Here is a 144,179-nt window from a genome sequence, read left to right on the forward strand (position 1 = left end):
ATAAGAATAAGTGGTAAGAAATAAGTCAGTCTACATCGCGACACAAGAGCAGAAGAGCAAAAGAGACCGAAATTTTTCCATCAATGATTTTATACTATGACATTCTGATAGGGACTTCTTTTGATACATATGTTACCGTTAAAGTATATAATGCAGTTATTTCATAGAATACCTAGTTATTCCATGAAATAACTGATCGTGTCCGTTAAAGTGTGTAATATGCTATTAATTTGGCACTTTAACTAATTATTCTATGAAATAGGTATTCTATAAATTAACTAATGAGAGACAGTTAAAGTGTAAAATAAACAATTTATCTTAAATGAAATTAAACTAATGATAGACAATTAAATTGAAAAAGAAGCAATTTATCTAATTTATGCAGCGTATAAATGGTATTTATAGAAACGTACCATAAAATCATTTGTTACAACAAGGATTACTAAAATGACACTTGGAATTACAAAGAACATTATTTCTAAAACAAAAACATTTTTTATTTCTAAAACAAACAAATAAAAACATAAATGCAGTAGGGGTGGAAGGTAAATGTATTTGTCCTGCGAGATATATGATATAGATTATTTTACACTTTAACGGGCTGCAGATCGTTATTCTATGAAATAACTAGTTAAACCATGAAATACAAGAGAGTTTTACACTTTAACGGACACGATCAGTTATTTCATGGAATAACTAGGTATTCTATAAAATAACGGGTTTCATACTTTAACGGTAACACATACAAATTTAAGATAGAGAAATTTAGATATCTTTAAAAGAATGTTGCAAAGCACTGATTATTTTTATATCTTCACTCGGAGCGTAGGAACTTGCTGATTACAACAGTTTTACAGAGCACGTGTAGGATTAATTAAATAAAAAAAGTGGAAATTGGATCAGGAAATAAAAGAACATTTTAAAATGATGTTAATATGGGTTAAATTAAGATAAAAATTAAGAAATTAAATAGGATTTAAAAATATCATTACATACATTATTCAAAATAGGTTTATATTGACGTCTTTTGAATTTTTAGATAGGAAAAAGAACTCAATGGAAATGCTTCTCTAAACTTATCAATTCCAATACGTTTAACAATTCTAATGAGTTTCTTATTTTTCTTAGAAGGGTTTTATGTACTTTAGTCGTTTTTCTTCAATAATTGGAAAAGATTATATTACTTATTAAACGCTATAGAGTGTGTCTCAAAAATTTTGACCGCGGCTTTTATTCCTTAAATATTTATCATAGACATATATTGTAAATTACAAAGTTGCGTAAAAAAATGGTGTTAAATGTAATGAAATCGATTAAAATTTTCAGGAGATTAAACTTCAAAAAATGCAAAATTAAAATTTTTATACAGACTCCGTACAAAAAAATTCCCAGTGAGTAAAATGCGCTCCATCATCTAATAAGGTCATGTACAAAATTTCAGCAATTTATCACAAAAAGGCCCAAAGATATAAAACTACATAAATGCTGACTGAAACCACTTTTCGATGCCTGGATATGAGTTCGCGAAGAGGAAAAATCATGTCGGATGTTCGTGTTTCAGGGGTCGTACACAAATTAATAAAGTAATGATTGAATATATAAATAATAATTTTGTTATTTATTGGTTGAAAAGTATTACAAATTTGTAGAAATAATAGCTTAAAGGAAAGATTACATAATTTTGTTTTACATGTTCATTGACTGTGCTATTTTTAAGATATATTCTATAATTCATGATATAAAATTTTAAAGTATTTTTCAGGAAGCATAGATTTTAAAATTTGTATTTAAAACTAAAGATGTTAAGCATATTTTATTTCCTTATGATGCATTCCTGCATCGCATCATCTGCACTGAAGCTGTAAACATTTGCATTTTAATTTGCGATTGATCCTTCATCAACTTTATTTTAACATATCTTTGAGAATTTTCATGATAAAATTCTAAAATTTTGTACATGGCCTTATTAAAGAATGGGGCACATTATATTCATTGAGAAATTTTTTTTGTACGGGGTAAGTATAAAAATTTAAATTTTGTACTTTTTTAAGTTTAATCTCATGAAAATTTTAATCGATTTCATAACATTTTACACCTTTTTTTGTACAACTTTGTAATTTACAGTATATGTCTATAATCAATATTTAAGGAGTAAAAGCCGCGGTCAAGGTTTTTAAGACACCCTGTATAATTTCTCTCTAATATAATAAATTCTATATCAGCAAAGGAATATAATGATTCATTGTAAACGCAAAATATTCAAAAAACAAAACAATTGTTGAAAATAAGTTCATGATATTTCTCTGCTACACCCACTTCAGTAACTCATTTTTGACACTTTCAACAAATTGTTCTGGCAATTGAGCTGATGCATCATTTCATGCTGTGCATATCATTTTCCGATGACAAGTCCATTTTCAGAACTGAATAGCAATGAGCTAAAAAGAGTTAAGGATTCTGTATCCTACCCGATGACAAGGTCGTCGGACTTCTGTATTATCTTTTCACAGGTGTCTTCAATTTTAAATGATGTTTAGAGAAAGTCTTCGACTTTTTGAATAAAAAGTCCAGTGATTTTTTATTCAAAATTTATTCAGCCTTGACATTCAGTTTTACTGACATTGTTTTATAAAACAAAATAAATATTCTTTCCTTTGTTATATGATGCTAACTAACTTTGACCCGGTTTGCTAGGATTATTTGTAATACTTAATTTCAGTTAGATTTAAATTAGATTTTTTTATATTATAATCAGAAAAAAAATATTAGATATATCATATGGAGATCTTAAAAAATTAATCTTTTTTATAATTAGATATATGGTAAAAAAAATATCTAATTTTCCAAATAGATATTTTTTATGATGAAATTAAACGAATAAATCGAATGTTTCCTGCTTTTGAAGGAAGAAAATCATAGATTAAATATTGAATAAAACAATTAAAATTGTTCGATTTTTATTGCAATAACTAAAATTATTGTTAAAGATTATGCAAGAAAAATTTTATAAATTGTCGAAATTCAGGAAAAAATATACAGGAATTAATCTGTAATGATTAAAATATAATTTTTAAATTATAAAACGATGTAAAAATAATTTTTGTTACAATAATATTTTCGGAAGTTTTGATAATAAAAACAAAGATCTCGGTTAATTTTTCATTAATTAAATTCTAATTAAAATTTCCAAAACTTTTCACATCTACGACTCACATACCCTCCCCCCCCCTTTTCCAAAAGAAATATGTGTCAAATTTCGATAGTTCTACGTCAAACGGTATAGCATCACCCTATACATATATTTTCATCTATTATCAATACAGATGTATACAAGTTATATCGACAGAAATATCTAAATTGTCTTGTTTTGTATTTTGAAACCAAATATTTATTTTATAATCATTTTTTGTCGATTAAACTAAAATTTGAAGCAGAACTATAATTAAAGTAACAATATTTAATTTCATTTTTCTAAGTCGTTTCGTTTTTGACTTACCGCGTTTATATGCAAGCGAAAATACAGATAAACGTTTGACCTCTTAATGGATGTGGTCCAAAATTTGGTGTAATTATATAATTTAGATGTTAAATCTGGGTACCAAATTTTCATTCAGTTCTTTTAGTTGCACATTTATCGTGTTCTCTTGTACTCTAACAAACTTCTTGAGAAATGGATTTCGTTCAAAATTTTATAGAATTCTACAAATTTGGTTTAAAGATTGAAATTAAAATTTGAAACAGGACTATGTTGTAGTAAAAAGGTCACTTATCAAATTTCATTTATCTACGTCATTGCGTTTTTTAATTATTACGTTTACGTGTATGCAAATGTGTACAGATTGACAGACGATAAATTTCTAATGGAATTTTGTTCAAAATTTTGATACGAATCGACTCTTTAGATTCTTAAATTGCCAGCCAGATTTTACATATCTAGACGAATTGGTCAAGTATCCCAAATTTCATAAAAATCACCCTCAGTTGTTTAGAAATGATACAGGAACAAATATATGCATATTAATATATTTACTTTAGTTTTTATATGCATAGATAGTTCTTTAAATTTTCTGTAAATTAAAAAAGATTAAACTTTGAATTTTGAAATTGTTTTAAATATTATATAAAAATTTTTTACCATCTATTCTTAATCCGTATTCAGTAAGCCTTTCATTTGCCAATCCGAAAAGCATTACATTCATAGTCTCAAATTGGATCAAGCTGGTAGTATGTTTCTTAAATAATTGATAAACGACTATCCAAGTTAAATTTTAAATATTTTTGCTGGAAGCTCGTTAAGCGAAAGACATATATATCTGAAATACCTCGTGCCAAAGATTAGATCTATAGTCCAGTGTTATAATTAGATGGCATGTAATTATGATGGTAAAGTGATGTTAAATGTTAAATTATATACTTTTTTAATAAGTTGTATCACTGACTCTCCGACCCACCCAAAGGTACACGGATAACGAAAACTGAATGACCGGACCACTGCAACAGCAACACTGGCAGGAACTGGGGTCGAATCCCAAGGGCCATCACCGGTCACGGTACAACCCTTCCTGAAGGAAGTACGCCCCGTCATCGATGGGAGGAGCCAAATACACCACCTTTTTGTGTACCCTCCAGGGTGGCGAGATTCAACCATCATACCGGAAGCATCTCATCCTCTTTTCGAGGTGCCACCCCCTGGGGTTTCCACTTTTTTAATAAAACAAAAATCAATAGATACATTATTTAGGATATGAAATCGATTCATATGGAAGGGCATAGTTTTTATCCCATGAAAAATTTGCGAGCAAAGTATTCAAGAACAACTTTAAAAGTACCTATTTTACGTTTTTTATACTTAAAATATATTTAAATATTTATTGATTATTAATTATTTTCTATTTGAATGTATCATACATCAGCATGATATGTAGCATTCTTTGCATATAAGATAATGAATGAAATAAAGTTTATTCATGCATATTTCTTCATTACGTAACTATAAAATTTAATACGCCATAGTGGTAACATTTTTGACCTCAGAAGTATTGCAAGTCAAGCACAAACCTAATTAACTATTCAAACTATCAATGACTTAAATCTGGAAGTCTCAGACAACAAAGGATATTATGTTCTTTGCATTTATACAATTCATTCAAATACAGAATTACCTCAGAAGAATTGTACATATTTGTTTTGTGAAAAAATCCTTTTCCCCAAACAAATAGAAACCTAAAAAGTAATCTTTGCATGAAGAGACGTTGCATCATGGCGTCCAACTTGCATATCTTTCAATTTAAAAAAAATAATAGCCAAATTTCTCTTATCAATTCATATACAAGCTAAAAAAAATACTTGAGGATATGAATGAATGCTAGTAGAAAAAAAAAAACTGCATAATAGAGTCTGTTCTCCAACAAGTGATGTCTGAAATACAGTTCGGGGAAAAAAATCATGAAAAACAAGAATCCTGTGGAGCTCTGACTTCAGACGAAACACGATTATAATTTCATTTTTTTCGAACACTTGGACCGAACAATAGCAGGTCAGGAAAGCAATGATTTAAGGTCGAGGGTGACTTTCTTCTCCGCGTGATTGGATTCCCCAAACTAATAACTAAAAAAATAATAGCAGCACAAGATTGTATTCCTTGAAATGCCTGAAAAAGCAATCACAATGGCAGAAACATATAGCATAAGTACTTATTCAATTATAAATCCCCTCACCCAATTCTTGTAAAAAGTGGTAATTTAAATGCGTTTTTCTGGCTATTCATCGGTTTGTAGAGGTTGTCCTTCGTTAGTTCAGTCAGTTACGGTTACGATTGCAAGGTGGGTTCTTTTTTTTTAACCGGAAAGTAAATGAATCGCTTTTTTCAGAGAAAATAAGGTTAAGCGTGCTGAAGATCTCTTTTGTCACAATAGCATAAAGATAGTTATTTTATGTAAGGAAAAGTTATTCTGATTCATACGAACTTTGTCTATTAGGGATAGTATAGAATCTTGAGAATGATAGTTTATCAGTTTCATTTCCTCTTAGTTATCATAGAAATTCTTTGTAGTTATGGAATGAGGCTAAGAACTACCTATTAATTTTAATTCCTTTCATGGAAAGGTGTAAACAGACATAGTTATTCAATAAAATTCAATTAATTTGAATATAAACTACAAATAAATAATATTTGTTTTTTATTCTTGTATGTTTGCCATAATGTCATAACATTAATTTGGTTAAATTATTAAATATCTCTATAAATTGATACTTGAACAAGAATTAATTCCATAAACATATTTATAAATCAATTCAATGTCATCAATATGTGACAATATATTTTAATAATTCTTTTAAGGAATAATATCAGCATAAACCGTGAAGATTGTTTTTAAATAACATAAGATACATTAACTTAAACATATATTTTTTATCTCGAATATTATTATTTAAAAAAAACGACTTTGTCAACCAACTGTTTCGCTGGTATTAAAAGTAAAAAACTTTTAATTAATTATTTTACAATCTTAATGGAGTTTTCAGCAAAATATTTTTAAGCTTCAATCTGATCGATATATAATTCATGTTATTTTAGAAGCCTTAAGCCGTTGTTAATTGTACTATATTTTCCCTTATTTTCTATCAACTCCTCTAAAATCCGTAAAACAAATGGATACACTTTTCTATTTCTAGTCTTTAAACAATGTAACTTAAAACATTGTGAAATTCGGCATTTTTCTTCATGTTAATGGATTTTAAATATGAATTTGAATATTTACTAGATTTCTCTCAATATATTAATAAGTAATATATTAATCGATATGTTAATTAAGTAAATATATCGTTTGGTTTCCTGAAATCTGCTGTCTTGATTTGGGTTAAATTAAAAGTTTAATTTCATTAATTAAATTTAAGAGCAAATGTTTAATTTCCTTATTCAGTACCGATAGTAATTGAAATTATAAAACAAAACCGAAAATATTATTAACTTTAATAGTGACTAACTTTGATGTTCTTTCGAAATTCTTGTATCATATTGTTGTTCATGATACATTTAATATTCGTATCTTGCACATATTCGCATTTTTGTAGAAAAATATGCTTAAAATATATCTCAAAAAATTAAATATAAAATTTTTTTCTAATAATTGGTATTACTGAAAAGATAATTATTTGAACTTTAAGATTATGTAAAAATAATTTTTATACTACTATATTTTCTGCATTTGTAATGGGAAAACGTCAAAACTTTGCTTAACTTTTATCTAATTCGACCTCTGATATGCGTATTCCCACCTTCGAAATTATATATGCCCATGTTTGGTAGTTGTAGTTCTAACGGTGTAGTCTGTAGAATGCTAACATACAAACACAATTGCATTTTCCTTTGTATTATAACTAAAGATAATCATTTTTATACTTAAATATTTGTCATTTTATCTCAGAATATTTTATTTCTTTATTTTTATTTATTTTTTAGCAAATGTTATTTAAAAAGTTGATTCAAAATATCATATTTTCAGTCACGATTCTCTTGGCTCTTCATGTTTCAAAATAAAAGAATATTCTTAACTTTCATTAAGTAGCATTATTAAATAAATTTTCTTTAAATCTATGACGTGAAGAATTATTTTAATCAATTATAGGTGATATTGGGATGCTCCTGTAATTTCTTTTACATTTTCATACTTTCTTCTTTAATTAATTAATTCATACATTTATTAATTGTAAGTCTTGATTTATTCAAAATGAAAAAATTAAAAATTAAAATTAAATCTATGATCGCAAATTTCAAGTTATCATGTGAGAACATTATTATTTTTAAGTTATTATTTGTCCTAATTAATTTAAGTCATTAACCAGTTTAAACCGGTTTGAAACAATCACGAGACTTCTCTATCGTCTCTATCCTTCTCTCTCTCTCTCTCTCTCTCTCTCTCTATATATATATATATATATATATATATATATATATATAATGATGTTCTAGTTCTACGTCAACCTTTTAAAAACGCATCTGCTTTCAAAGAAGCATACGTAATAATAATGCAATACTGGTAATAGCAACTGGTAAAGCGCCAACCTTTAAAAAAGCGAGTTCGCAAATTGTACAGACTAAGTCTATGGCAAAGGATACCGACGTGATCTGATTGGTTTAAGCCTTGGCATCTTTTTGGCATTGTTTTGCCAAAAAGATGCCATACCGAAATATATTTTTATAAAAATAAATAAAATTTGTGAATTTATCTCCCCTCCTAGTTTTTACGGTTTACATGTAATATTAATCTGGAACACATATACAGCAGAAAAGATCCAATCCTGAAACCTAAATTCGGGAAATATAAAAATTACAATTTATTAAAAATATTTTTTGCGAGTGTTTTTTCTTATCATTATTTTGATATAACTAAAAAATTTAGCTACGAAATCGCATATTTCATTAAAGTTTACATATTTATACGGTTTGGGCATTAAATTATCATCTCCCCACATGTAGTTGTTGGGAAAGTAACCAACGTTCAGCAACAAGTTTCAATGACTGCATAAATTATCTAATAAAGGCACGAAAATCATAGAAAAATGAAAATTATTTAATTGCTGCATCATATGTTGAGTAATTACTTTCATTAAGTTTTTATACGTCTGTGCATAAACAACATTAGTTACTTGTATTACTAGTATTATTAGTAATATTTATTATTATTTTTATTAATTAGTATTAGTAGTATTACTAGTAATATTTAGAGAAAACAATTATATTAATAAAAAATTAAATCGTGTTGATATTCACTCGTATCTTCCATAAAACTAATGAAAGGTACAAGGTTTGAGCCAAATAAGCGAAAACTACATTATTATGAGTGCAAAACATTAGCAAAAAGATGCCAAGGCTTAAACCAATCAGAGCACGTCGGTATCCTTTGCCATAGACTTAGTCTGTACAATTTGCGAACTCGCTTTAAAAAACGCATCTGCTGTCAAAGAAGCATAGTAATAATAAAGCAATACTGGTAAAAGCAGGTCAGCCTTTTAAAAACGCATCTGCATTCAAAGAAGCAAGCGTAATAATAATGCAATACTGGTAAAATCAGGTAAAAAAATATATGCAATTAAAAGATGGTGATGAAAATTGATATTTATGCTTTATTCATTGCCTACGTTATTTCGAGCTTCAAAAGCCATTAACCAAAACATCATCATGTTCTCATATGATAAAAATATCCTGATAATTATCCACTAAAATCATTGCATTTGTTTCAAATCAAGCATTTTTTTTTCTCGAGATAATAAATAAATAGTTGAAAGCATTTGGGTATTCACAACTGAAAATTTTAATGCAGTCTTAAATAATGTCAAAATACTTTAAATATTATTAAAAATTGATAAATGGATCAAACCGGGATAAACAGTCGAATCTGGAATTATCCTTATAGAGTCGTATAAAAGTTAAAAATAAGAAACTAATTCATATTTTTAAAATATCCTAATTTATGAAAAAAATGGCACAATCTGGAACATTTGAATCATAACTGGATCAATTCAAACAGTAAGAAAAAAATAACTGCCTTGAATTACACGCAACGCTGGGTTACTTTAAAATACTTTAAAGTAACCCAGTTACTTTAAAGTATTTACTTTTTCATTTTTAAATGTATCGCACATTTTCAAATCTCCGATAAAAAAAATGTATAATTCCTTTAACTGAAAGGTGCAATCTATTACTCATTTGGTATGGGAATATAATGATAGTGTACAGAATATGAAGAAGCAGTATTGAATAATCAATCTTAAATGTTTCGAGCTAAATAAAATGTACTACACATAAATTCATATGTATAGATTACATGCAAATATTTAGAAAATTCCTTAAATGAACTGTTTTTTTTTTAAGTTTTAACTTTATGAAAACAATCGCAACTTAAATCACTCAATATCTATATTATTTTATTTTTAAAAGAACTTTGCTGTTCATCATGTAAACGCTCTCGATGCCAGTAGTTTGTAGATAATTTCCAATGCAATATTAATTTAATATCGTTTGTTTTATTATTATTATTTATTTTTAAGACAATAAATAATTTTAAAAGATACCAAATTAAATTTTTTAAAATGATTTTTAAGAATTTCAGCTTTACTGCTAATTGTCGAAATGATCAAATCAACCTAGATAAAGACAGTTGAAGCTCCACAGCTAAGAAAAGGTTAAAGAAAACAAATCCATCACGAATTGCTTTCAGTTCTTCGGAGAAAAACCCGAGAAATTCCATTACTCGAAAGATGAAACCAAAATCCATGCTTTAGCTTTTCTTATTCATAGAAATGCAACCTGCATAAGCAAATAACTATGATTTTCAACACATTACACGGTCGTGGGAATCCACAGCATCAAAAATTGCAGAGAAAGAAGTTTCGATAAGTGCAAAGAATTGAATCAAAATAAATAAGGCAACTTTATAATAGCATACATCTAAGCTATAGGTAAATTTCCCTTTCTAATACCTCTCAATAGCACCTTAATAATCCAATACAACCGCCCTTATAGTCTGAAACAATAGACTGTAACGGACATTTCAAAAAAAAATCATTCCACTTCCCACCTCCAAACGATATTTTATTTAATGCTTTTGCATGCATAAATTCTACTTCAAGTTATTTACGATAACGCGCTATCTGATGATCAACTTTCACAGCTGTTTTATTTTTTTTATTTTATTACTTTGATGCTTTATTTTCTTTTTTATTTAATCTTTATTATTTTTCTCTCGTGAGCCGCGAGGGCATGATGGGATACACCTCCCGGATATAATATTATTCCGGCCAGAATCGTCTGCCTTTTTTCCAGGTCGAAAGAACTCGATTAATGCTGAAGATGTGTTCGAATAATCTTCTTCCACTGTTCAAAATGGCGCCCCCCTCCTCCACTTTGTTGATTTTCCTGCTCGCTTTATTGAAAGCGGAAGTGGTGCAGAATTGAAAGTTTTATTTTATTTTATTGTTCGTAATAGCCATTTATCACGATTTAAATGTGAACATGAGGATGATCCCTTTTATAAGACATAAAGGAAAGAATAAAAAATAGTAGCATGGTTTTTGGCTATTGTTATTGGATCCTTTTAAAAAAATAATCATTTTTGAAACGACATACGAAAGTAAATTAAGGTTTACGTTAAACGAAAATAAATCTTTTCAATTTTCATTAAAATATTTCATTGTTGGCTATTTAATAAAAAAGATCATTTTCTGAGACAAAATTTCGTTTCATTGTTTGTCGAGAATTGATGGAATTTTTCAACTTTTATTTAATACAATCTTGTCATTATTTTTGTCCACGCCCATTTCACTTAAAACATAAATTTATATCATATAAATATTGCATAAAGAACAGGATATTTAAAATTTTAAATTCTTAAAGAAAAATATAATTCACGTTTGGCTTCTCATAAGGTAACAGAATTTTCTCATTGTTGAAAATATTTATTTAAAGGAAATTAACAAGATTTTTAGAATCTTTCATTTATTTAACTGTTAGTGTATAGATTTAATTTTCCATTTTCCATTTTATTTTATTTTTAAACTGTTTTATTATAGCTTTTATACGAAGTGTCATGCGATTCATTCCATTATGTGAGGAAAATTGATGGAATACTTCATTATTAGATAATTTAATTTTTCAACTTTTTTTTCACACCCTTTTCACTTAAAAACTAATTCTATCTTGTATAAATATTGCGAAAAAAATGATATGTAAAATATTAAATTAAATAAAACTTTAAATTCATGTTTGACCGTTTAAAGTGTAATTTAGATTTTTTTCTAATAAAATCATTCCTTAAAAGAAGAAAATTGTCCAAGTTTAAATACATAAAGAATTTTCACTTATTAATCCATACGTTTTTTCAAATTTTTATCGATTTAATTTTTTGCATTTTTGAAACTATATTGTATTTATTTTTTATACGAAATTCTATTGTTGGAACAAAATTCTATTTTTTAGCTTGCGATATAACAAATCTGCACTTATACTCATTTTAATAATGACCGAAAACTTTTGAGAGATATCGAAAGGTCAACAATTAAATCAATTTCAATTCTAAATACATGATGCCATCATTGCTGAAGAACACAGCTATAACTGTAAATGCGGAATAATTGGAACTAATCGACAATTATTGCTTTCAGAAAAGTCTACATCAACGAAGTAACGTTTAATGGAAAATTAATTTCATGGATAAAGGTTTAAAAATTTTCAGCAAGCAATTAAAAATGTGTCTTTTTTTTATATATATTTATATGAAAAGATGCCATTTTGGAAGTTAATTTGTTTCTAGTTCTGAAAAAATAACACTTCTTCTTTTACAATTTCTTTTTTCTTTCAGATTCTCTTTAGTTCTTTTTTCAGATAGAAATTCTTTTACCTTTCAGGTAAAAGAATGACTAAGTTCCACTTGAATGTCTATCTGTTATTTTTTTTCCGGATTCTTTAACAGACAAGTGAGAATGTAATCTTTTTATTTTAACAGACAGTGAAAATTAGCCATCTTTCTATGTAAAAGGTTTATCATTTACCACGTATTCCTGAGAGCTTCTGCTGAGATAATTATGAATTAATTATTAATTAATCTATTATTGAACGAAAGGATTCATCTGTGTACCATCATACCCATGGCAAAAGAATAATACGTTGTCATGTTTAGTGCGATATTTTTCAAAGCATTGCTGATGGTACATGAGCAGATATAAAGGGAGGAGGGAGATGAGAATTCCGACCACTCTCCAAAACCATGGCCAGTATTTTGTAAATTTTTAATTAGTTATTTCATTGAAAAATCTGAGTAATATATGGCACGTAATAAATACAAACCTCTTACACAGCAAGACTGTAATTTTCTTTGCATCTATTAAACGAATATTTTTTGAAGCCATCTCGTATTTCATGCATCAGGATATCTGATTACCATGTTATTTTTATTAAAATTCATACAAAACGAAATTCTTTATAAATTAAATAAGATAAGCAACGGTAAACTTATCTTATTTAATTTAAGCTAATGTGGCTTAAAGATAACAGATACTTCGAGAATATTATTATTTATTCGATGCTTTCAGTGAAAATGCAAAATCGTATGCAGATTGTTTATTTATTCTGAGATATGGCAAAGCATCTAGTAAACAACTCTCAAAATATTTTGAAGTAAATCCCTTTTCTGAAATTTAAATAGTACTTAAAAATTCTTAAAATAAGTCACACAATTTTTTTAAAAATCTATTTGAGATTTTTTTACCTGAATTAAATTCAAAATATGTTGTTGTTGTTTTCTAATGGCACTTGTCATACACAAGCCCACTGACTTTATAAGTGAATGATTTTAAGCCAAGGTGCGTCTCTTGTTTTTTCAGTAGCGTCATCTAGGGCCAGGAATACGACACACGTCACAACCCTTTCAAAATATGTAGAATGCAAAACAGTAAATCTAAATTTGGTGGAATGAGTTGAAAACAAATAGAAAAAGATTTTATGGAATTAATGATCCTATAATAATTTAATCAAGCAGGGTTTGTACTGACATATGATGTTTTGAAAGATTTTATTGAATCTGCCGATTTTTTTACAAGCATGGAGAAAAATTAATGCAAAGCCTATGGAGAACAAACTTCTCGGAAAGAAAAATAAAACAATATGAACAGTAACGCTTTCACATTGTACAAATATATGGCATGGAATAGCATTCAATGATCAATGTATTAAGCAAAAAAATAGTCAGCCTGACTATTAGAAAATAATTTACCTTTGGATGCGATTTTTAGAGAACTTTTAACCTTAATTTTATCAATATTGAAAAAATGGTAATTACTAAATGATAAACGTAATATTTTCTCCATCAAGATTTAATTATCTTATTTATATTTTTGGATAAAATTAATGTTCGGTTTTCGGAAAATGAAGGAAAACATTGTTTATTTATTTCAGAAAATAGCAAAAAATAGGAATCTAAATTCGTTGAAATCTTATTCCATATTAAAGCGGAAAATTAAATAAGCCCACAATCCCTTGTGTTTTCTTTTCTAAATCCAAATCATAAAATATTACTAAAGGAAAGTGATCTCTCTTACCCAAATTTTCATGTATACATTGCATGCCAATCAAAAAAAAAAAAACTTTTTGTTATCTGAACTTTGAAGAAAATGCTCACTTGCAAATAAACCCTTTTGAGAAAGAGAGAACAGAAACGAACATGCTGTAATTCAATACACATATTTAACTATTTTAATCGAATTTTCTTAAACTTGGGTTTTGTGCTTTTCTTACTTTAGAAAAAAAAAAGGAATAAATTTGCAAAATTAAAAAAAAAATATTGCATTGAATTTATTACATGCTGAATTATAGTGTTCTAAATTATAGTATTCATTTTTTGAATTAAAAGCATACAAAATTAAATAATATAATAAAATACTACGGCTGTTTTTATTAAGAATTAAATATATACCTTGCTAAATTATAAAAATCTTTATTTTTTATAATTTTTTAGTTTAAATCATAAGCTTTTTTTTACAATTTTCAATGAATTTAATTTCTTCATTTATGCTTGTAAAAACGGAATTTTGCAATCTATTTTATACTTACCTTTTGATGCCTTAGAGTTTTGAATTTTTTATACTTTGATTGCGGTGGCGATACGCAATTTTCATATTTTCAAAAAGTGAATAGCAATTCAATTAATTAAACTGTGATTCCATTCAACTGGTACCATCGGATACTGAATATGAGGAAGAATTAATTTAAATTTTAATATTGAATTATAAAAATAAAAAAATAGAAAATAATTCAAAGTAATTTCTACCTTTTACCTACCTACATAAAAAAAAAGATTCTTAAAAGGGATTTTTTTTGTAAAATTTAACTTTTTTAATAAAATTTTATTAGCACATGAAAAGATATGAAAGACACTATATGAGATGAAAAGTTGTTCATAGCAAAATTGCCGCTTGTTTTACAAGCTGCAGCAATTTGTAGTTAGGTTTCGGCTTTTATATAGAAGAAAATAGGCTCAAATGATATTCCAATGAAAAAAAAGACCTTGTTTAGGAGGTCTAGAGAGAGGGCTGCCTTTTCAAATGTCGTCTTCGTCATCTGCCCATGGCTTAAAACAATGAATTCTCAAATAGAACTTATGCCGCGGCAAATTACAAATTAAACTAATTAAGTTCCTGGTTGAATTTTATTGGTAGAAATTTATTCTTTGTGATCAATTTTAGGATTTACAGAAGTGATTTTTTTTTCTTTACGAATAGTAACCAAAATAAAAATAATGAAGCAAATCACCTTCTATTTTATTCTGATTTCTAGATTATCTGCTCAATAGTTACAACTTCTTATCTTTTTTATAACGACATCAATTATTAGGTAATTAATCAGTAATTATTAAAATTATTACTATTGTTAGTAATGACTACTAATAATCAGTATTAGTATAATGCAAATTAGTATATTATTAGTATTATGTTTATTATACTTATACTAATAATTAGAATAATGTTTACTAATAATTACATTAATAATTAATATCAGAGTAATTATTCATTGTAATCATAGTAATCATTAAAGCAATAAATTAATTTTAATCGCTATGCAAACGAATAATTTTGTAATTCTATAAACCCTTATACATGATTTGATGTAATTTACAAATATATTCTAAAGTTATAGAACTTTTCTTGCATGTTCTTAAAATTTAAAAAAAATAAAACTTTATTCGACCTCGAAATGTTTCAATTTTAATGGCTTACGTCAAGCCTCACCTACTATACTCCCATTTCTTCACAAAGACTCGTAAATTACACGAAAATTAAAATTAAAACAACTATCATTTTCTTCTTCGGCTAACTTTGACTAGAGAACATTAACAGACATTGTTCCAATGCCTGGAAGTAAGTTCCGGCCATTACTATGCATTTCATGATTTACCATCCTATAAAAAAGGGCATTTCTATTCTCTTCAATGCACCCATTCCGGAACTAGAACTATTCCAAGAACCAATTTTTGCATAAATTATTACCTTCAGCCGACACACCAACTGCAACCTTTCCCCTTTACCATCCCGTGCTTGAATTTTAAATAAATAAATTAAACACAGAATGAGGGCTATTATTATTACTTTCTTTCTTCAGATTACCCTACGCTAACTCTTCCTTCTTAATTAGTAGAAAGTCGTGCCCACTGGAATTCGAGCGTTCTGATTTCTGTGATCCCAATTAATTTCCGGAAATCCTTACTCTGACCCGTATTGGCGCCGTTTTCTTTTGTTTGCTGGACCTCTGACACCTGTTAAGAGCTGCGCGTGAATAGATATGATTTCATCTGATATTACAAATGGAATAACTCCATAAGTGATAAATACTTGATCTCAGCGGGGCGTGCTGCTTTAATGACGAAGACGAATTGTAATAGGGGTGCGGCAATTTGCCATTCAATCGTGATTGAAGGTGTTGTCAAATTGTCTGATTTTTTATTTCCTATTGGCAAGAGCAAAGAAAATAACGTGTTCATCAACTGATGGGATCGTAGGTGATGTAGGCGAATACATTGTAAACGATGATCTGAGGTATACAGTAAAAAAACCACATCACAGATATGATAAAAAGAACATATGTTTAAAGGTTTGGTAGTTACCTTTTAGAGTAAAAAGTTTATGCTAACAACATTCCTGTTTTTTCATTGAGCATGAAAATCAGAAACCTATTAATTGCATTAGGATGTTTCTGATTTTGTATTAAGGCTTTTCTACTTTTTGAAACCCTGTCAGGACTGTGCTCAATATGTCACCAACCTTGTCAGTCAGGCTCGAAACATTTTCATCCTGAGTATATCTATGCATATTTCATTTTTCATTTTAATTTTTTTGTGAAAGTATTAAGAAATATTTCACTTTACATTAGCAAAAGCTTAGAAAATAATGCATCCATCAACAGATAAAAACAAGATGGGGGTCATAGGTGATGTATTCAAAATACTTGATGTAACTAGTAAGCTTTCATGCTTCATCCCTTTAGGTAATCACTGGTGCAATAAATACATAGAAATGGGCTGAAATTTATATTATAACAACATTTTAATTTTATTTTGAACATAAGATTAATTGTCATTGGAACTAAAAGGGTCACGAATCATTATGACAGCAAATCAGAATTTAGAAATTCTCCCAGAACTAATCAATATGTCACCTGTCTCAAGTAGTACAGCTTGTGAAACAACATTGTACGATATTATATTTTACAATATTATACAATGCTGTGCATATTGTTTAAAATTGTACAATATTTGTGTGCTAATAAGGATCTTAATAGTTAACTCAAAACGTTTTCAGTCTGATTATATATGTCGATATTTCATATGTCAATTTAATTTCTTAGAAATGTATAAAAATGATGATAAATTATTTATAATTGTAGTGACCTTTCATTAAGATAGAGCTTTGGAATTTGATGTTTGGTGGCTTTTCGTATAATGTAAAATCTTTTTATTATTATTATTATTATTCTAAGTCTATGATCCTCAGTGTTAGCACTTGGAAATGGAATTTTTCTAATTTGCCTTAATGGAGTTATTTTTCCAACAAATTTAAAAATTCTGAACGATTAATAGCAAAATGCTACTTGAATAATTAATAAATTTTGGTTGAATTTTAATGTGAGTTATTGTTCTATTTTTTTAAAAAGTATTTTAATTAAAATACAGAAATATTTTTATTGTATCTTTATCCACTATTTTAATAATTCACTGTCAATTAAAACCACAATATTTTAAAGGATTATCAACAATTGCTTAATCAACTTGAAAAAATATATCCTGATGATTTCTTCACTTCTCTTTATTCGGTCCTTTTCGTTTGCAGTATTTGTCACAGAAACTTTAATAGCTGAAGTATATCATGTAATAAACTGCAAAAAAATGAAAAAATTTTGAGTTAACCAAGATAAAACCATCTAATTGAAACGGACGAAAATGATTGATTGAAGAATTCTATATCGAAAATACAGTATGAAATACATTATGAAAATACAGTATTCATCATAAAATTATCCTTCGATATTTTCATGGTGAATTGATTTAATATGAACATATATATCTTTGGACGTATTAAAATTTATGTGCTAGAATATTATTTATAAATTGCTACATGTATGATAAATAATGCTGTAAAACGATCTACAGGGCAATTTGTGGATCTTAAACTAACAAATTAAATATGTAGTTAGTCCATAGAAAATAAGTAAGAATTAAAAATATGTTTTCGAAAGTTTTAAATGGATTTTTAATTAAAACATAATTCAGTTGTTAACGTTTTTTTTATATGAAACATAGTATAGAAAAAAACATAGTATTACATAAAACATAGTAAACTTTGAAACATAGTATTACATAAAAACCCTTTCTACGCCTATTCACAATTAAAAAAATTAAATAAGCTTTTTAGTGGTGCCAATTTTATTATTCTATAATTTATTCTTCATTTTCAATAATTTTAAAAAAATATTTTTAAATATACATACTACATTTCATTATTCTAGTAATTACATTTCTTCATAGGGGCGCTACACCAATATTAAATACAATTTTTTATGTATTCATTATCATTGCTAAATTTAAAAGCAAATTTTTAAATATAAAAAATAGACAAATAATCCTAAAATATTATCGGGTTTTAATGTTTCAGGCAGTAAGTTCGAATCTTCTTTAATTTTTTAAATACTAAACAATGGAACAAAATACCTCACAACTAGATTTTTACACTCATGTATTGGAAGTAAAGAATGAAAGGTATTATAATCATCAAAAAAAAAAATTCGAATTCAAGAATTTAACGAATTGCTAGGTTTCAGTTCTCCCTGACACAGAAAATCACACTTTTGAAAAATGAATGTGAACACGATAATTTAATACCGCTGTGAACTGGGCGGTGAAATGTGGGATGTGGATTCTACCATAAATTTGTTCGGTCTGTATTTTCACAAGCATGTAAACGCATTATATCAAAAATTTAGGTGTTTAAATATGAAATACGGTGTGTGATTTTGCAGCAACAATTGTAATTCTGTGTCAAATTTTGATTTTATTTAATTGGAGGGGAAAATGGTGTCCCAAAATACGTATTCAGCTTTCTGGAATTTTTGTATTAACCGTAAGTTAGCGATTAATTTTCGAAGAGCGCTGCTAACATTCTATTAGGTAACAATTGTCGCCAATAACATAGGGTAATAGTACACAATTGCATTTATTAGAGAATACGACGAGAAAGTTTCGGGTCACCTGTTTTTTTAAAATTTGTAATTAATTTCAAATATTCTGAAATTGCATACTCAGAATTCTTAACATTCCAAAATTTGTTTTCAAAGAACTGAAGATCAAAGCCACCGAGGAATCGATTTAATTTCCATTCATGCAAATTAAAGGCATACGATACAGAACACTACAGAATCACGCTGGGTTTCAATCCAAATTAAGCCAGAGATGAAGTTTCGAAATTACCAGCGTAACAAAGAAAACCCACTACAAAGCATTGTATTGTTATGATATTTCTCGGTTCTGCCTATCTCTTTGAAAGGGAGGGACCCATCTTTTGTTGTCCAAGATCATGATGAGCAGGATCATGCGGCAGATGAAATGAAACCACAATTCCAACATTTCTCATCAAGGGAAAAAAAATGTCAAGGCTGAGACATTCGATTCGAAAACGCCCGCAATGACCCGAATTTTCCCGCACAACAAAAGAAACGCGGCATAACTTTTTAATCTAAAAAGCGAAATAGAGTGCCCAGCGGAAGATTGCGAAAATCGCTTCAATAAAGTATCACACAAAAGCAAAGATGTTGTAAAACAGGGATTGATATGAGCTTTGTGATTGCTTTTTTATGCTTAGAAGCAATCTTCCTTCAGGGTTTTGAGATTAAATATTAGAGCATTCATCAAATGAAATTTTATTCTGGTTTTATCTTGAATCATCGAAATATTATTCGAAATTTTTTCAGCAATAATTTCTTTGTGTATAGAAAAGAAAAACATTTAACCATATTTTTATAGGTCGCTTACATATATGGTTGTATTATTTCTAGTTTACAAATAAACTTATTTTAAGTTTCAAATAAATTCCAAATAAGCTTATTTTAAGTTTCAAATAAATTCCAAATAAGCTTATTTTAAGTTTCAAATAAATTCCAAATAAGCTTATTTTAAGTTCCAAATAATTCCTTATTTAAGACAAAATAAACAAATATCTTTAGCTGTATGTATCATTTAGGGGTAAACAGAATTAAAGTATCCTGTTTAGATTAATTATATTAAAAATTCCATCTCAATGCAATAATAGAGCTTTTTGACTTCGTAATTTTCAATTATAGATAACAAAGGCAGCATCAGAAATGGCACATACCCCCTTTCCTCCCTCTCCAAACTCTGCACCCCATCAAAATAAGGACACTGGGCCTCAATGGATATGGTGTGCCACCAGTCCTGTTCACACAGTTTTTCTTCGGTGGAATCGGGCTTCGAACTTCGAACTAATTGTGTACTATTACGTATTTCCAGCCTCAAAGCCAAAACTTCACCAACCGAACACATCGTTGCATTCAATATCCTCTTTATGAAATAAAGAAATTAGAAGAGTGGTGAATCTTAAAAGCATGTATTTCTTATGAAAATGATCAACTTAAAACATAAATTAAGAAGAATTTAAAAAATGATTCGTACACTTGTTTAATTCATTTCTATAACTCTTTGCCTTATTTCGTTTTATATTCAGTAATTTAATTATTGTTTCATAGTTTATACCGATGGTTATTATTTATTGCATTCCTATACCACTAACAATTTGTAATTAATATTACAGTTACGTATTATACGAGACGTATAAATTATGTTTATATAGAAAAGAATCATCACCCATTTTTTGAAACCTTTTGGGCCATATATTTTCATTTCTCCTAATATACTTGACACCAATACCTGGTCATTCTCCGATTTATTTTTTTTCTTTAATGTAATACATGAAATGCAGAAATTTAAATTCTAATAGTATTGAAATTTAAACCTATCTTGGAAAGTGATCAGACTTCGATTTAAAAAAATCATATTCAGTCGACATTAAGAACAGAAATAATAATAATGACGATAAAAGCAGGGCTGAGGATTGTGATTCAAGTTACATTCAAATAAATCGCAATTCTTTTAACATTCACTCCCTCAAGTCTTTTTATAAAATTTAATATGTTAATTAAAAGAAAATCGTTTAAATTAAACCTCAATAAAAATTTTCTTTTAATTAACTTAGTTTCAAATTAAAATCAAACTATTCGGTCATGTTATAAGATATATAATCTGTTTTTATTGCATCTACACCAAACTGAATAGTTAATGAACATAAACTTTATTGTCTCAAATCTTTTTTCCGTTTCATTTCTTAATGAAGATTATGATGTCAAGTTATGAATATTAATTAATGTAATAACATTAGAGAAAACAGCATTCAATAATTAGATATTTTAATTTATTCTATTTCTGTTATTCTTAAAAGCCTACTTATAATTTATATGGACTTCAAAAATTGCTTGTTGATTCTTTTGTTTAAAATAAAAATGTATTTATTTTATGCAAGTTAAAGATAAAAATATTCAAAATAACTAAAAACTAGCAATCTATCCAATTTTAAATAATGACTTAAAAAATGAATTTTAATTATTATTTTTTTATTTCATCAGATGGTTATTATAGCGACCATTTTAATTCATAAGGTTTTGTAGATATTTTATAGATATTCCTATGTTTTTTTAATTGGTATTTTTTAATGTGACTACTTTGTTTTGAAAATATATCGTCTGCTTATAATAAATATCATAGAACAGATTTTTTTTCACTGTACTTTTTTTCATAAACATCTTGAATAAATTTTTGGAATAATTTTTATTAATATAGCAAATTGAATATTCTGGAAATTTCTTGATAATTCTACAAGGAAGTATATATTTTTTATTAAATGTACATGAAATGAAGACCATACTTTAAAAAAAGATATTTAAAAATGTTGGAAATTTTTATCGTTAAATTTTTTTCGAGTCATTTTACTTTATCAGTAGGTTTATTTTCCTTAAGAGCATAGTATCTGTATCAAAGAATTCGAACAAACTGAAAATTTATTTTATTTTATTAGCTTTAATTTCCACTTTACATTCTATGAATGACACAAATCGTTCAATTTAAAATAATAAATTATGTCCTTAAGTCACAAAACAATATCTAAGACATAAAAAAATAATTTAAAGACATTTAAAAGTAGGTCAAAATCATTCATTTTAGTATTCACAGCTATTGTATTAGGTTACAACAATAATATTCCCAATACTGAACATTAGAAACAGTCTGCGATGCCATTATGCTTACATTAAAAATAAATAATTTTAAAATTAATTTCCTTATGCAGAGAAAGACTGAATAATAAAACTATTCGTTTGAATGGAAAGCAACCATTGGAATTTTCACCTGCTAGTGACCCGGGACTCGTTCCAACTGATCTTACGAGATAAAAATAAACGGACAAAGCTTTGATCTTTCGCACTTTCAACAGATCCGGTAGGAAGTAAATTGGCGGTATTTAGATAAGGCAAACGTGACTCGCTCAAGAATGACCGGAAGTGAGGAATTTTAAACCGGACTAAAAGAAAAAAAATTAATTTCTCTGATTTGTGCTTTGTGACTTATGAGTTCACGTTTATAGCAGATGATGCCAGTGATGAACTGACCACTGAAGTCGATGAACTTTCTGTCTTGTTCTGCAAGAAATTGAATTTTTAATTAGTGAAAAGTGGGCATTGTAAATCAAATTCTGATATGTTTAAAGTGATGATTTCATTTTGGTTCAGATGTATGGAGTAATTTGGTTGGTAATGGGCCGAATAATTAGAATTTTAATGGTTGGAACGTGATTATGGTGATTTAGAAAGCACTTGGAGGAAGAGGGGTGATTACGTGATAGTCACATTGATAAGTTACTATGACGGTCCTAAATTTATTGAATTATTAAAATCATTCAATAAATATAAAGACTAATTGCACGAAATAAATATCATTCAACTTATTACTAATAAAAATTAAAAATTCTCTGAAGAACGATACCCATATATAATTCCAACATATAATATTTTCAACATTTATAATTCGAAAATTCTATATTTTTAATGTTTTAATTATTAATTAAGACCTATTTTAATTTAATATTGCTCATTAATCAGTAATTGAATTAATAAAATCTAATGTATATAAACCAAAAAAATTAATAAAGTTACTATCTATTTGCAAACGGTTTTGAAAAAAAGATTTAATATCATTCGTTTACTAGAAGCTTTTCTGAATTTTTATCAATCTCCTCCAGAATATTTTCTATTTTTAAAAAATTGGCTTTTCATTTACTGTTTTAGTAATGAAATTTCAAGAAATAATTATTTCCCAGTATGAACTCCAAATAATGTCTATAATTGTTGCGGAAAACTATTTTCAATTATTTGAAAAGCTTTGGAGTCTTGAAATTGTTTGTATTTAGCTCAATTTATTATATAAATATTGCTGAACTAATATAGCATTCTGAAAGATAAAAATAAATTCTATATTTTGTATGCTTATATACTATAATATACATGTCTTTTGTACAATATCCTATATGGCAAGCAAATGTGTTTTAAATATAAAGAATAATTAAATTCTGCTTGAATTTTTTAATTTAATTCGAAAATACTATCATTTTTATTGCAATGTAAATGAGAATAAGAGGAATAAAATGATTGTGATACTTTACAAATTTTCTCTTTCAATATTTTAATCCAATATTCTTGTAATTTTGAAATTTCGTTTAACATTTTAAAAAGAAATACATTAAATATTGTATACTTTAGTGAGTTAAAAAAAAACTTCAGTTATTTTAACTAGGACAATTTTTTTTAAAATATTGACTTTCAACATTCTTATACTCTGGCTATTTTAAATTCCACAGTTACTTCGAAAAAGAAGCTATTTGATCTCATTTGAGTTTAATTATTATTCCAGACATTTCACCCAATTTGTTTAACAACAATTTCGTAGACAGGTAAAAGAAACCTATTTCACAAGCTTTGTTAATCAGTATTCAATTCTTTCCTTAAAGTTAACTCCGACTGTCTGATCTGCTCAAGAAATTAAAATATATGATCAAAGAGAGGAAGTATTCCACTGTATTTACAACATTTCAGCTTATTAATTTTGGGGGGATTTTTTTATTCGAAATTACCTAGTAAAAATACTACTTACAATTTCAGAAAAAGAATAGTTTTAAATATTGTTTTCTGACTTAAAGGCATAGTGTATTATTTTAAATTAAACGATTTGTGCCATTTATTAAATGTAAAGTAGAAATTAAAGCTAATAAAATGAAATGAATTTAAAATTTGTTTGAATTCTTTGATACAGATACTATGCTCTTAAGAAAAATAACTACTGATGAAGTAAAATGACTCGAAAAACATTCAATAAAAATTTTCATCTTATTTTGTGTGTGTGTGTGTGTTTTTTTATAGATTGGTTTTATTTCATGCATATTTATCAAAAAAATATATCCTTCCTTGCAGAATTTTCAAAAAATTTCCAAAATAGAAAAATATATATCTATTTTTCTCTATTAATAAAAATTACTTCAAAAATTAATTCAAGTTTTTAAAATAAAAGCACACTGAAAAATAATTTCTTCTTTGGAATAAAAGAATAAAAATTATTTATAGAAAATAAGTTCTATTAAAGTCTTCCAATTAAAAAAAAAAAAAAAACCCCTCAAGGGAACGAAGAAAAATAAAAGCATTTTAGAATTCTTTTTGAAGAGCGTATATCTAAAAATGATACTAATAAAACCATATTTTCAGTGCTTTTAATCTCATTTAAGAATAATATTGAAATTCTAAGAAAGTTTTACAGTTCTGGATGCTTATTTATTTGAGTCCATTTTTTCATTAACAGATTTTAATGAAAGAACAATTTTAAAAAATTTTATTGTTAGTTTATATTTTTAATGTAAAGCTGAATGAAATTAAGATGTACAGAAATATATTGATTTTTAGAGCATCTAACCTTTAACAAGATTAAATTATTAAATTTTTATATTACAAATGGAATTTTCAAAACTGACATTTATATATTTTATCTAATACACTATAAGGCAAATGCTATTCAATAAACTCAAAAAGGGAAAAAAATGATTTATTTATGTAATTTTTTAAAAATTTCCATCTAAAAAACTACACTTTGTGACTTTCACTAAAATTATATGTTCTACGACAACATGAAACAAGTAAGCTTAATTTATTTTTATTACGTTTTTGTAAGTTTGTTTTGTTTTTTTCCTTTAAATTTCATGTGTTTGTTAAACTAAACAATACATTGTTGGGAAAACAAATTCTGACTCTTGCATATGGTTATAAAACTACAATTATTCCACTCAAGATCTCTAATTTCTTTTCAAAAAATTATACAAAATCACATTCTAATCAAGAGAAACTTTGTCTTGCGAATTTCGTATCTTCGAAAGTGAAATTTCTAGTTCTCTCATCAGATAACAGATGGCGCAATAATATTTCATAAAAACAGAAGTGCATTTCTGTATTTACATCCTATTCGCTCATATATTCAAAATACTATAATACTTTTATCCTAAGTAATATAATAATCTTGAAAAAAGAAAATGAAATATTTTTAAAAAGAAAATTAAGAGGCATCTTTCAAAAAATTAAGCAGCATTCACTTCATTTAATTTTTATTTGTATTCAGCTTTTACTGTCACGTTAAACAGCCTTTGAAATAACTTTTTCATTCATTATAAATGAAGCGTCGAATTGTTCGTGCAGTTCAAACAGCTTGTGTTAATCAATTCAAAAGTAATGCTACTACTTGTCTGCGATGAATGTACTTTATTACGAATCAGGTCAATGATTAATGTTTAGATGCTTTTGTTGTTCGTGATTATTCCAACACGCGTCCAATTGATTATTCGAAATAAACATTGCCGAAAAACCCGTTTTAAATAAAACAGAAGCCATCATTTCAGCATTTTCAGCTATAATCAACCGTTTTAAATCATCACTCTGTTTAAAACAACAGCTAGATCAAACAATGAAAATTTATTTCATCATGAATCAGATGTGTGATAATGCTTAAATCAATTTTTTTTTCTTTTTTTTTTTTGGCAATTTATTTCTTTATCGGAATTATTACTTGCGATTTATTTTCTTTGTATTATTCCAATCAAAAATGAATACCTCTGAAAAGATGGAATTATTGTATTAAAAAAAATACTGTTAAATCTTTAAAAAAATTCTGGAAACCTACTTCTTAAATTAAATTCGATTTGAATTTCATTTTTATAATTTTAATTGATTTTATGATATCTTTGGTAATTTGCATATATTTTTCTTATTATTCTTCAATTTAAAATTCTTTGCTCCGCCTTAAAAATTGATATATAGTGGAAATTTCTATCTGAGATAATATGTGAGAAAGTTTCGGAAAGACCGCTCCCACAGGTTATACATTATTATTTTGAGTAGACCCTTCCATGCAACGAAATTAAATGAATAAGTTGTATTTTTTAATGCTTTATTCTTCACAAAAAAATATTAAATAATAGATGAATAATTATGTTAAAAAATTAAATGATAGATGCAATTGATGCATCATGATGTGATGATTATCAATATTTAAAATAATCAATATGTGAGTAAGCAAGAAAGTTTCGGGGAGACTAGTTCCGCTGATGTAATAACTATATTCCATCGATTAATCGCTAAAGATCTACCCTAATAGATTGCCACGAAATTTAATGAATAAGTTTTATTTTTTAATGCTTTATTCTTCACAAAAAATATTAAATAATAGATGAATAATTATGTTAAAAAATTAAATGATAGATGCATTTGATGCATCATGATGTGATGATTATCAATATTTAAAATAATTAATATGTGAGTAAGCGAGAAAGTTTCCGGGAGACTAGTTCCGCTGATGTAATAACTGTAACAGTAATACACAATTATTAGAAAATATACAGGAAAGTTTTGGCGGATGACTTCCCCTGGTTTTATCACTTTTTCAAAAGAATTCTATCCATTGATATCATGCGATAATTTGAATATGTAAATGACGGCAGGTAGGTTTTGCATCGTCCCGTATGGTCCCGTCGTCGTCCCGTCGTATGGTTTGCATCGTCCCGTCCCGTATTTTCATAAATCTCGTTCTTCAAAAAAGGGAATTCTAGTTCTAACGTAAGAATTGAAAATCGTCGACTTTGAAAATCGAAATTGGGAAAAATGTTAATTAATTAAAATATAATAAAAAATGTACAGATCTTTTTTAACACAATTAACGAAAAAAAAACAAGAGGTAATGGTCACCTCAAAACTTTCTCGCATATTCTCTCTATGTCTTGCATGGGATTGGCGTATAATAGTTAAGAAATATTGACTTTTGACTTGAATTTAGCAATTTTATTGAATCCATCGTATCATCATTGTTAAGATATAATAATATCTGGCATGCGTTAACAGCATCCAAAAATTGAATTTGTATTTCCGACACTTTTTCCTCAACCAATTAAAACAAAAATTCGATCCAAAACTGCCCTTGCAGTCATATATCACAAACAAACTTGCACTCGCTTACAAAATTTGATATATTACAAGTTTCTGAAATGACAGATCGACAGACGGTCAATCTCTGGTTCCATCAAAATTTGATAAATGTCTACACTATGGATGTTAAATCTGTGTACCAAATTTTATCTATCTGACTCTCTTCGTTTTATAATTATAGTACAACTTTATATTTGAACAACCGGAAAGACGGACTTACTTTGAACATAGTTTACTCAAAATTTGATTAAAATCGGCAAATTTAATGTAAAGACCATTTACCAAATTCCATCCATCTAGCTCAAACCTTTTTTGAGTTATCTTTGTCGCAAACAGGAACTCGGGGAGGTCTAAAATATGGAAATTCATCAAAATCTCGAGTTCGAATAATACTTTCTCTATACTGTTTTTACGAGAAAGTAAAAAAGTGCGTGCCAACTTAGGTAGATCTAGGCTCCATTTCCAGCCTTGAAGAATATTCTGGATGATTTCTAAATATCACAAGACGCATTACCAATAACGAGTTCACAGATAATCTGTCAGACTTTATAAACATTATTATTTTTTTTAAAAGTAAGCTAATTGGGTACATTGAAGCGATACATAATATTTTTGAATTGCAAAATGGACGCGTGAGGAACTAAAAATTACAAACTGCCGTGACCAGGATTCGAACCTGGGTTATTGCGGCCACAACGCAATGTACTAACCACTATACGATCACGGCTTCAAGGACGAATGCTACAAGAAGGGTTAAGTGACACTGAAGTTGAAAAACTGCTCTATTTTTTTTTTCGTCGGACGAAAGAGTGAGGCAGTCAGGCATGACCATCAGCTGACACTGGGCAGACATGCACCTTCTCCGAATTCTAAAATCATTCAGAAGAAAAGACGAATGAATGGCAACAAAAGGCTTTGTATTGTGCAATATTAAGTGTTATCATGAAGTGTCTTTTAAAATTTGTTATTGTGGTTTATAAAATTTGAGAGTTGTTTTTATATTCCTAATTTGAGGTAGGAAAAAAAAAATTACTAAATAAGAAACCCATTTATTACATGGATAAAGCCCTAAATTATTTTTCTGAGAAAAAAATGCTTTTTTAATCAAAGTATTTGCATTACAATAGAGTCTCGTTTATACGGATCTCCAACAACCCATTAATCGAACTTGTGCTAAAGACTGAAACCATATTTTCATCTCCATTAATAAGAATAGAGAATGTGAGTGCGTTAATGCTTTACAGAACCCACAGTTAGAAACTGTCCCCAACGTGCTAGAAACTCAATATGACACAAATATACTTTGGAAGGTAGAATGTGCGCCTTCGAGCGATATATTTTGTGAAATTTCTATTAGATTTTAATTAATTAAAAGTTAAACAAGATTTTGCGCTCTTCCAGGATAATTCCCAAAATATTAGAGCACGAAAATTACTTTTGCACTTTTAAAATTTAAAAAAATACTTTTTAATGACATAAATTTATGTCGTGTTATTTTTTACCCTAAATTTCGACAATTTTAAAAAACCATTTTTCTTCTCGTAGTTTTTCAGCAAAGCATTTCTTTGTTACAAGGAGATTCAAACCGTTTTTTATCGTTTCACGAAATATTTAATTCCGCACTTTTTCCCTCCATTTTTGAAAGTTACGTAAAAAGGACTTAATATCTGTGTAATTTACTTGAGGCGTAAGAAAATGAAATTTAATAATAAATAATTAAGGAATAAGAAGGCAAAAATGAAAAGTTACCGTGAGCGTTACAGATAGAGGAACCTGATAAATACGCTTTTAATTGAACTATGATGACGTGGAACTTGTCTCCATTGAACTAGGAACTTGCCTCCATTAGAACAGTTCATATAAATAATGAATATAATTTATATGAATATTATTAAAATAACAAACTATTATTAAAATAATAAACTATTAAAAAACTATTAAAATAACACGTCTGTAATGTCAGTCCCAACTTGATTCTTATAAAAATTTTGTTCAAGGATTGATATTAAACACAACTAATATTCTCGAAGAACCAGGCGGTCGCTAAAGGCGTCGAAGTTTTATAACAGAAACATGCCTATTATTAGGGGAATGTTCGAAATTTTTTATTGGCGTAACAATTGTTTAGATTAAGATATTTTCAGTAAATTAAATAAATTCTCAAAAGTGATTTATTAAAGGAAGATGACGCTAAAAATAAGAGTTACTTTTTCGCCTTCTTAATAATAATTGGCTATTTTTTAAATGAAATAAGAATATTGATGATATTTTTATTAGAGACGGAATAGTTGCATCTTTAATCATTTTGTAGTTTTGCCAATGGTTCTTTTAAAAAAACTGTTACAAGCGTATAGATCAAGATTAGTGTCCAACAAATCGCCATATAGACTTCTGTATTTAGCACATTCTATAATGCCAAGCGTATCCTGCAAATTGAAGGCGAGTTTGGAGGTGAAATTGGAGCAAATGCACTGCATTGGAGGGAAATACAATTCAAGCGTCATGAAATATTTTTGTAATAGATCTCCGAGGAATATTCACTTTTTAATGTCCTAACTTTTTGCGTTCAAGTGGTCACTCTAGATCATTACTTACTTTTGTTGCGGTAACTCGAGCGAAAAAAAGTCCTTGAATACACTAAGTTAAAATTACTAAAAAGATATATTAAACATATGCAATATTTCACGTTATGACGCATTTATCATGCCGCAGAAAGTTTAGTTTAGTTTAGTTATATTAACGACCCATTTTTTAAAGCAACACTAGAGCTATTTAGGGACGAACCTCGTAATTTTGAACCGCTGTCAGATGACGAGGACGAGAGGTGAATTAGCACCCCTCTCTCTACACCGCACCGCACCAGCGGGAGGACGTTTGGCCCGGACGGATTTAACGTGCCCCTCATACCGAAGAAAGGTTAAAAAGGGTTTCATTTATAACTTTTAGAAAAGTCGATTTTAGCTTGTATATGTGGATTTGTTCAATCTGATTGTATCTATGCGTTTCTCTCTCTGAAGAAGTTGATTTCGTGAATTTCTGTATTCCTGATAAAATACTGCTACCGGTATCTTGCTTTTAAAAAATTTAAATGTTTGAACAAGTTAGGGAGGAAGTCAATGGCAGCCTAAGAAACAAGTTTTTGTGATTCAATATTTATGGCAACAAATAAAATCGCCTATAAATCAAAAGCGCAGTCAGTCATAAAGTTTTTTTTTATGGCAATCGCAACTGCAAATTCTTTTGCTCCATTACCGTTATAGCAAACACAGTGCCCTTTTTCAAAAAAAAAAAAAAAATGTAGACAGTATTATTAAAAACAATTAACAATTTTTTTTTTTTTTGAGAATTAAATCATTAAATTGATTTTAACAGGAAAAATAATTTATTTAGCATTATTGTTTTGATGTTTTTCAATATATATATATATATATATATATATATATATATATTGTCTTTAAAAGCGTATTTTTTTAATTTTTAACATTTTTTAAAATTATTTTGTCAGATTTGCATTTCTTGGATAATTGGCAATAAACATTAGTACAGAATTGACATTCAGGCTCTTTGTAAAATTTATTACTTATTTCTCGATCTAAACCTGTAAAAAAATCGATCGATAAATCGATAATTTTGTCATCTTTAGGATATTATGTAGCTTTAAAATAATTTTCATCGACGTTATGTAAAACTTCCCTGAAAAACAATATATAACTTTATGTCCATGATCCCGTTAAATAGTCAAACGTTAAAGCAGTGCTATTTTAATTGTATTACTCATCCAGTTCATTGTATAAATAAATCTTGCTAATGGAGACTAATCCCATGACGTCATGTTGCAGTTAAAAATGCAGTTGTGCCGTTCATCTAACTTCTTAATTTCGGGGTATTGTAAATTTATTTTTTTATTCGTCTGGCAAATTACGCGGATATTTCATAAAATCTTCTTTCTTCAGCATTCAACAATGGAAGAAAATCACGTGATTAAATATTTGATGAACCAATTGAATTACATTGCTGTAAATCAGGAGAAAAAAAAAACATCTTTTTTAAAAATTGCCCAAACATGGGAATTTTTTTATTTCCCAAATTCTATTAATTTATTCAATTTATATCATTCAAAAGAGAATTTTTTTTAAATATTAAAATGCCAATTTTGATATAAATTTCATTTTTGTCCAATAATCTTTTCGAATGTTCTCGCCGAAATACACCAAAACTCAGTTCAATAAGTTAAAATTTCGAAAATCGCTTTGAGATGCACATTCCCTCTTTTCGAGGTATATTTGAACCAAATGAGAATGTTATTAGATGTTAGTTGCGAAGAGCCGGCGTCCATACATAGGGGTATGGACGCGTCTTCCCCGAGATCAGGGCGTCCTGGGTTCGAGTCCCGGTTCGGGCATGGTTGTTCTTCGTCTGTTCTATTTGTGAGATGTGTGAATGCCCCCCCCCCCTGTAAAAAGGGGCTGTGCAAGCGAATGTGATACGGGAGTAGCTAAGACGTACTCTTGGCCCTAGTTGGCTCTATTAAAAAACAAGAGACGCATCCTCGGCTTAAAATCGCTGATTTCGTCTGCGAGCTTGTCCATGGCAAGTGCCATTAGAAACAGCAACAACAACAACAAGTTGCGAAGAATAATTCGGTAATATTTTATCTAGGTAAACCTTGACTCTATTTTCAAATCGCCTACTAAAACTCCTCTTAAATATGTTCATTTTACTGTGGTCTACAAAACTATAAATCCAATTAACAAACTATACCTCACAGATTGTTTTCACAATCTGTGAGCAGGTAATCAACAGCAGGTAATCACAATCTGTGAGCAGGATATAGCAGGTAATCAACAAGGAATCATCATTGAGTAAAAATCGTTTTTGAGTCATTTGAACATTTTTGCAAAGATCGTGAAGTGATACGGAGAAGAACATTTATGTATTTGCTCTAATAGTTATTCTTAAACCCATATCATAAGCTGTAAACTATAAACATATATAATTTACATGAGTAATTAAAAAGAGGAATTACATTACTGCAAAGACAATATATAGTTTGAAATATATTGCTCAGACATTCAAGTTTTTAATGGCACCAAGATTTCATTAGACTCGAATCTATAAGTAAGTTCATGCATATAAATAATCGGAACAAGAGTAAGGCTGTTAAAATAATACAGCTTTAATGATAATTTATATAATTATATTAAAGCTGTAATATAATATTATTTTAATAATTTGAAGATTTCAAAATACTTTGTTGAGAAATTCATGAAGATCAAATTTGAATAAGAAATTTAATTGAAATGAAATAAATTAATTTTACCGGAAAAACAGCTGGTAGCCAAAGACGACTAATACAGATTAAAATATATACATTAGGCTTACGAATCATCACTGCTAATCAAAATGTCGAATATCGAAAATGAGCTACAGAAAAATGATAAAAATTTTTATGTAGCAGTTGGAATTCCATGAAAGATATAGTATTTTATGAAAATATTCATTTATAACCAGGAACAATTTAAAGAAAGATACAGCTAACCTAATCTATATATAACTAACCTAAGGGATTTGTATTAATAAACAGCTAGAGCAAATTTGATATACAATTCTTGGATATGAAAATGACGGGATATTTCAAAACTTTTATTTCAACAATCATTTAAAAACTATATCAATTAAAGTTTTCAAAGTAATCTCTTTTTATGTTTTTTGCTGTTGAGATCCGAAAATTGAATCAGCTGCAGCAAACGATAACGAATTCATGAACACGATGGATCTATGATTTTTAGAATGAAAAAATAATTCATCTTTCTCGTAAACCTAATGAACATAAATTATTCGTCGTTAACAAGGCTTTTTTGGTCTAAAAATAATAAAGATGAATTTCTTAAGTGGTGTAAGATTAATTAATTTAAGATCTGAAGGAAATATGTCAGCAAATCCTTAGAAAATACCGTATATTTATAAGACTGAAATCTTTCTGCTGTTTAAAATTTACTATAGTAAACAGAAATTTTAAAAATGTTCAATTCCAGATAGTAATATTTGCATATAAAAGTAGGCTATATCAGATTTGACTTTTTTTGAAACTATAAGTAATGTAAATTATGAAAATTACATTGATTTAATTGAAGCCAACCATTAAAGATTTTTTTTTTTTTTTTGCACAGTGTCTGAATAGCTGCTTTTAATATAATGCCAATGATAAGATTGAAAAATATAAATATTTTTCCTAAATGCACATTTTAATTTGTTATTAAATTTGTTATCTATCATCCAAAGCAGCGAAAGCTATTAAAAATACTGTCTTTGTTTTATTGAATTCGAATGACAATTAAAAATTATTTTAAAACAATTTTCATCATACTTATTAATTGAAACAAATAATTTGGAGGAACGTTTGACGAGAAAAACAGTGTTTTAAAATGTTAAGAGAAAAATTTTTATTGACATATACAAAAAAAAGTATAATTCCTTCCACAATTAATTAAGCTGCAGAAAAGGTACCAATTTATTTCATTAACTGTGTTTTGTAATAAATAAGTAACTTATAATCAGTTGAAAAAAATTATATTAATATTATATTTATAGTATGTTTTTATAAACGGATCTACTGAATGATAACTCTATAAAATTCATTTTTAATGTTTTTTTCGTTTATCGGAATATAATTCCTTTTCGGTAAACGGAGTCTCCATTTTCTCTTCCTTGCAAATTTTCCACATATATTAGGCTCGTGCTGCCATCTTTTGACAATTACATTAACATCAGTATTTGTAAACAAACGAAATGTCGAAAATTGTATTGCATTGCATTGCACAATTCCTCCAACTAACTCTTTCTAATAATTTATCGTACACATAATGTATTGTGGCCAAAATGACATATATTTGAACCCAGTCGTCTATTATCCCTTTACGAACGGAAAAGCAATTCGATGTATAATTATTCACTCAATTCTAGGACTTGTTACTGTTCTAAATAATAAATATATAAAATTGTTTTAATTTGAATTTCTCAGAAAAATTAGTATACATTTTCGTACCACTTGGCAGGTATTTTTCGGCAATCAAAATTTTTAAAAATAAATAAAACGTCAAAATGATGCACTGCTTTAAATGGTATTTGAGAGGAGAAATCCGAGTGCAAAGTTTTAATACTTGATGTATCTTCGGCTGATAAGATTTAAATGAAAATAATCCAGGAAGATGCATTTGATACCTTTTTTGAAAAGAAGTTTTGACGTGTATAATGTGGGAAGAATAGAATACAGATGAGGTAAGATATCGGTGCACTCATTGTTGCAAATGGGACCATTCAGATTGCCATATATTTGAATTTGTAGAGAAATACAACTTTTGTCAAATAAAATAGTTTTACCGATAACTATGAAAATACTTGATTTTTTCCTGAAATAAATTTGTCGTGTTTAAGGAAACTGAAAAACATTTAATTTCTTGCTGTATTTATAAAATGTTGCATGTTTAATTGATGTTTATTACTTTCAAATTTAGCTAAAGTTCATTGCTTATAATTTGTAAGAGAAGAGCATTAAAGTATGATATGATAATTCTGGTTACATTGTAATCTCGTCATATTAAGTTTTTGAAAATTTAAATTCCTTTATAAATAATGTTCAAAATGCATTTAATCTTTGTTAATGTATTTATCCAATGCCTAAGAAACTGTTTACCTAAATTGTCGCTTTATTTAAACTTTAATATTTTTAAAATATCAAAAAAAATTCTTTAGGTGGTGTGATTTTCCCAAACACACGTAAAATAAAATAAATTACGTGAAATCTCCCCTCCAAGTGAAATCTAAGTACTAATTTGTTTGATTGATATATATGTTTATGTGTTAAAAAAAAGTTGTTTCGCAGTGCTTGTTCGCAAATCGCTTCTGTAGCCTAATTTAGTTGTTGCAAAGACCGAAATAATTCGAATTGAGTTGGCTTTATATATAATGTCTGTACTTTTAGTTTTTCATTCTGTATGATTTTCAGAAATTAACATTTTTGTTTAGTTTAATTGTGTTTGTTGTTTCAAAATGGTACATTAAAATGAGAATCATTTTGGGATAGACCTCTTAAATGTAATCGCTTAGTCAGATGTCGAAGATGACATTTGGAATCTCATTTAGTAGATTTTTCTTAAAATTGGCAACTGCACGATGACTATTTTGAAATGGAATTCTTAATTTTGGTTGGTTCTTTTTTCAGATGGTGTAGATGACATACAAGTTAGCATAGCACCCCACTTTGCAAATTCTGTCAACAAAAAACATTTAACTCATGATGGCAAATTTAAACTCAGCAGACTCACATATCCTCATCAGATCTCGAATCGGGTATCATTTTCTACCAAGTCGCCATGAGCATTCATGCTCTGGTAAGATACTTTTCTTGATTGATTCTCAACTCAATAGCAGATAAATAATCTAAGATCATCCCAAAAAATATGAAATACTTTCATTTCCTAGATATTTTAGAATATCTCTACGGAAATTATTACTAGGAATTATATGAATTGGAATTATGAGTTATCTTTAGCCATTTGTGTGCCCATTGTGACTTGGTCTCAGTTATTATTTATCCCTTGATCTTGGTACGTAGAAAATTTACGTGGAATACACCTGAAAGGTTTAGTGAAAAGAAACTTGGAGGTGAATTCAAATACAGCAAATGATAAATTATTCAAATAGCTTTAAAATTAGGATTATTAAAATTCCAGTCAAGCAATCGAAATTCGAATGTTTGTATTTTGATTTTACTACCTACAACATTGTGAGTTTCAGCAAATTAAGAAATCTTCTTGTTCAAGTTAAGAACAATATACACTATAAAATTAATTTTTTTACAGTCTACCCAAATCAAGCAAAATGACAACTCTGTTTGGTTCGTGAAACTTTAATGTTAATGGCAATGGAAAGAACTGAACTTTATAACTCTCTTTAATGAACGATTTGGTAAAATAATATTCCCTTTGAAGTTAATAAGATATAGGTATTAACTTACTTTTTATGGTACTCATTTCTAAAAATCATATCATTAAAAGATTTGGTGAGTTTTAGATTCTAACAGACAAAAAAAAAAGAATAGTACACAGAAATACTTCTATCCCGTTTAGAATCGATAATAATTATTAAGAATGAAATCCTGTTGATATTTTACTAAAAAGTGAAGATATTCTAATCACTTTGATAAAATTCTAATCGCAAACCAAAAAATTCTTTTTAAAAAAATCGAAAATTATAAACATTTTAAATACAAATCTTAAAGAAGTTTAGAAAGCTTGAAATTTTCTTTAATACTTTTATAAATAACTCACCTGCATTATACAATGAAAGGTATTTGCCATAAATTAAGCATCTTTGAAGAAACAATAATCAGGGGTGGCTCGTCCCTTAGGATTATTAAGCTGCGAATTCTTTTTTGAGGTTGCTTTTTCATATTTTTTTTATGTAATCTATTTGCTTTTCTACTCTAAGAGTTCGATATTGTGTACTTGATTCTTTCACTTAAAGAATACGGAGATGAACGAAAAGAGACGGGGGTGGGCAATACAAATATAAAAAGAATACAGAAAATGAATCAACAAGCAAGATATGTGAAGGTCTGAGTTGGTCTTCCAGCAGTTTATGAAAACTCACCCTCACACAATTCCTTGGTTGATTAGAAGACTAAAGACACCCCTTTCTTCCTTTGAATTTAAAGTTATCAGGACTGCAATTGGACCAGAACACTGCTGGTAGCAAGGGAATTAGTCCTTTCCCACCCCCCTCCAAAATTCACCTTCATTTCTCTGAATTATTTTTCTTTATTCCCTCATTGGCTGTTAATGAATTTTGCTTCTTCTCACCCCGACAGAAACATATACGGTTTATAAAATATTAAGTATATAATTTTCTAAAATTATATTCAAATGAAATTTTTCATTAAAGGATTAATTGTTATTAACTCTTAAAAGATAAGAAAAACAATTAATAGATCTTCAAAAAAATGTAGTTTGGCAGCTTTCAATGAGAGAAAAAATTGAATGCAAAAAATACAGGTTATTCTATACTGGATTTGAGCATTGTTTTGAAGTCTTCAAACGTGACTACCTAATACCAGCAAAAATTTTCTTAGTCAAATTTATTCTAAATATGGTTAGTTGTATATCTATAATATAAAAAAGTGTATTATTTAGTTTTCCATGTTTACTTTAAAGTGGAGATAAAGTATGAACGGATGATGGTAGAAGTGATTTACATTATCTTCCTAAAACCTTTTAAGAAATGCAATAAGCTACAATAATGCCTGATGACAACAAATTTCATATATGGTTTTGGAAATATTAAAAAATGAAATTTAGGCTCTTATAGGTAAGATAGCATTATTACTACTTATGAGGCAGCATTTTAAAAAAATAAAATGCATTTTTTTGACAAATATATTTTGCAACACTGCTCATTTTTAAGACGACGATCCAACACTGACAATAATGCAAACATTATTTTTCTTGTAAACCAGAAAGAGCCATCAAAATCCTCCCTCAAGAAAAAATTTAAAACGGGTCCAAGTGATTAAAAAAAAATTTAGATGCTTTAATCAACAGTGTTGTTTGTTGCAATAGATTTACTTAAAACAAGTTAAATTTAAAAAGTGGCTAATATGTTTTAATTCTTCTGCTTAATCTTTCCCCAGTTCCTTATGTTCCGATAGATGCAACATCGAGATCTGGTGTTCTTGTGATCAAAAGATATTTTCACTATCTTTGGTGCTTTCTGCATATGCCTATTTTAAACCTAATTATTCTAACATTCGAAAATAAATTTAATAATGATCTACACATTCCAATCACAGTAAAAAGATTTCCAATATATGCAGATAATAGTAAAAATTTTCAAATAAAAACAGTAATTATTAAGAAAATGTTATTATCCTCGGCCTTTCAAAGAAATTAATTCATAGAGAAAAACACTATAAATTTTTATAGTTAAAGTAAAGTAAACTTGCAATAATGGCCAGAAGCATCTTTTATCCTAAAACATAAAGGACGGGATTTGAAATGATAATCAACTTATTAAATCTATTTTATGAATTATTTATCTGGCCAGTATATTCCAAATCTTGTACTTATAGAACTTAACATTAATATAAAAAAATACTAATTAAATTTTATTCAGTTAACTGCAGAAATGCAGCTGAGAGGATGAAAAACCATGAAAAATAATAACAGAAAGAAATAATTGAGTAATTTCATTTCAAAAATTAAAATTAACTTAATTATTTAAGATATAAAACACAGCACAAATTTTAATGGCTACATCTATTTAATATAGATGATCACTAATGCATCTCATAGAAATGGGTAGTATTGTGTTTTTTTATTCAATACAGTTTCTCTAATGACAATGGTAAAGGATTAAATCATTGAATATATGTGAAAAGACCATAACATTCAATACATAAATTATGTTTTGCAAACATTTTTATTACAGTGTACATGATTTATACTCAATTTACACAACATTTTAAATTCATTTCAGCACACCTACAAAAGCTGATGAGCTATGGCTAAACAGTGCATATCTTTGTTGTACATTTACAAGTGTATAATAAACATTAGTTATTTAGTTTACAGCATAGCTCGGCATGAAGCTTCATAGTTCTGTAGGAGTACATTTCATATACTATACATTGTTTACAGGGAAAGGGAGATTTGAAAAACATTGCTATACACAGAAATGTGCTGAGGTGTCGTTAGTCAGTAAAATGCACAGATAAAAAAAAAAAATCCTTATTACTCTAATACCACAGGGATAAAATTAAATTTAAAAAAACATGTATAATTTAAAATTTAATGCTTGTTAAAATACATAAAACAATATCTATTATTGCTATAAGCAAATGGAAACACAGTTCGGTTTGAAAAATTAAATACTGCCTATGCAAAATGACTTTTCAAAACAGCTTTCTTACATGTAAAAAAACACAAAAAAATGATCTACATTACATTTCAAAACATTCTGTACAGGAGAGAAAAAAAGATATATCAGAATATTTTTAAACTTAAAAAGAATTTTATAATAATCCACTTTTATGTTTTGAGTTTGCTCTTCGATATGTTATATTGCTATGTGAAAGGTAAGTATTTATAATAACTTAATATATATCATTAATTAAAAAAAAATATTTTTATACACTGAAGTGAAAGTGAATGCAGTTCTTTTTGTGTGAATAAAAACAATGATATACATTATGAAATATGCATCCCTAAGTGCAAATATATTTTTTAAAATTTTTTGGCATTATTTGAAATGTCATAGAAATATTTGTATTATACAGTAATAAAAAGTCAAAGATATGTGTAGTTTTTAAATAGTAAAGAAATATGAAAAATGATCAAGATATCTCAAATATGATTGGCTATTAATTAAAACTCATTATGAAAAATCATAATTTTTATTGAGAGAGCAACAAGTTATTTATGATAAATTTTATTCACATTCTTTACAAAGAAAAATAAGAGTTTTAAAATTTTAATTCTTCATGATTATATACAGTGAATGAACAATTGAAACTGAAAACCAATATGGTTATAAACATGATTATTAAAGCCTTTTTTTTTTAAAGAAACAAGAGCTTGCTTGAAGAATGAACCTCTACAGATCAAAGACCAGAAGAAAGAATAAGAATGGGGCAGCAACAGACTTTTCTGGTAATATGACTTTTTTTTAATTTTTGTTATCATTAAAATTAAATTTGTAACAAAATTGTCAAGATCTCAAAACAGAAGCCTTTCACCAATCTTATTAAACCCTTTTTGGACATTATATAATTGTTTTTAAAAAAATAAGCAATTGCATTATCTCTATTTTGGGCATTTCCAGAATGGAATAATTTTACTCTTGTGAAAATTAGTGTTAATTAGACTGACTTTCGTAAACTGACTACTTGTTTAGAGTACTACTCTTTTTATACTTTACATATTTGTCATTGAACATGGTTCATCTTTCAGATATTTGATATAGAAAAATGAATATTTCAAAAGTTATTAAATGGCTAAGTAAAATTTGGAGATAACAAGATTTTTATTCTTATACATTTGCGAATGGTTTTTGGATTAAGCTGCTGACAAATGCAAATTTAATCTTCTCTGGTACTATACAATTGAATTTTGTTTTTTTAAGTCTTTTTTTGAAAATAACTGATAGAATTATGAAACCTAATAAATGTCAAGAAATGTATATATATTGCTATACAAATTCTTGCTGTGATTATTTTCAATAATTCATTTACTCTTTACAAAAGAATTTTCACAATCTGTTATAAATTTTAAAATAAATAATGATGATGAAAATTACATGAAGTGTTCATCAACTAATCACTCTCACTTTTAATTGAAGGCAGCAGCATGAATACAAGTGCAAAATAAAAAAGTAATTTATTAAAAACATTTGACAGTAAAATTTTAAAAGCATCAATTAATGTGCAATAAAACAATAGTGTATTTGTTTTATTAGTGGTTAAAAATATAATTTTAGTATACACAAGAAAAAAAAAATTCTTACATACATATATTTATATAAATAATAAAATATACTCTTAGGTCAAATTTTAAATACAACAGTGACAATTTCAAGAAATAAATTTTTAAATATATTCGTCAGAGACAACTCAAGTTGACAGTATGAGGAAAAACATAATATGTAATCCTGTATGCTAATTTAAATATCCCAAAAATATAATCAAACTGAAATAGATATATTTGAAAGAGGTTATCAGTTCATTGTGGGAACTTTACAGCATTAAGACAAGTACATTTTATGTAATTCAATGGTTATATGTATTTTGTAGCAAGCATTCTAAGCACAATCAACTTAAATTATTTTTTCTTATTGTCAGTGACAATTATATATGTCTCATTTGTAAGAAATCAAAATAATTTACAAGTATAATGATATTTTAATATAAAAACAACTTTTTAAGATGAGAGATCAAATTTTGAAATATTAGAATCTTATGATAACTTTATATTAAAAATAGTCCTTCAAATAGCACAGATTTTGAGGTCAAATATTACTGAATTTACATTTAAATTTGTATAATATGTACAATATGAGTAATTAGAATATAGTCTGAATTTCCCTTTCATGTGTCAGACAGTAGAATATTGCACTGATTTATTCTCTCAATTAATTAAAAATTTACAAAATAAAAACAGTTGCAAAGTCTAGCAAATGTACACACAATTATGCTATAGAAGGTCCTTGTGGATATGTCTGAGGCCTCCTTCTATAGCGCATGAACAGTGCAGCAATAGCCGATTCCAAATATACCTGATGGTAAGGGTTCCGCACGCCAAGATGAGCCAAGTCTTCCTCACTTAGAGATGCCACATGATGAAGCTCCATGACACCACATGACTCAAAATTGGGAAGATACATAGGCAGACCAAGAGAGATCAGCCAAGACTGAAGGCTTGAATAATTTGGCTCAATCACAGGAACAATGCAGGAGTCTGACAAGAAATCATTTGGCACCTGTAAGTAAGAAAAATAAATAAAGCATAATTAGAATACTGATGTTTTAATGCATTTATTAAAAAATACATATGATTTATCTTAAATGTTATCACTGTGATTCCTTCTAAGATTATCTCTGGTCATTTTGCAAGGTGAACAAAACATAGTAGCATAATGTCACTCACTCAACAAAAGTAAGTCAAAAATTAAGTTTGGTTAAAACTTATAAGGAACTCTTTAAATTCTAAATGAATATCAAGTTACCAATGTCAAAAATTAAGATGATACTAGAAACTTGGCATCCATTGGGGATATGAAAGGATATTTGTTTTTTGTTATACAAATTTTTAATACTATGAGTGGTGATCTGCAGGTATAATTCCATTAGAATAGCCTTAATCATTAATACTACTTTGTGTTATATCTCGAATGTACTCATATGATTCTCGGCATAAGTTTTTTTTATTACTATTTTCGTCCTTCACTTGTGTCTTTGATGCTATTCTATAAATGTTTGTAATTTACTATCAACAAAAAAAACTGAAAAAAGTTGATGAAAAATAATACTTGTTAAAATAAATATCTTTCTATATTCCCAAATAGCTAAAGATAATTCTAATCACTTTTTTAAAATGTACTTTCAAAAATTTCAATAAAACTATAATTGCTCAGAATATATAAAGGTCTTCATATGATTTGTTTTCCTAAGATATAATCTCATTCTCAACATGAAAATAGATAATAGGATATGTTGAATATTATTTTTAAAATCAAATAATCTCACAAATAACGATACCGAAACAAAGATAATTTTTTGAGAATTATATTACTCACTCCTCTTCTACCCTGTTGCTGCAATGATGTGATCCGTATCTGATCTAAAGCATCTGCTACATCAACTATATTTTGTTGTAGCTCTTCAGCATACCTTTGTACCAAGGCAGGAGGAATGCCGCAAAAGCCAGTCTGAAATACAGTAATGAGATCAAGCTTAAAAGAAGCAGAATGTGCATTTTTGGAACATTACAATCAATAAAAATATATACAAAACCCAAGGAAAGACTAAATTTTAATTCACTTTATATAAAATGTATTATATTCAAATAAGTAATTAACAAATAGGCATCATAATTTATTTAACACAAAGTAAAAAGGATTACTTTCTATTGTTATAATTATAACAAATACACAAAGAGCCATTGCATCACTAACATTTTTAATTAAATATTAAAATCCTCATTTGCTTGGATTAAAAAGCAATGAAAAACATTCTGTGATTGCTTTTATCGTCATTCAAATTGAACATTAGATTCCTAAAACTTTTAAAAGTTTATGCTGAAAAAAAGTATTTAACAAACTTCTGGTAATAAAACATTTCTCCAGCAAAGCGTTAATTCTATTAAGATCATCGTTTTGTCCAAATATTGGGAGGAAAAAATTCAAAAAGATAAAGATGTTACTAAACTTTCCACTAATAACTTTTTCTTTAAGATTTTAAATGATGTAACGTATTTTATTGAAATCATGAAGTTTGCATTACACATTTCTTACTATATTTATATAACTTTTTTAATATTTTTTATAGTCAACTCAAGATATTTATCGATATAAATAAAATGACTTAGGAAATATATATTTAATGGTATACTAAATCAAAAAAATGCACAGAAAAATTTAAAGTGAGTAAAATGAAACCATACTATCACAGAAACAGAATGTTAAAAAAAAAAAGTAACTTTTCTATAATATAATTTATATTCTATTGTGAAGAAATTTTTAACACTAAAAGATAACTTTTCACAATGCCAACAATAAAACTTACCTTATCTGTATATGGTTCTTCATGGAGATATATTTTTTCTGCAACTAGTTTCTTATTTACTTTGGATATGAGAGTTGGTGAAGGGGGTCTGGTATCATGAATGAGTGTTTGTAAACTCCCCTTTCTTTGCTTCACTTTCCGATACACATAACGGCCAGGTGAATCTTCCACTTCAGTAGCAGGGTCACTAAGAACATCATCATATTCATGTATATTCTTTTTGGAACCTTTTTCATTTTGGTAGAAAGATGACCAGCCATAAACATAACCACTTCGATCAGGATAAGCATCTATTGGCAACTCGCGACATTTGGAAAATGAATAAGAATGGAAATTCAAACTAAAGTCATTAAATAAATCTTTACTCCTGTGTGAGTGAGACTTGTTACGGCTGTGTTTAGTTCTGGTTTTCCTTGGGGATCCTGGAGACGATTTAGTGCCAGAATGCGAAAGAAAGTAAGGAACACTTAACGCTGAGGATTCTTGACTGGGTTGTGGAGTAACTACAACTTCTACAGATTCTGTTGCAGTTTCAACTATACTTTGGTTTTCTTGGTTATTGGATATGTCTTCTAAAGTAGGGAGAATGTTATAGTTACTGTGATCATCCGCACAGTCATTGCTGACACCTGCCATGTCATCCATGGTTGTGGCAGTTGATTCAGCACTGATATCCAGGTTATTCATGGTAAGGGCAGAATCCTGACCTTCTCTGGAGTGAATACCACTTTCAGAGTGACTAGTATCTTGATCTTCAAGATCAACAACAAACTGTCCATTGCTTAAAGCTCTTTGAGAGGAGTCTCTGTGAACGAGATTTTCATGGCTTGCATAACAGCCAGAGTCTCTTGGAGACTGCTTTATTTGAGATTCATCATCCTCTACATCTTCACCTAAAATAAGAATATATAATGCAGTATTTGTTGAGATTATAAAACTAATCTATGCATAAAACAATTTTAAGAATTTCCTACAATTCATACTAAGCAATTAATATAAAATAAGATATAAATTTATAAAGAATCTTTTAAAAAAAGTCTGAAATAAAATGCTCAGAAATATTATGAGATTAATAGAAATACAAGTTCAAAGTTGTGGAAAAAAATGATTTATCATAATCTAACAGCAGACTATTCAAACTATTAATAATGAAATTACTGTCTATAATGTGAATAAAAATATGCGGGTTTTTTTTTTTCTTTCTTTGCTTGAGGAAGATTTTTAAAAAAATGTCCACAATTTATAACAAAAAGTTATTTGAGAAAACTTTTGAATTAAAAAATTACTTAATTTCATTTTCCTCCATTTTTTAGTCAACAATACTTAATAGTCCCATCAGCACCACATATAAATATTTAAAATACCTCATTTTTTTTTTTTCCAATTTTGACATCTATTATAAATTCATGACATAATCAATTACTATATGGAATGAACAAGAAATGATTACAAATACAGGTATTAAAACATATATATATTTTTTAATCTTGAAAAAATGGAATACATATTATTTCTAATTTGCAAATCATGCATAAATTGGGAAACAAATTAAAATGATTCTACACAAAACAGAATTCTGAAATTGAACACAGATGCAAGATTCACATAATTTCATAAATTCTTTTCAATAGTATTAAAGAAAACAGCTTATTTATTAAATGCCATTATTTTTAAAATAAAAATAAAAAATAAATGCACAGTTTCAATGAACAAAACTTCCCTTATAACTATATTATGTTCAAAGTTCTTTCCAAACTATAAATGAAATTTCTCACTTAATATATAAAGTATCACAAGTCTCCATAATTTGTAGATATGAATAATATAAGCAAAAATGCCAGAAACATATGATAAATAATCTTACAAAGAAATACATACCATCTGGATCCATATCTTGAAGCATTTCTACAGCTCTAAGAAGCTTTGTGCAATGCTCTGGATTTACAATTCCAAGGCTATCTAGATCAACTTTTTCAATTTCTTTAAATGTATCCAGTTCATCATAACCATTAAGAACTAAAACATTGGTATACTCCTAAAACATATAGAGTACGAATTACAATAAAAATAAGTTAGCTTGCAAATAATTTATGAATAGCAGCTTAAATATTGTCAGCATGAATTCCAATTTAGAATTATCCACATTATTAAAATAATTGACCAAATAAAGATAATTATAAAATAATATGATAAGAAATAATTTTAGGACAAGATGAATTACAATCTTATGATTTTTTATTTGAATTTATAAATAATTCCTGTTAATAATTTAAACTTGAAAATAAATTTTAATCAATAATTTATTTACTTTACTAATTGTAAAAATGCTGCATCATTCATGAAAAGATATTTCATGGTTGACAACAAATGTGAATTTTAAACCATACTAAAATTGTACAAATTATATGAAAATACATTATTTAAGAAGCTTTCTAATTTAAAAAAAAATTACCTCTAAGTCAAGCTGCTTCAACAACTCTTCTAGAGTTTCAGGTTTTTTTATAGAACTTGGCCACTCATATTTAACTCTACGCCGTCTGTGTTTTGTCTTCTTTTCTACATCAATATCTTCTACATTAATGAATTTGAAATGTCCCACTTTGCCTTGAGCCATGCCAACCCACAGACCAGTTTTGTGCTTGGCAATTATATCAATGATATCTCCTTTCTGGAATATTATAAGATCAATAAATTAAATATACTTCTAAAACAGTTTGTGAATATTAATTTGTTGTTTACAAAATTCAAGTTGTTTAAAATATTTATATTTAAAAAATAGTTCCTAATTAGGTAGGGGCTATTTAGTTCTTATTTTATAATTAATTTGAATATAAAATAAAATTTAAATATTTCTACTTCACTAATTAGGAAATATCAGATTTGTTTATATAAAGTCTTTTGCCCAGTGCATTATTTAATATTTAACTTAGACCAACTCTAATGATTATGACTACTCAAAACAATCACCTGCTTTCACTAATAAACTGTAATTAATATTCAATTGAATTAAATGAAAATTTTATCTTTAAAAAAATTTGGCTGTAATCAAGTATATAGCTTGACTAGATTACATGTTTCTGTTTCCCAACTGATCAGACCACAGGATTCATACCAGGAAATTCAAAAATTGTATTTTTTGTATTGTTCTATATAATCTAAAAATAAAATGCCAGGAAATATTTATTTATTAGTGGAAATAAACTGATAATTTATAAATCTGTATACCCTTTTCAACAATGTTTTGCAGGAACTACACTGGAAAACATGAGTATAGTTTCAACCATTCAATAAGAACAGTTTTTTATTTGATTAACAGGAAAAAAAAATACCCACAAATTTGAAGGGCAGAGACTATAAATGCATGATTAAATTAATTTCTTTTAGAAAAAAATTAATGCATAAATAATATCTTGGATATTTTCAGCAACAACTTTCATAAAATTTGATATAGTTTTATTGCTTTTTGTATGAATGTGCAATGCTTTGTATGCTTTTTTTTGTTGATACTTTTAAGAAAACTGCACACTAGATTTTTATGTGCAATCTTGCACTTTAAAGAGATAAAGCTATACAATAATTTTTTTAAGCACATGTGATAAAAATGGTTGAATTATCAACTGAAAAGGTATCATCATGATTGTTCAAGCAGTTTCTATGATACAGATCAACTGAAAAGGTATCATCATGATTGTTCAAGCAGTTTCTATGATACAGAAAAGAAATAATATCCCCAAATAAATTTTTACATACTTAAGAGATGTAGATTAGTATCTTGTCTTTTGATCCATGAATTCATAAATAAACAATTCAGAGTTAAGGGTTAAAATGGGACAAAATTTTATAAACTTTAACTTTCTTCTAACAATCAATGAACAATTTCCAACATTGTCCTAGTGTGAAATTGGAGCCAATTATTCTGCTTCCAAAAATACAAAGATAATAAATACATTAATCTTTGTTATATTTGCATAAGAATTGCAAAAACAAATACAATTTACTCCATATTTTCAAAAATAAATTATTATCAAATCTACAACATTTATGAATATAAAAATTACGTTTACAAATTACGGTAAGATGTAATTGAATAAATCATGCATGCTCTTAATAACATTCAGTTACATCTTACGTTCACATATTTCTATTAATCATTGTACTACAAATTTAGTTTTTAATAACTTACTGTTTAGTAAAAATCTTAAACTATAATTTACTTTGAAAGCAAGGCCATCTCTATCATATGGACTAGGTGTGCAATCGACCAATGCTCGCGCTCGACCAATAAAAGTCCCAACATAAGGATTATGATCATCTTCTCCAGCAGATGTGGAACTTCTGTTACTACTAGTTGGCGTAGGAGGCTGCAAACCTATAAGAGAAACAAAAATCATGAAGATTATATAAAAGAAAATTCAATTATTTCCAAATCATACAAAATAATAATTTCCAAAACTTCTTAATAAGGATTCAATATATATCACATAATTTATAAACATATATCTCAATAACAGATTTAAAATATATCTCAAAGGATTTATCTTATCTACAATATATGCAAACTTTGAAAGTTTCAATTATTGTTACATAATATGAATAAAGCTGGCTTCTATTGCAAACCAATATGAGAAAAATTAAAGCAAACTTATCATGTAGTAATTTTACAATATCACACTTTCAAATAGAAGTATAAAAAGTGTTATAATATTGAAATGAAAACTCGATTCATTTAAAGAAGTTATTCAACTTTTCAAAATTCATTTCTTTAGAAATTAGCCTGTAAATAATATGATGCATTTATACTTGCAGGCTCTATTGTAGAATTATATTATCTATTGAACTATATAAATTTTCTCTACATTAAGGAATTTTCAAAACATTTTGGTAAAGAAGAAAATCTTTATAATTCAAATTGCACAAATAGAATAAAGTACTGAGATTTAGGATGCTTGACTTGTCTGCCACAGTAAAAATGAATAATGTCTAATATTTCTAAATATTAAAATCTCCTTCTTTATCAAAAAATATATACCAAATGAATAAATATAAGAATGGTTAACTCACACATATTGAAAAAAAAAAAAGATTATTGCAGATAAGTATATTGCAAAATTCAAAATCAAAGCATAGAGATGAGCAATTAAACAGGATAGAGAAACTAAGCCCTGAACCAGATTGTCTATACTTAAATTATTGTCATAACATTGAATGTAGGTGAAAATAGAATTTGTTTTTTTATTAAATTTCACATTAATATTTGAATGATTTAAGATTGGAATGGTGCAATTTTTTTAGAAGTGGGGAAAAAAGTTTTATTTAAAATTGTAACCTATTCACAGATTCAAACTTATTTTAAATCTGGATCCAAGAGCTCTCTAAAATGATAAAATTAGAAAATTTTTGTTCCTCAGTAATATAATAGCTTTTGCAACATGATAATTTTCTGATAATTGGTGGGGAAATGTGGCACATTGAAATTTAATCTTTCAATTGTTTACTATTAAAAATTAATTGCTGATTTCATGCAGATATAATTTTATTTTATATCACTAAGTAATTCTTTAATGGAATTGATACTGGTGCATAAAAGTTTTCTGATTTCAATATATAATTAAACAAAATCTGAATTGTATTAATATTCAAACTATTATAAGGCAATGGTAAATGTTAAAAAAATATATTATACACTGCATCATCTCCAAAAGTATTTTTTTTCTGAACTCGAAACAAAATTTTAGGTGCAGACAAAATGAAAAATTACAAATAAATAAATAAAAGAAAGAAAAGGAAAAGAAAAATTAATTATTATGTTAATTTTATTAAAGACAATATCTATAAGCAAAGAAAAATAAAATATATAAAGCTTTAAAATAATTAAAATTTCAAGTATGCAATTATGTGCATTATATTGTTTATATTGTTTATGTGCATTATATAGTATATATTGTTTATTTATTTCATAAATAAATGCACTTACTAGACCCAGATCCACTAGGAATACTTTCTACAGAACTTCCACGCTGAATCAACACATTGCCACTTTCGACACCTTCGATCATCTGTAAAATGAGATTTTTATAAACTGATTTTACTAATCAACTTTCAAAAATTTTTAAGTATGAATATTTATAATAACTTACAGTTGCAACTAAAATTTTAAAGCATAAACCTGTAATTAAAAAAATCTTTTCCATAAATTCGTTATACTTAAAAAAAATCTATGCTTACTAAATTATAGTAGCAAATACTTATTGCATATTACAAAATCAATTTTTGAAAGTCAGAATAAATTATAATCAAGGATGAATTTAAATAGATTGAAAATTGCTGATAACTCCTTATATTTAAAAAAAAAAAGACTTCAAGAAATAAAATTCCCTTAACACACAGCTAAAAAATAATTTCAATATATAAAATTATTGAAATTGCTAGTAAATGTATTGTTTTAAAAATCCTTATTTTAACTGAAGTAATTAGCAATTTGAATAAGACAAAAACCATGAACAGAAAAAAAAGAATTTTGTTAGATTTTAAAATTATGCATAATAACCATTCAAAGTTTCTATTAAGTCAGATTTTCATAAAAGAATAAAAATTAAATTTATATGTTCAATATAGAGACGTAAAAATTTAAAAAAATGTAAATTTGTATGTCAACAAAAATTGTAATTAACAAAAGCTTTTCTCCTATTTATGATGTAACTATTAAAAAATTATAGCATTTCAGGATAGTAAATCAAAGATATCAATAATTTTTTTTTTCTGAAAATCCATGACTTTTTCTAAACAAATATAGAAAAAAAAATGAAAAAGAACAATAGGCTTCGGAAGAATTCAGTAAGCAAACTAAATGATCCAAAAAGAGAATGAAAATTTTAAGAAAAGAAAAAGAAAAGATTTATATTATGCTTCAAAATTACTTCTTCATCTTGAGCTGTTCCCTTAGAATTCCGCAACCTTGAAATTTTCTTTTTGACATCACGATGAAGATCTCGAACACGTCCAGCCCATGAAGATGAACTTCTTTCACGTGCATCACGAGAGAATCGTGCTTCAATTTTCTAAAATAAAAAATATGCAATAAATATATAAAAATTCAAACAATTTGTCATGAATACGAATGATAAAATAAGATTTGAAACCATAATATTATAGCTAAACAAAGAATAAAAATAAATACCACAAAATATACTAACTTATTGGAACTTTCAGCAATATTTTTTTTAAATCAAGAATAAATTGATAAACTAGATTTTAACATATATTCACTATTTTCTTGCTTTTAAATATATACTACCAAAACTATAATGATTTTTATCATTTTTAATGCATTTTTACTGTATAAAATTAAAAAAATATGTTTTAAAAAGTGTATCGAATCTAAAATACAAAGGATCTTAGGAAAGGAAAAAAATGAAGGAAATAATAAAACATTTAAAATTGGCTCATTTGTCACAAAATTTAAATCTTATTTAATTTTATAAACCAATACTAACTCCATTCAAGTTTGAATCAGCTTCTAATACCAGAAATGAAACAAAAAAAATCAATACAGATGCAGAGAACCTTTTAAATTTAACCCTTTTCAAAACAAAACCAAAAAATTGAACTTAAAACTTGAAAGTTAATGTAATGGGCGAATTATTTGTTTCTTATTACCGTGTGACAATATGTAAATTTTGTATGGCTATATATGCACTTTATTTTTTTTCTGGAATAAAAATAATTGTTCCATCTGATGCTACATTACTTTGATAATTTTAAAACTATCCACACACATTTTTTTCTAATCATAAACTTTTGTACATGATGCATCTAATGATGCTGTGAAAAATAAATTATAAATAAATGAAGATGTTACACAGAAGTTTAGGGCAATCAAAAAATAACTTTTATAGTATAATCCAATATACCATAAAATATACAAATTTGATTACTTATTCAAATTTATTAATCTGCCAGTTCCCATTATCTTACAATTCAATTTCTCATGTAATAGTAAATGCTATGCTGATACACAAAACATTTATGATACCTAAATAAACTGAATTGTTCTATTTCTATAAAAATGTTGTGCAAATTTATTAAATAAGAAATTAAATAGCAACAACAAAGTGAAAAGTTACTAGTAGTTGCCTAAATAATACAGTTTGCATTAAAGATTATGCTGTATTTTATAATAATTTGACAAAGAATTGCAAATAATGTGTTTTTATTTTAATTTATTTATATTACTTGATACAGTGGCATTAACCTGTCCATGTTTTAAAGAATCATATTAAGGGGGGAAATGGGACAGGTTTTATCAGCCAAAGGTACCTGGAGCATTCAAGAAGTGTATAAAGAGAAACATAGAGTGGAGAGACACAAGTTGCATTCCTGAAGAATTTTAAAAGGGATAAGCCTATATTTGTATTTCTATTAAAAGAAAACCTTCTAAAGTTAGCATGAACTGGTAAACTTTCTGTTAAGAGTATAGCCAATAGAACGAATTTTCAAATATTAGTTAATGTTTCTCAGTAGTGTGATACCTTAGGGTCACTGGTAATGATAGATTTACACATTTTGATAAATAGGACAGGGTACACTATCTTCAAATAACTGGTAATTTAGTTTTTGTTTCATCACAGTTTCAATAACTTTTACTAACTTTGATATACATAATTTTCTATAAGTATAATATAGGAAAAAATTACAAAACTTACAAAGTTCTTAAAAATCCACTACAGTTATTAGTTAATGATACCATTACTTACAAATAAAATCATTTAATGTAAGCATAAGATTTTAATAAGCTTCATATGAATATGGCATTTTATTTTGCAGGATTTGTCAAATAAAATAATGACATATGAATAATTAAAATTAAATTATTATATTTTGATTTTTTTTACAATGATTATAATTATGCACTGAGAACACACATTGCGGTCTCAATTTATAATTCACATAATTTGTAATTTTTTTCAATTTTTATTTCATAAATAAGCAAATAACTTTTTGAAATTGTATTTTCAACTCAACAACCTTAGATAGCTACCTGATCTGAAATCTGCTATTGCAAGTTATTTAGTTATTTGATACATAAAAATTTCATATTACCACATATATTCAAGCATAAACACTAAGTAAAAATTAATTCAAATAGACAACAATTAAAATATATCCTCTAAAACATAATAATGGCAATAAAGTAAGTAATCAAAATATAACAGATGTATATACCCTATCATCTTCTTGATCTTCATAATCTGAAGAATGAGAATGCCCATCTTCACTTGTACTGTAACTTGTGCGACTCTAGAGAAAGAAAATACAAATCAATACATAAAATTGTTTCCATAAAAAAAAAAAAAAAAAAAAAAATCTACAAATAAAAAAATATTGACATTTAACAAAATAAATAAATATATAAAAATCAATATATAAAATTGTTTCCATAAAAAAAAAATCTACAAATAAAAATATAGACATTTCACAAAATAAATATATAAAAATCAATATATAAAATTATTTCCATAAAAAAAAATCTAAATAAAAATATTGACATTTAACAAAATAAATAAATATATAAAATTATTTCCATAAAAAAAATCTATAAATAAAATTACTGACATTTAACAAAATAAATCTGAAAATATTTACAATAAGAAGTTGACAAGTGAAATATGAAGAAAAATTATTAATAATTTATTACTAATCAGTCTAAAGAAACAAAACAAATTGTAAAGCTTAATCATATTTTATGCAAGTAAAAGAATTCTAAATTAAAGAACTCTTTACATATCAAATAAATAAAAGTAAGCAAATATTAAATTCAGATTTTTTAAGGCAAAAAAGAAAAACAAAATGAAGAAGCTCTGATGACAACAAATATTTATAAAGAAAATAAAGTTTGATTAATATTTTGTTTACAAGTATTTTTGTTTTCAAGTATTTTCATATTTTAATAAAACATCCAAATGACACTCTTTTGCAGCTACTTGCTTTTACATCTGATTAAAGAATATAAAAAGTAATTTATATTATTTAAATATCACATGCTTTTCATTTCAAATGCATACTTACTCAAAAATTATTCTTATTCTCTAAGAAAGATATTGACTGCTCTGTATATAATCTATGTCCTCACAAATAACTTAAAGTTAAGATTAATATTATCAGTCTTTAATATGGCTCACAAAGTTTCATTTACGGTTGATTACTGCATATTCTTAATAGGAAAGCGAGGAATATTAATTGCGAGTGTACGTGCACGTTTGACTTTGACAGCGAAAACATAAACATTTCGTGAGTGTTGCCATTCTCGTTACAATATTATTGAAATATAACTAATACAGTAACCATGACAACAAAAAGGCTTTTCTAAAAACTATATTTAAACATTTCTTTTTTTTCCCCCTTTAGAGAAATGATTTAAGTATCAGCTTAATCTTATTTGCATTTTAAAAGCAGTAAATAAGGTATCATATTATTTACTGCTTAATATTTTTAATCATTGCTATATTACCATGCTTGAATTTTGAATTAAGGAAAAATTTCACATACTTTCAGGCATTGATTAAACATTTAATTTTAAAAGTACCAGATATTCATCAGCAGCTTAAGTTATTGCATAAAAAAATTCTGATGATTAATTTCATAATGAAAACTAATGATTTGCATTTTTGATTAATTTCATAATGAAAATCGATTATCTATTATTCAAACATCATAAATCATGGAATGAAATAATTCTAATAATCTAAATAATTCTAAATGTAATTAAAATTTCATTCAAATTTAAATTTAAAATATAAATAATATTTATTAAATGCAAAAAGAAACATTAAACCAATGGAGAAGTTTCTGATCTGGATATTTCTGTGAATTCAATGCACAACGTAGCATGCTGGAATATTTCATAATTTGGGTTATGATGCTATTTCTTGGTCGACGTTTATATTTTGACATGAATATTTACAGATGAAATGTAATTTTTATTTCTCAAATAAGAAGCACCGAGAAGATACTGTAATTGTCAAATAACTCGAATCGAAATTTTATAGAGTCTCGACATGTTTCAAATTTCCTTGAATTCAAAAGACATATTTTAGGCGTATCTGTCTATCGGTCTGTCTCCTTGTGAATACGATAACTCAAAAACGCTTAGAGCTAGACGGAAGAAATTTGGTATATGAACTTTAGTCCAAATTTACAGATTTCTATCAAATTTTAATTAGAATCCATTCAAAGAAAGTAAGATATATATGTATATCATCTAAAATGCAAAGTTTTATCAAAATTTGAACCAAATATGTCAAAAAATTGACTTTCTATTGATCAGTATTTCCCTGCGCAAACGCAAACTAGATCTACTAATACTAATAATAAAAATTAGTGTGTGTGTTGGCTCTCTACAGGCCAGACTGTTTAATTTAAAGCTGCCAATTCGGCATTTCTATTCCTTGGAAAGTGGGAATGTGCACCTCGGAACGGTTTTTTTTTTTTTTTGAAATTTTAATTCAAGTTTTAAATAATTAAAAATTAAACTGAATATTGGTGTCTTCCTACGAAAATTACGCAAAAAACACTGTTTCAAAATTCTTTAAATTGTCATTTTTATGACATCTATTTAAAAGTCGTGCTATTTTTGTTAAATTTTGCCAATTAAAAATTTTTTTCCGTCTGATTTCCAACAGAAGATAATATTCAATCGTTAATATTCCGATCAACAACCAATTATTCGAACCCTCTCACTATTTCATCAAATATTTAATCGCATGACTTTCTTCCAGTATTAAAAGTTAAAAAGGAAGGATACTGTTTAATTTCTGTTTAGTTTATAACATAAATAGGTAAAAAAAATAAAGCTATAATATCGCGAAATTTAGTAGATAGACGAATCAGATATTTCAGTTTTTAATAGCACTGTGATTAAACTGCTGTAGTCCATTAGAAAGATTCATTTTCACAATAAACAGAAGTTAAGTTAGATAATTAAAATAAGACAACTTTAATATCTGACAATAGGGCAGAATCACAAATACGAAGATATATTTAAAATATTTAAATAGCATTCTTTTTAAGGTTATTTAAATATAGCTTCACGTCCATGATTCTGCAAAATTTTCAGACATTAAGACCGTGTTAAACAATAACACTGAGAAACAGCTCATCGCCAAAGGCGACTAGTAACTAATAAATCTAAAACTTAAATCATTATAATCTGATATGTGATCTTGTGAATAATACAACAGCAGTTATTATTGTAAGGTGCTCAACGAATCGCTTAGTTTTCGGTTACAACACCGTAGTCAACAAGGCTTTCTTTTTTTTCTTTCTTTCTTTCTCTCTTCCTTTTTTCTCTTTTATTTTACATACACGTTTCAAATCCTAGTATCGATCCAGAGGAAAGGAAGGGATTGCCTTGACCTTACACCTCTCTCAATTCACAGGTAAAACTTTTATCTCCCCGGCATTCGTGTGAGCCGAAGCATACCCAACGTTGCTATGGCAACCGTTATAATTGTCTCTAGCTCTTCTTTTTAAAGAGAAGAGGAATCGCGCATCACTGGTTGATGGGATTCAATGAAAGATGAAAGAATTCCATCATTTTCGAATTGTTTATTATTTAAATTTGATCTCTAGGAATTCGTCCCCAAATATATATATATATCAAACACACCTGTAGAAAATTTTTAAGAAGTATAATTTTTTTTAATTAGTTGGTTTCTAAAGAATGTATGAATGCTATTAACGGTTTCATATAGAAATTTATTTTATTATAATATTTAGGAATATTTTTCATGGGTTAAATAAAACAGTCAAAGTTGTCATTCATATGCTGCTTAAAAATAATGAGGACAATAATTTCACTTTCAAATTATTATTATTTTTTTAATTTGACAGTATTTAAATCATTCAAAGTTTCTATTTTGTAGTTTTCTTCCCCCCCCCCCCCTTTTATCTTCTTAAGATCAGTAGGATATTTTTGGATATTCTACAGAATTATTCAAAATAGTGTCTCGTTTCTGGACACTATTTCTATATTTTGTAGATTGCAGTAAAATAAATTTCCATTGAATTAAAAGCCTTTCTGGATTAATAACCTGGCAGTTAAGGAATCTTATTCTCCGAACTTGTAGATTATACAAGAAAGGATATATTGGCAAAGATAGTTCTGAAGTATACAATGTTAATTAATGTGAATATTGTAATTATACAATGTTACATTAATTAAGTATTAATGTCACATTAATGAGGTATACAATGTCACATTAATAAAGTAAACAATATAACAAATTTATACAATGTTATTTAATGTGAATAATGTTTATCAGAGCTCTTCGAATGAGGAGTCACATAAGTGTGACAACTTCTCGTTCTAGAGCTTTTTTCATGATTCCTCTTTCCTCGTATACATGAAATTTCTATAGCTAAAGCTTTACATTAAACTCTAAGTGTAACAAATACAATTTTTTTGTGTGTTTATTCTGTGCGAATTCTAACGAAATACATAAACTTATACGTATAGAATTTATGCAGCTGCTTTTATATAAAGCATTTTATTTGTGAATTAAAAAGTCATAGTCTTGCAGAAGAGATGCTGACTTATATTCTGAAATAATCCGAAAAATTTAAAATATCAAAAAATATTAAAATGAAAAAAATATATTATTTACTATAATTAATTAAGCCAGAATTACTAAAATACCCACAACGATTGTTCAAAGTATTGTTTTGTCTCTCATACACGTAACAATGTTATTTTTCATAAATGTAAGAATAATAGACTAAAATCATTTCATAATACAAATGCACGGAATTCTGCTTAATACTTCTTTTCTCTTTATTATTTGCAAATAATAACACATTCACGATAAAACTGTTAAGGAGGGCCGGCGTCCTGGCATAGGGGTAGCGCGTCTTCCCCGTGATCTGGGCTCCTATTCGAGTCCCGGTTTGGGCATGGTTGTTCTTCCGTTGTTCTATCTGTGAGATGTGTGAATGTGCCCTCCTGTAAAAAGGGGTTGTGCAAGCGAATGAGTGATGCGTGAGTAGCTAAGTCGTACTCTTGGCACTAGTTGGCGCTACTAAAAAAACAAGAGACGCTCCCCCACGGGCTTAAAATCGCTGTCTTCGTAACAGCGGGCTTGTCCATGGCAAGTGGCATAAGAAACAAAACTGTTAAGGAGTCAAAATCATATTTACAGAGGATTGCTTTTGAAGATGAGATATGTTCTGATATCTCTATAAAATACATACCAAATTTATCAAAACAGAAAGTATCAAAGAACTCTTGGATATATTCCTAACATTCTCCATTCTTCCTTACTCTATAGCTTAAATATATATATTATACAATATTCCTTATTAAACGGATAGTTAATACTTCGACATTACTGAATAAACTTGGGTCTTCATGGCAACCCTTATTGCTGCATCTATAACCAAGAAAATTACATTGAACATATTCTCTTGCACTATTTGAAATTCTCAACTCATGGTTCAAACCTTTGAAAAAAGCACAATTTTAATCACCAATTAATTTAAATTTACCACAAAGTTCTATTTAAAAAAACATGTCTTTAATAAGCATTGCCTGTAGATTCTTCCATGATAATTGAAATTTTTGCTATCTATTTGCCCAACCATAATATCAAAAAGTCACATGTGTATTTCTTTGTTGTTGTTGTTAAACATTATTATGATCATTTTCCCAGCTGGAAGTATTAATATTTGTTCTTTAATCTTTTTGGAGGTAACATTACGCAAAATCAGCTAGAAAATAATTTATAAAGATTTATTTCTGAAAACATTCTTTAGTCTGAAAAAAAAAAATCAAAGATTTTATGAAAACACAATCTTGATACTAAATCGAATGATATTTTATCGCTGAAATTTTGTTGGTGTTTGTTCCTACTTGTAAGCATCACGAAGAAAAACACCGACTTGTAACATCTGAAAAATATTTTCCCACACGTTTCTAACGGAGACAGCAACGCGATAGCAGAGACATTTCTCACAGAAATCTGTCATCGATTCGAAAAGTGGATAAATGTTATGATGGGAAGAATGTGCGCCCTGCACAATCTTATCAGGATCGATCTTCATTACGAGCACGTATCTCGGACCATGTAATACTTGGCTCGCTCCCAACCAATGACCTCACACATCAATCTCCGGGAGGGTGACAACCCCCACTCCCCAGCTCCGCTTCACCGAGTTATTGGACAAAAAAGAGAAGAAAGAAATTCTAGCAACCCTCATATTCCACAAATAGAAACATTTAGTAATCTTTTGTACTGGGCAATCAATTAATGAATATGAACCATTAAGTGACTGCATTAATTAAACAATCATCAATTTATAACAGATTTTCAATCCGAAATTGACAGGAAAAAATACTTATTATGTTGATTTACATGAATAGCAATAATGTATGTATCTTAATCTGAGGCATGCCGGCAATTCAGAAACGGACAGATTAGAAAGAAGACCTGTTACAAGCTTCGTACGATTTTATACCATGTAAGTTTTACGATTCATAAGCTTCGTCCAAGGTGTGATTAAATTATATTATATCAGGGTATTAAATAAAAGAATGATAATTCAAATATACATAATCCATTTTAGTTTACAATGGATATTTTTAGACTCGAGGTTTACAATGCAAATGATGTAAACTCATGCATTTACAACTCAAATTTTAAAATAATGTTTTCACAAAATCGATCCTTTTCATAAAAAAAAAATATATTTTTAAAATTCTAATTATTTTTATAGCTAATATATAATAGTTTAGTAATATTAATATATTTCTCTTTTAATGAAGTTTAATGTATTGTTTATTTCAATTAGATTTCATCAAGCTATATAATTAGAGTGAGGATTTTTTCATTAACAAATGTCTTCTATTTTATGATAAAAACAATAAAAAAAATAAAAGAAATTAATAAAAAATAAAAAAACAAACAAAAGGCAACCAAATAAATCGCATATTAAAGAACACATACATTATTATTCTACGTGACATTTGAAAACTTTCTTCAGAAATACAAAAGACTGGAAGTTAAATGAATACTATTGTAAAATACTTTTACTCTTTATCTTCAAGTTCTCACCAATCATCACCATGCTTTTAGGAATTTAGTGTTTTAATTTACAATTCAAAAGAATTTTACAATTAAAGGACATTTAACACCTATAGTTAATATCGTTAATATCATTCCTACATTTAATTAGCAATTACTGGCATTGACGATGGCAAAAATATATATGCTTTTTTATCACCATTGCTGTGAAGGACATACATTTCGAGAAACGAATTGCTTACTTTCATAGAAATGGGCAAGATAAAAATTCCTTTTTTCCCATGAGAAGTCTCATTTTTTTTTCATTTTTCATTTCAAGAAAAAAATGCCCTTTAAAGCATACTCAGCAGAGTTTTTTTCTTTAATACGTTCGAAATATAATACAAAAAAATTATAATAGCAGGTGTTTTTTTTTTAAAATACTAAGCAAATGTATTATTAAACATATTTTTTTAAGCAAGAAGGATTTTTTTTTTTGAAAAATTAATGTTATTAATTGAAAAAGAAATAAAAACCCTTCAAAATAAAAAAATAAAGAAAATGAATTAGGCTTTTTTTTTTTTTTCTTCTCGAAAATATCAAATTTTTGCTAGTAAATTGTAGCACTGGCTAAAATTTAGAACGTGCGCACTCGGCACAAAAATGTTCTTATTGTCTAAATAAATACGAATTACAAAATCAATTTATTTCAAAGAAAAACACTCTAAAGTTTCTTCATTTAAAACCTAAAACAATGTTTTATTACTAAAAACAGAATCATAATTTCTATTATATGATATTCTAGACTAAGGAATTCAATATTGATTTGCTTTATTCCTAATAACTATTACATTGTAGTTTCGACATTTGATTATATAGATTTTTTAATTAAATCTAAATCTATCTTTGAATTTAATCTAAATTTAAATTTTGAATTCCTCCAAGCTAGGTCATGAATCAAACGTGGTTTATTGTAGAAAAGCAGCGAGTGTAATACCTCTAGTATTGCATAAGTCACGTATTTATATGAATCTAGAGAATCCAGATTAATTTCTTTTTGCGTAATGGGTTAGAATAAAAGGCTGATGAAACAATAGAGGTTTTTAAATATGCAGCGCATGTAACAATTGCTGCGGTTTTTTCTTCCTCTTTTTTTTTTGTAACAGCTCATGTCTGATCTTAAGAAGAAGGACAGTTGCAATGGTGGGGACATTTTGTTATACTGTGATGCAATCGTTTAATGACAGAATAGTATATTTTTGCTAACGGTTGATTCATGAGAAATGATCATTCAACTATAGTGATTCAGCATAAATCTCATCATACATTCAAAATTTGCCGAAAAAGTTATTCCCTAGAATAACAAAATCTTATGTTAGTATTTTTCATTCAAAAGGTCCATGAACAAAAATATCAGGTATATACTTCAGAAAAGATGGATATGGTAGATGCTTCATATTATGGATTTGGCAGATATTGTATATATGTTACCGTTAAAGTATGAAATTAGTTATTTTATAGAATACCTAGTTATTCCATGAAATAACTGATCGTGTCCGTTAAAGTGTAAAACTCTCTTGTATTTCATGGTTTAACTAGTTATTTCATAGAATAACGATCTGCAGCCCGTTAAAGTGTAAAATAATCTATCATATATCTCGCACGACAAATACATTTACCTTCCACCTCTACTGCATTTATGAACTACAGCTCAAAGTTTAGGTACTGGTCAGGGATTTAAAAAATGTTCGTGTAAAACCCAGTGTGTCAACAAAAAATGTTTTTGTTTTAGAAATAATGTTCTTGGTAATTCCAAGTGTCATTTTAGTAATCTTTGTTGTAACAAATGATTTTATGGTACGTTTCCATAAATACCATTTATACGCTGCATAAGTTTGATAAATTGCTTCTTTTTCATTTTAATTGTCTATCATTAGTTTAATTTCATTTTAGATAAATTGTTTATTTTACACTTTAACTGTCTCTCATTAGTTAATTTATAGAATACCAAGTTATTTCATAGAATAATTAGTTAAAGTGTCAAATTAATAACATATTACACACTTTAACGGACACGATCAGTTATTTCATGGAATAACTAGGTATTCTATGAAATAACTGCATTATATACTTTAACGGTAACATATACATAAAAAAAAAATATGAAAAGGGTTGAAATTGCAATTTTATTAAGTCCACGCTAGTGCTTATAATTTTAAATAGTACTGTGAGGCATTTTTTTTTTTTTTTGCATGAAGATTTAAATGTTTACCTATATAAGTTGATGATCGCACAGAATATGAAAGAAACAGATAACTCAAACAAAACGTCCATATTAACAGTTAGTGCTGAAAAAAAAACGGAGACGAGTTTAAACATCAACAAAAATGCTTATACAAAAATGGAATAATTTTCAAAATATGATCTTCCACACACGATAATTAAATGCAACGTAATCACACATTTATCGGTCAATAAATTTTCTTTCTTGTCAAAACTAACAATTCTGGGATAATTTAAAAATCACTCTATTCCTCTACATAGCTTTATATATGACCAAGGTAAGTTTTGATTTCAGAAATATAAGCGATCCAGTTATATATATATAAAAAAAAATGCTACTAATTATCTGAGACAAAATAAGCATCAGTGTGACAAATAAGAATTATGTCTTGGGAAATTTCTTTTTTTAAGATCAACTATTCCCCTCAAATTCGCTATTTTAGAACTTCATTTCGAATAACATCTTCGGGGCAAAAAGTTAGCTAAAATAGAAATAATTCACCCCATCCTCTGACTAACAAAAATCTTCAGCAATAAAAAAAATGAGAGAGTGAGAGAGTTCCCTGCATAATAGGGTCGCCTCCAAAACGAATTTGATTTCCCATGTTGCGTTCCGGGGATTCTTTAATTAAAGTTGGGGCGCCTCGCGTTCTTCCAATTTAGGGTTTCCTTGGGATGAGAAGGTCGCATTCCTCAATCAGGAAGGCGTCACCTTCCATCTCTCGGAGATCATTACCTCGAGGAATATTGACGAGAAGATGCAGGAATGTGAATTCCATTATTCGGATCATATTTGTTTTCCGAGGAGAGAAAACATCCTTGCCTTTAACCTTTCCGACGAAAGCGTTATAAAAATTATATAGAAGAAATTCGTCACTGAGAAATATATGAAAATACCATGTAAAACAAAACCATCGAAATATTGTCATTATAATAACAAAAGAGTTGCTGTTAGACAATTTTATTTGATAGCAAAAAAAAGGGGGGGGGAATAGCGTAGATGACGTAATAACATAACATGATCAGGAACAAGCAGATTGATGTCACCCAAAACTAAGAACGATTAAACAATTATAAATTGTAAAGTTTAATATTTATTACTGTTTAGTCGCACGTGAGAGATGCCAAAATGGTTACCTTCATTGATTAAATTACTATTTTCTTGAATGAGACGATATAAATGCAGTCAATAAATAAAACAAAATATTAATTCGATTATTCTCAATTTCCCAGTATGTAGTTGTTCTAACTGCTCATATCAGCTTTATATCAACATCTTCTGAATGATTTTTGCCACATATTACCCACCTTTATCAGTTCTTAATTGGAATTTTAAACAATTTATTTCAAAATAGCTGTTATATTATACATTTATATTAAGTTATTTTTATGGATGGCAATTTCGGATGAAATAAAACATTCTTTCTTCGCTCTCTTTTCTCAAGTTTTAATTAGAATATTTCGGAATTTTTCTAAATTCCATTTTTCCTCCCCTTTCAATTATTTCGCACTTTCTAAAAGGTTGCTATCTATAGAATAATCAAGACATTGACGTATTTTAAGAGAAAATAAAGAAAAATTTATTAAATACGAATGAATATCAAGTTTTTCAGAGTTTTTAGAATTTAACATATAAACTCAAAATTTGTTTTTCACATTCTTCCAATAAATTATTATTATTTAAATAAGATGCAATCCTTAAAATAAAGAAACATTTTATTTAACAATATCAACATTCTATGATGTAAAAAAAAAACTATTAGCAAATGAAATAATGCCCTCTAACAGTTATTACTATTAAAAAAATAGAAATAGCTATTCCAGTCCGGGTTGAGATTTGTTCAGTTTCTACAATCAGATAGATTTTTAACCGGTAGAGATAAACATTTATTGAAAGGAAGGCAAGCGATAACCGAAAGTGAATAAAATGAAAAAAATATATATATATATTGCCCAATCTTTAAATGGTCGCATTAGGGCTTTTAAAAATATATACAAGACCTAAGAGTAGTTCTTATTTGCAAAATGAAAATAAAATGTAAGTAGCTTGATGCCAGCTATGCACAAAAGTGTATTTTTTACCACAGGAAAATTATCCCTATATGAATTCATCCTTACTGAAAGGATTACAATTGCAGTTAATATATAAGAATATTTCCTATGCACAAAACAAATAAGCAGAATTTTAAATAACTTACCGCAAAATTTCTCAATCGACCAAGAACACCTTTATTCCTTCGTTCCAGAACTGGTGAACCACCATAATCGCCACTTTTACAATCATGAGAATGCTTAGGGTTCGTGCATCTTCTCTCACAATCACATGCCTCACGTCCATCCCCACCGATCAAAGACTGACCGTTGGTGGCTAAAGAGTCTCTGACCAGTGCCACACCGGAATCACCCATGGATGCGTCTTCGAGTTCTAAACAGCCATCAAGACCACCAGGACAAGACTTCCTGTACTCTTCTTGCTGCGTGCGTGCCAAAATGGCGCATGTGAATTCTTCTTTGGTGTAAGCTCGTTGTTCTTTTTCGTTTGACTGTTCTTTGGGGCAACTGGAATTTGTGGTGGAAAGTTCAGACGATGGGGTGTTCGATGGAAGCTCGGAATCCTTGGTAGGGCTATTTAGAGTAGGATTGGGGTCGGGACTGGTGGGAAGACGGTGAACGATTACTTCTCCAGCTGTGTTGTTGGGAAGCAGAGAAGAGGTGGCGTCGAATTCGAACTCTTCTGGCGGTTCGTAGTAGATATGTCTGTTTGGAAAGGCATTGCCATTGGAATCTAGAAAATAGGAAAATATTAATTTGACAAAAGAAATGAAAATTTATAATCATGTTTTAGTTGATGTATTAGCAAATCAATCATCAATCGTCAATTTTATAAACTTCATATTTTTCCGTTGCTACTGTATTATTAATTTTCAGAAATATAGCATTACTTCCTTTTTTGTGCATCCGTTTTTAATTTTTCTTGTTGTTTACAATACTTTTTATTAGTCTTCACTAAATTTCAGTGGTTAATTAGTGTAACGGATTTTCTGTCATTTTCATTTTCTACCCTGTTTTACACAATTAATCTTTTAATTCTCTCAGAAGTGTAAAAGCAAGATAATATTGTGTATAAATTATTGATACTAGCCGTCTTTGACAACTAGTTTGTTCGCCCAGAGTGATTTTTTGGGCTGTTACATATTAAAGTATAAAATATAAAGTATGTATTTTTTTTTAAATTATCTTTTTATTTGATATATACCAAAAACATTAATTAATTAAAAAATTCAACCAAAATTGTAAGGCGTACAAATTAAAAATAGTGTATATGCGACGAAATTAAAGCGGAAGGGAAAACCTTATTTCAAAGTAATGTCCAAAGAAAGCATTTTTTTTAAACTTTATTTTAACATTGGCAGAAGCATGCGACTGAAAATTTCGATGGATGAATTTGAATTTCATCTTAACGTTAAAAATTGTTACAGATTGTGTATTCCATTTAAAACATTTATTAAAAATAAAGTTGTTCAATGAAATTTATTTAAAAAATATCTTTTTTTATGTTATTTTACGATGATACAAAAACAATTTTTGTGAGATAATAGGTAGTTATGTCATTTTTGGTAGATATGTCATTCGTTTCCATTAGTAAGTCATTGCGATTATTCATAAGGTAATGAGTAAGCCTATTTTTGTGCCCGATTATACTTTGTTTGATGCCCATTTCTTGACTTCTGTCACATCTTCTTTCCTCAGTGTTAACAGAGATTTTGGTGAGCTCCATCCAGAGCATTTTTAATAATATTTTTCGACTTCATTGTTGATTGAAGTAGTATGAAGCGTTCGTATAATAATTTGTTTATATTTGATTGTTGCCATTAGACAATATATAATAAAACCGATTTCTGTACCATGTACATCAGCTTTTTATAAACATAGATCATTGAATGAAAACTGTTATTATATTTATGTTCCATCAAAGTGAAGACTCAGATGTCAGTTAAACTTCAGAGAAAAAATTAATTAACTAAACATTTCTTGTCATCAAAGCAAATTATAACAATAAAATTTAAAAAGCAGAAATAAACTACATTAAAGTGACCCAAGTTATCTGGAAACAAAAATTTAAAAAAAAAAACAAAAAACATTACAATTTCAATATTACAAAAATTGGTATCACTAAATCAATGACCAATTCATTTGTTTTAAAAAAAAAACAGACGGAATAAAGTAGAATGGATAATGACTATAAAAATCATATCGTAAATATCACATGAAATTAATTTTCATCAAATATATTAGCAATGGAGGATTTCGGACTAGGCTGATTAGGCAGCTGCACAGGCAAGTGAAAGATGTAAAAAGATGCCATCAATCTAGATAATAAATAAATTTGTAAAATATACAAATTTCTGAAATATAAAATTCTAGGATATTAGTGACACCAAGTCAAATAAAACTGTTCATGTTTCTATCTGTTTTAGCACGTTCATTTAGTTATTACATTATTTTTAGCATCTGATTAAACCTTAATTGTGCGCAAAAACGAATCTGCACAATTATGAGTCATGGCAAATATAAAAACACAAATATTTTAATAAAAAATACTAAAAAAAATCTCTTATGAATAATTTATTATTGATTGTATTAAAAATATGTTGAAAAATGTGAAATTAAATTGACTAGTTTATTAAAAGAGAGGCTTCTAATGTGCAGAACCTAGGATAATGTGCAGAACCTAGGATAGCAAAATGTCAAAATAAGCCATTCAACATTGTTAATGAACAACGCATTCTTATAAAAAAATAAATTACAGCTATTTCTCATTCATTGATGCCAAAAGAATAAAACAGTAACAAAAAATGGAATCTGTAAAATAATAATTTTCAAATGGCAGTTTTTAGTTAAGAATTAAGACTTGTATAAAATAAAGGGAAATTTTGGATTTTTTCACAGTGGCGGATTCAGGCATTATAAGGCCTGTCTTTTAATAAAGGATCCATAATTTCACATTTTTAACTTAATCAACATGTTAAAAATATATATTTCAACTTGTCATTTTAATAATTTAATAAATATTAAATCATTTATTTAATTGCATCTATAAAATAGAAAAAAACTAAACTAATAAAATTCATAGAAAAGCTATACACTCCTATTACTTATTAATTCCATTACTTACAAAAAAAAACCCTATTTAAAATTATAATGACAGATTATAAGGAAGTAGTAAAATTCAAACATTTATAAAGTAGAATATAACGACCTGATAAATAAATTAATTTTGCAACATGTTACAAATAAGTAATAAATTATATTATAATTATTTAATAACAAATTTAGTTATTTAATATAAATACATTAATCAAACTTAATATTTTATATTCATAGAATTTGTATTTTTTTTTTTCAAATTTACTTATTTGGTGACTAAACTAATCACACTATTTAATCGATTTGCATGTTACCCTCTTTCAATCAGCTGAAAGAGGATAAGAGGTAACTTAAGTTAGTAGAGAGGTACCTTAAGTTGAAAATCCGCCACTGCTTGTTCGCATAAATTCGAAAAATAAATAAATAAAAATTGAAAAGAAAAGGATTTTGCAGCATTGGAAGTTTACGCTATAAGTTCTCCTCATCTCCTATACATTAATGACATGACATAAATGTATTACATCTTCATTAATGACATAAATGTATTGTACATTTATTTATAAATTTGACTTGAAACATTTCATTTCACAAATGACCTATTTGAAAACAATTCAACCGGAATTTTTAATTGGTCCAATTTTCTCGTTTCAGGAACGACATCTTGTTATTAAAATATAACACAGGTTCATTATTCAAAAAGTGGTTTGATGATATTTATCAAATGGAACATCGGGTGATCTACTTTTTATTTTCATCACATTGTATTTAACAGTGTCATAATAAATGCAAGGATCTCATTGTTACTTTTATGAATATTTTGATATAATATTACATTCAAGCATATTACTTTTATTCGATATAATTTTCTGATGAAATGAATTGTTGTATGTCACAATATTCAGGAAAGTGATTATTCTATATTTACTAATAAATAGCTTTCTGTATTTAAAAAAATATAAATTACTATGAATAATTTTTCAAAAATAAGTGCACATTTGGCTCATCAATTACTATACATGCTTAAATGCACTATAGACCAACTTTTTATTTAGGTAATATGATATTTCCTGGTAATTGATAGTTACATATATACAATTTTAATTCTGTTGTTATAGAATATATTAAACTCCTAATATCGGGATATTTAGATTGCTAATAACACACAAAGTTTTACAACAGAAGCGAACAGCTACACTGCGTAAAAAAAGTAGAAGGACAGTGTCTTTTTACCAATTAATATCTCTTATTTTCTCCTAACTACCAGATATTTATGCAGAATTAGTTTCATGATCCTTGTTTTCATTTTAGGCAAAAGTTAAACATCTACCACTAATATTATTAAGAAAATTAGTATATATAATTTCCCATACGTAAAAAAAAAAGTAGAAGGACACTTGCTAATATATTTAATTTAGTGAGTTGTTCTTTATTTAAATAGTGATTTTGTACTTTGTTTATCCTTTTCTGTCAAAAAAATCTAATTTGTTTAAAAGTTACGTTGTTTCTCCGTTCTCAGAAATGCCTAAAGGAATACCTTTGAACGATTTGCAAAAAGAGCAAATTTCCGCATATCAAAATGATGGTAAAGGTGTCAGAGAGATTGCTCGATTGTTGCAGGTGAGCCTCAATACAGTTTCAAACTTTATCAGAAATCCTTATAAAAATGGAAATAAAAAGAAGACTGGTAGACCGAAGAAGTTAAGACCACGTGATGAAAGAAAACTTGCTCGTGTGCTGAAGAAGAACAAAGGAAGTGTTTCAAAGGCAAGAAACCAAGCAGGACTTAATCATGTGACGAAACAAACAGTTTGCAACTATATTAAAAGATCTAAAAAATTCATTTTCAAAAAACGGAAACATCATCCTAAGTGGAAACAAGCTCACATTGATAACCGTTTAGCGTGGGATAAGGAGCACATGTCCTGGACTACAGAATGGACTTCTGTGATATTTTCCGATGAAAAGAAATTTAACTTAGACGATCCAGACGGATATCAGCACTACTGGCGTTGTCTGGGGACTGAAGGCGAATACTATTCAACACGACAAATGGGAGGAGGGAGTTTAATGGTTTGGTTGGCTGTTGGATACGGAGGAAGGACAAGTCTGGTTTTCTTAAATGGTAGGCAAAAACATACAGACTACATTCAAGTGCTGAATTCCGAGCTTCTTCCTTATGCCTCTGACATGGGGGGTGAAGAGTGGAAGTTTCAGCAAGACGGAGCTTCCATTCACACCGCGACTGGAGTCAAAAATTGTTCCTAACAAATATATTAGGATATTTACCATGGCCAGCCAAAAGTCCTGACCTTAATATAGTGGAAAACATCTGGGCAATGCTAGTTCGTCGAGTTTATGCTGATGGAAGGCAATTTGATTCGCAAACTCAGCTTCGAGAAGCATTGAATGACTCGTGGGACAATTTTTGTTAAACTGAAATTCAAACGCTATACAATTCACTCCCAAACAGTATATTTGAAATTATAAAGGCCAATGGGAAGACCCTTCCTTATTAAAGTCACTATTTTTTCATTCATTATAATGCTGTCCTTCTACTTTTTTTACAAAGTTTCAAAAAAGAGAAACTATTTTTGTTGCCATTAATATTTTATGTTTGAACATTATAATTCTGATGTTAAAATTGTATTTTTGAAATATTTGTTATATGTTTCTAATAAAATTTTTTAGTAAAAATAAAATATTTTTCGGTTATTGTTACAAAATAAAGTGTCCTTCTACTTTTTTTACGCAGTGTATTTATATACTTTGCTATAATAGTATAATTCAACAATTCAATATTATTTTAGTAGCTTTTGACATTGAATGCCATAAGAAAGTTAAATTATCTAAACAATGTAAAAAAAAACTAGTATCAATGGATTAATACCTGGAAACAATTTATAAAATAAAATCTGTAGATAAAAATTAGATTAAAAGAAATCAAAATTTCTAAACTTGTAAATATATAAAAACCTTTCACATCTCCTTTATAAATCGTCTAACATACAGTTAAAACTTGAAAAGGCATTTATCTTACTTCCTTAAACCATAGTTGAAAAATGTACCAAGATTCATATACTATTTAGGAAACAGATATTTTAGTTAAGTCTGCTATTTAATTGAAATTTTTTTTCTTTACTGGAACGGAACTCGTAATTTTGAGCCCCGGTTAAATAACATGAAGAGCACTTTATCTCCAAATTTCGGCACCATCACAGCGAGAGGACTTTTGACCCACGACGTGAAATTTAACCCTTTACACTCGGATGATGCCTCTCACTCACCATTCATGACGATGCATCATTTTGACGTTTTATTTATTTATTTTTCAGTTTTGATAGTTAAAAATACCTACGTAATGATAAAAAGCAGTAGATTCATTTTTTCAGAGAAATTCAACTTAGAACAATGGTATGTATTTATTTTTTGGTGCATAAACAAGTCTATGTATTAAGTGAATAATTATGCATCGAATTACTTTTCTTAATGCAAAGGGTTAATATATGTAACACATCCGTATGCACGACGGATCTTTAGTTATTCGGATTTTTCTTTAGGGAAATAGAATCAAAAACTTATTACCTTAAGTGCTGACCTTAGGTTTGAAAAATCAGATTTTTATATCAATTTACAGCATTTCTAAACATAAATTAAAATTAAGACACCCAAAGACATTAATATTCAATGAAAAATAGGCGGAATTAAAAACTTATCTGAGTTGAGATAGCTTCATAAAAACGATTATATATATTTTCGAAATAAAACATTTTAACTATTTAGACAGTAAAGGAAACTGAATTGTGAAGAGGCTAAAAGTAAAATGACTGAATGATTGGAAATTTTATTCAACATTTTTTGGACTTCACAGTAGACTCTAATTTATCCAGCACAGAGAGCTGCCGGAGTTACGAATGTTCTTTAAAAAACTCATTTTAATAGTAAAATTTTAATTATCCCATTTTCATAGCAATAGGTTTGACAGTACAGGTCAAACCTATTGCTATTTATACCGATTATTTAAAACTTCCGAGTCCTTGTAGTAAAAATATGTCACAATTATTATTTAATTATTGTGTTTTACATTATAAATTTACTTACAGTACCAACTATATTACTTTATATTTGTGATATCACGATTTTTTTAATATTGTTTGATGGTGTTTCCGTTTAAATTTTAATATGTGAATTCTGCATGTGTTTTACACTCCTTCAGCTTTAAAAAAGTGAAGTTTTAGATTTTTTTGATAAGTATCAAAATTATTAAATGAGTTTTGTAAAAGAACTTTGAATGATATCCAATAACGTATATGTTCTTTACAAAACTCCACATAGTAATAAATATTTTATTATTTTAATAAACATGATTAGAAATAATTATGGTAGAGATGATACTAGAAAGGAAGGGATTTTCTTTTTCTTTTTAAAATTATATTAATACGATAACAACTTTCAACAACCTCATATAATCATAAATATCATTTTATTAACATTTTAAAGCGGTGAGAAGGATCTCCACAAAACGTTCTCACATACTCTCTAATAAAGAAGTTATACCAGAGAACGCCTTGCATGGTACTGACGTAAAATCGTTATGAAATATTATTCTACGTCATTTAGCTTTGGCGCGCATTTAGCATTTTTTACTGAATCTATCATATCAACTTTGGCGATTAATCTTGACATGCAGTTAATAACATCTGAAAATTGAATTTGTGATTTTGATGCGGTTTTCTCTACCGATTGAAGTTAAAATTTGTAGTTACAAAATCCCATATCAAATTTGATATATTTGATTCTTGCGTTTCTTCTGGAAATACAGACCGAAAGACGGTCAACCCCTTATTAGATTTGGGTAAAAATTTGACGAGTGTCTGCCGTATAGATGTTAAATCTGTGTACCAAATCTTACCAACCTAGCTCTCTGCGCTTTATAGTTAAATTACATTTGAATAGTAGGACTGAACTACTTCCCCTGAACGAATTTTGAGCAAAATCCGTTCAGGGGGAAAATTTAAAACTACAAATTTGGTGTAAAGATCGCATACTAAATTTCATCCTTCTAGCTCAAAACGTTTTCGTGTTATCTTTGTCACAGACAGACAGACAGAAATTTTCCAAAAATGTGTTTTTCGAACTCAGGAAGGACTAAAACGTGGAGATTCGTCAAAATCTCGAGCCCGAATTTTTTGACGATTACTATATTTTCTCCATACTACGTATACGACACAGTAAGAATGATAAAATACCAGTATAAACAACTTAATATCAGTTACTATTAATATCTTGGCTGAAGAATTTTGATGAATGATCGTAAGAATTTTGTTGAATGAATAGTTTTTTGACCTCTCGTGATCCAATTGGTCAAATTATCAATAAATGCCATGTTTACCAACCAGGAAGCATAAACAACTCTTTACTTCCGCTAAAATATCTTATTATCTGATAATGTTTAATGAATTCGACCATATTTCATCACCCCATCAGATATACTCTCAGTTTATATTTATTTTGTATATTCCAGAATCTTATGATGACTTCACCATCTATACTCCTTTGCGTGCCAGAGCCTGATAAAAAAAATCAGCGAAGCCTTACCGATTTGATAATTCCCTTTCTCCAAATCGGCCAGACGACCCAAACAGCGTCGGCCATTACTGGCACGTTCCGCCACTTAGTTCGTTTAACAAAAGACATACAGATGCTATCTCCCTGTTATTGTGATGCAGAAATGGCCGGATAAAAGATTACATCCGCTGTTGCATCGAAATAGCTGCGGATGGAAAATGTTTTGGAGTCCAAGGTCGCGTGTGAGAGCCAAGTCCTCTGTGCCAAATGTGTAATTGGCGACAGGTACGTCAGAGTGCTGGTCTGTTTTAGAGATTTCTGTTTCAATGTCATGCATGGTTAGCTGATGTAATGGGAAGTGGAAATTCCAAAGACACTTTTTTTCAATAGCTGTCAAACCATGAAAAGTTTAAGCTTAATTGTGCACACAAGCTCACACTAGGTAAAAATGTAAGAATTTCAATTGTCTGTGATCAAGGCTTTTACTAAAAAAAAGTCTAATGAAGGTTATATGTTTTTCTTCTATATCTCAAGACAATTGTAAAATCCGGGGTAATAACCACAATGAAATCTCCGATAAAAAGTGTTCAATATTCTTAAGGTATCTTGCACACACACACACACACAAACTGTCTCTCCCAGGAGTGTTCGTATTTACCATTTACGATATTTAATTATCCGAAAGAAGAAGAAGAGGAAGAAGAAAAAAATACCATCGGAGATAGTCTTCCCAAAACTTTCTCGCCTCTAATAAAGGTCCCTCCGTACAAAATTGTGGTCCCCGGGTAAGGCTTCAAATGAATTGGTGAACAATTAAGAACTGCCTTGAGTCTAGCATTTTTATTTGATCCTTTTTTTCGACTGAATGAAGCAAAAATTTGACACCGAACCACAGTTTACGCGGTTACATACCGAATTTTATCGATTTTAAATTATTGCGTTTAATGTTAACATTACTGAATTTAATACATGTGAAATTAAATGCCGACAAACGGTCAACTCTTTAGCGTATTTGGTTCAAAATTTGATTAGAATCTAAATTTCAGATGTCAGACCTATGCATCAAATTTTATGAATTAAGCTCTTTACATTTATTAATAATCGATTTCACTTGCATTCAAACAGTCAAGCAGATTTTCTCAGAATAGATTTCGTTTAAAATTTAATAGAAATCAACAAATTTAATCTGAACTCCAAGTAGATAGATAGAAGAAAACAGACAGACGAATAAGAAAGCAAGTTAATTAAGGCATGTTAAAATGCAGGATCGCGCAAATCTAGTTGTGTATTTATTCATATCGGACACAACTGTAATTCACTAAACGTAATACCTAGAACATCATTTACTTTAGCAAATATTTTACTTTATAAGTCGGGATTTCCCAAAAAATGTGTTTATACAATGAATTTCATTTTATAAATCTTTCAGAAATTGATGCGAAATGCCCTTGAAATCGTCAATGATACCCTTAGAAACAATGGGACACGAGGAATAAGAGGGATTCACGCCATTTGCAGAGCATTGACCTCCACTTGGAACAAGCAATCCAAACAAGTAACAATAAAATAATATTCATAAAAACAATGGATTTTTTCGGAATTTGCCGGCACCAGCAAATGAATAAAAGTGGTACATATTTAGACAGCTGACAAAACAAAGTGGATAAACATTCCCGTCCAACCAGGAAATACTGGTGGAGAAATTTTCTTTATACTCTGCCTGGAAAAACAACCAACTTTCATATTTCTTTGATGGTGTAAAATGTCAAATATGATATCCATTTTATGTATTACGTATTGTTATAATTTTAAAAAATGATTGTAGATATTAAAATTAAACTATTCATACTTGATTTGAGTTACAGGAAAGGAAAAAAGTATAAATATCTGTCATCTCGTGCTTCTATATTTTTCGATTTAAAAAAAAAAGAGAGAACTTTAGCGAAATAATACTAAAAAATTAATCTCAGTTGCTTTATTTCTTAGGGTTAGAAAACATAAATTTAAGTGGAATTACAAAATAATACAAAAGAGAAAATATTAAGGCTGCAAGCAATATAAACAAGAAACATAATTTTTACATCTTAAAATAAATTCGTAAATGGTTTTAGATTATAGTCTAACATCTGAACACATTTTTGGATTATATTCTATCATCTGAACACATTTTTTGATTATATTATATCATCTGAACACATTTTTAGATTATATTATATCATCTGAATTCATTTTTAGAATATATTCTATCATCTGAATGCACAAAAATATGACAGAAAGTGTACACATTTTTCTATCTTATTTGTATATGATAAAAAATAACTCACGAAGATTCAAAATATTATAAAGCAATGCTTTCATAGATATATACATATTTTCCTTGATCTGAAAATAAGCGCTTTAATTTAAGCAAATATTAAGATTTAAAAATGTAGTAAACAAAGGAAATACATCTAACATTAACTCTTTCAGTTATAATGAATGATTACTAAAAATTCTTCCAAATGAAAACAATACAAATTGCATACAAGGCATAATATGGGGAAAATATTAAACTGTATTTTAAAATATTTGATGCCTTGATTGTAAATCCTTCCAGTAAAATTACTAACTTTGTTTAATCTTCCTTCTAACTTTTGTTTTTCTCTTTTAAAGAAAAAAATGTTATGGCATTGTCAAGATGCTAATTTAGTAGACAATTTGCTGAAATGTTAATTTGATATGTTGTATACTTTTCGGAATACCTTTTCTGGGAATATTACCCTACTGAGTTATGTAAAGAAACTGTCGAGATATCCATTATCATGTTTTATTCACGGATCTCGAAAAGTAAATAAAGTTGAACCAGCATTGTTAATGTATATCTTGCCATTTTTACAGTGAAGACTATATTATGAGAATGTAACATAATGAATGTATCTCAGAAAACTGTTGTTTATTTTAAAGTAGGGCTTCTCAAATTATGGCTTGCGAAATTTTCTCAGTTCTTGCTTTCTTTAGATTTATTTAGCATTTTGATAACCCAAGTTCTGAATTAACCAGAATAATTTCGAATGTAACTGTCTGCTCCGGATTTTCATTAAATGGTACACATTAAAAATATTAGCTAGACTTAATTGTAAAAAGTTATAATAAAAAGTTGAATTTAAAATCCTGATTTTGATGCAATATAAACGCTCGAAAATGCTGGGATAGTTTTCATTTAAATTTTTTTTTCTGCATGAAAAAACATTCCTGATTTGAATTAATTTTATGTACTATACTGTTTTCTTTATCTCACATTAAAAACCCCCGGGGAGCACCTCGAAATGAGGATGAAATGCTTCCGGCATGGTGGTTGGATCTCGCCACCCTGGAGGGCACAATAGGTAGGGGATCTGACTCCTCTCATCGATGACGGGACGTACTTCCTTCGGGAGGGTTGTACCGTGGCCGGTGACGGCCCTTAGGACTCATCAACAGTTCTCGCCAATGTTTCTGTTGCGACGGTCCGGTCATTCAGTTTTTATGGTTTAAATCCGTGTGCCTTCGTGGCGGGTCGGAGAGTTAATGGTTGACTTATCTCACAATAAATATTTATTATAAGATATTAAATAAATTCAGCTTATTTTTTTAAAATTTAAACTCTAGGAAATTATTAATTTTTCGTCCTCATTTGTCAACTAAATACGATGAATCCATCTAATAAAAAAAATAGTGATTGTAAAACATATTATTTATGCTCCTTTAACACTTCATTTGAACTCACAACTTCAGAGAATTTCGAAATATTTAATCCCTTTATTGCTTCTAAATTTTTATTTCATTGATTTCTGTTTTTTATTATTATTATTATTGCTCAAAATCCCTTACAAGTTTTTTTAGATACCTCATGGGATTGCTCGCCCAGGTTTTAGAGTGACTCAAACAGAAATTCAGAAAATCTAATCATTTTAGTAATACTTATGCAATTGTGTTTTTTTACTTACTTTGGTAGTATGATATGGAGTTCTTTGGATTCCCCTTTTTACCACTTAAAGGCGAAAAAACACCTCTTCCGATGTCCGATATCACCTGAAAAATAATGAAAACATCATTAATAATGTCACTAACTATTCTAAATGATAATCTCTCAACAAAAAGCATAAAAGTATTCAGTAATATTTATTAAATTATATAGAAAAAATTAATGCATTTGAAAACATCATTAATAATGTTTCTATTTATTCTAAATGATAATCTCTCAACAAAAGCCTAAAAGTATTCAGTAATATTTATTAAATTATATAGAAAAAATTAATGCATTTTCACATCTATAATATAATGAAATGTTATACAGCAGAGTTATATTCTGAATTTTCGTTTAAAGCACATCAAGAATTAAATTTTGAGTCACTAATAATTCAGTGAACATTATAGGAAACGCTTATACGGTGTAACATAACGGCCATTTAAACAGAGTGCAGAATTAAATATTAATAATCAGTATTCTCTTGTTTCTGTTTCAAACAAATATTGGCACTAGTGTTTGATTAAGAAATAATTAAGAAATAGGAAATAAATATTTCAGAATTTATAAAAATGAAAATATATTAACCACACATTGAATAAATTTAATTATAAAAAAAAGTTGGCAAGGAATTTTCTTTTCGAACTTATTTTACACAAATATGATTCACCTTTATAAGATTATTGTGGATGAATCAGAATGGAAAAAATACAGTAGAATTCCAATAATCCATATTAATTGGCACCAGACTCAATTTAGATATCAAATATTAGATAATTGATGAAATGACTTATTTCTTGGAAAAGAGTTTAAATTTGCTTTTAATATATTATTTTAATGACTACAAAAAACAATATTGTTTAAAGGTGCAATATACTTCCAAGTATCCGGCCTAATGTGGCGGAAGGGCTGGCCGGATAACAAAAAAGCCGGATAGACCGGAGTTCTATGAATTCATTTCTTTGCCCACAAATCCATAAGACAAAGATTTTGTACTAAAACTCACTCTTTTAATACGTATTTTCTCACTTCTTATTGAGTACAAAGCCCTCCATTTACCTCAAGTCATGCAGAATGTGAACGCGGTCCATTGAATCATGGAAGCAGTTACCAGCAATGTGTTGAGTTAAAATAGAAGTCTCTGTACTGGCAGTTTATATATGTTTATATACTAATATACTATACTCATGTTTCAAGAATTTATAACAGAAAAAGTAAGTTAAAGATATAAATTGTTTATATTTTAACATAAATTCTGTAATGTTTACTTAATTACGATAAAAGAAAACTACGGCGGATAGTCGCGAACCGGATACTCGGAAGTGTACTGTAGTTATAAACTATATTAAAATATCTTTACTTGACTTTATCAAAACATTTAAACAAGTCAAAAACAATTGTTTCCGGATCTTTTAATCAGAAAGATTTTGTTTACAGATTTTTAACAAAGCAATCCGGATATTTGACTTGGAACCGTAATTTTACACAATAAATTATCATTCTTCTTCACTTTTTTCTTTTTCTTTGTTTATTTATTGAAAAATTTTAACAATGGGACTGATTTACAATTTCTGAATCATTATTATTTTCTATTTCTTACATTTTTGGTGTTTGAATAATTCAAAATCCAGAGTTCTTCATTGAAACTAATGAATAGTTTCAACTAATTTATTGTTTCTGAATTATTTATTTTTCTGTTCCTTTTATTCTATACTTTCTTTCCAATTAGAGCCCTGGTTTTTAATTATTTCATAAAATTCAAATTTACGAAAAATATCCATTTAGGCAGAACATCAGTTTATCATTGTCATTAAAAATGATATGAATTCATTATACATGAGGTGAATCATTCATCATAAATGATATGAATTCATTATACATGAGGTGAATCATTCATCATAAATGATATGAATTCATTATACATGAGGTGAATCATTCATCATAAATGATATGAATTCATTATACATGAGGTGAATCATTCATCATAAATGATATGAATTCATTATACATGAGGTGAATCATTCACATAAATGATATGAATTCATTATACATGAGGTGAATCATTCATCATAAATGATATGAATTCATCATCATAATTGCATTATGTGCAAGTATACAAAAAAAGTTGCATTGTATGTACTTTGCCTTATGTATACAAACTTAAGGTATTTACAAAGAAAACTGAATGTACGTATGCATACAATTTAGTTAACTGATTGAATTTGAAATCAAAAATAGTTGTTTCAAATAATCCCGCTGACGCTCACATGCATAGAAATATATAAAATCTATATAAATATGTCAGTATTTTGAAAATTTTTTGAAAAACATTTTGTTACAAAAGTTCTCAGAAACAATCTATTTCCAAGGAAAATTGAACACCCGAGTGTATACAATATAGTAAACGGATTAAATTTGAAATCAAAATTGTTTTTTTTAAACTATTTATGTCCACGCTCACATAAAAAGAAATATATAAAATCTATAAAAATAAATCAGCATTTTGAAAGTTATTTAAAAAAACATCTTGTCACAAAAGTTCTCAGAAAGAATCCGATTGCCTTATTTTATCTTTTATCTTCTAGCGAAACTAAGTTTTAGCGGCAACCACTTTATCAGAGCAGAAACCACACCTCGAAAGGTCAGAGAAAATCCTTTACCAATCAATTACAGCCTGCCGAGTTCTTGGGGCTGACAGCAGAAGTTTCACAGCTCCGAACTTCATTTGGGGGATCTCTGCGAATGCGTTCGACAAATCGAATAAACCAACTGAACAACGGCAAAATTTTTTAAGTGCAATGGTTGTAAGAGCTGACAAAAGAATTTGTTTTGCATTTTTATAAAGATTACTTATTTACATCAAAATGAGGCATAAATGAATGAAGAAACAACACTTTTAATAAGTGTTGATTGTTTTAAAATGTTTGTACACATTTTCAACTTCAGAAAAAGTCCAGTTTATTGAAAATTAGATTTATGATAAAAGTTTGCTATAATTTTTAATTCAAATCTTTTTTTTTACCTCCATTTATCCTCTTAATATAATAAGTAAAACATTAATTATCCATTGCATAAGTAGAATAATCCGTTGCATAAGTAGAATTATCGATTGCAAAAGTAGAATTATCGATTGCAAAAGTAGAATTATCGATCGCAAAAGTAGAATTATCGATTGCAAAAGTAGAATATTCCGTTGAATTATCGATTGCATAAGTAGAAGGTATAAAATTCTATTGTTCAAGATCGAGATAAAGAAAAATTCGTATTTGTGCAACAGGTAACTATTGATATTCTTGACAAAAAAAATCCTTCATAGTGAACGAGTTCAATTAATTATTATATCGCTGAAAATTTAAACTAAATACCATTATCAGAATAAATGGTAATATTTCACCTTCCACTTGAGGCCATTACTATTTTCTCTTCAATCCCAAACAGCTTAATATTTTTAAAATCCGATTTAAATCATCCTTTTTACTACTGTATGTAATTTCTTTATAAAAAAACTATAGATCAAAACAAAATTATAAAAGCATAAGAAATTTAAAGGAATATTATAATTAAAGTAAGTCACAATGAGTATCTTAAAAAAAAATCCAAAATATTCAATCAAAATTAAAAATATACGAAAAAGTGTTTAGAATTCCAGTTTATTGAATATTTTGCCCTCTTTAGTTATAATTTTCATAATATTGATTAATTTTATTTTTTTTATTATACTAAACAAAAGCGTGCCTTAAAACATTTCGTTTTGTATTTTTTAATGATTAATCTAGCTTTTAAACTTTACGATAATTCGAAGCACGCATCACAGAGTTAAATTATTTGGATATAATACAACTGGTGAAGGTAAAAATCGAATAAAACCAGCTGAGCAACGCACCGGTAAAATAGAAAAACCTACCTCTTTCAAATGGTGTGCTTCTTGCACAATTGCTTCTTTCAAATGCTGTGATTCATCGAAAACCGTTTCTTTCATATGTTTGGCTCCTTGGATAACCGTTTCCATCTTACACGAATTTCAAAATGCCGTTGATAAAAAATAAAAATAGGAAGAAAAAAAAAGTCGAAATTTCCGATTGAGAAAATTTGTCACTATCACGATGGGATTTTCTTATATAACCTTCAGAATAGTCCAATAAGCTTTCGGCGGCTGCATGCTATTCAGTATTCTGCTGTTTGCCATAAATTTTCCGAAGTCTAGTCAAGCAAAAGAGATAAGCAAGTCTATAAATCACGAAAACAAATAACAACGAAGGTTTGAGCTTCTGGCGGAGAATTGTTCTTTCCAAACAATAAGATTTCTTTCATTAACAGGAAATATTTCCGTTGAGAGTTCCCAAATCTAAAAACAGGCGGATGCCCTGCGAGATTGCTTTGTCATGAACTTTGGTGCAAAGACAAGCATAGAACCGTCAGTTTTCGTCAATCATAAAAACGAAATTTAGGGAATCGATTTTTAAATTATTGGTATTTGACAGTCAATTTATTATATCGTATCACTTTCCAAAAGTTTCTGAAAAAATCCACTTTGAACCAGATTCGGACTCTTTAAACTTCGGTATGAGATCTTATTGCACAAATGAATGACATTTAGTGGATAAAAGCTTTGTGTGCGTGAATATGAGAAGCAATAAAATGTTATTTATTACTACACATGATACTGATATATGATGAAAACAGGACATAAAATTGAGTTTCTGATGAATGGAATTTACTAGTTACAGGATTTTGAATGGCATGATTTACATTCATCAACTATAAACTGTCACGTCTTTTAATAATTGTACATCAAAGATATTTATAAACAGATTCCTGAATGGAAATTTAGACTTCATGAATGAACTAAATTCCTAGAATACAATTTAATATAAAAAATACGAAGAATCTATGAACACTTCAAATCTTCTAAGGATAATTTAATAAAAATGTATGCACATTTTCCAAATAAAACATATAATTTAGTCAAATAACGGTGAAAGAAACTAATGATTACAAAAAGTTTAATAATTAACAAAGCATAGAATAGTAACTACCTGATAATTAAAGATAATGAACTATAAAGAGAAAGTTCAATGGAAGGTAATCCCATCATAATTGTAGAAAATTTAATGAAAGATGTAAAAAAAAAATAATTTGAATTATAATTGATTTGATAGCATAGAATTATAATTGATTGTTAAGAAAATCTAAAAAAAAAAATGGCAAAAGAAAATATCCTTTTACCCATTTTTAAGGACCTAAGAATTTATGCTATTTATATTCGATATAAATAACACAAATCTCTCTCTCTCATTCTCAATGCTGATAAAATATAAATGAGAATCAACACATGATTAGCAGATAATGTGAAAGAAAAGGTTGATTTCCCATTATTTTGCATTTTTCTGCAAAACAATTTGTATATGAATACTAAACAATGTTATTTATACAAAACATTGAAATTTCTATTTAGCCATGCAAGAAACAATAGCGAATGCACTTTTGTTCTATGTGCACTATGAGCCAAGAAAAATCTCTATTTGAATAATGAATTGTTTTTCCCTGTACGCCACACTCACTGAATTACTATATTTTTTAAATTATCATCATTCACCGATGGTGTAATTCAAAACAAAATAAAAATCTCAACAAAATATAACTTTTTAGTGGATTCTTATATAAATCAAATTGACAGCATAATCCAAAAGGTATCAATGAATTAGCCAGCAATGTAAATCACTGAAGATTAATCTTCGCCGTACAGTTGAGAAAATTTCAAGATTTCCTTTTAAAATGGGGATTTTAACATAGAAACCAAAGTGTTGTTTGACTTTAAGTAAATGGAAAACATAATTTGTTATTCTCTTGTACTTTATTGGATTTATTCATTCTTTCTTTTAGCAATAAATTTGGTTGTTAGGCATATCATGACGCAGTGGGATAAGGCAGTAATATTTCTTTCAAGACGATTGGGTGGACTCAATAGATTAACGGTCTGCTGGCAATGGAATTTTAGCATAACATACTTAAACACAAATGTAAATTTACGAGTTCTGTTTTAGTATAGTTGAAAGGAAAAAGCATATCTTAAAGAATATTGGTATATTAGATATATGAATAGCTGAATCTTTGTGTTTGCTTTTCTAATGATATAGTATTTGAAATTCTATGGTAATCTCGGTGAAAGTAAAAAAGGCAACTTCAAAATATAAAATGCCATCTTTAAATATTATAAACGATTCATCGATATATGATTAAAAATAAATTGCGGTTAAACTCAAAATGTATTTATTAAATTATATGAAAATTAAATATTTCTGCTAAGTAGAAATATGCAACATATACAAGATATTTCTTTCTAGAACAGATTTTATGTAATTACACAAAGCAGGTATTAAACTGACTAATTGGGAATACAATACAAAATGATATAAACTGCTTTTGCTCTCTAATCTTGGGAAACACAGAATTTTTGTTTCGAATTTAAGCACCTACGTTATATTATTTCTTCCCCTTTTTTTTAAGGTGTGTTTCTCAAAGACTGAGAAGAGACTGCAATAAATTTCAAATTTTTAAAGAATACCTGATAACAAGGGTTGAGTAGGAAAAGGGAAGGATCATACTTTAGGCAACAAGATTGTGCTTAGCCTGATTAATATCCCATTTAAAAAAGTACATAAAGGCTCTACCGGGTTTAGTTTAGTTTAGTTATATTAACGTCCCATTGTAAAGCAACACTAGGGCTATTTTGGGACGGACCTCGAAATTTTGAACCACGGTCAGATGACGAGGACGACACCTGAGCTGGCACCCCCCTCTCCACACCACACCACACCAGGGGAAGGACGTTTGGCATGACGGATTTAACGTGCAACAGACCCCCTTACACGACAGTTCTTCGGTGGAATCGGGTCTCGAACCTGAAACCCTACGGCTCACAAGCCGAGACCTTACCACCAGGCTACCGCGGTCTAAGGCTATATCGGGACAAAACATGGAATCTTGTGAATCATGGCCAAATGACTTCCATAGTACAGAAATGGATGAACGACTGACCCTCGATCTGTTTTCAAATGTACCAGGCTCTTATTCCTTCGTGAAATAAGGTTTCGAATTCGCGACTTTCTATCCAGAAGCTGAGATTCGGAACTGAGGCCAATGTACCAACAACAGGAAACACTTCGAAGTTAAAATATCAGTGCATTTCAGGGTTTTTAAGGATAACTGTGAAAAGGAGGATCAGGGAGAGAGTAAATATGATACTCCGGGTGCCGTTTTACTTCGTTAAATGGTGACAGAAAAAAAAATCTAGACTAGAATCCATTAAACAAAAATAATATCTTTCATCTGTTGTATTATAATTAGTTCACAGCAATCCTTTCTCGAAATCCTTCCAGAGATAATTTAAAATAATCAAACAAAACACAGATATGAACATTTCCACCCTTTTTTTTTCTAGCTACCATTATTCATCTACCAGATAGCCTGGGGGTTGAACTCAACCCCTTTCCATCTTTGAAAAGAAGGATGACTATTGAGAGATGGATGATGGTATGACTCGGCGTGTCACCCGAAGTGTTAAAGGACACAAAGGACGATGAGAGGACATCTCTTAAAAAAGAGAAAACTCATCGTTTATGACTTCATTATGCAGAGAGCTTCCTCTCCAAATCGGAAGATAATAGGGGGGGTGCGGACTGGGGTAGAAATCGATTTCGGACTGCACCCGGGGGGCTTTTGAACTCACGCCATGAAGCCCAGTGGAGGGTTTTTATTGGAATGATAAATTTGATTACGTGTGGTGTTTTGTTGTCGATCAGTTTTATGCTTCGTGAGTAATGGTTCCAGGAAAGGTTCGGAATTCCATCTGTCCGATGTTTGGTAGCTTTATTTATTTTTGTTGGCAAAAACGAAATAATTCAAAAATAAACTGTAATTTGCAAGAATTCGTAAATACAGTTCTGTCTTCGAGACATGCACAGCATTATTCATTTCTGTTCTTGAATTTAATTGTATTAAAAAACTAAAATGATACGAAGTGGGAAAGGAAATAATGAATGAATAAAAGGAGACAGAGGTTTCATTTAGCCGAATTTTTTATTCACTACTTAGATACAATTCTGTCTTCGAGACATGCTAATACAGTTCTGTCTTCGAGACATGCACAGCATTATTCATTTCTGTTCTTGAATTTAAATGTATTAAAAAATTAAACTGATACGAAGTGGAAAAGGAAATAATGAACGAATAAAAGGAGACAGAGGTTTCATTCAGCCGAATTTTTTATTCACTACTTAGATACAATTCTGTCTTCGAGACATGCTAATACAGTTCTGTCTTCGAGACATTCACAGCATTATTCATTTCTGTTCTTGAATTTAAATGTATTAAAAAATTAAACTGATACGAAGTGGAAAAGGAAATAATGAACGAATAAAAGGAGACAGAGGTTTCATTCAGCCGAATTTTTTATTCACTACTTAGATACAATTCTGTCTTCGAGACATGCTAATACAGTTCTGTCTTCGAGACATGCACAGCATTATTCATTTCTGTTCTTGAATTTAATTGTATTAAAAAACTAAACTGATACGAAGTGGAAAAGGAAATAATGAATGAATAAAAGGAGACAGAGGTTTCATTTAGCCGAATTTTTGACTCACTACTTAGATGCAATGTTTGCAAATATGTCCATATATTTTTTAATGAATGGTTGCTTGCAATAATATATATAATATTATAATGTAATCTCGATGTGTTGTAATGGTAAGATATATACACAATGGACAGCGGAAATAATAATATACGCAGCTGGAGGTTCAATGTGTGTACGCAAAATGGAAGAAGATGCGTCTTTTCACCTTTTCATTTTGGATACTTTTTTTTATATATATATAAGCATCTTTTAACTTTGAAAATAGGATTCAATTTTATAAAGAAAAATTCTACATGTCATTAAAGATGTGACGATCTAATGATGTATCATCTCAGTGCGGAATCCAGACAGAAAGGGAGATAATTAGCATTTACGATTCTAGAAAGTTTTAAAAAAAACGACGTGAAATCGAAAATTTATTGTTTCGATTATTCCGTATGATTATTCTAAAGTGACAGGAATGAAAAACTCGAATCTGGCATAATTTAATTTTAACTTAAAGTGCTTATTAAAGTGCTTAGCGATTTATTATATGCATGGCAAGCCTGTATCTGATTTGAAAACTACTCATTCTATATTATGTCCTGCCTTATATTTTTATTTTGTCATGAAATACTGTTGCAAAATGATTATATTTCATATTAATAAATTTTAATATCCTCATTTTGTTAATTTTCTTTGTTTGACAAATCAAAAAAATCTTCATAAGATTATTAAAAAACTATTTTTTAGCATTAGTATTATCTGGCAAGTTTTCTGTTTGTTTTAACTAAACGCGACAAAGTAAGCCTTCAGAATTCGTGCGTTCATTGGCACATTTAAATTTAAATAACAGCTGCAACAAATTTATATATAAGTTGAAAACGTTTGAACTTTCAAATGGACAGGTTGTGGATATTTAATTTCATAGTCTTTCGCCAAACAGATGGAAGTTCTTCTATTACAAAGGACACATATTACATGCCTCATATCAAATTACCATTTAATCACTGTCATCGGATCAGAAACTAGATACCAACTCTTATGGGGAAATCTTCCTAAACGGTTTGAGTGATCTGCATCGCAGATGCATTGGTCTAGCTTTTCCCATTACAGATTTTAAAAAAAAAAAAAAGTTTTAAAGTTTTAAGTGCGTGTTTCATAGTTTCTCCTTTATTTCTCGTAAATTTTTATACGTACCTTTCTGCCATTGCTGATTTAGTAATGTCATTTTATTTTTTAATATGCAGGATATAGGAATAGTAAATAATTTCAGTAGTGTGACGTATGAGACGGAAACAATCAGTAGGGCCAATTTAGTCATTGGTCATAGCAATCAAAGGAGTCAGTTTACGTGACGTTCATAATCACATGGAAAAGGACATTTGGCGCGTCATCAACATCTAAACACTCTCATCTAGTTATATAATGCTGAGCGATATGTTAATCTGTATTAAAGTATCGGCTTTCGGTATGGGCGGTACATTCGACACTCAATTTAACTAAAAATTCGGCATATATATGTTTTATTATATATTAAATACATAATCAGGATTAGGATGTCCTTTCAAAGGTGTAGCGTGGGAGTTTGAATTCGTGACGTAATAATCAGGAAGTACATATATCTCGGAAGCTAGTCCTAGGGGCACCATTGGGACAAAATACTAAAGCGTTGTTGTTCCTTTTTAAGAGAAATATCATGAGGGATAGTAATAATGCTGTATCCCGAGTGACACTCATTTTCACTTCACCACTGTTTTATACAGGGAAGCTGGCCCAAGTATCGTTCACATCATCTGACCGCAGCTCAGATCAAGAGGTTCTCGTTTTGCTTTAAAATAGGAGTACTCCTAGCCTTATTGAGCTATGAGATCACATTCTTTCCCTTCAATAGAATGCTTAATCAATGCTCTATTAAATGAATACGAATAAGTCCTTTAATAGAATTTTCGATTTAGAAAGTTGCAATTAAATAAAAGAAATTAAGAACTAGAAACAAAAACGAGAACATATTTAAATATCTCTATTCATGTCAAGTATTCTTCATATATTGATAGAAATGATGATAAACACTTCAAATGAGATATTTCATTAAATAGTTAAAGAAAATAGTATCTGAAAGAGTTCATGAATTAATTTTGAATAGAAAGTATTCTCAAGTATTCACTCGAGTGATAAAGACAAATTCGTCAAATTTTATTTCCTATTGGTTTAATAAGAATCCTTCACATTTAATGACATTTAATTCAATATAAAAGCCCCCATTCATGTTTAAGTTTCCCTTTACTTATGTATTCATTTTTCTTGAAAATAGACAGAAGTTTTACATTGAATCGCTTAGTAATAAATCAGAACCAATAGAAAACGGGATTCACGAATGAAAGGTATAATAGTAATTCCTTCATTCAGTATGTAGCACAAATAATTTATATACTGAATGAAATGAATACTGACATCTCTATCCAAACAAGTTGAAATTATTGAAAATAATTTTGAATTAATATTGAAAAACTGAATTATTAGCCACAAAATACTTTTTATGATTTGGTTTGGAGCAAAAATTTTTCTTTACTTAATTCTAATTTGATAGTTAGAATTTTTATCATTAAATGTTAATTAATAATTTAAGTTCCGATTTAATTTTTAATTTATTTTACAAATATTTCAAACACTGATTGCTTAGCTGCTATTGAAAAATGGAATGCCATATATCGTGGGATTCTAAGGGGTAAAACTACAGTCATTTTGATATGAATTAATCAAAACCATGAAACAAATTAATGACCAAATAACACAGATCATGTATAGAATAGTAATTTAATTTTTAAATATATTGGCTATTGTAAAAAAGAGGAAAGAGCATGACGTTTTGATATGAATTAATCAAAACAATGGGATGGAATTCATGACAAATTGCACAATTCATGTATAAAGCGGTAATTTAATTTTGAAATCATTGAATATCATAAGAAAGAGAAAAGGGTTGGATGTCAAAAACAGCAATATGAAGTTATTATTCGTAGTTTTGATTAATATTTAACATTCACGATATCATTCCATTATACAAGAGAAAAAGAAAGACATCCATTGCATTCAACTTCTTCTATTTTTAAGGAACCTGGATTTATCAAAGAAAATTAAAAGAGACTTCTTTCTTTAGCACAATTCAAAAATTATTTTTTAAAAATATTTATTTTTCCATTAAAATAGCAAAAAAAGTTTTACTGCTTATATATGGAAACTTGCAACTCAATCGGGAATCTATGAACATTTTCAATATGCAAAAGGATGATTAGGATCAAGAAGAGTTCTGAATACATAAAGATTTCTGTAAAAAAAAGTCAACGATGAGAAAAAAATAAACTGACATCTCTATCTAAACAAGTTGCAATAAAATATTCATTTTCTCCAAATAATCACACACCACTCTTTCACGGCTCACTTAATCAACTCTTCAATTGAGATCTTTACCTTTTTTCCCCTTATTTTGCTACATTTACGATGAAAAAAAAGCAAACATCATGAAAGTGTTTCAGTAGCATCCGCCATCTGAGGAAAAAATGGAAGACCAGAAGAAACACTCATCGTGACATCGTGCTCCAGTAAGTCTGATTATGCATGCCATCGATAAGAAAAAGAATGCCTCATTAAGCAGAATGGAGAGATGTTCGATAAAAAAAGGTAATAAAGGTAATTTCACTTGAAGAAAAGTGAAGACAGCCGGCGGCGAAAACTTCGAGTGGACCGAGTGTGACAAAATAAATTCATTAAATTGATTGTTTTGATGACAGTATAAAAATCGTTTGGAATTTTATGAAAGGTATTTACAGTAAAAATACATTAATTCTTTAACTAATCAGACAGTTCTGTGAGATAAATTTCTGTCACTTCTATTTGTATGTTACGTGCTTGAATAACATTAATAATAATTGAGAATTATAGAATTCCTAAGTATTGTCCGCCAATGGCATGCAAGGCGTAGATAACTCGGGCAACATCTTTATTAGAGAGTATGCGAGAAAGTTTTGTGGAGACTACTCCTGCTGGTTTGATCTACTAATTTCTGTGTATGACAAAGTTCAGGATCCATTCCGCTTTATCTCAGAAATTTTATTAAAACTACATTTTTGATATAGTGAACTCATATTAAATTTCATCGCGACTTTTTGCCGTTCTTAAGATAGAGTATACAGTAACAAAAGAGCCTTTTTCGCAAGTCATTGACCTCTAAATATCTTTTTATCACTACTGCACTTTCTCTTACGCCATAGACGGGAAATTAAAATAGCAACATAGCATCTGTCACTTTAGAAAGCTCCCTCAACCATCTGTATCAAGTTAAGGTCACAGTTACATGTAGGGCTGGAAAAAAAATTATTCTGTGTATCATTTCAACGCTTGTTGTAAAAGCTAATTTCAATTCTCTAGTCATCCTCCATTATCAGATAGATGCATAATAACCTCGAATATGTCATTGATTTCAAAGTTTTAATCGTTTTGTGAGTTTTTTCCTCTGATCAATATGGATACGACCCCTTAGCATCAACGAACGGTTCGTATATGAAGATGCGCACGCACTCGGGTGAAATTTAATTCAATAGCAGAGGGTTGTCGGCTGATCTGCGAAGCGCGAAGTAATTATTCATCTTATGACATCGGGAGTGAGTTGAGAATTATATTTTGAATGGGCCTCCCCTTTCGTAAACGGACCGTTTTTTTTTCCTGCCCTTTCAGCCCCCGCAGAAATTGATCGGATCATGTCTGTCTGCTCCGAAACTAAGCTGCCCCTCGGTAATAGCGACGATGGAAAGTAAGCGGGACATTTTAATTTCGATCTTTTTAAATCTTATTCAAAGATAAATGAATTATTCAGGGTATGCAAACGACATCTGAGTCATGATACGCATTTGTAGACACTAGATTTTATTTTTCGACTTGTAAACAGTCGATACTGTCGCTGAAAACTATTAAGCCTAATTATTCATCCGACAGTTTATTGTTACAGGAAGTGAATCTAAAGTTAAGAATATGGGAATACCATATATGGTGCGACTAATGGTCTTCGCAGGCTTGAATGCTGCACATATGGAGAGTCTGTACAGTCTTTAAGAAAATAAATTATTAAAAGAAAAAGACAAATTCACAAAAAGTCAATAAAAAATACTTCATAAGCCTACACCAAAGTCAACATTTATCCATTGGTCACAGAAAAAAATAATTTTATTTAATTATTTGTTCCTATAAAATATGTTATACCATTTTACATTACCCAAAACCCATAATTCATTTATTCAAACTATAATTGATCATAAAAGACCTGATCAACTATCCGACTAAAACCCATAATTCATTTATTCAAACTATAATTGATCATAAAAGACCTGATTAACTATCCGACTAGGTTCGAACGGGATTTTTTTTTAAAAAATTGTGTTTTTGATGTTTTATAATTAATATAAGGATAAAATGATGAATAAAAGTGAAATTAATTAATTATATATGTATCTTTTGAAGAAAAAGCCTACTTTGACGTAAATTTTAGATTTATTAGCAAAAATTAGGATTGTTTTAGAAAGAAAATTATAACAACTTTTCATTTTTTGTAACATATCTTAGAGTGTAAATAACTACTATTTAAGAATTATATTCAAAAATAAAATCTTTGTATGTAATATATGAAATTAGCTATGAAATCTTGGAATTGTTTTCAACAATATTTACATTAAACAATCATAAATCCACTCCTAGAGCATTCGCCTTCAAATCCACAGTTCACTACGTACTGCATGACCTAACGAGCATTAATTATAAATTTGACTAAGATATCTTGGTTATTTTTTTGAGATACAAAGATATTCGTACAGTGCAATTATGACAAAAACTCGTTCTTCAGAAAATGCATTTAAGTTTTTAAATGCTTATAAATAAACATCACTTATATGTCAACAGTTTGCTGTAACTTGGTTTCTAATTGACATAGAGACAAAATAAAGATATCACTGGAAACAGAAACGTACCTATTTTTTTATAACAGCATAAAATAAAAATGTGATTTTCACCCAAATTCCTGTTTTCAACCCAGTCGGATACCTTAAATCATTTATTTCTATAAAATATGCTATACCATTCTCCTACGTACTATTACAAATGTACATCACATTTCATTAATCGGGCGCAAACATATACTTCCTCTGGGTAAAGAGAGAGGACGTGTTCCAATCTCTAGCTTTCGGTTACTCATCTCCCAAAAGGAGTATGGGTCCAATGACTACGGAGGATGATGGCCATTGCCAGCATTCTTAATGACAAGAATGGAGAATAAGATCCCCCAAGGAATCGGTTATTGTCAGCCTTGCCCCTGTAATGATGTTTCAGTCAATAGAAGCCCCACCCTCAAGTAACATGCTTAAGATAGTCTGCAATAAAGTTCTTCGGTGTTCAAAGATTCCTAAGTAGATCTTTTGTTGATTCTGTCTTTCTTTTAGTGGTAATTTTCTGTCATGCTTAATATTTAGCAATAATAAATTGGAATTCTTTTGGATGATGGAAAATAGGGGATTTGATAAATAGGGATAAGAATGACTTCTGTTGGAATGAATGGATATAGATGGGGACTTGGTAATAATTTACGAACACAACTTATTGGGAATGAAATCAAAAATATAAATTTTAATAATCAGATGTATGATATAAAAAGACAACTAAAGACGAAAAATTTTTCTTAATACCAAAGCGATTTTCAAAATTTGTTTTGTTAAGGTTAAAAACAATTAGCTTTCAAAAAGTTCGAATGTTAAGGGACTATGGATTTTGAAATAAGCAAAAATTGACGAAAGCATGACATTTTATTTTTATCGTTCCATTACCAAATATATGTTTATATTCAATTAAAATAGTACCATAAAATGTATTGTTAAAAAAAATGAATATTTGAGGGTCTAGAGAAAAAAAAAGTACATTTTAATGACTTTTCTCAAAATGATATTGTAATTAGATTTAAATATCTTTGAAATGTTCCAGGTGTCTTAATTTTTGGGGAAAAGAAATAAAATTGATAATAAAGATTTCGGTTAAACCTTTAAAAATTTTTTATTTTTTTGTTTATTTTAGTTTAGGAAAAAAGTAAGATTCTTATGAAAATTCAGTAAATGCGCGTAAAAATATTTCTAAAAAATTAGCATTTAATTTGAATTGCAAAATTATTCACAGTTTTGTTCTAAATAGATTTATATTGGGTAATAAGATAAAAAAAATAGAAAAAAATTAAAAATTAAGTCGTTTGAAATATTCTGAAATTTAAAAAAAGATATATATTTCTTATTTTTTAAAAAAATATTTCATTTTAAAAGTTTTTTTTAAAAGTTGACGTATTTATATTTTAATATATATCCATAAAATTTCCTAAAACTAAGTGAATAATTCGCAAAAATGCCTAATAGAGTCCAAAAAACCCTTAAAGACTGATGTCCTGTTCTATTTTTAAAATAATAAATTTCAATAGAATCCTTTATTTTAAAGAAATCTTATTTCCTATATTTAAAAAAATCGAGAAATTTAGCATTAAATATAAAATATCTATTATTATTATGTCGCATTTTTTTTATAAAAAATAATTTTGCTAAAATTATTGTAAATGTAGTTTTTGCAGAGGCTTTGGAAAACTCAAAAGGGAAACAATTACTTTGGAATAACTGATTAATCAATGGAATATTAATTCCAAGAACCCATTTTATCGCATATTAATAGTATAGGATCCTAAATTTGCAGATAGACAGTACTAGATGTTATGATAATAATTCATATATGATTGAGGCGTAGTTCGGAATATTTATCATTCATATAGCTTTATGCATTCATATAGCAATGAAGACGTAAATTAGCACACGCACGCACAAATAAATAAATAAACAAAAAAAAAAAACCCACATTTTAGTCGTACTTTTATCAAACCCATGTCTCCTGTAAGTGCAATTATATTACCATAAAGAATCCCCAAAAAGCACATTTTAGTCGTAATTTTATCAAACCCATGTCTCCTGTAAGTGCAATTATATTACCATCAAGAATCCCCAAAAAGCACATTTTAGTCGTACTTTTATCAAACCCATGTCTCCTGTAAGTGCAATTATATTACCATAAAGAATCCCCAAAAAGCACATTTTAGTCGTAATTTTATCAAACCCATGTCTCCTGTAAGTGCAATTATATTACCATCAAGAATCCCCAAAAAACACATTTTAGTCGTACTTTTATCAAACCCATGTCTCCTGTAAGTGCAATTATATTACCATAAAGAATCCCCAAAAAGCACATTTTAGTCGTAATTTTATCAAACCCATGTCTCCTGTAAGTGCAATTATATTACCATCAAGAATCCCCAAAAAGTGAAATAAAAAGCGACGTGGATTTTATGTTGTTTGATCAGCATCAGCATATGGTATGAACTGACTTACCGATTGGATACTTTGAGAACAACGAAAAACAGAAACTTTGAACCTTATGTTCCGCTGTCCTTTTATTCATGTGTATTTTCGTGTTTGGTTTCACAATTATGCATAACAAGCTACTTTCCATGCAAGAAATTTGTACCCACTCCGTATATTGTTCTTCAACGCCAACAGACTTATCTAAATCCTTTTAGAGTAATAATAAAAATAATAAAACCACATTGAAAGAAGTCGAAGGCATACTGCTTACTTTCATGTTTGATTTTACAACTTTACATAATAAGCCACTTTTTCACCCAAGAAATTTGTGTCTACTCCGTATATTATTTTTTTAACGCCAAGACACTTACATAAATCATTTTAGAATAATAATAAACACAATAAAAATAATAAAAACCTAAGTATATTTAAGTTAGTTGATAATTATGCTTGCTAATCGAGACCAAAAGGCGTGTTAACAAAACTTAACACATCACGATATTTCGCCACTACCACTAAATTATTCGTCAGAAGTTGAACAGAAGTAATTGAATGGATTTCCACAAAAACTATGTGAAATTCTTTACTACAGATTCATAAATGTTTCCACAAGGAAGATTGCGTCTATATGTTAATGGAAAGTATTTAATGACTTCCGTAGATAACATTTTCTCCATTGATTAAATCGCAAGCACGGAACCTTAATGGGAAAGCAGAATCTGTCAGAACATTCGAAGCACAGCATCCCCAATTTTCCTAAATTATTCTGCGCCAAGCATCAAATCCCGGGAGTTCTTTTCTATAATAGTCCTCCCCAGTCTCTTTTTACTCCCCAGACCAGTACTAAAGGCATAGAACAATTTGTCATTTTTTTCCCATCCACCCTCCTGTAGCTCTCTGGTCTCTCTGTTGAGTCTCGAATTCCATTAGTGTGCCGTTACGGCTACCCTGTAACGGGGTCTTCGTCGGTCACGAACCAGCTATTTTCAGACAAAATGCATTATTGAATAGATTTCGACTTGGAAATGTCTTTTAAAGTATAACCATCAAGTTTGTGCGGTACTTCAACCAGTTTCTTTTATTAACTGTCTACAAGTATTAGTGGAAGAGCAAAAAAGTTTGATGCGAAACAGAATACCAAAAAGACATTTTTTTTTTTTTTTTTTTTTTTTTTTTTGCAATGGTAAAAAGGTTTCGAAGGAAAAATATTTTGACTTCGATACTGAAATGTTGAAAGGATTTTATTCTAATAAAATTGTTTGACTCCCACAAACTTTGTTATATATTGTCAGATTAAAAACTAGATTTGCCTTTATTAAATAAAAAATAAAACATGCAGCCTGATTTGTATAAATAAAAAAAAGGAATTGATTGTATAAATAAAAAATTTATTGATTGATTTGTATAAATAAAAAATTGATTGATTCATTTGTATAAATAAAAAAAAGGAAATGTTTTAGAAAAAAAAATATGTTTCCTTAATGTATTATTTGAATTTATATAACATAAAATTTGGAATGTATGATTTTAAAAAACTCATTCAATAATGATTTCACATTAATAATAAGTGTTATGTTTTTTTTATTCATGGTTTATTTACAAACTAAATTATTGTATTAAACAACCAAATCCAAACAACCAAAACAACCAAAATTTGTTTCTTTTTTGCTAAGCATTTTTATTTTACTGGATTTGCTTCATGTTTGTAATTAAGATGGCATTTTGCAATCGCTTTTTTCACTCATGTCTTGGTGTGCTAGGGGATAAAATTCATGCGCTTTTGTATACTTTTGATGACAATACATTTTTTAAAATTTATTCAAACCTTATTTAACAATTATTCATTAATTAAATTAAATTCAGTTCTAATTATATACTTATGACATCGCCTAGAACCAAAGTTGAGAATAGATATTAATATTAAAGAATAGAAAATAAATAAAATGCTTTAAAAAATTCTTTAATTTTTTTTCTCTATCTTCCATTATATTATTATTTTTTAATATTACAATTATAGTGGAAATTGTAGTTTAATATAAAATAATAATAAATATAACATGTAATAATATTGAATAATATATAATAAGTATAAATATTTATAACAAAATATAATATATAAAATAAAATATATTATGCATACAATAATATAATATATATAAAGCGAATCAAGTATTAATTGACCAGAAAATTGTGCATTATGAGGTATAGACTATGATAATAAACTAAAAACAAGTAAGTATTAAATGAATTATTTCTGAGCGTTTAAGTTTTATGTCACTTACACCTTATGACAGATTAAGCAATTTAGCTAAGAAGTGGTATTTGACCCTTTCTAGGGCAGTGGGAAGTAAGCTTCCCACCAAATTTATCAATCTTTGTATAAAATTATGTAGGTTGCATAAGTTCTGACAATTTTTTTTAGTAAGTCAGAAACTTAGATGCTTTAAATCTTTATCTCAGATAAAATGATGTGTCTTCATTAGTTACTTAATTATTAATTAACCAAATTAATTAATTAATCAAATTAAATTTATCTAATAAGCTAAATAAATCCCTTTTCTTATTCTCATTTCAAGCCTAAAAATAATTTAACATAATATGACTAGAAAAAAATGGCCCTTTAAAGGGTTAAATATATTATTATATAATTCAAATTGCATTTGCCTTTCATTTCAATAAATTATATAATAATTTATTGCTGTACTACAATTGCAAATATCCCCATTTAACAACAAGAGAAATGACATCACAAACAAAGTCATAAAGTATTTAATAGCAATTTTTAAAGTTGTAGAGCACTAAAACAAATAACGAAAGAAATTTCCCAGCTAAGTCATGAATTTCACACACCATGAGAATCTCTTGAACTTTGCAAAGGAGCAAATTAATAACAAAATACAGCGGTAGAAAAAGTGAAGGAAGTCCAGTATCGGCTTTAAATGTTTAAGAAATCTTATTAAAAATATTTAAATGCAATCAAAGAGTAATAGAACGAAATATACACAATTCAAAATGCAAATTATTATACCTTAAAAATGTATCGACTTTAAAGAAGGAGATAAACACGATAAATGAATTAAAGTGCCTCTGTCGATAATCAATTGTTTTAAATGATTAGATGACATGCTTGATAAGAAAAGGATTTAAATGTTTGTACAAAATTCTTTTACTTTAATTTAAATCTTTTTTAAAAGCAAGTCCCTCCCCCTCCCCTTCTTTCTTCAGCAAAATCTGTTCCTAATGTGGGAAACTGAGTGACATCTAAACGTTTAAAGATAAATGTTTGTCATCCAAATTTACATTTTTTTTTCCAATCTGGATGAAATTTGGTGAACATGCGTTTTCACACAAGGGATCACCGTCAGTTTTCAAAGTTCAAAAGTTCACAGAAAATTAAGGAAGTGTTTGGTTTTCTTCAGCTATATCTTCGAAAAAAATACCATTTCATAAAAATAATTTTTATATTAAGAAAACTGCTTTTTTATTCATACCAATTTCATTTTCGTGCAAATTTAACTATAATAACTTATCTAAAATTTAATTTGATACACAATCTGTAACAAAATTTCCTATTAATTTTCTATTAATTAATTTCTGAAATTAAACTAATTTTTTTGTTTACTCAAGCCAGTCAACCGCGTACTTTTGACAATGCTATAATTAAGTAAAATAATTACTTTCTTTGGGTACTAATTCCAAAATAGGGTAATCTCTTCAGCTTTTAACAATTATAATATGTACACTTTTTAATATGCATGCCCAGAAATATAAAGTGAAGTGACTCCATTCAATTCCTATGTTTCAGTCTTATAAACAACTAGGAGGAATTTTAAATAAAAAATATTTCATATTATAGCTTAACCAGAAAACGTGTATTTAAATTATGTCTCAAAAATTTAGCGATGTTACTCCTGACAAATAAGCTCGTCATAACGCAACATGCTTTACTTTTCCCATGACGAATATACTCGTCAAAACAGTTAACTAGTGAATAGCTAAGAAATACCAGATGGACACAGCCATCAAAGTCAACTAGTATGACATTATACTGAAAGCATTCTAAGTAAAACTTTAGAAATAAGTTTATTTTAATGGTGTTTTCCACCTTATGAATATATATATATATATATATATATATATATATATATATATATATATATATATATACGCTGAAATATCAAACAGCCGCCTTCAGTTTCTACAATACAGTTAAATTTCTAGATTATATTAAGATACATCATACCAGAAAATTACCTTCTTTTTTTTTCTGTAACCTGATGACATTGCCTTTGTGTCAAAATGACTTTTTCTCCAAAAAAAAGTCCGTGGCTTTCTTCCCTTTATTATGCATTCACCTCACATCTCTATCGAACCGTGAGATGGACAAAAGATTTCATTCCAACCCTCACCGTTCGACCCCGGAGACAAAAGCCTCGTCATCTAGAAACAGATTGGACATCCACCCCGCCCTGGCTCAATTTGATCGGGAGACCATTTCCAGGGTTTGATTCTTTTGTGACGTCTTTAAGCTTTTGGATCCGTGAAAAAGGTAATTTCAGTAGATAACCTACAAGAGAAGGCTGTTTCGGAATTTGTGCATACCTAGTCTGGAAGAATGTTGTTATAGGACATATTTCATCAGCACAATGTTGAATAATATGCAAGATTTTGAAATTACTCTTTCATGCGCAAAATATGTAAAGAAACCAATATACTTTTTTGCTTGTACATCAGAATCTGTGGATCACAAAATTAACTGTTTTTATAATATTTCATTTGATAATGTGTTGCTAATTATCTTACTTTAGGGTGCCAATTTTCAATTTATCGAAAAAAAAAAAAGATTTTTCGAGACCAGTTTCGAAAAATATCGATGTATCAAAATTATGATGATGAATAATTGTTCACGATAAATCACGATACAATAAATCGATATTCACAATTAATTTACGTTTTCGATTTCGTTTTGGTTTATCGATTAGTGTTCATTTTTGTCACTCTTTATTCTTATTGTCCTTCATGCAGAATTTGTGTTAATATTTCTATAAATACAGTCATATTCTAATACATAAAAATACTTGTTTTAAACGCAGTCTTATAAATTGTAACATGCAGAATTGCTTTGGAATTGAAACACTTTATTAAAGGGACTTAAAAAAAATTATTTTCTAACTAATTTTATTCGAAAGAAAAATATTTTTATTATATAAATTGAAACTTCGTTTCATTTGGAGTCGTTCTGATCAGTCAATACGTTAAGAGATGCGATTTATAACTTATAATAGATATAAATAAATAATGATATAGCCATATATCGAAAAATATCGATATGTGTTGAACGATATATCGCGATGATGAAGTTCCGTCATCACCCATTCCTATTTTTGGGTATTATGTTTTGCAAAATTTCTGGAACGCTCATTTGAATAAAAATATTGAATGAAATTTCAGTACATTATACTTGTTTATAATTAACAGAATGTTGATTAAATATTGATTCATGTTTAAAATGTGTGATTGTACTCAGTGTTAATAGTTTGCCTCTCAGGAATTATCCAAAGAAATTAATAATTATAAACATCTTTTCTTCCCCAAAAAAGAAAAATACAGAAAAAATAAACAGAATTCCTATTTAATGTTTGTTATTATTTCTAATTAATGTTCATATTTTCTCGTATAGAAAGAGAGAGAGAAAATAATCAACAGAAGATTCAACCTCAAGATTTTTAATACATTTTCTAGCTTTAAACCTCAATAAATATGAAATTTTTTTTTTTTGGAATTATGTCATTTAGTCTGCACAAAAGATAAATTGAAATATGTTATATGACTGGAATAGTGTTGGCTTTAAATTAAACAGACCAGATAAACTTATTTGTTTTGTCCATAGAATTGTAGAACTGTTTCAATTTTCAACCAAATCTGTCAGAATTATGATTGACTGTTTATTTAAATGTGCGTGAAAACGGTGGTTCAAAAATCAGAATTTAGAAAATGGAAATTGAACTGAGCATAAAATTATTCATCTCTATCAAAGTTTAAATCTCATTGGTCAATAGAATGAGTTTGAAAATATAAGCACGATTCTGCTCGTTGTGCTAGGAAACATAACGCAAATGCGCCATTCTGAGCATTTACACTCTTTGAAAATGGAATAAAAATGAACCAGAAATGTTAGACGAATGTCAAGAAAAAGATTTTAAAAAGCGGTGAAAATAATTATGTTAAAAAAATAGAATTTTATAATTTTCTTTCAATAATATGACATGTTGAAATCTAACATTCAATGTACGCAGCACATATTCTTTAATTAAAAAATCATTCTTATGTAATGCAATAACAATTTGATAAGCTGGCTGTTTAAAAAAATTATTTTATTTAGTAACTCCATATCAAAAACAGATTTATTTTTCATATGTAACATATTATTATTCATATGTAACATTCGTTTAACTTGGCCTCAAAATCGAACTTATCTATTGTAATTTTATAAACAAAAAAGTTTCCCCCTTCGTTACAAATATGAGACCGTGAAGATATTCTTTTTATCATCCAACTGACATTCTAAACAAATCTCGCTTAACCTTCCATTTAATAGATTGGGAAATAAATAAAATATACATCAATATATCCTCCTCTGGAAAGAATTTATAAACATATTTCTGTGTGGCCTCGTGTCTCATTTTTTGCAGCAGACGATTCTTTCCTTTTATATTTATCCCCCAACAGTGGCAGCAATTTTAAGTAGATTTCGATGTATCTTGTTTATAGCAGATAACGGTTGATGATAGGGAATTTCTTCGATGCTAGCTAGAATTCCAATTTTTTTAAGACGTTCACATAAACAGCGAGGAAACTTTCAATCATCATATTCTGATAATGTGTATCAAATAATATTCGAGTTAACATCGCGAAATATCTGAAATAAGTGAAATATTTTATTTTAAAGTGATATCACTTGTTGGCAAACAGAATAAAATAATTGAAGTAATAGAAAGTAATGATTTTTCTTAACCCTCCTTCAATAATTACAGTATACCGTGTATATTATATATATATATATATATATATATATATATATATATATACTAAATATTAGCATTCGCCTTATCATTTAACATTGATATAATATATATATATCAATATTAAATGATAAGGCGAATTAGTCCTTCAAACCGTTTCTTTCTTTTTTTTTCTCACTGTCAAACAGTTTTATCTTTGAAACAATTTTAGCTCTTTACTAAAAATAACTATGTCTAGAAACTTGATGTTTGATATAATGCGTAATAACGGTCCTTTCAGCAGCGATGTCAAAAGGAAATAAATATAAAAAGAATGAGGAAAAAAGTTTACAATTTTATCCGTTCGAGATGGAAATTTTTCCGAAATATAGCTGATTTATCATTTATTTCAAAGTGCGATTATAAATAGGTTTAACAATAGACACCTTAAGTTCAAAAGTGAAGGAGGGAAAACCAGGAGCTACGCAACAAAAAATCTAAAACAACAGTGTTTTCTAATTTAAATAATTAGAATAAGTAAATAGTTCGAATTTAAATAGTTAGAAAAGGAATTAAAAAAATTCAAATGCAATTTTTAAAAATATATAGTACGTTTTTAATACAAACTAAGAAGTATAAAATAATTTCTCAAAGCATTACACAGTTGGTACCAAAAATTTGTAACTGAATTTTAAAAATTCATAATCATAAATTTTTATCGTAATCTTTGAGGGTTTATAAATATGTATGGGGCTAGGATAAATTGTTTTATACTTTTTTGTCTGTTTTAAAAACCCAGGATATATATTATTTTTTTTATTTAAATAGTTATTTTCCGGGTATTTTGATTTGTGTGTGTGTGTGTGTGTGTGTGTGTAATTTTGAAATTCATTTTAAACTAACTTCCCGATGAGCTAATGACATGACATTGTACCATCTGTCAGTAATAAACGTTTTTAACACTTTAAAGAACGTTAAAAAGACAAGAAAGAGAGTTAATATGACATTGCCATCCAGTTCTGAGCTATGTTTAATGTTTCGAATCTCTAACTCATCGGAAAGTTAGTTTAAAATCGATTGCAAAATTTGCACCGAACAGACAAACAAACAATGGAGAAATCGAGTTCATAAAAACGTGTTAATAATAATTTAAACTTAGTACCCACATAATTTTATACATAATTTAGAAAACTATACAAAGAGTGTTGCAATTTACATTAGCTCAAATGGATTCAAAACAATTCTTTTTCTAAACAAAGTAACTTGATTTCTCATAAATAGAATCATGTCAGGATCATAGAGTTATATATTTCTTGTTTCACGTAAAATGCTTAATTATTATTTAACTACTTCACAAAGCTATAAAATTAAACACTAACAATTTGGCTACTTAAAATATGTATATTCATTGGAATCAAATTTTGTGACGTTTCATTCAAGTCATAAATAAGTATACTTGTATATTGTTTTAAATGAGTTAATGATGCACGCGATTTTTATTTGGCTAGATGATATAGGCTGGAATCTATCAATCTGTTATACTGTTATCCAGCATATCAGAAATACAAATTTTAAATTTTGCAGGCTTGAATAGACGACAAAACAAAGTTATCTTTAAAGTAGGTGACCATTTTAGAAAAAAATCAAGTCCTTATAATCCATATAAAAAATAAAAAGGCATATCATCATTAGATTTGAAAACTGAAACCAAATTATTTGTCCTCCTGGCAACCACAGACTCAACTTTAATCTATTAAACAGTTATGACTAAGTTTCATATTTCATTCTAAAATGCTTTGTATAAATACCAACTTCTCAATTAGCAAATTGAATATTTAGAATTAAAAAAAAAAAATACAAAATGAACCGTATAAAAGTACATCGAGAGAATCAGAGTCTAATAATAGCATATTTTTAGCATAAAAATAAGCTATTACAACTTAATTGCCTCAATAGAATATATATATCAAGAAAATATAAATGGTCCCCTAGAATTTGACATTATTTTATTCTGAAAATATCAACGTCGCAAAGAAAATATCAAATAAACTATCTAACCATTTAGCTATGCATAATTTTTTACAAACGTCATAAGATCGCTGTTGAATACAATAATCAAAATACGTTTTCTTGAAAGCTATAATATTTCATCACACATTTGATATATAAATTTTTTTATTCTTTTACTGTATGATATATGTATTCAACACTATCCTGTATCCTTCGAAATTATCTTCACAATAACCAGACGCCACCAACCAAAAAAAGATACAACGGAATAACAGTTGATCATTTAATGGCCACCGACGGGCCATAAATGATCAGTCCGAGAAAAGCACCAAATAAATGATACATCAATTCCGAAAGTGAGAAAAGGGAGAGAACACTTTCTCATGCACTCCTCCAGATCAGGCCACTGGGCAGCCATCCAATCCTCTCCCCAACGTAATAAATGACCTATGAGCGAAATCCAATATGTGGTAAGGGAAGTGGAAACATTTGTTGAATATGCCGCCTCCAGATATATTGGAAAAGAGATCCGATTTCCACTGCTGGACGGATCTTGAGCCATCCTGTCAGAACCACTGCAGAATTATGGATCTGTTGGCCAATCTCACACCTGAGACGGATGGTGGAAGAAGTGAGTTTTAACGGATTAGGCAAGAGATATCTGTGTTATTTTTGGAAGAAATATTGGATGCGATGGTATTTTGTTTATTTGCTTGTTTGTTTATGTCCAGATTTTAGACAAAGTTTCGAAATTCCTGCTCAAATCCAGGGTTTTCTTTATAGCAGCGAGCTGTTTATAAAATATGAGATACCAATTTCGAAATCTTTTATCATTTGGGACCTAAATTTAAGTATGAATTTCCCCTTTTTCCGAAGGTTTCTTAAAAAAATATTTCATAATTGTAAATGCTTATAAATTTTAAAATTTTAAATATTTAAGATAAAAATACTGTTCAGATCTCTAGCAATTAAACAGAAGTGTGTGTGTGTGTGTGTGCGTGCGTGCGTGCGTGCGTGTGTGTGTTGGTGCTCTACAAACCAAGCCGTTTAGCTTAGAGCTATTATACTCGTCACATATAGCCTTTAAAATACGGAGATTTATACAGTAGTTCAAGTATTTCAGTTTTAATTAAAATTCTAGTTAATTAAAAATTAAGCAAAAGATTGGCTTTTTGCCACCATAACTGCTAAAAATATTGCAGCACAAAAAATTGTATTTACATCACCTAAAGATTCCAAAAATTATCTTTTCAATAATACCAATATTTGCCGCATTATTATTTTCTTTCATTTTTAAACATTTTTTAAAAATATTGTAAACATATTTTGCAATAATATATTTCATTGCTTAGTGAAAATCATATTGTTTCCATTGTTTGTAAGAATCCTAGCTTGATGTTGTTGTTAATGATCAAGATATGAAGATTCTTTCCTACAGAAAATCTTTCCATGTTCTGCAGATATACTTTTAATAAAATTTTTGAAATTTGTTGTTCTTCCAATCAAGATTTAATACCAGAATTAAACAGTTTTTAAAGTCTGCCGATTTTTAAATACTGTTGCTCTTTCCTGTGACATAAAATGAATGCATATAGTTAAAGACACAGTTCCTTAATTTTCTAAGTGAACAATACAACAAAGCTGAGAACAATGATTAGAAAGTGTAAAGCTTCTGAAATGAGCTAATGTTTATCCCATTTTGTGGCTTAAAAATATTTTCAGAGAAATCTTTAAGCCCAAATTTCTCAAAATGTTGAACAAAAATTTTTAAATCTCTATCATTCTCGGCGAACCAGATAATCGAAAGAAAAAAAAACGGTTTTTAATTAATGAAATAATGTAGAGAGTAAACACTAGAAATACAAAGCAGAGGGATTGGAGAATTTTGAGTGAGAAACAAAAGAAAGAATTCTTTTAATTAATAAATCTTATTCTTCTGGATTAAAATACACAAAAAAGCAGATACGTTTGAAAATAATCAGAGAGGTTTAAAAGAGTATGAAGGGAGCTGATTGAAGTCTTAGAAATTTATAACTCGCCTTTTAAAATTGTTCTTTGTTCTCAAATCACAAAAAGACAAGAATAGATACTTAATTCCAACATATTAATAGATGAATAAATATCTTAATTTTTTAATTAGAAGCAAGTCAACTTCTGATAGAAAAGGTTTCTATGCAATATAGAAACAAAGCAAAACAGTCAGATTAATTATAGTAAAAAAACATCGTTTTTAAAGTAGCAAAGAAAAAAACTTCTGTTTAAAAGAGGACTCTCATTATTTCCCTTATTGTTTCACTGTTTCCTGATTAAAAATATAATAACGCCAAAAGAATTCAGCTCCGATATTTTGCTGAATCTCCACATTTTAGTCTTCTCGATTTTTTAAAAATTATGTTTGTCTGTGTTGTTATTATTATCACATCATAATGTAAGAATGTGTTCATGATCCCAAAGTTCCATGAATCCCATCAAAAGCTTTTATTTACAGCAGACCTATCATACATGAAAAACGAAACCGCAGAAAATATTATAAACTTCAGATAGAAGCCATAAACATCCAGCAAGAATTCGTAATGAGATAGCCAAGAGAAATTAGTAATAAAAGAACCAATCAGTTTTATTTAATATGACGTTAACATTCTGAAAGATGCGATGTGCGATTAATTACTTTAAACAATCTATGAAAATGATAACTCTAAAATACAACAAGCAAAACTATTTAAAACTAGAATTCTAAACTGGGATCGTTCGGAACCAATAGGAATTGACATAAAATGCATATACGATATTCTTTGTAAGAGACTATCTAAAAAAACTCTAAATATAAAATGCATATCCTATTTTCTTTCTATGTTTAACCGAAATATTTATTATCAATTCAATTTAATTTCTTCAAAAATTTAGACACCTTAAACATTTCAAAGATATTTGAATCTAATTATCATTAAAATCATCATCATTTTGAGGAAAGTAATAAAAATTGGCTTTTTTTTCTCTAGGCTTTGAAGTATTCATTTTATTGAACAATATATCTTATAATACTATTTTAGTTGAATATAAACATATATTTTGGTGTGATAACGATAAGAAAAAAATCCAATGTTTCTGTCCATTTTTGTTTATATCAAAGTCCACTCTTCCCTTAAAAACAAGCGTTTAAGAGTTATCTCACTTTGAAGATTTAAAAACTTATCTGCAAGCAATTAGTTCCGTTTCATACGTAAGTCAAATCCGATTTATATACGAATAATAAATTGAAATGTAAGAAAACGCTAGACAGTTGCATGAAAATAGCTTATTTATTAGTTTATTTATCAATAGTTTATTTTCGTCTACTATAAACTAGTTTAAATTATTCGTAGTTTGTAATCTAAAGGATGCAATGGAAAAAGTTCTATTTTCATATCGAAGATAAGCATCGAAAATAATAAATATGTCATCTTTTACCTCACAGAACAAGATTTACAAATCCGATATCCGTAAGTTTTATAGTCACGACAGCTACCGACAAATTGCCAAATATTGACACCGTTCCCAAGGCAAACGGAAACGCGTCAGCTATTGATTCTATAAATAATATTCAAACAGAAATCCTCCTCTAGCAATGAAATCAATGCTATGTGTTATCGGTGGTGGATGTTAAAAAAAAAGCATTTCGTAGATTTATTCATGTATTTTTCTGTTGTTTATTTTCAGTCTGAGACGCCAAACTATTTTGAATAATCGTGTGCACAGTCCCATTTCTTATTCCTGCCTTGTTCGAAACAGCAGCGAAGCGCTATTGCGACATGCTGGGACACATTCGACTCGGACAAGCGAGGGAATTCGTTAGCATATATATGAGTGCTGAGCCCGAAAAGCTGTTTGTTTTTCAAATGCAGAAATGATCAGTAGTTTCCGGAGGAGGAACTGTCGTTACCTTCTAAGTACCAGCGAATCGATTCAATATCTAATATATAAAAATGAATTTTTGCTTGTTGGTATTTTATGCGCTGCCGTACTGTTCATCCGATTGAAATAAAACTTGGCCAGCTTATTGCTTTGAGCCCAGAAAATCTATGTTTTTCACATGGTGAGTTGTATGTTGGATGCTCATGATCGGACAGCCACGGAATTCGTTTTTGCTGAAGACTTAAAAAACAAAAAATAATGTTTACCCTAAAGAATATTTAAATAATAATGCCAAAAAATAGAATGAATATTATGTATACTTCTCCTTTATATATCATTCAATTTTATTAAATATATTCATTGCCGACAAGAAAATAAGCATCATTCTTTCTATCATTCCTAATTAAACAAGATAGCTATTTCAAATTTCAAACGATATTTCCAAAATTACTTCTTCTGAGGCAGCAATGCGCCGGGTACCAGCTAGTACAGAATAAAAATAGATGCATTGTTTATCTTTATTAAATCACACAGCATTAAGTTCATTTGATGGATAGTTTATAATCTTATAACTTTAAACGAGCAACTCTTGTATATGTATAAATTTATTTCATGCATCTCGGAAACGACTCTAACGATTTGGATGGAATTTTATATTCAGATATGGTTTCGCTTTTTAATTTTAATCTATTTAGGTGTCTTTCCTGGAAAAATACGATTTTGCAAACACACACAATTTTTTTTACTAACTATTAGAATAAGTATATTCAACTTCCGTTTCAAAATCTGGGCAGTGCAATATAGTCAACAATCAGAATAAAATGAATGAAGCGTGTGTTGCGGTGCCTCAGTTCGAGTCGCGCTGTTTGCTTTATTTTTTTACTTATGTGTTTATATTTAATTTTTTGCTTTCTATCTATATAGGTATCTTTCCTGAAAAAAAAAACCCGCGATCTTACGCGCGCGCGTACATACATACACACATTATATAACTAATTATTAAAGCCTTTTTTATCTGCTCTCATGCTGACGGACCCTCTTTCACCATGGTAAAACTGAGTGTAAGTTCAAAAATTTAAGTAATAATAGATAAACTGTGGAATGAATAATGTAATATAGAAGACTGTTTCGAATAACATGTTGAACTAAGCGCAATCATTATTTTTTTAAAATTTAAATGACTAGTTTCTATGTAAATAAGATTGAAAACTATTTATGTGTAATCAGTAAGTAATTTGTATCTAAATATTTTCTCCAAAAACACGATTTTACATTAAAAAAAAAACTATGCAGAACGAAGTTTGGTTTTCCAGATATGACAATTATACGATAAAAATTTCTAGATCATCTTGTGAAATCTAAAACTTTCACCGTTGTAGGGTAGTAATCTAATCAATTTTCGAATCGCGATGGCCTTATGTAAGAATCTTGAATTCAAAATAGAAGATTTGCAATTCGAGAGCAGATTCCACACATATACCTTCCGCGTATGCGGAAGTGATGGGCATAAAATCCGTTGGGTTCAAATGTCCGTCCGATGATGTGCGTGAAAATCCGAGATGCTGCCGGTTCAGGTATCTTCGCAGCTGTGAATCGACCTTGGAATAAGGGAAATATACATATAGATAGATGTTTCGCTTTCAAAGGGCGTCCTGATGCTGAAAAAACATCAGTACGTTTCACCTTTTCGTATCATATATTTTGTTCGCCCGATGATGTATCTGAAAATCTGAAGAGGTAGTATTTGTTTGAGTATCTTCGCAGTGGCGTAACTACTGGGGCAAAGGGTGTATTGAGCCTCTGGTGCCAATAATAAGAAGTGCCGTGCGAACTAAACGTCAGAATGTTTGTGTTACTCTCTTTAGAATCAACTATAATAAAGGGTCAGAAAAATAATATCACTGCGGAAGTTTGTATCACTTTTTAATATCAAACATTTTGTTCCTCCGATTATGTGTATGAAAGTCTGAAGAGGTGGTATCGGCTTGGGTATCTACGCAGGGGCATAGCTTCTAAGGGACAAGAAAAGTATTGAGCCTCGGATGCCAGTATTAAGATATATAATGCAAACAAAACATCAGGATGTTTGTATTACTTTCTTTAGAATAAAATGTAATGAAGGGACGAAAAAATAACACCACGGCCAGGGCGCCATTTACAGTTTCTAAACTATTAATGACAATCGAGTACAAAATAATGCTACCAACTGCGCCATTGTATCTTCATCATCTAATCATGATGACGAACATTACAGTTGAAACGTTAGCACATTGACAAAGTTTTCTTAAGAGTTATTTTAAAATGCTTATTTTAGAATTTCAGCGACTATAAATCTATTTTCTGCTTGATCCTACAATTTTCATGGGCTTATTACAGATTTGAATTATATTATGTTGGTATAGAATAGTATGCAATTAAGAGTGCGCTTCGTTTTAAAGATATCTGAAATGTATAGAATATGCTACATCTAAACAGTAATTTTCAAAAATCGGCAGTAAGAGAGTTAAAAGATCTATTCTATCAAAAATCTATCGTATGAGTGGGCCTAGTAAGCATTATTTCTGTCCACGATTTTGATGAATTTGGACACGATGAGTTTCTGTTCTTTGGTTACTATGATGACGGATAACTGGAGAAGAAAAAAGATGCCGCCTCCAGTGTAACTCTAGTTATCTGATTATAATTCAAATTATCATACAATATTTACTCCACCGAAACTTCAAAATAAGTAAAGAATTCGAAGTTAATTTAAAGCAGCAAATTTCGGTAGATCTTCCTTTACTGTTAAGCTAGTTTTATCGTCTTACATATGGTTCTATTAAATTTTGAAATCTATTCCCAAGAACGCATAACAGAAAAATAAACGTTACGTGAATATTAAAAAATATAATTTTATGAGAAAGAAAGCTTTAAGAAGAAAAATTTATTTCAACTTTAAATTTAATTCATACATATCAAAGCGCACTACTTGGTGAAATGCTTGGAAACTGCATAGATAATTAAAAAACATACTTCAATTTAGAGACTTTTTATAATTCATTAAATAAGTTTCTCTTTTTAATTTTAAAAATATGATACTAAATTTTTCATTCAAACATACAAATCCTAATTATCCTTACATTTTAGACGATACATGTAATTAACGTACACCGTCCTGGAATTTCATTATTTAAGTGTTTCTAAATGTGTAGCAATATTTTTAATATCGTCTCTGAAGAAATTAAGATATTTGAAAACAAAAGAAATTAGAAAAATTTACAAAATTTCTTTTAAAAAGTTCATGTATATTCACTATTTCAACCAAAACAAATAAACATTTCCAAATATCTAACTCGGAAACAAAGTATAAAACGTTTTTAAAGCTTGTGCAATGCATTACATTCAGATGAATAACGGTTTGGCAAAGAAGGAGAAAACAAACTTTCACTTCAAAAAAAAAAAAAAAAAAAAAATCCACGATACGAATGTTGCCATTTAGAACATTTCAAATAACAGTGTTCCAAGGTGATAAATGGAGGCCTATAAAACGATCAAAACACTCATGGATAAGAAACGGATCTCGATATGGGACGTTAAAATAAATGGTGTTTTTTATACTTCACAAAATACAGCTGATTCACATATAAAAATCCTAGATGCCGTGAAATGTGTTCCGCAAGGAAAGATAGATAAGGTTTCTTGATCCCTCGGTCCATTTATTACAGGTACTTATACTTGAAATTGAAAAGAAGCCAGATTTTACAGGGGTCATGGGAATCATTTTTTAGTGATTTTTTTAAAGATTTATTTCGTTATTTATTTTTATTATTTTAGATCATGGTGCTACTTTCTAGTCTACAAAGTATAGAAAAGGAAAGCATCGTAATCATTACAAAAAGTCCAACATTTTACAGCATCTCCATGTTTTAGATCACCCTGCGCACTTAAAATGGATTGAATGTCTGTCTGTTTATGAAAAATATTAACTTTAAAACAACACTGCAATATCCGCATGAAGGTTAATATGCGCCAAACATAACAAACTACAGTTTTGGCTTATTACAAAAATTGTAATTTATCAAATTTTAGAAAACATGAATCTATAAGAAATCTATTTGTCTTTGTACCCATTCGTCTGTATACAAGTGGAGAGGATAACTCAAAAACGCAACCAACTAGATAAATGAAATTTGGAATGTGGTTTTATTAATAAAATTACTATTCACATCACATTTTGGATCAAATTCGTTAACCAGTTGACTGTTCAAAACGTGGCAAGCTAGATGATTGAATTTTAGTATATGATCCCTACGCGAAAACCGTCAAAATTCATTTGATTACAAACTAAATCTACTAAATGTTTGCATGCCTCTGATATTACAAAAAAACGTAAGGAAGAAAATAAATTCGGTATGGGGTCTTGACACAAAAAAAAAGTAGATTTATATGAAGATTTGGACTTAATTAGTCTTCGAGATGATGCTCAGTTTCAAATTTTATACTCAGTTCTTTTTATAATACTATAAAGGCAGAGAAATCATATATGTTTACAAGAAAACCGAGAAGAGAGCTCTTAGCTAGTTTCACTCATGAGTCTATGATCAAATGTAGAGGACGACGCGTGAGTTGACACCTGTCTTGTTAAACAACTTAACTGAAATTATTTTATCTATAGTGGTAGCTTAGTATATAACAAATTTCTTTAATAGTCCAAAAAGTATTTATAAATTAAAAAATATTAAAAAAAAAAATGAAAGTTATCATTTGATGAAAAGACTTCATTTAACGGCTATATAATGATTATTTTCGACAATGATTTTTCTGAATTTATTTTATTGAAGCAAATAACTTTATTAAATATTATTAAAAAATTTGAAAACATTTGTTGCCAACATTCATGCGTACATAAATATATTTTCAATTGAGAATAAAAGCTGTAATCAGACCATTTTGTAGAAATTTTAAATCAGACGATTCATTCATTCACGAATGAATTATTCATTCACGAATAATTAAAGAATATCTAGCTTTTGAGTCAATTTTTACAAAAGCTGATAGCATTGTCTATTTGAAGAAAGAATTACATTACATAGATTTTTTTTTTCGGAAATTGAAGTCTAAAGGCCATTTTTCTTGAACAAGCCTTTCCGAATAGCTGGCATTTAATAAAATGAACAACAATGACATTTTTAAAAAATCAAGGGAAACCAAAATAGTCTGTTTGTTAATTTCAATATTTTTAAATTTATTTTAGAAAAACTTTAATCTTATAAACTTTAATCCTTTATGAATAAGATTAAATAGGATTCAAACCACAAATTTCATTATTCTTAATTATTTGAACAGATAAATAATCAGCAGATTCAAATAAAAAATTTAAAAATATTTTTAAGAAAATGAATGTGAGTTAAACTCTGCTATTTGTCAACTAATAAATATATTAAAACATTTTTTAAAACATACTTTTTTTCTATTATATTGCCGCATTGAAAAGAGGCAGTCGACTCTCCATGGCCGAACTGGTCTCGTAATCAAGAGATCGCAAGTTCGAATCTCGCTAGAAACAATGCGATTCACAGTTTGTGTAAATATTTAATACCTTGATTTTATGTTTCCCTTTATTTCATGTTCCAGCAGATTCTGGACCTTTCTTTAGTTTACCAGATAATTGTTCTGGACTTTTCTGTCTCCAGAAAAATATTCTAGAACTTTCCCTGTTAGTATAAAAGCAGATCTGTCAGTCACTGTGTTCTGAGTTCAGAGTTGAGTTAATAAATTGGTTTAACTCTACTTCTTGTGTGTGTCATTGAGTTCCATATTAAAGTACCTACGTGAGAATATTAGAGATTTATTTAATTTAGTTTTTTTTTTCATTTATTTAGATTTTAATTTATAATTCATTATTACGAATATTATAGAATTTTTTGATCAGCTTTCCTTGAATTCAATAATAGATAGTACCATTCATACAGAATTAAAATTTCATTAAATTAATGGTTAATAAACAGTTCTGAAATTATGAAAATATTGTATCAGCGTGGAGAACACGCAAGTGTACAAAATCCAAAACTTCAGTACAACAGGAAGGGCATCAGAATTATGATAAAAAAAATGCCACTTCTTTTGACTTGAAAATGAAAAGAAACAAAAATGAGTATAAAAATTAAATTATATTGAAAATTATTCACGTGTTTCTACAAATACAATCCATGTTTTCCAGATATTCTTCGAATTTACTATATTCAAAAAATGATCACGGAAATAAAATCTGTGGCGGAAATTTTATTAAAGTTCTTCGTTTTAATAATTATTCTAACAGGAAACCGAACATACTCCAAAGTCACCACTTCGGTTTACGTAATGCAAAAATAAGCGCATTGGAATATTTCAAAAATAATGTTTTGATAAACTGAAGGGATGATACTTATTTAAAGGAAGCAAAAGTTTAGAATTCAGATAAAAGCTCTTTAATAAATTACTTTTAAATTAAATGAAGCATCTATTTTTCGAATGATATTGGTTTACTTAAAATAGGAGAGTTCTTATCGATTTTAACTCCCTCCTCCTTTTCCAGTCTTTAATTAATTTCATTTGATGCTATATTAAGTAGAGGGGCAGACTGTTACTCAATTATTTTTCTTTCTTTCCTAGTTTGCAAATTCTTTAGGTAATCATTTCGCCGAATTAAGCTCGGAGAATTTGAATTTTACACCGAAAAGCTTAAGGGAAAGAAAATCAATCTATTTCGCTATCCAGCAGGAATTAAACTTTTTTTAAGTGCGATGTCAGCTATCTTTCGATACTATTTTACAGGGATTAATTTGGAGTTCTGCTGAAACTGAATAGAAGACGACTATTTTTAATAGGATTAAAATCTTAAAATCCGGGTTCGGCAATATTGATCAAGCTATGATGAGCAGCTGATTGCGATATAGGGAAATTTTTAATTAAAATGGGATTCTGTCAAATACATTTGACGCGCTTTGATCATATTGAAGTAAGATTAAATACTAAGACAAAAAATATATTTTTAAAAAGGCGCTTTTATTAACAAAATAAAATGTAAAATGCTATTTCTTAATCAAAATATGGTGGTCAACACAAAATCGAAGATCGCATCAAACGATGATAGATATGCCGCAAATAAATTGAAATTTTAATCAATTTTATAATTTATTTATTTCTAAATAATCAGACCCCCCCCTCTTCTTCCTTCCCCCAAAAATACAGTCTCTCAGCCCCAATCATTGGGGACACTTATTTTTCAACTCTTCATTTCAGCATTTCGGGGAATTTTGGTGATTTTTATTTTTTTATGAAAACTCATGATCTTTAGACATGTTATTATAGTCGTGTTCACACCTCAACTCTTCATTTTCGAGAGAATTATATTAAAAAATTCTTCTTAATTTTTAAAAAGTAATTATTTAAAAAAAACTTTGACAGAATTCCCCAGCCACAACCACAATGCGGATTTCATTGACTTTTGTTCCATTTGGAAACTCATGACATTTAAATGTATCGTCAAAGGTAGCCTGTCCTCCTCCGCCATCCATTTTCAAAATAAATAAATAATAATAATAAAGATTTAACATAGCTCTTAGCTTCAAAAGTGGGCTGATTTTTGCAAGTTAATATTGTTACTTACAGTATACAGCTTAGAAGTCAAAATGCTTCATATTTATTGTGCAAAGATAATTTAAAATAATTCTTTCAATCAATGCGATAAGATGTCGTTCATCAAAGATGGTTTATGCTAATAAATTAATACTATTAATTTGACAGACGAAGAAATGGTTGCCAAAGACGGTTAATATACTTTTCAATTTTAAGGAATTTTTTTTGAATTTTCCACCTTGGGAATTTTTGCTTTTTTTCCTCAATATAGTTTATTCTTATCATAGAGTTTCTATCAAAAGATCAAGCTTTCAGGATTTTATATTGACTACCAATAATAATGTAATTCTTTATAAAAATTATATTTCTTAGCCTTAAAAATAATAAATTTTGAAATAATAATTCATTTTTATTGGAAAATTGATAATGAAATTTCAATAATTATTGAAATGAAATAATAATTCATTATCATAATTAATGAAATTTCTTTACCAATTTTTCTCATTCATTACCATACGGTATCTCTCAAATGGATCCAAAATACAATTATACAAGTTACCTGATAAGTACACTATAAGTGAGTGATAAATTAAAAACAGCAAACATGAAAGAAATTAAATAAAAATATTTAAAAGTTAAAAGTCTAAGAATAAAAAGTTGGGATATTCTCAACCTTATTATATACAGTGTTCCTTCTTTTATTTCTTTTTTATTTAGTATTTGTAAAGAAATCTTAATTAAATAATTAATGCATTTATTAATTTTAATTGAAAAATTAAGTTTATTACAATTTTTTAAAAAAATATTTTTTATTTCATTTTATAATTTTATTAGTAAAAATTTGCATAATTTTTACTGAAAAATTAATAATTTACATTATTAAGTTTTTGATTTTATTAAGCAATTTGTTAAAAGCTGAAAGGAAAAATTGGTGGTAGGAATTTTGAAGCTGTACAGTAATAACAAACAATAAAAAAAATTAAAATCTAACAATTAGAATTATTTTCCCGAAAGAGTATAAGGTAATTCTTATGATTCCTCTCCTAATTTAATAATCTTAAAATTAACTTTTAATATTTTAAAAGACCTAACTTTTAAATAAAAATGGGAATTTTTCTTCAAATAATGAATTATATCTGTAAATATATACGTTCGAAGTATCTCAAGAACAATGCCATTATAGAATTGAGGTTATCAATTTATAAGTCAGTGTGGATATGAAAACATCACAAATTTTAAATTTTCTTGCAAGAAATTCTAATTAGAATGTGAGCATTTAGATAAGAGTTCAGAAAAATGATTTACATATTTACCAATTATTTTGCAAAGGATTGGTAACACATAATGGTTTTGAAAGTGGCCGCCCGTTCAAAAACACTGCAGAACCGTAGCACCTCCAACTGCTTTAGTGAGTAAATGTGACGATTTATTTAATTTTGCACGTAATAACATTATTTAAATCCACCAGTAATTTAATTGCATTCCTTTTACAGCTCTCAATAAAACTTTAAAAAAATTCTTTCTTCCATGTAAATTTCCTCACCAAAACGGGGAAAAAAAAACTTTCTGTTCATTTTTGCAGTATATGTGTAGTCGCTTTACACAATACCCAAAGCCATTTTTGGCGACAATCCCACTCCACCCTAACGGAATATGAACACCCTAATGACCATAAAATACCCGTATTGGCAATAAAAACTACCCGTACTAAAAAGGCGTTTAGCACAGACCTGCCAATAACTTTCACAAAAGCAGCATCATATTACTAACCGTCCACAATCCTTTTTATTTTCCTGGCTCTGTGCAAAGGACAATCCCATAATCCCACCGCAGGCAAATCGCACTTGTTGCTTCCATCTCGTTTGGCGCGATCGTGAATGGATGGGCGCCAAAAAATAAAGAAAAAGCACATCCAGCGCGGGCTTGCTCGATCAATGTATCGATCAACCCAGCCAACGTCTGTGCCAGACGGCTTGACGCTATCGAACACGCTTTCCTCCTCTTCCCTCCCACGTACCTGTCTCATCCTCCCCGGTCCCTCAGTGCTCTGCATCCTCCCCGAAGTTTGTTCTTTGGGAAGACAAAGCTCTCCGAACCTTGGGGGTGCGCCAAAAGAAAATTATCACATTCGCGCTTGGCGGCGATTAATCACGAAAAATAGCTCCACTCCCATTTTTGGAGAGAAAAAGATGGGTTTTATTCTACGCTTTTCTTTAAAATTGACCAGGAATAGGCGAAAAAAAATTTTTTTTTATGCCTACGCTTAAAATGATGCCAGTTTATCAACGGGGGAATTATGGGAAACCTCATTTTTTGACCTTCCTTTTGCATGCAAAAGAGCGAGGTAATTTATCATTTCTATAAAAAAGAAAGAAAGCAGACTACATTTACGTTTTTAAAAAAGAGAGCAATTATATTACAGTTTTTCTTATGATAAATGGAAGCTTCCATTATGAAAGTTATTATTTCTGTCAACGCTAGTAACTAAAAGTGTTTTTTTTTTCTTCTTTTTTTTTCTGTGGGGAAAAGAAACATGATTGAACATATAATAACCGAAGTTAACAACGTCGAAGAATACATAATAAGTATTGAAAGAAATTAATTTTTCAGTTATAGTTCGAGCTCTCATGTTAGAAAAAAAGGCTTTTAAATATTTAGTTGTTATTGTCCACTGTTCAATTTTTCAAAAAACAAATAAATATGAAAATTTAACATTTTTATTTTGGTATTTAAATAAAACCTTACTCGTAATTTTATCTTTCCTGCTTATTTGAAATTAATTATTTTGCTCCATGATTAATTTAAGAATTCCTCGTTGTTTGAAACATTGTCAAGTTATTAATTTAACATCCGAATACGTGGCATAGAACAAATGACAGATACGAACGGCATATTGATTTTTTCATGCATTTGTTTCAATTCTCTGATACAACAATTAACGAAGATTAAATCGAATAATAATAATAAAATACTGGATCATTTACGCCTACACATTTAAGCCGTGTCTTATTCATTTTATATCGCAAAAATATTATTTTTTTATTATAATAAAGATAATAAATATTCTAATATGTTAAAGATTTTAATAAAGTAAAATATAACCATGCCAAAAAAAATTTTAATCATAAAACATCTAACCATATCAGCAATTTGATGAATAAAATAAAATGTATACATTTTGGATAAAACTTCTTCACATACTTCCTCGTAATTAGAACTGGATAAGATTTTCGGGTAATATTTCAAAAGAAAGAACATTCTTTCATTATTCCAAACCAGAATACGTAAGAAAATCACCCTGACTCAAAAAATTCCATTAAATTTATTAAATAGTTTTTAAATCGAATTTTCTTCTAATTACTTTCATTTAATACTTTGGAGTTTCTGATAGAATATTTCAGACAAACAGAATTGCAATCCTCTAAAAAAAAATACTAAAATAAATTTAAGACAAAAAAAAATCCGATTTTTTTTTTCTTTCTATTTCTATTCTTGTAAATTGTTTTCTCTGTTTCGTTCTCCTGTAATTTAAGGGCCAAAGAAAGGTGAATTAATTTAAAGGTGAATTAGAAAATCTGATAAACTTTTGATTCCGTCCTCTAACAATAAGATCTGTTCTCGTTTTTAAATTTCTGATACATATTTCACGAAAATTATCTCGCAGCCTTCTGTCAGTTAAATGTCACTATAGTGGATTTGGAAACAAAATAAGTTGTCTTAGCATAACTCCATATAAAGCAACGTTATTAAAGGATGAAACTGAGCAATAGTAAATTTGGCTAAAGTTTTACATCTACATGATAATGGAAATGAGAGAAAAAAAAAAGAGTGCTTCATGGCTAAGTCATTATTCAGACAAAAATAAATAAATAAATTCAATTGTTTAGCAATGAACCAATGAATCGCTAATTGTAAATGTTTGATAGAATGTAAAATAAGTGATAAAAAAATCAAAATCGTGATTCATTTGGATAATACATAAATTAAATTTCAAACTTAAAAGCTCATAAACATGGTAAACAAAAGTAAAGGTGCTAAGTAATGAATTATTTAAAATACCAAATTTCATAAAAAGTGCGACATTTCAATAAAAGTAATTAAAGAGCGGAAAAACGATAAATTTTTGGGTTATGATATTTTAATTATTCTATATTGTTTCAAAGATTGCGTTATTAAAGACAAATTTAAATGAATTATATTTTTAAATTGAACATATAATTTAATTTCATTATGCTATTAACGTCTTGCAATTGAATTACATTAGGTCTAATTCTCAGTTTCCTTAAATATTGCATATAATCGTGCATTGTTATCGCACCATTACAAATATTTCTGGATCCCTTAGCAAGAGTAATATAAATATTGTAAGAGTTAGAGTTGATATATATCATCTACTTGTAAGAATTATATAAATGGATATTAAACAATATTTATTATTGCACATATGAGAACTAAAAGATAGAAAAGTGATGGAAAGTGATTAACTTAGTTGTAACTGCTCATTTCAAATTATTTAGCTATCATAATTTTATATTCAGAATCTTGTTTACAAACAGTAGAATTAGGTATGGAAAATATTTACTTGTCTAATATTTTTAATATATTTACTTTCATGCCCATTTTATTACACATAATCTATCTATAGCGGCACCTTTTTATTAAAAAAAAATCTTTCTTTTTCTTTCCTTTTCTTTTTTTTTTAAATATTTACCTTATATGGCAAAAAATAAAAAAGCGGAAGAATATTAATGCTATAACAAATACAACAACAAAGAGAACTTTTCAGTTATTTGATGCAAACATGGCGACGAAAATGGACTTTAATGGGCATGTTCTGGTATATTTTAACAGGTCTCCCTCCACGCATCTGCAGCTTATTCTGCTCATATTTAATGGGAAGTAAATTCTCATATGAACGTTGCTTTCGTCGCGTCTCATTTAACGAATAATAATGAACCCTTCGCGCCGCATTTTCCATGCAGCGATGCCATATTTCCCAGCATTCTAACGGTTTCCCGCCGTTTTTAGCGCAGACGATCATAAATCGAAGCCCGGCGGGGAGTCTTTGTTCGGAGGGTGATGTCGAAAAAGTCAATTTTCTCCTCACGCCCGAGGAGCAAAAATAAAATAAATAAATAAATAAAATACAGGAACGGGGACAAACCTCTACTGTCGAAAACAATGAAGACGCCATGTGACTCATGCGCTTTTACTATTATTGTTTTTCTTCGGGAGAAGAACTTCAGTTTTACAATCGCTTAAGCCATGACTTTCCATTTTGTGCTGAAAATCCTTTCGCATAAAAAAAAAACCCAGCAATATAGTCTTCTCTCCGAGGAAGAGCAAAATGTGCTAGTAAAATTTTATATCTTTCTGCCTATTTGCAACAGTAATCGACTAGAATGATATAATTCCACTGGTCTTTAAGGATGAAGATTAAAAAGAAAAAGCAATAATTCAGAATAAATTTACAGAAAATTTCTTTGAGGTTTTATTAAATATAATTAATATATTTAGAAAAGAAAAATCGTTAGACGTGCTAGTAAAATTTTATATCTTTCTGCCCATTTGCAACAGTAATCTACTAGAATGATATAATTCCACTGGTCTTTAAGGATGAAGATTAAAAAGGAAAAGCAATAATTCAGAATAAATTTACAGAAAATTTCTTTGAGGTTTTATGAAATATAATTAATATATTTAGAAAAGAAAAATCGTTAGACGTGCTAGTAAAATTTTATATTTTTCTGCCCATTTGCAACAGTAATCGATTAGAATGATATAATTCCACTGGTCTTTAAGGATGAAGATTAAAAAGGAAAAGCAATAATTCAGAATAAATTTACAGAAAATTTCTTTGAGGTTTTATGAAATATAATTAATATATTTAGAAAAGAAAAATCGTTGGACGTGCTAGTAAAATTTTATATCTCTGTCCGTTTGCAACAGTAATCGACTAGAATGTTATAATTCCACTGGTCTTTAAGGACGAGGATTTTTTAAAAAAATACAATAATTCAGAATAAATTTACAGAAAATTTCTTTGAGGTTTTATGAAATAAGATTGTAAGAGAAAGATATGATTGTAAGAGAATTGGATTTAAAAAAGAATTACTAGATGTTCAGTAAAATTTTATATCTCTTGCAATAGCAATCGATTAGAATGTTACAATTCCACTGGTTTTTAATCAGTTAACTGTTTTTGACGAGTATACTCGTCATGGAAAAAGTATAACATTTTGCGTTATGACGAGTTTATTCGTCAGAAATAATAAGTAATGATATGTGTACTTTGAATTACAATTTTAGTAAAAACTCATATTCGTAAATGTTTGAGTTTTTATTTGATGCTTTTACATACTACTTTTACCAAGATGTTTAAAATATTTTGAGGCCAAGTTCTTAAATGTACCTCTGTGTCGTAATAGTCATCCCAGAAGCAATTAGGCAATCATAAATTGTTTTAGACTATTCAATAAGTGGCGCGCCTGGCAATAAAACCGGTTTGAGGATTTTTTTGTATACTTTTTACATGTTTCAAAGAGGCTGCATTTTTTTTTAATGTTTTATATTAAAAAAATATCTGTTAGTTTAAATAAATTAATGAATGTAATTATTGAAATAAAGAAATAAAAGTCATTTCATTACAACATAATTTCATATTACACAAACTCTGTTTGTATACTAGTCATCTCTAATGTTTTGTGACACAATTTAGATACTCATTTTCCCAAGAGGTCGAAACAATTAACTAGTTATGGAAGAAGATTAAAAAGAAAATACAATAGCTCAGAATAAAGTTACAGAAAATTTCTTCGATGTTCCATGAAATGTAATAAACATATTTAAAAATTAAAAATTGCTAGATGTGTCAGTAAAATTTTATAACTCTTGCAACAGCATATACGGTAATATTATATATCTTTAAAGACTAAAATTAAAAAAAAAATACAATAATGCAAAAAAAAAAAAAAAAAAAATTACAGAAAATCTTTTGAGGTTTCGTGAAATATAATTAATATATTTAGAAAAGAAAAAAAAATCGCAAAATAATTTCACTTAAAGTTCTTAAAATCTATAAATAAAAGATATATTAATTACATTAAGCATCATATCAATTATCAGACATGATTTCTCAAATTAATATCAGTAAGTGATGAAAAAATTACCCTCAGTTTGTAGTGGATACTATTTCTATTAGTACAAAAAAAAAAAAAAAAGAGTCAATAACATACTAGAATGTTTTGTGTGTATATACAAGCAGCATTCGACAGAAATGATTAATGTACTTAAAGGATAACACATCTGATAGACAAGAACAGACGATTGCCATTAATAATGAAGAATCTTGGCATCGGTAAACTTGGAAACTTCTGATAAATAATGACGTCAGATTTAAAATATTAATAATATCAAATTATGTTATTTAAAATACAAAAAAAAATAATTCCTAATGGCAAATTAAATCATTTAGAATAATGAAACTGCAACTCTAGCTTTTTAATAAAATCCTGTTACCTGATAATTGGTATGTTGGAATCCAATATGCAGGATTTAAATATTCTATGGAGTGTTGCAGAAGTCTGATGATACTTCTTTGCTAATAAGAACAAGCAGAGGTACCTGTCGACTTAGTCTCAACTTAGTGACTCGAAGGTCACTAGATTGTAATCCATCTTCCCAGCGGATATAAGTTAAAAGTTTTAGGAATCAAACTGTCTTTCAGTGGTGTTATACAAAAACGGCTTGGATATCATGTTCATCATCTGATTACAGTTCGAAATTAAGAGATCCCTCTAAAATTCTCTGACTTTTTTTTCTACTATTGTGAAGTTTGAGAGTAGCCAATTCTTAAATTATGGCTTATATTATAGTTACTGAAGTAATTTTTAAAAAAATTATATCAATTATAATTTAAATAAATATAACAAATACAATCAACATACAATTATAGTTAACATGCCAGGCTGATGAAATTTCCACTTAACGCTGTACAAAAAAAAAAAAAAAAAAGCTACATTCTTCTTATAATACAATTTCAATACAAAATGGGATGCCGTATTAGCATTTTATGAAAGAGTTAAATTTATAATGAGATTCAAAGAAATAAATAAATTTATTATGCACTCAATTTTCAAAGAGATTTCACCAACATTTCAAAAATAACGACTTCTATTTTTTTGTACTAAATATCGTTTCTCAATCTTTCTTAAGTAATCATTTCTCGCATATTCCAATAATTTCATTATTACAGAAAAATATATCATAAACGATAAGAGTGGAATCATATAATCGATTCTCTACTGAATATTTCATCGATGCATAATTATACACTTAGTTTTTTAAAAAAAGCTCTCACAAAAATTTGCTAAATAATCACATATCTTACCTTTTTCTCTTAATATCTTTACTTATTCTTTCAGAGCCATTCATTTTGCCCATTTTCAAATAATTTTTTATAATTAAAGAAAAATGCACCATAAACTGCGAAAACTGGAATCATAATCGATTCTCTACTGAATATTTCATGTCTTTAGCACAAATCTGCGGCTACGGCTAATGAGATCTAAAGGAAATACACCTTTCTTCCGTCTCACGCGATCGCTGATCGTATTTGCATATTCATGAGCTCGAGCTCATATCTTCCGCATCAACGTAGAGCTCTGTCTTGGGAGGAAATTGCTCGAAACAAACATGCGAAAAGATTGACGGCGCTCTTCCAGTTATCTCTGGATAACACTTCAAATAAAATGACGAGGAATATTGATTTGCTCGGTTGTATTTTTAAATGGTCATTTCATAAATCTGGTCTGGGAATTCCACATCTGGGAGATTTAAAATGATAGTTTAAGAGAATTCCCGATTTATAAATATTAGATCTCTTTTCAAAATATCTGTAGAAAGAAAGGATCGATTCTTGACATTTATTGATATTTGTATGAATGCATTGTCAATGTTACATCAAAATATTGTATGTTAAATTAAGAAATATATATTTTCTTATTTATTCAAAATACTTGTACAGATGAGTTGCTTCTATTCTTAGATCGTTATGTATGATTAATATATATTATCATAAAATACACAAGTGATTATTGATTCAGCCGTTCCTTAAATTTCCATTGTAATAATGCTCCTATTGTTGAAATGAGACATTGTGATATAATAGCAATGTTATACGTAGTTTAAGTGCAAGACAAATATTTTTTTTGTCTTCACAAAATGTTTTTTATGAGCTTTGGGAAGTGAATAATATCATAGAAAAATGATCCATTTACTTTAACATTCATTCAGTTATCCAATACGTTCTCTACAACAGAATAATAAAATCGTAATTCAGGAAAAGCCATTGACAAGTATTTACTAATTGAATTCTTTTCCTATTATGTGAAATGGATTTTTCTTGATTACGAAATTATTTCAGTTTCTATAAAAAAATATTACAAGATTAAAATGATTTAACTGAGTATTGCTCTTTATGTCAAAATTTTCATTACAAGAAGAAATAACAATTTTCAAATTTAAAAAAAAGTTCAAAATTATTAAGAAGTAAAAATCATACTGTAGTTAATATAATACTTTATTAACTTCAATATTGCAGTAGCGTGAAATATTATTAGGACAGATTTAATTTAATAAATATAGAAATATATAAAAATATATAATGTAAATGAAAATTTCATCTTAATCGAAAAAAAAAAAAAAACTTTAAAAAAATTTCTCTCACATCTCATTCCTTAATTTCTCAAACAGAAATTTATCTCCCGAAATATAGTAAGATCTGAAATTTAGAGAATTAACCCCTTAACTGTTTCATTTTCTTTACTATCTAATAAGATGACACCTTCTATTTTGGGAATATTTTCTTATTTTGATTCAAATAGAAATCCATTGCATACTTGACTTATCTATGTATTTGAAGTAATTTTAATATTGAATTATAATCATCATGAATGGCTTATTTTTTTGCTTGCAACTATCAAAATTCGATAAATCGATGCACGTATGGCACTCGGGCAAAACAGTTAAGTGGTTAATTGAAGTGCAAAATCTGCAGTCAGGTCCATCCGAAACTTTCTTCGCATACTGTGACAAATAAAATTGTGGATTTTGGGTAAGGTTCCGAATGACTTCCATGGTGTTAACAAACAGCAGTTACGAAATATAGATCTTTGGCCTGAATTTAGCATTCATAATGAATTTATCGTATTTTGGACGCCTTTTTGCCGGTGTGAAACCAAATTTTAACACCAAATTACAGTTGCAAACACAAGATAACATACCGAATTTTAGCGATTGTAGTCATTACAACACAAATCAACATAAATTTCAAAACTTTCATATTTGGTCAAAATTTGATTAGAATAATATTTCTTTTAAATATTAAATTTTTGTACCATATTTTATCTAATGAGATTTTTATGTTTGTAGTTACCGAGTTCATTTGTATGCTCAAGCAGCCAGACAGATTTCTTGAAATGAGAGTTCATTTAAAATTTGACAGAAATCTATACATTTGGTTGTAAATCCATATACCAAATTTCATCCAATTTTGAGTTATTGTTTTTACAGACAGATCAAAACGTTTTTAAGTTGTTTTCACAGATAGTCAGACATAATGCCAAAATGTATTTTTCGAATTCAGGGAAGTATAAAGTGTGAGATTCGTGAAAATTTATGCATTTGGTTGTAAATTCATATACCAAATTTCATCCAATTTTGAGTTATTGTTTTTACAGACAGATCAAAACGTTTTTAAGTTGTTTTCACAGATAGTCAGACATAATGCCAAAATGTATTTTTCGAATTCAGGGAAGTATAAAGTGTGAGATTCGTGAAAATTTATGCATTTGGTTGTAAATTCATATACCAAATTTCATCCAATTTTGAGTTATTGTTTTTACAGACAGATCAAAACGTTTTTAAGTTGTTTTCACAGACATAATGCCAAAATGTATTTTTCGAATACAAGGATGTATAAAATGTGAGATTCGTGAAAATTCATGCATTTGGTTGTAAGTCCAGATACCAAATTTCATCCGATTTTGAGTTATTCTTTTCACAAACCGATCAAAGCGTTTTTAAGTTGTTTGCACAGATAGTCAGACATAATGCCAAAATGTATTTTTCGAATACAGGGAAGTATAAAATGTGAGATTCGTGAAAATTTATGCATTTGGTTGTAAGTCCAGATACCAAATTTCATCCGATTTTGAGTTATTCTTTTCACAAACCGATCAAAGCGTTTTTAAGTTGTTTGCACAGATAGTCAGACATAATGCCAAAATGTATTTTTCGAATACAGGGAAGTATAAAATGTGAGATTCGTGAAAATTTATGCATTTGGTTGTAAGTCCAGATACCAAATTTCATCCGATTTTGAGTTATTCTTTTCACAAACCGATCAAAGTGTTTTTAAGTTGTTTGCACAGATAGTCAGACATAATGCCAAAATGTATTTTTCGAATACAGGGAAGTATAAAATGTGAGATTCGTGAAAATTCATGCATTTGGTTGTAAGTCCAGATACCAAATTTCATCCGATTTTGAGTTATTCTTTTCACAAACCGATCAAAGCGTTTTTAAGTTGTTTGCACAGATAGTCAGACATAATGCCAAAATGTATTTTTCGAATACAGGGAAGTATAAAATGTGAGATTCGTGAAAATTTATGCATTTGGTTGTAAGTCCAGATACCAAATTTCATCCGATTTTGAGTTATTCTTTTCACAAACCGATCAAAGCGTTTTTAAGTTGTTTGCACAGATAGTCAGACATAATGCCAAAATGTATTTTTCGAATACAGGGAAGTATAAAATGTGAGATTCGTGAAAATTTATGCATTTGGTTGTAAGTCCAGATACCAAATTTCATCCGATTTTGAGTTATTCTTTTCACAAACCGATCAAAGTGTTTTTAAGTTGTTTGCACAGATAGTCAGACATAATGCCAAAATGTATTTTTCGAATACAGGGAAGTATAAAATGTGAGATTCGTGAAAATTCATGCATTTGGTTGTAAGTCCAGATACCAAATTTCATCCGATTTTGAGTTATTCTTTTCACAAACCGATCAAAGCGTTTTTAAGTTGTTTGCACAGATAGTCAGACATAATGCCAAAATGTATTTTTCGAATACAGGGAAGTATAAAATGTGAGATTCGTGAAAATTTATGCATTTGGTTGTAAGTCCAGATACCAAATTTCATCCAATTTTGAGTTATTGTTTTTACAGACAGATCAAAGCGTTTTTAAGTTGTTTTCGCAGACAGTCAGACATAATGCCAAAATGTATTTTTCGAACTCAGAGAAGTATAAAATGACTCGAGATTTTTACAAATCGCGTGTCAATTTTTAAAAAAAATTACAATACTTTCTCAATATTTCTTGAAACAACAAAATAAAAAGAATTTGAAAGATATTTTTTTTTAGTTTTATTTTTCAAACGAAGGAAACTGGTACAGAAGGTCAAAAAATAATGCCAAATATTTTTAGAGTTAAAGCGATAATAACAAAGAGTTAAGAAAAAGTACGGAAAGATCTTATTTTTTTATTATCAAACAAAAGTAATAAAAAAACACTTCCAGGGAAATTCATGAGCGATCGATAACTGGGTCAATGGAAAGCGATAAAAAACTTTGCGATGCATATACCAACAACCACGCCTCCTAATTAAACTTTCCCAGCACCAGCACCGTCATTACTATTATTGGATTAACTAGGGAATTAACCTTAAACTAATGGATCTAACGTTCGCACTACAGATGAAGACATTTTCTTTGTTTATTCATTACGTAGTGTGTGGTAGAAGGTCTTCAGAGTTTCCTTTTAGCAAGACATGGAGGACCATCGAAACTTGAGGAATGTGCACTTCAACGTCTCGTGGGATGACACGAAGAACAATTTTCTTTCATAGGCTAATGAATCGAAGTGAGATTGCTCCAGAAAACCTTTCATGCGTACTTAAGCTCAATGTTTTGTCTCTTCAACAAGCCTGGAGGGTTCAAACACACACCTAATTAACTTGTAGTATCAGCAGATAAGACAATTTACCAAGGATTTGATACAGAGTTAATGGACTTGAGATGACATTTCAAGTACAAGGGTGCCACAGAAAAAAAAAATTATATGTATATCAATTGGTTTTTTTATGAATAATGTTTGCGGCGTTAGAAATCTGAAAAAAATTGTAACAGTTCAGAGGAAATAATTATTGTTATCATTTTTGATTTAGGAATAATTATGTTTATTATTGAATTCAATATCAAGAAGATGTATCGATTTATATATTTGTAATTCTAAAACAGTTTATTTTTCTGTTTTTTGCAGAGCGATTTGAGGATTAATTGCTCTCTGTATAGAATTTATCGTTTCTAGTTTATTAGGTTGCATTTTAAACTCTGTGCTTTAAATCATCGCATATAAGTCTAATTGAACAAAAGAAAATGTTTTGAAGCCCTTTCTCCCCACCTCTTATGGTCTGAAAGATTGTATTTTTTTTTATTGTGATAAGTTTATTTATATTAACGTCCCAATTAAAAGCAACACTGGGGACTATTTAATACGTTTTCATAATTTTCATAATTTTGAACCATGATCCAATGATGTGGACTATACCTGAGCCGGTAGCCTCTTTTCTAATTTCCACGCCAAATTTACGGGAGGGCATTTGATCCTAATATATTTATATCGTGCATCAGACATGCTTACAGAAAAGATCTACAGTGGAATTGGGTTTTGAGTCTGGAACATTCCGATATCAAAACCGCCAACTTATCATTAAGTTCCTTTATTATGGTCATCGACCTTTATTGAGATGAAGATAAATAGAAACGTCATGTTTGACAATTTTATGCGAGCGTTCTCTCATCTTGCAGCTTGATAATTATGTGTAATTTATTAATATAAATTTTAAAATATTGCTAAATTTATCAGAAATTTAGAAATTAGTTTTTAAATAAATTAAAAATTGTCCCTGCTAAATTTATGAATTCATAAAATGCAAGATGACCTTCAAATAGGAAATATTACAGAAGGAATCAAATTAACTCTTAAGATTTCATTGAATTATCATAGCTGTGACGTTTTCATTCATTGATAAATTGTGGGAATGGGCTGATTTTAAAAACTGAATTTTGGGCTGCAATAATAATTCCTCAGTTAAATACTTCAATATCAATGATCTAAATCAGTATAGAAATGGTTAGTATTTGATTTAATCGCCAATATTTTATTCAATCATTTTCAGTATCATTCAATCGCCAAATTTGATTCAACCATTTTCAGTATCTAATTCTATCGCCAATATTTGATTCAATCATTTTCTGTATCTGATTCAATCATTATCAGTATTTGATTCAATCGTCAGTATTTGATTCAATTATTATCAGTATCTGATTCAATCGCCAGCATTCGATTCAATCTTCAGTATTCATTCAAACTATACAGCATGGCACATTTTAACTTTTTTAAATGCTTATTTATAAAAGCTCTATGTTTCTAATTTATTTTTTTATTTATATGCTGGCACAAGATCTTTCCAATTTTTCATTTATAATTGGAGAAAAAATTATGGTCGAAATTGGATCCCGAGCAGCAAAAGCATAGGAACGTTTGCTCCATACAAACGTTTAGCTTCCGAAAGGTTTAACATCGATAGACTTTGAAAGAAAGAAAAATTTACAAATCGCATTTCTTAACCGATAACTACTTAATTGACGGCTAAAATTCAGTTCCGTTATTTTTAGATCTTAAAACGAGGGTGCCGATAAAGCAACAAGGCCGGATTTCCCGATTAAGTAAATAGGTCAGGATGCGATGATAGCCAACCGATAGGATGCAGCATTTAAATCGGAAAGATTAAATTTCAAAAGATGTAACAAAATGGCTGTTCAGTATTTAACATGTGAATACAATCTAGAATATTTATTTTAGGGATGATCTTTTTTACAATCCATTTTACAAAAGCCCCGTCTGAATGGGGAGCGTGATATATTGCAGTTATTCGAAAAAAGAGAGATTTAGCGGGGGATTCAGTGAGAATAATGATGAATGAAATAAAATACATCAAAAACTTTGACGTTCATTCAACTGTTAAAAGATTATTCCCAAATTTCAGCAATAAACATCCCATTTCGTTTCAATGAATTAAAATGAAACATGAATAAAAGGAAGAGAATTTTCAACTCTTATGATTCGATACTGATTTTTTTTCTTCCTCTGTATGTTTCAATATTTATTAAAAGGAGTAGTCCATAATTAATCATGATTAAAAAGTTGTCATTAAAATCAGCCAAAGAATTATTTCAATTGAATATCTTGCTAATTATAGTAACTGAATTCGAGATTACAAATTATTTTCTAACCCTCCCCTCTCCCCCAAAGAAGATTCTGAATTTGATAATAAAATAACTATTACACAAGTACAAGTATGTGGGCGATAAAATGTGAAAGAATATCATTTAGTATTTTATTATTATTGGAAGTTTATTTTCAGGTTTCTTTTCTTCATTCAGAGGAAATCTGTTCTGTCTGGCTTTTCGAATATATATGAACTCAAAAGAACTACAAATAATAAAGAACTAGATAGATAACATTTGATACGCGGGTTTAGCATTTTAAATGCAGATTTTTATCAAATTTTGAATCAAATCTTTTAAAAGGTTAGTAGTCTGTCGGTTTGTATTTTCGCATATATATAAACGCAATGATTTTAAACAATGAAATTTGGTAAGTGATCTTGCGACTATAATTTCGTGTTAAATTTGGTTGGGAAAAAGGCGTTAAAAATTCATATTTCAAAAGATAGATTCAATAAAAATTTTAAATTCAAGCCACAGATTTACATTTCGTAACTATTCTTCGCCAATGTGATGCAAGGTATTAGCTGTCTTTCCCAAGGTTCATAATTTTAGGCGGGAGGAGAGAGATAACACTTTAATTAGAGAACTTTATCAGAAAGTTTAGAGTTTATCTTTTCACTAGTTTATCTTTGAACTTTTCTCAAAAAAATATACATTTATTAAATTGGCATATAGATATTTAAGGCAAATTTTAGTCTTTAATAAATGTACTGTACTGTTCAATAAGTGTATATTACGATTAAGAATAGATTTTGTTTTGATGACAATCGAATTATATTTACTTCAATTTGGTAGAATTCGCTTACTCTTCTTAGCAATATTTTCGGAACATGCATTATTCATTTTTTAACTTATTCTAAAATTTATCCCACCAAGATTTGCCATTCTTATGGTCAATAGTTCCTTCATTTCATTGTTGATAAAAATTGTAAAAGTTGAATAATTACTAACATTTATTACTGAAATAGATTTTTTTTCTTCTGTTTTTCCCTTTTGAATGATATATGCTAAAGGCTGAATTAGATTATTTTTTAATTATATATATATTGTTATCTATAAATTATTAATCTATATTGTTTCAAAACCATGGTTTGGTAACAGTAATAAGATATTCTGCTTAGAGATAAAAGTTTATTTAAAAATAATATACATTACTATGTCCTGTTGATACTTATATTTCTTGATATTTGGATAAACTAAATATATTTTGGATATTTCGATAAACTGGATATATTCTGGGATATTTGGATAAATTGGATATATTCTGGATTTCGAATGATATCTTATTACTATTTTTTTGAATGGTAAAAGCTGAATTAGATTATTTTTAATTATATCTATATTGTTATCTATAAATTATTAATCTATACTGTTTTAAAACCATGGTTTGGTAACAGAAGTAAGATATTCTGCTTAGAGATAAAAGTGTGTTTAAAATAATATACTTTACTATGTCTAAACTCCGTAATAAATATGTTCTATTGGGCAAGTTGGAGTTAGGTTTTTGTAAATAAATCCAAATATATTTATTAGTTTAAAGGTACGGTGGACTCTTTTAGATACTTTTGAGAATTATTCACTTAGGGTTATGAAATTTTTTATGCACATGTGTGAATATATAAATACGTCAAATTTCTAAAAAAACATTTTAAAACGAAATATATTATTTAAAAAATTTTAAAAGACATATAATGCTTAAAAATTTTGAAATATTTCAGGCAACTTTATTTTTTATTATTTTTTTACTACCCAATGCAAATTTATTTGGAACAAAACTATGTATGATTTTGTAATTCCAGTTGAATGTTAATTTTTTAGGAATATTTTTATGCACAATTATTGAATTTTCATAGGAATTTTATGTTTTTCTGAATTAAAATTGACTTTTAAACGCTTAACTGTTTTGCACGAGTGCCGTACGTGCATCGATTTATCGAATTTTGATTGTTGTAAGTAAAAAAATAAACCATTCATAAAGACTATATTAAAATTACTTCGAATACATAGATAAATCGAGTATTCAATGGATTTCCTAGATACTTGGAGCATTTCAAAGATATCTTAATCTAATTATAATATCATTTTGAGAAAAGTCATTAAAATGTACTTTTTTGTTCTCTTAACCCTTCAAATATTTATTTTACTGTATAATACATTTTATGACACTATTTTAGTTAAAATTAAACATATATTTTGGTGATGAAACAATAAAAATAAAATTGCATGTTTTCGTCCATTTTTGCTTATTTCAAAGTCCACTGTCATTTTAACATTTATTAAACGTTGTTATATAGTTAACATAACGTTGCTAGACTGTTAACATAACAGTTAATAGTTTAAAATAATATTTAACAGTGCATCAATGCTAATCTTAATATATGCTCTAACTATCTAATGTTAAATTTCAAAATTTTAAATCTATTCGCCCTTATTTACATATTTGTAGAATTTTATTATTCCACATTTTGCATCTTTAGGTGTTTCAAACACATCTATATTTGAAAATTCATATGTTATCTAGCTGGACTTCGTCCCCAACTTATTTCACAAACCTGCTGGCTAAGACCAAAGGCAGACCTCTCGTATGCTTATCTCTAAGTCGAAAGGCAAACATATACAAGGCTTATCAGGGGTGCTCGCCTCCCACGACAGTCGGCGAGGATTACATGCTTCATGACAGATCCCTCTCCTTCCACTCGTGAGGAGGGGTGGAACAGTTAGATCCGTTTTTAACCCTCGAGTGGCTGGCACGTGCAACTACTCATAGTCTTCTTCCGAATCGATAAGATCTTTTCCATGAAATTTCTATGAAGTATAAAACGTACCAACCCACCCTTCTTTTTTTTTAAAGTTTAAAATTATTTTTATGGCGTTCCCCAACCTCCCTCTAACGTGGCCTTATGCATGTTTTGCAGTTCTGGGATGCCATGTACGGCTGTTAAGGGCGAAAGTTGGCTGTTTTCCCAAGCGTTTTCGGAAAATCTATTTAGTCTTAAATTATTTTCTAAAATTATTCTTTCAAGTTATTTTTTTTTATTTATTATTATTTAATCTGCACCTGTCTTACGTTAATTAACTGCTAAAGCAAAAAAAAAAAAAAAGGGAATACTAAAAACTTCAAAAAAGTAGATTTGTCAAAAAAAAAAAAAAAAAAAAAATTTTTTGATCGATTGTTCAAATTTAGTTATATTAACGTCCCGTTTTAAAGCAATACTTGGGCTATTTTGGGACGGACCTCGTAATTTTGAAGAGCTGTCAGATGACGAGGACGACACCTCAGCTGGCACCCCATCTCCAAACTTTCTCGCCAAATCAATGGCAGGACATTTGACCTCGATGGATTTGACATGTACCAGACCCGCTTTAACGACGGTTCTTTGGTGGAATCGGGCCTCGAACCTGAAACCCACCAGCTCTGAAGTCGACACTTTACCACCAGGCCACAGCGGTCTCATTTGATCGATGGAATAGGCTTATAGAATGATAGTTCATCTATTAGTTTACCAGCTAGATCAGAGCTTCTAAAAACTTTCCATTCAAGATCTCGGCTGTAAAAGAATTTACGAATACGAATTTTAATATAATTTATTTAGTAAAACCAATATTCCGTTTTGAAGCGTCACAACCACAATTTCGAGATAAAACCTTTTACTTAGATACGTGATTACATAAGTACGATACTTCAGATCCTTTTACTTCTTTATTACTCTATACCACAGCAATAAGTGGATGTCTTTTACAGTCGCATTTGCACTTAATTATTAGTTTTGGCACATTTAGACAAAACTAAGTCACTTAAATTCTTTAAACCAAAGTGATTGGAAATTTTTGGTTACTTTAAAAAAATCATCCAATAGCGCAATTCACATTCAACATGGATAATAATGGGAATTTCAAATAAATGTAGATAACTGCCTAGGGACCTTTGATCCATGGGAGGATGCCCCGATATATATATATATATATATTTTTTTGCAAATTTTTAGTGTAATTTAATTTTGTGCTTTCCTTTACTTCAAAGGAGTTATGTTTTTGGACTTATTTAGATTAAAAGCAAGTATCGTTTCTATTTTCCAATTTCAGAACCTTATTCTTATATTTTTGGTTTATCTATTTTTATTTATTTATTTATTTTGTAAATTAGTCAGTCAACTGCAAAAGTAACCTGTTTATTGCTGCTGGAATTATTTAAAAAAAAAAAAAAAAAAAAAACACCCTAGCAAATTTTGTATTAGGATATTTAGATTGCATTATAGAATTTTTAAAACCCATTTCATTTAAAATTACTTACAAACTATTTTTTTTAAAAATTCTCAATTAAATATTTGAAGCATTATGAGCTATGATTATGATATGATTCTTCAGCGCAAACCGTACCGTAAAATTTGCAACATTATATAAGGTTGCATCAGTTAGTCATATTATTTGCGATCAATTATGAAAACTTATAGTAAAAAAAAAAAAAAAAATATTAACTTAAAAACTCTGAATAAAAGAAAAAAAAAACTTTGAATAAATGGAACTTGAATGAAAGAAAAGAACTACCAAAATCTATTTTGCCTGAGATTTCTTACATGACAACATCCGGCGTTGACCATGGATGAAAAATAATTCATGTAATTCATTAAATTTAATTTTCCGCACGATATGCACAACTCATAGCCATTATTATACATAACCCAATTTGTCTTTATTCTTTTAAGAAGAATCGCTACATTTGTAACAATGTTTAGTAGAATAACAAAGTTTCACTTAATATTTTATTTATTTATTTATTTAAAAAAAAGAAAAGTTTGGTATTATTTTTCCAGTCCAATCTGGCAGCCCTGTAGCCAGTTTCGAATCACAAGCATTTCTTTAGTCAAGGTCTTTCTCCTCCCCTCATTGTCATTCGAAGCATCTCGACACCCCCCCCCCTCTCCCATCTGGATCGATGGGGAGGGTGGAAAGCAGATCGCGTGTGGGGCGGATGGGGCGCGTGTAGGTGAGCAGATACATCTTAGATGAGAAGAGAGAGGAAACGATTAATTTTCGTTCCAAGAACCTGCCACGCGCCTGCTGTCCTGAAGCAAAACGACTTAACACTGCGTGCTTCTAAAAAAAATTTGCTGCCATGGGAACAAATAAGTCCGTGCAAGATTTTGAATTTTAGGATGGGGGAGGGGGAGCGAAGTAAAATCCAGTGTTAAAAAAACATGAGAACATCATAAAGATTTTAAGGAAAAGGTGTTTTTTTTTTTTGTTTGTTTGTTTTGTTTTGGAAGGGGAAAGTTTTGAAGTACTAAAAAGAAAACTTAGAGGCGGTGAAATTACATTTTTTTATGGATTGTCATGGCATCGAAATTGTAACCAAATTTAAACGTATATGTCAAATATTTATTAAAGTTTGTAGTGCAAGTTTTGGCATGATATTGAAAACAGAAGTAAAAAATTTGCTAACTAAAAATTTACTTTTAAAATGCGTTTATGTGTAAAACATTCTTTGATTTCAAGAGAAATAGACATGGAGTTCTTTAACCATTTTTAACGTATGTAAAACGTATAAACGTATGTAACGATTAATGAAATGGAACTAGAACATATATATAGCAACATACAAAGCAAAATTTTATAGATATCTATATATGGATTTTTAAATTCTTTTTCAGTGTACAAACGGTTTGGAAGGAATTATTGGAAAAATAATCCCCAAAATTTTCTTAACACAGCGAACAAAATTGACATATTTCATTAAAACAATTTAAAATTGATTTATTGAATAATTACCTGATAAAAAAAATTCAAAGATTCTGTTAGATCAATTTGAATAAATAAAATTTATGGATATTTACGAGTTTACTCTAAATTTATGATAAATCCTGGATAATGAGATATCAGATCTAATCCGGAAATCCATCTCTTTATCCAAACTTTCGCCATCAAAACTTACCGAAGGCTTAAGTCCTAATCAGTAGGAGTTTCTGTGACTGTCATATGTCAGGGTCTCCTATCACAACTACACCAAGTGTGAAGCCCTTCGTGACCAACGCATCAGCTAGAAACATGCGAAATAAATCCCATGACAAATGACTTCTCACAGAATAAACATGGGGTCGATAATACCGCAGGCGTGGTCCGGAATACTTTGGGGGAAATGCTGAGCAACAAATTTTGAATATTCTGAATAAGTCTTATTATTTCGTTGCTCAGTCCTTATTTTAAGATTTACATCCAACGTTTGAACTTGCGATTTTAAGATGTACGGGGTGGTTATAATTAAACTCACCCTATAAACAGCTTCTTACAATGCAAACGGGTGAACGGATTGCTACGAAATTTGGAATATAGACTATACACGAGATGCGCTCACGAAATTTTGAAATAAATAAATTCCAAAATGTTCACCAGAGGGCGCCTTTTCAGGAAAAACATTACATTTAATACAAAAAATGACCAAAATGGAATACAGAAACAATATTAACATTTATTGACTAGTTTCTGATCGCCTTGTCATCGAAATACTTAAGTAAGGAAAAAAAAAATAACAGTAGGATGTTTGAGAAAAAAAGTTCAGTTTAAAAAGTCTGGTGTATCGTGGAGGTGTTGCGAAGTTGAATTAATTAAAGAACTTCATAATGCTTCATATGCGAAGCGGCGCAATTGATCAGTTACGATGTGCTATTGAACACCCTGAACATCGACTTGAAATTTTGCAGGTGAATGAGGCTGGTCGCATGCAGCAGCGCCTATTCCCTACGTCGTCCTGGACACGATTAACAACTGCTCCTCTTGCGCAATTTCGTCCTAATCCTTGTTTCTGCAAACTGAACTGTTTACCCCCTCCCCCTTAAACAGTGTACTGTTATTTTTTTCCTTACCTTTACTTAATGTGGTTCGATAATAAGGTGATCAGAAACTAGTCAATAAATGTTAATATTGTTTATCTATTCCATTTTGTTCGTTTATTGTGTTACATTTAATGTTTCTCCGGAAAAGGCACCCTCTAATAAACATTTTGGAACTAAATTTTTTTTTCTCGAAATTCCATCTTGTGTCTATATATCAAATTTCGTTGCAATCCGTTCATCCATTTACGTTGTAGGATGCTGTTTACAGGGGAAGTTTAATTATAACCACCCTGTATATTTCGCATATGCAATTCATATGAAAGCTTAAACATATTTTATTATTTACCACAAATAAGATAGTCACAGTTAGCTTTAGTGTATATCAAGGGGTGAGTAGACTTTTCCAGAGTACGGGCTACTTCTAATTTTTTTTTCAAGGTGTAGCGGTCCACCCAGTGGCGTAGGTCTGCAATATTTATTATAACTTAATAATAAAACGGAATATGCACTTGCTTCCATAAATACAAATAATAATGGCAAGATACAAATATAAAAATATAGCCACAGATATAATGATATCAAATAACGCATTTAATGTCAAAAAATTCAAAATACATTAAAAAAATCATTTTAATCGAAAGTTAGTTCCGTAGTTATAGTTAATAGAAGACTTAGGCTACATACTGTCCTCCAGTCTTGAATATCTTGGTATATAATTACTAACTGCTCATCTTACACTGGATTCTTAATGGCCGTCTGTGAGATGGGAATGATATGTTGTCTTAATTGTATTCATCATTGAAAATGAGGATTTACGCAGGCAGAGCCAAAGAACGATGTTAAATAACATGCACTTATACTTTAGTTCGTCCATTAGATTCGAAAAGTTATTCTTAGGTTCTGAACTGCGTGCTTTTAAAATTATATCTTTTCCCCTTCAAAATGACAAAGAGAATGACAAGAGAATGTTCCAAAAGTATGTTTATTTTATTATGCCCGTCTTAGGTCTTAGCAAAGGCGGTGAACCCCAAAATGTCTTGGTGATCCACCGGTCGATCGCGATCTATTTAATGCCTACCCCTGGTGTATATAATATATGTTGTTCTACACTAAAAGATTCTTAATGTGAATTAAAATATTTAGCGACCACTTCTCACATGTTTCCAGATTACTCCTTAACGCAGTTTAAGCCCTGAAGATCATAAACATCCTGGACACGACACTTCCAAATTGAACAGACAGTTCTGAATTAATTAAATCCCACCCTCGAGCAAAAGACGCGCATGAATATTTATAAACAGGCTGAACCCAATTGGTCAGAAGTTGATGACATCCTTCCTTTTGTCGCCGAAGTGTTTAAAGCCGCATTAACAAAAGTGTAAATAAATTACCGCTACCATCTTAAGCTGCTTTTTCGTAAATTTTCTACGAAAAGTTAATCTGAAAACGATAATTAAACGAGCTGCGGTTTGTGCCAAGACATGAAATAGAGAGGAAAACAAAGTGACGTGAAGTGAAGTAAAGTAATTGTGGGTGGGAGAGTTAATAACAAATCGATGATAGTGCGTGCATGATGAAGGGCGATGTGTCTTAAAAGGGCCATTTTTGTGCAGCTGCGTAATGATGATTTATTTCAGAAGATTAGGCTTTCTTTTTGAAAATCACGCTATTCTGAATTTATAAGTCTTTTTTTGAGGCTTGTAAAAAATAAGGCGAAATAAAGATTTATGTATCTTCTTCAATTTGATAATTAGGATAAATTTGTGAATTTTTCCTAATTATCTGTATTTTTTAACCTGCACTGAATACATAATTTACATGTATTGATTAATCGAAAATCGTTTTTTGTTGTTTACAAGTTACCATGGAAAAACGTTATTTTTTAAAATTTTGTCTGGAAAACATGAAAAGATAATCACTATTACTTATAAAAGAGAATGTTTGTGCGTTTGTATCTCTGCAGGCCAGACCGTTTGACCTAAGGATTTAAAATTTGTTGCAAATATACATTAGTGGGTGGGATATATTTTTCCAAGAATTTTTAAAAAATTCAAATTGGATTTTGATTAATTAAAAATTAGGAGATATTTTGGTGCTTTTCCACGATAACTTTTGAAAATATACTTGTCAAAAATTAAATTTTACATAGTTTTAAAATTCAAAAAAATTATCCTTTTACTGAAATCAATTTATCTCACGACAAATTTTGATAGTTTTTTTTAAATATTCATTTACAAAATTTTCGATAAATATATTTTATTGCTGCAAAAATAAATTGAAATTAGTTTTATTGTTTCATCAAATTGAGGGTTTTTTTCCTGTTCAAGAAAGTCGAGGAAAGATTTCGTTTAATTTATATGCAATCTGCATGAGAAGTAAGAATATGAAGTGGCATTATCTCGAAAGCCCACCGGCAATTAGTAAATAGATTATACGACAGTTACATTTTTAATTGCACTGACATGTGACGATGAGGCTTAACTCCATCAGAATAATTCATAAACACAATAAATAGAACAAGTGTAAGGCTAGCTATTAAAATATCACAGCTCAAATATCTGTCATAACTTGATGTTCAAAAGAACATTTAAAAAAAATTACAATCATCCAACTTATGCATTAGACATTTAATGTACTATTACTATTAATTCTTTCAAGCAGGGACTCAGTATTGACAATTGTGCCTGATAAATTACATTGTTTTCTATATTATGCTTCACTTGTTACACTTGGGGGAACTTAATCGGGGTTTTTGGCGCCGAAATCCTTCTTGATTATACTGCGCCAAACGCATAGTATGGGTTGAAATTATGTTTCATGCGCTAAGTGAAAAGTTCTGCTATGAAATATGACTTGATTTATACCGATTGACACCTGATAACTTTAAATTTTTCTTATCTATGCATCAACAATATCCCCCACCCCCTGTGCACAATCACAGAATTGTTATAATTTCCCATCACTCTTATAACTAATCTTTAATCACTATTTTTTTTATATTATCACTCATTTGTAAAGGATAGATTAATTGCTCATAAGCGTTTCTGGACAACAAATTTTAGCTAAGTTAGACTAAAATAAGTTCAGTTAGGTTAGATTTGATAATAGGAAAATCAAAAATTTGCCATCTATAAGATAGCAGGAAAAGGAAAATGTTTTTTTATCTTTTGAAGACTTTTTTTTTTTTTTAAAAAGTACATTGTTTCTTTTTCAAATGCTAAAACGAACGAGGATAGTTAAAACTTTTCCTTTTCACAAAATAAATTAATCAAAAAAATTATTAAATTTCTGATCAATCAAAAAATTAAAAGCATAAGAGTTAAATAAAATTAAGTTTAAGTAAAGTTATAGTATATAGTAAGTATAAGTTAAATAAAAGTATAAGTAAAGATAATAAAAGTATTAATAACCCTATAAATCTACATTAAAAAATTAGTTTTTGAAATATATCCAATGCATTACTGCCCTCATTTGCGATATCTTTCTTATTCCTTTTTTCATTCGTAAAAGACTTTATATCCTGAACTTCCCAGTATTTTGGAAGCTAAAAATCCTACTCCCTCTTGATAAAGAAAAATGACAAGAGGGAATCAAAGTGATTCATCCGTGTCGTCTCCCCAGCTTCTGTCAGATTGCACCACTGTCTCAGGGGCGTAGCGCTGATTGACGAACAACAAAGCACGTCTCCAGGGTGCAATGGCAGCGAGGGGTGGATGGTAGGAGGCAAAGTGCGACGAAAGAAAGAGACTTAAATAGAAACGACGAGAGACCCTTTGCTCGTTCTTGGAGAAAGATAAATAAAGAACGAACTGGATATCGTGCCGAATTTCTTGAATAAAGATTCGTGCTTCATTAGATGGTACTCTCGAGTTCGCTTCTAATGAGGCGAAGCTTTCGAGTTGTGTATCGTGTTCCATTTCATATTCGATATTTGAAGAAGTCCTCGTCATAAAACAAGGAGGCTCTGCTTATAGCATAACTTATAAAATAGTAATCAATTAAGTTTAATTTTTAAAGAGGTATATGATCCTAATATTGTTAAAAAAAGAAGGACAGTTTTTTCTATTATTTTACTGAAAAGAAAGTATATCTATTATTTTTTACATGGGAAATAGATTATATTGCATCAGACATTATAATCCATTTTTACTTTCTCGTACACGTGGCATAGAGAAAGTATAGTAATCGACAAAAAATTCGAATTCGAGATTTTGACCTCTCTGAGTTCGAAAAATACATTTTTGGATGATGTCCATCTGTCTATACGTCCGTGACAATGATAATTCCATAACACTTTGAGCTAGAAGCATGAAATTTGGTACACTAAATTTGTAGATTTCTATCAAGTTTTGTGTAAAATCCATTCAAAATCCTGCTGTTCGAATGCAGTTTAACAACATAACTACAAAAGGAAGAGAGCTAGGTAAATGAGATTTGGTACAGAATTAACATCTATAGTGTCTTCAATTTTTCAGCCAAATCTGACAAGGAATTGATCGCCTGTCTGTCTGTCATTTTAGAAACATGTAAACACGATAACTCGAAAACACAATGACTTAAATATATCGAATTTGGTTCGGGATTTTGTGACTACAAGAGCAGTTTTGTGTCAAAATTTGGTTTCAATCACTTGCGAAAAACATATTTGATTTTTGCATGTCTAGGATTAACTGCATGTCAAGGATTAATCGTCAAGAGACTCGCCAAGGGTGATACGAAAAATTCAGTCAAAATGCTAAATTCAAGCCAAAGGTTAATATTTCGTAACTATTGAACTCCAGGGACATGCTAGGTGTCCTCTGGTATAACACCTTTATTAGAGAGTAAGCGAGAAAGCTTAGTAGAGACCATTCCCATTGGATAAATCAGGGAAAATAACGAAACAAATGAATCCAGAGTACATCCTGAATTTATGATATTCCCAATACATTCGTGATTTGTCGTATGGCATTGATTCTCTTTAAATAGTAATGATAATTTATTAAAAATTTATTATTTCCAATATGCACAAACATTATAAATGGTAAAACTCCATCAACAATGCGTTTATATTCATTTAAAATCTACTGGTAATTTATGAAATCATACATTTTTTCTAACTTTCAGTATAGCGTCAATTATCCGATTTCTGAACTAAATTATCTAGTTTAGAAATTTCTTACGGTTTTATGTATTATATGGTTCAATTTACGATTTATTGTAAAACCACTGCCCTTGTTTACTTAAAAAAAATACTAAAACTCTAAATTTATTACGGTAATTTATGATCTCATGCATTTTTATTATTCGTCCGTTGTCCGCTGTATTATTCTATTCAGCTTAGAAAGTAGCTCTCCGTAGTAAAATAGGAAATAATTTTCTTTTCCAAGACTTTGTAAGCAAATTTCTGTTACACTCCTCCTACATGCCATGTGAACAGCATTGTAAAGATACAAAGAAAGAAATAATCATCTATTAAAGACTTTTATATTTGCAAAGTATTGGCCTATAGTAACAGACTAGCTAATATGAAACCATGTGGCCATGTATATTTATCATATGCTTGGTGCAGCATGGCCAAGTTTGGACTTTGTGCCATTAAAATCCAACCTCTAAAGCTAGCTCCAGATAATATGAATACGAACGTGGTTTGATAGAAAAAAGCGACCTTCCTGGCCTTTTAGTTATTTGGCGTGTCTTTCGACCATGATGTTAGAGACTCTACGATACAAAGAAAGAAATAAAGATAAGTAATTCTTTGTAAAGATACAGAGAAAGAAATAATCATCTATTAAAGACTTTTATATTTGCAAAGTATTGGCCTATAGTAACAGACTAGCTAATATGAAACCATGTGGCCATGTATATTTATCATATGCTTGGTGCAGCATGGCCAAGTTTGGACTTTGTGCCATTAAAATCCAACCTCTAAAGCTAGCTCCAGATAATATGAATACGAACGTGGTTTGATAGAAAAAAGCGACCTTCCTGGCCTTTTAGTTATTTGGCGTGTCTTTCGACCATGATGTTAGAGACTCTACGATGTTTGGTGCCTAGAAATTCCTTCTATAGGGACACTCATTACTTTTCAGGAACAAAAATTACATCATTTCTTTCTTGTCTATCGAAGCATCTTATTTTTCGACCATGATGTTTGCGATTTACAATATTTGGTTGTCTAGAAATTCCTTCCATTGGTGCACTCATTACTTTTCAGGGAAAATAAATAAATAATATCTTTCTTGTCTTTCGACTATGATGTTTGAGACTCTACGATATTTGGTTGTCTAGAAATTCCTTCCATTGGTGCACTCACTACTTTTTAGGAACAATAAATAAATAATATCTTTCTGTTCTTTCGATCATGATGTTTGAAATTCTAAAAATATTTGGTTGTCTAGAAGTTTATTTCATAGGTACACTCATTACTTTTCACGAAAAAAAAAATATATAACCTCTTTCTTGAATTTCGAGTATGATGTTTGAGTTTCTACTATGTTTGGATATCTAGAAATTTCTTTCATATGTACATTCATTACTTTTCAGGAAAAAAAATTACATTATTTCTTTCTTGTCTATGGAAACATCTTGTCTTTTGACCATGATATTTGAAACTCTACGATTTGGTTGTATAGAATTTCATATTCTGATGATAATTAGGTGTGTGCCAAAAATGGCGTTACACCGGTAAAAGCTCATAAATAAAATTTAAAAAAAAAATAGAATTTAAATAGCTAACAAAGGACTAGCTATTCATAAGCTATTTCTAGCTATTTTTTTTCTCATAATCTTGTGTACTAGAAGCTAAAAACAGCCAAAGGAAGAAAAAAAAGAGTAGGCATAAAAAAGAAAAAGTGGAGAGGTCTAAATAGCCCATGTAGCAGAGTCTACATAATATTCCAACAGCATCATTGAAATATAATTTGTAAATAATAAAATTTACCGAAGATAGGCAATTTAAATTTAGAAGGAAAAAAAATAAATAAAAAAATATAAATAAACAAAAAAAAAAATGAAAAATATAAATAAACAAATAAAAAATAATTCATTAAAAGAATTTCATATGTACACTTATTATTTTCAAAAACAAAAAAATACGTAGTCTTTCCTTACCGTAAATTTCTGAATGCGAAGTAAACACGAAAAAAAAAAGTGAGAAGAAAAATATGAATATGAAAAAATCAGACAGAGAAAAAAAACTGTTGCGAGAGTCTTCATTATCTCAAAATGATTTTCCAATTTATAATCGCCACTGAAAGTTTAAAATTCATAAGTGGACATCATCTCATAACAATATGAGTTCATTATCTAATAAGAATATTCGGAATAAACAATTTAACATAAATTCCACACTAACTATATCCACAAAAAATTCGAAACTGATAAATGCAAATTCAACACTCTAAATAAAAAAAAAATATATTGAAATAAGATA

General features: G+C 28.7%; 1 protein-coding gene and 1 non-coding gene across 2 annotated transcripts; both read right to left on the reverse strand.

Annotated features, from left to right (window-relative positions):
* Positions 1-28,325: 28,325 nt before the first annotated feature.
* On the reverse strand, positions 28,326-28,397 carry Trnah-gug (transfer RNA histidin (anticodon GUG)). Its single transcript has one exon. It is a non-coding gene; the product is annotated as a tRNA-His (tRNA).
* Positions 28,398-39,126: 10,729 nt separating this feature from the next.
* LOC129966330 (SAM and SH3 domain-containing protein 1-like) lies at positions 39,127-81,045 on the reverse strand. Its single transcript, XM_056080750.1, has 12 exons — positions 80,941-81,045; positions 77,017-77,101; positions 64,537-65,123; positions 53,226-53,300; positions 50,921-51,061; positions 49,978-50,059; positions 48,218-48,372; positions 46,456-46,671; positions 45,882-46,038; positions 44,004-44,896; positions 43,016-43,147; positions 39,127-42,199 (listed from the first exon to the last, which is right to left on the reverse strand). Exons 1-12 carry the CDS (start codon positions 81,043-81,045, stop codon positions 41,909-41,911), a joined length of 2,919 nt encoding a protein of 972 aa, XP_055936725.1. The 3' UTR covers positions 39,127-41,908.
* Between the last annotated feature and the right edge of the window lie 63,134 nt (positions 81,046-144,179).

This window comes from Argiope bruennichi, chromosome 4 (assembly GCF_947563725.1).
Source record: "Argiope bruennichi chromosome 4, qqArgBrue1.1, whole genome shotgun sequence".
Classification (NCBI taxonomy): Eukaryota; Metazoa; Arthropoda; class Arachnida; order Araneae; family Araneidae; genus Argiope; species Argiope bruennichi.

What these genes read in the sequence shown, in the direction of transcription:
- LOC129966330 (XM_056080750.1), bottom strand. Translation starts at nt 81,045, where the DNA reads ATGGAAACGGTTATCCAAGGAGCCAAACATATGAAAGAAACGGTTTTC. An exon ending in AAGATCAAGAAGATGATAGG is followed by an intron (nt 51,062 to 53,225) that starts GTATATACATCT and finishes TTTTTATTTTAG; the next exon opens with AAAATTGAAGCACGATTCTC. An exon ending in AGCAACAGGGTAGAAGAGGA is followed by an intron (nt 42,200 to 43,015) that starts GTGAGTAATATA and finishes TCTTACTTACAG; the next exon opens with GTGCCAAATGATTTCTTGTC.